Here is a 137,403-nt window from a genome sequence, read left to right on the forward strand (position 1 = left end):
TTGAAAGCTTCACTTAAACGATATTTGATACAATTATATTCTCCAAACCAACTGAGCTAACAAATATTTATAGTATAGATTGTCATCTTATTGTCAATCTCAATTTTCTTCCTACAACTGCATCTTGCACTCTCACCTGCAACTGCACTGCACTCACCTGATCACCTTCCTCCAAGAGAGTTATGTCGTTGGATAGTCATTTTATGAGGCCTCCATCCATTTCAAGCTTAATCGCTTATGATGGTGGTCTCCTGCATTCAATTATCTCTGTTGTTTACTGAAAAATACTGTATATTTTATTTTATGTTTCTGTGTATCTACATTGCTCAATGCAATCACCTATGTGAATCTATTTATGTACTGTTATCGATTTATTTCATTGCACTTGTTATTCTTTGTCTTTGTACTTTTTGAAGTTTGCATTCAAATTGCATCTGATTGAATGCAGAAATAAAAGCAAACAAACAAACAAACAAACAAATGATTGTGTAATCGGAGTTTTCATTCTCCATTGACATAATTCTAGTTTACTTTTGTAATGTAGATGTAAACGAAGAAAAAAAAACAACGAATGTGCTTTCATCGATTCCATCCTATAGGCTATAAATACAAGTGTATCAATCAACACATTTGCTACATATATTAATGGCATATTTTGCAAAAACACATAACATCTTGTATGTGTATAGTGCCTGGATGTGCCGTAAGGCCTGTACAAAAATGGCTGCATTCATTTGAAACAATGGCCCCGTTCCTAGCATTGCAGCCGTATATACAGTATGTCCCCAAAAAAATACAATCAGATTTTCGCATTGATAACACCCAATCTGATTAAATTATCTAAATGCTACTTCAGGGTCTTAAAATATAACATCTTAGCTCTATTTTGCAGAAAACCCATTCAATTTGGTTAAGCGGTCACAGAGAAATGTGGATTGTTGTAAAGCATGTCATGAATCTGATTTTTCCAAGTTTAGCACTTGGATGCTCTTGTGTGTGAACACAGTAGACAGAACTTGGACGGATTACACACAGCCAAACACTCATACTTTCGCATGCTTCTATTTTTTTTTTAATAAAGCGCTTGGTATTAGACATTTTCACATGCAGACTGAGGAACACAATAATGGCTATAACATACAGTCCAACACACGCAAACAACATTATCATGGGTACATTTGACTTGCAAGACGACAACATGGCTCTTTATCCTCTTCCTGCCTCACAACATGCATACATACATACATACATACATACACTCAAAGACAGACAGACCGACACATCAACATACAACGTACATTACACGCAGGTGCACATATCCACACACATCCGTTTGCTATATCCCACAACATATATTTAATGCTTGTTTTATATTGAAAGCCCAAATTTGTTCAGAATTTGAAATACAACTCTTATTTTATGGTTGTCATGGTAACGATGATTTCATAGATCATCCAAGCCTTGGTGGAAAGACATACATTTTGGTGAATAACCAAACGGACCAAAAATGTGGGATTGTTAAATGAATTGTTAAAGGGGCACAGTGTTCCCTCGTCCACTACTCGTGCGTAACCGCGTCAAAAGTGGCAAGATTTGGACAACACATAATTTTAAAAAAAAAAGAAGATAATTGGGGCATTTAATAAAATTTCAGAAAACGGTTTGAATATGTAAATACGTCAGATCTCATTCTACAAAGTGCAGTTGAAACTCTATTTCGGTATTTCATGCCCATAATAATAATAATAATAATAATTATTATTATTATTATTACTAATATTATTATTATATACTTCTCTCTATCATATATATATATATGCAATAAGTACATCTGATTATTACCATTTTACATAATAGGCCCTATTGTCAATTTTATACTAAATGTGATTATAATACTGTATCATGTATCATGCAGACAAACATTCGCGTGTGTCTCTCTTGCATAACTGGGTAAGTGAATTTTAGTAAAGTGGACAGTTCATAAATGACGAGTTTTCTCAATCATTATTATGATTTCATTCGTTTTCTTTCATTTTTTATTTCATCTTACAGCAGCTGCTAACGTTTTCAAACATGTTTGAAAATAAAGCTCTACCTTCTATGGCTAAATCGCGATTTGCATTCCAATTAAAAGTGATCAATATTATGTGAATTCGGCAGTGATGTGCAGTGATTATAATACACAAACATACGGTAATGCGGTTAAAGCCCTGACTATATCGGGGAACATTTCGTTTGCATTACACCAGGCTATCGTTGACGACCCAGTCAAACGCACTCAACGGGTAAGAATATTGTATACAGTAAACGAATTAAACAGCAGTATTATGAAATGCTCTAAATGAATACTGGTCGGTGATTGGTCACAATGCAATCACGTGACTAATGCAGCGAGGATCGAAATCAGGTTATATCATACATTCCAGACTTTGACTTGCTGTCAACTGGGCGTAACCATGAAATGATGTGTATTTATACACCATATTATAGTGGGAGAAATATTCGGGTGGAAAAAAAAATCCATAATATATTACAGAAAAGGGACTCTATAAATGAAAAATGTTTACTCTGCTTTATGAAACATTAACAATAAAACCGTCTTAAATAGATAATAAACAGACACAGCAAAACACGCGGATTATTTTGGCCTTGTAATGGAGTAACGGAATGCAATAAATTCTTAGCATTTAGAAATTGATAGGATTTGCCGAGATTCATAACGTGCTCGTGCTAGGCAGCGATATGTTTTACATAAGGTCCTAATCATTTTTTTTTTTTCACTTGAACTTCCCTTCCCGAAATTTTAGGCTAATTTCGACGTCCGCGATTTCGTCGAGATTTCTTCCTCTTGGGCGGAGGCACCCGCATCGTAACCGTCTCGGTCAGCTCCGCCGGCGGTGATTCGTCTTCCTCGCCTATTTTTGAGAGCAGAGACGGAAGAAAAATTACGTTAACATCTTTTCATGATAGTGATAACAATAAAAGAAATATTCTCAAACTGCAACTAATATCATTGATAATTAGGCCTACTAGCAAATTATTGTTATTATCATTATCATAATAATAATAATAACAAGAAGAAGAAATGCAATGAAAACAATTATATGATATAACAGTGCTAATGAAAGCAATGTTTATTCATTTGAGTGATTCGCATGGCTCTAACTTTACTCCAGCTGTAACCCCCCCCCCCACACACACACACACAAATAACACTCCCTTTAAATGGCGTGACTTCCAAATTAATGAATACGTTTTGAGTTAAACATTTTATGCGGGGTTATTTACATTAATTTACTAACTTCTGTGTGAAAATGAGAATGATCTGTTCAGTCATGGTCATAAATGAGTGAGCACACATTAAAGACAAGATTGTCACTTTGCAAAAGTCATAAGAGTATTTTTTTATTCATTTTTTTTGGGGGGGGATGTGCAACGGTCTGCATGTTCATGATGTATGTTTAAATGATGTTGTTTTATCATCTATCCTTTGACCCCTCTTCCTATGTTGACACTTTCATGTTTTGTTTTGTTTTTATGGCTAGGTGAACTAAATTTTAAGGGGAAGTGGCTTTATTCAACCCTCCTAGACCTGCAAAATTCATTCGATCTATTGAAAGAATTGACATCAGACATCGTGAACAGCATGTTACTGCAAATTTTGTATGAACATAAAGAGGGAGTCCTTGTGTTGTGGTTGAGTGAGCACACTGCAAAGATAGAGCAGGAGTTGGTTAAGTTGATATGGCATAAGCGGGACAAAGGATGGATGATAAAACTCCAACATCACTTAATTAAGCATTCATCAGAAACAGACCCTCAAAATTGACTTTTGTGATTTTTGACTAGTCACCATTGCAATGTAATTGTATTTGATGTGTGCTCATTCATACATGACTCGAAAGATTATTCTCATTTTCACACAAAAGTAATAGTCAAACGGTGTATTAAAGAATACCCTTGCCCAAATTTATGCGTTTAAAAGTTACGCTATGTTTAATGTAAAGGGAGATAATGGGTACTTTTTTATGTGTGTTGTTGAATATTTAAATGTACACTGCAAAAAGCCCGGTGTTAAGTATATAGTGAACACCGAGCTGGTGTTAAATTTTCGGTGCTCATTTATGGTGTTAAATTAACACCTCCGGGTGTCATTTCCAAATATAAAACTGTTTTTCGAAGAGTTTCTTTAATAGTAACTGCACTTCTTGTTGATTTTTAATTTAAACAAGACGATCAAGAATTTAACATTAAAATACTAGATTTTTGAAAAAATGTGAAAATAAATTTACACCACAGTAACACTAGCTGGCGTGGTCTCTTATTGAAGCTGTACGGGTGTTAAACCATTGATATTAACACCAACAAATATCAAATCAACACCATGTGGTGTCATTTTTGAATTAACACCAGTACAGTGTCAAAATATCACCAGGTACAGTGTCAAATTAACACCACGAAGTGTCAGGTGAACGCTTTTCAACTCCATCACAGTGCATTTTCTACACCTGTGGGTGTGGTCCTCTTAACACTTGATCGGTGTTAAATTTAACACCCATGGTATTAAATCTAACACCGATGTTTTTACAGTGTAACTATACTGAACAACTGATGAACAAATATGCAGGCTTCACACCTGTAGATTATAATAATATTCAAAAGAAGCAAGACGTGATTCATATAACGACTTTTTTTTTCCTGAAATAAGACTACGATTTAACCTATCATTCTTTCTTTTTCATATAAATCTGGGCAAAAAATAAATAAACAACAACTAGCAATCCCTTACGAAAGCATGCATGTCTGGCCTCCAACTGAGCTGTATTTTACAGAGGTAGGGATCCATTCAAATCAACCCCAACAAAGAAACTTTTAGCAAACTATTACTTCTTTTCTTTAAGTTCTTTTAATCAGCTTTTCCTTCTGGTTTAGTTAACTACTTAGTATTTTTCGTACAACACCATGATGTGGCTCGGGCCGGTCCATTTTTATTCGCAGGTGTGAGGTTTTAACAGCACTGTATCACATAAATTTGATGCGGTGTACATTAGAGAGTATTGATGAGCAAGTTGACCTATTATGGGAACCGCCCTTTACAGGACCTGCAGTCGTATACGATATAGAGTTGCTCTGCGAATAACGCAAGTATTAATGGTAAATAGGTTAACGAAAGAGGGCGTTTAGATTTGTATCTGTCTCGGCGACAGTAACTTTAGTGTGTGCGTGCGAGTGATATAAATAGTTTTGCAGCGAGCAATGAACGAGATTACACCCGTACGCTAAAAATATTTTTCTTCCGATGATATCATAAAGGGATGAATGACAGCACGCAGTTTGTGTATTTGGTTACTGTTTCTAGAACGCAAGTACCACTAACATTTCGCCTACACGTAATTATATCGCATTTCAATCTATCACGCGCAATGATGAGGTCGGCGAATTCAAACAACTTTTGGTTTTGAAGAGCGCTCGGTTGGCTCTATACTGCATGCCATGCCGAGGCAAATATGACGTTTTGGGCACCATAACTTCATATCGCTACCCATATCTAATTTGCAGTATCGGTTATGATGAAGAAAAAAAAACTTCTTAAGAAATAATAATAATATGCTGTGGATTAGAAGCTGAGTATAAGCAGTAAGACATGTTCCTGTGTAATAAGGATTTTATTTGATATTCATATAATATCACCAGACACATCAGATTTACATGGCACGTTTTCTTCTCTCTTTCCTCTTTAAGTACAGATTATTGTTATACTTTTCATTTTAATAATTCTTATTGTTATTATTCATAGCTTCTTCTTGCTATCTCTATACATGTATCATAAGCATAATCAGTTGTCAATAGTACAGGCATAAGTAGTGAGAGAAGACAAAACAGTTAAAGGGATGGTAAGGTTTCAGTTGAAATAGGGCTTCAGGTTTCCAATGTTTTTTTATGATGATTTTTTTTTCAGATAACAAGAAACCTCTTATGAAATATGAAATAACATAATTCTAAAAGGTGAATTCAATATTTATTTGATGAAAATTGGTTTGAAATGGCTGGAATATCCAAAACAAAACGATCTTTACAAAAGGTGGGTCCCACCTTTTATTAGGACCACTTTGTTCTACATGTACATTGTTTTTGAAATCTCAGCCATTTCAAAACTGATTTTCATCAAATAAACTTTGAATTTCTTTCAGAATTGCATGCTCTTTCATATTTCATAAAGTACTTTTTAAGTATCTCGCAAAAAGTGAAAAGCTGAATCCTTACCTCAGTTAATATTGTCGATATCTCTGTAATTTATATCAGCATGAATTTTGTACTTCACTGTAAAAACATCGGTGTTAGATTTAACACCACGGGTGTTAAATCTAACACCGATCAAACTTCAATAAAGGACCACACCCACAGGTGTTAAAAATGCACTGTGATGGTGTTGAAAAGTGTTCACCTGACACTTCGTGGTGTTAATTTGACACTGTACCTGGTGTTATTTTGACACTGTACTGGTGTTAATTCAAAAATGACACCACATGGTGTTGATTTGATATTTGCTGGTGTTAATATCAATGGTTTAACACCCATCCAGCTTCAATAAGGGACCACACCAGCTGGTGTTACTTTGGTGTAAATTTATTTTCACATTTTTTCAAAAATCTAGTATTTTAATGTTAAATTCTTGATCGTCTTGTTTAAATTAAAAATCAACAAGAAGTGCAGTTACTAAGAAACTCTTCAAAAAACAGTTTAAAATTTGGAAATGACACCCATAGGTGTTAATTTAACACCATAAATGAGCACCGAAAATTTAACAGCAGCTCGGTGTTCACTATTTTAACACCGGACTTTTTGCAGTGTTTAACTGAATGTATATGATATGCGTGCTGAAAAATAACAAATCCTTTCAGTATCTAGAGAGCCCTACTAAGATTGCCTTAAAGAGGAAATCCACCCCAAAATAAATAAATGTCAATAGAAAAAGAAAAATATTCCCTACGAAATTACGATACAAAAATGACAAAAATCGGATAAGAAATAATGAAAATGTGACATTTTGAAATTCCACATTTTTCGGAATACATTTCTTGACCAGTCCTTATGAATATTCAAATCAGCAAGTTGATGATGTCATGCTCTCACAGTTTCTCATTCATTTCACATACAGAAATGACAAAAATCTCATATTTCAACCTTATGAATATAAAACGTCTTAAAACCACCTAAAATAAAAAAGAACGGATGTTAACTCTGATGTAACACCTATATCTTGGATTGGGAACATGCTTTAACTTGTATTAGCTGAAAATAATAGTTTTTTCTCGAATTTCATATAATTATGATTTTAGATTGTGAGAATATGACATCATCAACTCACTAATTCCAATACTCGTAAGACTGGTCAAGAAATGTTTTCCGAAAAAAAAAATGTGAAATTTCAAAATGTCATAGCTTCCTTTATTTCTTATTCGATTTTTTTTGGGGGGGGGGTCACTTTTGCATTTTTCTCTTTCTTTTGAAGTTTATCTATTTTTGGGGCGGATTTCTTCTTTAAAGAGTGTAAAAGAATGAAAGGGATGCACCGTGACATCGCATCGAGAAATCGTTCATCATGATAATATCCACACGTAAATGACATTTTGCTCAAAAGTTGGTCCCATACGAAAGTATGTACACACGTCCTTGTTATTCATGCCAATGACATGATTGACCTTTTTTTTTGTGTCAAGGACATTTGGCAGTGTGTTCAAACTTAAAGGGGATCATAGCTAGTAACTGATCAGTGGGAATCAGTGGGAATGCTGGGGGATGATTGTTCCAATCCTTGTGAGAATCGTTTAAAGGGATAGTACAGTATTGGTGGAGATGAGAATTGGGCTTTTAACTTTTTGCGAGATACCAAGAAAACACTTATGATATAGTACAAAGCATACCATTTTAAGAGGAATTCAAAGTTTATTTGATGAAAATCGGGTTTGGTATAGCTGTAACATTAAAAAACAAAGTAAAACAAAGCGATCGTAATAAAGTGTGGGTCCCACACTTTATTAGAATCGCTCTTTTTTAGATATCTCAGCCATTTCAAAACCAATTTTCATCAAATAAACGTTGAATTCCTCATAGAATTACATGCTCTTTCATATTTCAGAAGAGGTTTCTCATTATCTCATAAAAAAATGTTAGAAACCTGAAATTAGGTCTCAACCAAAACTATACGATCCCTTTAAGAGTACATTAATATCTATTGTTGTGTGAAGATTGTTTGCTTCAGAATGGTCTCATATTGATTTCAAGTAATGTGCAGTAATGTTTCCAGGTTAGCATGCCTGTACAGTGACGGGGCATTAAACTGCACATTACTTGAATATATAAGACCGTTCTGAAGCAAATAATTTTCACACAACAATTTGTACTCTTAAATGAATCCCACAAGGATTGGAACTATCATCCCCAAGCATTCCCACTGATTCCCACTGATTCCCACTGATTCCCACCGATCAGTTACTAGCCATCCCCTTTCAAGGGTTTCCTGTATCAAGAAGGTTCAAGAGAATGGAGTCACAACTGTTGTATTTTCTTTGAAGCCAGGTTCGATGATGAAGCATGTGGCCAACTGGATCTGCCGCGCAGATGGGAAGACAATTGTATTGACTCATGTCTCATTGCATAATCATCATCAGCCACTTTCTAAGGAAGATATGAAGAGTTTGTTTGCAAAAACCGATAAGTCCATTTTTGAAGATTTTGAAGTACGGTCACTGTCATAAAGTACAAAATAATACATTTTAAATGATAATTGGTCACTACATATAAAGGTGCATTTTTGAAGTTATGGTCAAAGGAAACAAAATTTTTCTTATTATTCTCTTTATTCTTCTTGACCTTTAATCGCAAATATCTCCATTTGGCAAATATGGACTTATCGGTTTTTGCGAACAAACTCTATGTCTTTGTGATGGTAATTACTTTTCGCCATCCCTACTTATAAGTCATATATGGTAAAGACACGGGGATGAGCGAATAGAAATGGCGCAAAAAATGATTAAAGGAAAATGAAAATTACTCGACTGGCCATGCCCGGACACTAATCTGATATATCTATCAATAAAGAATTATACTTAAAGATTATTCCATGTCAGTTTTATTTGTCGGAATTAAGTGGAAAAGTGATAAAACCGGCTTTCCTGGAGGGTACAGTTTTAAACACTTTCACATGATACAGCTCTGATTTATACTTTTGCACATATTTCTGGAAGGGATTGACCTTTGTTCAATGTGCCTTATGATTAAGTGAGATTTTGTTTCATTTTTAAAAGATAAACAAGCAAAATATAGCCAACATTAATTTAACGTTCAAAATGAATCTTCAGATTGCTCAGCAAGACGGCGGCATCAAACCCCGTCACCAAAGGGACAGATGCACCGGTGGAATTATTTTGTACATCAATAGAAAAGTGACATCTGTTTGAATAATTACAGCCAGTTGGAACTCCATCTCTTAAAGGGATCATGTAGTTTTGGTTGAGACCTAATTTCAGGTTTCTAACATTTTTCGGTGAGATAATGAGAAACCTCTTATGAAATATGAAAGAGCATGTAATTCTATAAGGAATTCAACGTTTATTTGATCAAAATTGGTTTTGAAATGGCTGAGATATCCAAAAAAGAGCGATTCTAATAAAGTGTGGGACCAACACTTTATTACAATCGCTTTGTTTTACTTTGTTTTTTGATGTTTCAGTCATTCAAAACCTGATTTTCATCAAATAAACTTTGAATTCCTCTTAAAATGGTATGCTCTGTACTATTTAGTGTTTTCTTGGTATCTCACAAAAAGTTAAAAGCCCAGTTTTCATCTCCACCAATACTGTACTATCCCTTTTTAAACCTCCTTGCCTGTATCGATCCGCACTTAAAAGCACACAAAAGGTTAAAACACCAACAAGCAGGAATCACAGAAACTCCCTTACTTGATACTTTCGTCAGAGGGCGCTCCACGATCCGTTCAGGCGCCACCTCCAGCCGGCTTGGTAATGGGGCTACTCGCTGTGGCTGGGAAGGCCGAAGTTCTGACAGCGCCAGCTGTCCGTCGTCTGCAGAGGGAAAGAAGAAGCATGTAGATGTCAATTTTGATATCAGGTGGGTGTTTTTTTCTTCAAACTGTTATCATTTTCATCGTTACTGGGACGCTGCCAATGCCTTAATAATATGCCACGCTACAGATAATGATATAATGTCTCAGGAAACGGTTTGAGTGTGTAAAGTTGCAGGTGCGTTTTGAACTGGACGGTGAAATAGGGTCCACGTAATACTATCAGTAAAATGCAGAATGCATAATTTTTTGAGATCCTGCCTATCAAGCTTGGCGTTGAAAATCAATGTTATGTAAACAACAAACAAAAGTGGGACGAGGACAGAATCATTGCTAGCACGGTTTGGGATAAACGGTGAAGCAGTTTTCTACTCCTGTCAGGTCATGATTATGTACAATACATGTATATTATAGGCTGTATAAGATTGTTATTTTTCAATCTGGTTTTAAAGGAATCTTGCTGTTTATTTCCCTTCGGATACAAGTACGATAGATTTATTATATTCTTCAAGATCATTTTAAGATGAAACGTAAGCATGTGAAATGTCAATTCAAGCTTTCCTTCATAACGGGGATGGTCCTGAAAAGGAGCTGATGTAACACGGTATATGATACTCATTATACTCATGATATGATATGAGCATAGTTATCATATTCTTTATCCGGAGGAAGGTTGGGGTTAAACAGATTGATCACTCGATGGATCGAACGATCGATAAAATCCGTGATGAAAATCAATCAATCAATCAATCAATCAATCAATCAATCAATCAATCAATCAATCAATCAATCAATCAATCAATCAATCAATCACACTCATTCACATAGGAAGGCTTTTGGATAGCCGAATACTAGTAACAGAGCTTCTATCTTATGCATTCATTAAATGTACATGTATTTCATTTACTGTGTACCCATTTGTTCCTTCATTCATTCATTCATTCATTCATTCATTCATTCATTCATTCATGCATAGTCACTCATTCATCTTTTACAATCATCTGTATTCATTCTGAATAAACGCATGGAAAGAAAAGAAGTGAGAGAGAAAGTTGAGGGCAAATGAGTGAGCAAAAGGGAGAACGGGAGACAGACAGACAGACAGACAGACAGACAGGGAACGAGAGGGGAAGGGGGTGAGAATGATGAAATTAGTCCTTTGACAAAATTATCGAGAAGATCGAGTCGTACCATTTGCGTCGAACGTTGTTAGCAAGGTCAGGTAGAGTATCGCCCACTCCGCCACCGATATCTTGCCGTCATCATTTGTGTCAATGGTGTCGAATGTTTGACTTAGAGGCAAAGTGTCAGGTAGGCTGTGGAGGTAAAGAGTAAGTGGTTTTCTTTTTTCAATCGCAAATCATTTTTATTTAGGTGATCGGAGTATCCTCTCTGGTCACCTTCTGTTTCGCCTTCTGTATCTGTACGAATTCTTTCTTTATTTGATTTCGTTCCGCCAAGAAAAAACAAATTGCGTGTAGGTAAAAATTGAATCGAGGATACAATTTTACAAATACGTCATTTTAATGATTTGAACATATCAGAACATACAATCTGCCTGCGTTTTTGTTGCCTAATATGGCCTAACGCAGCCTAACACAATTACATTCACTTTGTCATTACACAAGTAAGGTATCTGTTGTTTTATTTGACAATCAGTGCTTGCTCGATTTCTTTTAAAGTCAATTACATCCCGGGCATTATTCTGTATTTATCTTGTTCAAATAGAAAATTGATAACGTGAGAACTGTAGTCAAGCTGATCACGAGGTATTGAATATTGATTATTCATTGGTATCAGTAATCATACAAATAAAATCATGATACTCATCATAGAATACTGAATATTCATGATCATCAGAAATGCAAATAAAATTATGTTAATGATGCTTATCATGAAATAATGAATATTCATGAACATCGGAGATAAAAAAAATCATGGTAATGATGCATATATGACAAAATTAATAAAAATATACATGAATATTAGAAATTATGCAAATAAAATCATAACAAAAATTTATCAATATTAATTTATGTTACTCCGTATATATACTTACGCAGACTTTGAAGGTCATCGCAATGAATAGAAAGAAAACAACAACAATGAAACACATGTTAAAAAGGTATGGGGTACTACAATGGTAATCATAAATTCTGAGTGCATTAACATGGCAATATCTATATACAGATGCACATATCACACAACCTTTAGACCATTCCCTACAACAACAACAAGAACAACAACAACATACGAACGAACGAAGGATTCGATTCGGATCACTTTTTTGTTTGTGTGTATGTTTGTTTATGTGTGTGTCATCTCTCATCTCGTCTGGCATAGAAGATAGGACTAAATAAGTTTCAGTCGTGTCTCGTGTGTGTGTGTTTGTAATAATGTGTATTCTATTAATAGGGCCTACATTGGTACGCATAATGATTATGACATATGCGCACGTGTTTGTGTTTGTGTGCGTGTGGGTGTGTGCAGCTTGTCAAAGTAAGCCGAGTTTCCTTATCATTACGTGTCTAGAGAAACAACGCCAACACATAGCGGATGTTGCACTTATCCGTACCGTGTCATAGATTAATGCGTTTAAATTGTGGCTACTATTTATGACACGTGACACCGATCGAGACCCTGGCGGCAACCCGATGACACTGGTACAACACCTGCGATTTTATGTTCTCCCCTGTCTTGAAGAGAAAATGACGGATGAAAGAAAGACGACATGTGTAATCATGATTCATCGTGCCGTGAACGTGATATTCTAACCACTCAAAGACGCTTACTTAAAACTACATCTTATGACTTGGTTTATTTCCATCACGACAACGCTGTTTGTTGTTCATGTGTAGGGCCTATAATATCAAACTTTGGATCTGCCACGCTTATATCTACGCTTTCTGGGACCTGGTTGGACAATGAAACAGAGGTCTCGACGCGCATGTGCACAACAATACGTTTGTTTTATTTTGTTTTGTTTTTGTTTTGCCTAATTGCAGCGTCATAGGATAAGCAGCGCAGACCTAAAGCTCGCTGCGATCTGCTGCGAAGTTTCGATCTTTTGGACATAATTATTTGCATACGAACAACTCAAGTAGGCCCTACTATTACCCTTGTGTTTTCGTACTGGTTAGGTATTTTGGGTGTAACGAACTTTCTGGGATGGGGGGGGGGGGGACAGACGATTCGCTTGAAATTGCCATAGATATGCTCCGCTCGCTTCTAATTGGCCTGAGTAATCTGGACAAAAAAATGTTTACAAAAAGTTTAATGCTCTTCATCTGTGGCTCGGTCTATCCATGATCTATCTTACATTCTTCACGGAGAATAGTGCTTGTGCACGTGTGGATCCTGTTTTCCCCTCCCTTTTCCTTCTCCCAACAACCTCTTTTCCTTTGCATACATTACAATTACATGTATCACACAGAATCCAGGGGACCCATTGCGTGATATACATTACAGGACAGATTGTGCAGTGACGGGAACTTCCAACACCCTTCCTGTGGCAGCAGCCAATCAGAGTTTAGAATTCCTCCTTGTTGCCATGGTGATCACATGAGGGCGAGTGATATTGACAGGTAGTTATAATGGAGCGTGCCTGTTCTGGTTTAATCAATCATTACTTTTTTTTTTTTACTGTGTTACTGTTTCTGTTGCTTTGTTTTCTCCGTAAAACACAGTGGCGGATCTACAGGGGGAGTTTAGGGGGTTTAAACCCCCCTCTTGGGCTGCCAAGTAAAAAAAAAAATAAGAACATACAAACAAACAACAACTAATTAGTCAATTATTTGAAGACCAAAATCAACAATAAAGGCACTTTTCTTGCGTAAAAGCTGTCAATTTTAAAACTGAATATGCAAAATTTTCGCCCCTAACGGGGAGAAAATTATAATACACTATACATTATCATATCTTTATACACTAATATTTACTTTATGAGTAAATTTAGTGTATAGATGGTATAGCCTCGCGTCCTCGAGTGTGCCCCGTGGAACATACCTTTAGTAAAGCCTACTTTTTTTCTTTTCTTCTATGCTTTCTTGTAATACAAGAATAATTTTTATTGCTCAAACAATGCGATTACGTTTTAGCTTTTAATGAATACATTTCAGACGAATGGCAAAGTGAGAGTGGCTCGCTCGCTCTGTCCATACTTATAATAGAATGAATAGTTTGCATAATTTATGATCATAGTCCTTCGCGGGGATTTTTTTAAACTGTGTTTAGTTCCCTAGGAATTTGATTTAAATGCCCTAGAAACGCGACTTTTATACTCTGTTTTTACAAAAAGTCCCTATGCGTGGGACATGGGAAGAGGTATATCCCCCTCCCACACCCTCCCCCGCTCTGTCGCTTCGCTCTCGCCGCGGATCTCACACCGTCTCATGAAATAATGTTGTACCCCCGTATAATCATAGTCATTTGCAAATGATTCTATTCATTTTTTAATTTCCTAGAAATTTGCTTTTAAATGCTCTATAAACGCGACTTTTGTACTCCCCCTCCCCCCGCTCGGTCGCTTCGCTCCCTCGCCGAGGATCTCAAACCATCACGTCAATGTGCCCATCCCCGTCGAAATTTTGCCCCCCCCCCAAACCAGACATGTTCCACCGCGCTTGGGGCGCGGGTGGGGCTGCACCAACCCCCCCCCCCCCCTCCCCCCCCCCCAAAAAAAAAAAAATATATATATATATTATATATATACATTGTATATTTTTTTTTGGCAAAAAGAGAGAGAGAGAGAAAATAGAGCATGCAAAGTAATTAATATGCTTAAAATTGCAAGCTGGCAATCCTAAAAATTGAAAATCTCCCACACCCTCCCCCCCCCCCCACTCGCTTTGCTCTCACTCACTTTGCAATACCCCAGCTCAACCCTTAAACCCCCTCCTTGGAAAAAAGCTAGATCCGCCCCTGAAACAGCCGTGTCCAGTGTTGACCCAAATGTCTTGGTGAATGTTCCAAAACGCTTGGAGTTACTCCAAATTGACATCTAGACCGGGGGCCCAGAAGATTTATTCAGCTGAAAAGGGTCACACTTTTTAATAGTCTCATCATATAAGGATGTGTCCAAGGGTCAATAAAATGAATTGCTGGCAAGTCACATCCTGTACCGTAAGCCTAGGGACCACAAAAAGGGACCCCGAAAAATGGATTTATTCAGCCGAAGGGGGTCACGGACAAAAGTTGGTGGATATTGTTCCTTTGGGTGTACTTATCATGAAAACAGCAATGCCAGCTATTTTATCCTGTACGGGGCCCCAGACAGTAGCCCCAAAGGGCCCCACAATTAATGGTGTTATTCAGCTGAAAAGGGTCACGGCTAATTTCTTTTGCAATGGAAGTAGTTCCCATCAGAGATATCCAAAACACCAATGCCAGCTATTTTATCCTGTATACTCTCTAAAAAAGAAAGAGTGAATTTTCACTCGATTTTCACTCCCCTTGGTAGTGACGTCAAGGATCACTAGAAGTGGAGTGAATTTCGAGTGAACAGAAATTTCACTCCAAAAGAGAGTGAAAAAAGACGGAAATGCTTTTGGTGGGATGTTCACTCCTTTCTCACTCTAAATTCACTCCTGACGTATTTCACTCTTTTGTCAGTCGTTTTTCACTCCTTTCTCACTCTCAATTCACTCCTATTTATTTCACTCTTCTTTAACTCCGGAGGTTTTTCACTCCTTTTTCAATCTTTTTTCAATCCTTTTTCAATCTTTTTTCAATCCCAAACGGAATTACACTCTACATGAGCACACATCTCTATCACAGCACTCAGTGCACTAGTTATTCAACCCTGGAAGAAAAAGTGACAATGGTGATGAATTTGGGAATAATCTAGGTGGTCTGGAGCCATTTCTGGAATAATGAATACCAATCAAACTAATACAAACAAAAACAGCAAGCAACGTTTATAATATAGATATTTGTTAATATTAATGCATGTATTTTGAAGCCAACGATCCACCACTGGTAGCCCAGTGCATTGCCAACTTTGTGTTCCAGTTTTGAAAGTCATTCCTACCCGAGCTGGATCAATACATGAAACTGAATAAATATAAGCTAGTAATCCAATTGGCTGTTGTTTCATTCTTTCTTAGTAATTTATTCTTTCTTTAAGTAGCATTGAGGGGGATATAAGAAGATAATGTACTAAATGCTACCCATGATATGTTTTTTTTTTATGAGCTGATTCTCTATATTAAATAAATGTGTGATGTCCACTGGATCACCTGAAATAAAAAAAAAGGAATATACCTCTTTAAATATCTAAAATTCAACTACAGAGCAGTACACCATTACAAACAGTCTTCATGTGCTGAGTATCTGGTTTTCCATGAATTATGTGGCCAATAATAATTATACATATTTTTATCATTTAAGAACAACTGTCACCATAATCATCACAAGGTCCTTGTAAATATGCTATTCTAGCTGTCATTCCCAAAGCTCTACAAATGAAGAGTCTGTTTGCAAAAACTGATAAGTCCATATGTGCCAAATGGAGATATTTGCGATTAAAGGTCAAGAAAAATACAGAGAATAATAAGAAAATGTTTGTTTCTTTTGATCATAACTTCAAAAATGTACCTTTATATGTAGTGACCAATATATAATTCAAAAGGTATTATTTTTTACTTTATGACAGAGACCGTACTTCAAAATCTTCAAAAATGGACATATCGGTTTTGCGAACAAACTCTGCAAATATTAGCATCACACATTTCCCCGAAAATATGCCAAATTCATAAAGTTTGTGCAAAAGTGAAAAATTTTACGAGTACCCTTCCTGAACATGTTTAATTTTCGACTACAAGTGAATATAATTATTGCATGTTCAATGATAAGCTACAAAAGACTTGCAAAGTATAGTCACCATTATCTATATCATAATACAAAAACAATTACACATGTACCAGGAATTGTGATTGCTTTGAAAAATTGACAAAAATACAGAAATTTTCAATACTGCATGGTTAATCAAGTTTGGATCCTCTGTCATGTAACACAGTGATGCTCTACAAGTACATTGCACAAATACCTAAACATACTCGATCAGAGAAGCATGGTCTTGACTTTAAGTAGGCTTTAGGTGGGGTATTTATGTAGATGATAGAGCCAGAGGGGGGCCTCCCTGAAACCCCCCAGACCTCGGCCATCAACTGTGCGATCATTACAAAATCCACACACAAACTGCCTGTGACATAATCTATAAAACGGTAATGTTGATTTTCAACAACAAAAAAAGTCACTTGGCTAAATTATGCTAATTTGAGCATGAAATCAGACCATTTGCCATAACTAAAGTTCCAAAAAGGCACATTTTTTGTTTTTTGTGTAAATATTCTTTCTAGCGTCCATAGCAAATGAAAGAGAAAAAAACTGTGCCATCAAAAAATTCTGAAGTATCTATTTTTTTCTATTTACTAATGTATTTCTTTCTTTCTTACTTTTTGTTTTTCATTGCCTTTTCAATGAAATTTGTCAGCGACACGTCCAGCATGAAAATATTTATGTTATTGATTACAATCAATAACCCCCAAAATAATCATGCCTTCATGAAATTTGGCATGGAATGTCAAAGGCTCGTAGGCCCCCCCCCCCCCCCCTCAACCGGGCCTACTATTTATGGAAAAAGAATTGCAATCAATACAGTTGACACATCATGTATCATATCATTGATCTTCTTCACCTAAATAAGGCATCATTGTACAATATTGAACACTTGTAATCCTTCCGAGTTTTGCCAGTTGTAGCAACAACTAATGCATGCAAACTGAATTTCTTATAGAGTGATTTCATGTGACGTCATGTTGGCCACCATAATGGTGGCTTCCATAGCAAAGGCGATCAATATTCATTCATGCATGCCTCTCTAACAAAGGTGTTCTTTTGCCTTAGGTTTCCCTGAAGTAAACATTGCTGCAGCTTTTGTATGCAGTCTTGATTTCTAGTCAGTTTAGGCAATTGACTTCATTAGGCTGCGTTCACATAGAAGTATACGGTATACGGTATACGGTATTCGCTATTCGCTATTCGGGCACCCAGTACACCATCACCCTCACCGTCAACTTGCCATCCCATGCAGTGAGGATTTCTTCCTCCTACATCCCAGCAAATCTTATTAACAATTTCTAAACTGCATCAGAATGTCAGTCTACATGCTTATTTTTGCTAAAGGGCAAATCCAGACCAAAATTGTCATTATTTCATAAACGTGAGACGGTATACGCTGCAGGAAAATCGAACAAGCTCGATTCCCACTTTGCTACACTATTCTATGCTATTCGGTACATTCAAATAGTGCCCTCTTATGTGAACCGGTGTTAGGAAATCCTATCATTCGATTCAAGCTATTCGCATGCCCTCCAAAACGAGCCCCGAATACCCAAATAGTGTACTTCTATGTGAACGCAGCCTTATGGTGGGCAATTGTGACATCACTGCTAACACTCTATAACAAAATATGATTGTCAGTTGCAGGTTATCTTAATAATTTGTTATGAGGTCAAGGGAAGAATTATCCATAAGTTTGACTTGGCACATTAGTGAACTAATCTATTTGGCTCCATCTACTCTAACGCCGTGGATTTATCAATGATGGGCTGCAGATGTTTCGTGGAAAAAGAAGTTGAACCAATTGAGCTTCTACCCACAAGTTTTTCAAAGTACAGTACATCAATTACATAAAGGTGAAAATGTACAAAATAACTCTGGGTCCCGTAACCCTAGGGATCAATGATTCCCATTAATTTTGTTTTATTTTTTTTTAAAGATTTTTCCCTCTACTCCAAAGAAGATGGATGCAATAAATTTGAGCACATGCATATTGTACTGCATCACTGTTAATCAAAGGGGTGACAAATGTATGTGGTAACTTAATCACAACATGGAGACATGATCTTCATCCCAAGAGCATGGATGACCATTGGAAGATTCTACTATTTAGCTGCTATTTGTAGCATTCCCCCCCCCCAAAAAAAAAAAAAAAAAAACCTAGAAATGTCGCTATGGCGACTGGTATGCCTCCGCCATAATGCATGATTTTCCTAATAGGTCTATAGTACATGTGGACAATGTGTGATTACATTTTCACAAAATTGGCAAAATATTAAAATGACATGTTTGTCACAAATGTATTGAATGTTTACCTTTCTTGACCTATGTTTAATTGGATGAATAGGAGAGCGTGTATTTGGGGATTTAAGAACTTTAACTTGATTTTGTCCCTTTCATAAGTTTATGCACTGAGTAATTTTCAAGGTGTGGAGAAAAAGTGCAATTTCAGTATTGAACAGTAAATTGTTATCATTTTCATCTGGCCTTTGATTTACATAAGAGAATCACTGTCAGGTAAAAACATACATGAATATGTACTACGTTTCAAGATAACTTGAGCCACTTCCGAGATATGGAGAAAGAAGTAAGTTCCGCACTTTCACTTGATCTTTGACCTTTTGACCTTTGACCTTCTTGGCAAAAAAAAAATCCCAGACAATCTCTATTGGGTTATACATGCATACATCAAGTTAAAAAAAAATAATACTGCTGGCATTGCATAAATATAAGGAAAATAATAAAATTTTGAAGTATTGCCCTTGACCTTTGACCCCTGACCTTTGACCCCATGAACCCTTAATTCCCTAGATAACCACTGCCAGTCAGTACATGCATATATACTATGTTCCATGAAGATACCTTGAATAATTTCCAAGATACAGAGAAAAAAGTGAAATTTTAACATTTTACTTGACCTTTTGACCTTTGACCTTTTGACCTCATGACCCCAAACTTTCACCACAGAATCTTAATTTGGTAATACATGTATACACTCAGTTTCAAAAAAATATCTTCAGGCATTGCATAGATATGGGGGAAATGGTGAAATTTTAAGCATTTGACCTTGACCTTTTGACCTTTGACCTTGAGCATGTGCACCCAAAAGTTGATAGGCACAACTTTACCCCCTAATACACATACATGCCAAGTTTCATTAGGATACCTCAAAAGGTTTTTGGTAGTTACCCTGTCCACAAAATTCATTACGGACGGACGGACGGACGGACGGAAGGACGGACGGACGGACGGACGGACAACCCGAAAACATAATGCCTCCGGCACCACTTCGTGGCGGAGGCATAAAAAAAATGAGGGAAAGAAAAAAAATACATACGAGTGTCTGTCAACAGTTTTCTCTCTTGAATATTAGACCATAAAAAGGTTTTATTAAAGCAAGTCAGAATTGCTGGAGAGAAGGGGGTGCTTAATCATGAGCGCAGCCAGATTCGTATCATGCGGAATGCCAAGCTGTGTGTGGCCAAACATTCTTTCATATGCTTGGAACACCTTACAGTTGAATGTATTGATTAACATGAGGCCATGAAGAGGAGATTTTTCTTGACTATTTGACTATATAAGTCAAAACTATTTTCAGTTACTAGTATATACAACAATCAACAATTTAAAGCATTAACAATCACACATTCTATGCAACAAACTCTTTTCATCGGCGAGCCCTGTTCTACTTTTTGTTGAAGTGCTGCAGTACATCCTGGTAACAGCTTCATGCTAAACTACCGCTGAGCCTGATGAGGCTGACTCTTCAACAAGAATGTAAGTTCCAACGTCAGAGGAGCATATACTGTATCTCAAAAGAGGAAAAAGCAAGGGTATTTAGACCTATACACCGATGGTAGCTGTCTCTTCTCATTGGGCTTCTAATCTAACGATGGAATGGTGCTCGGTCAGGGGCTTGGTGGGAGCTACAACTACTCTCTCTCTCTGCCTGAGGTGATGAGTGGTGTCATAGCTCCTCAAGGTCTTCAAACGATACTCAATGAATCCATGATCCTTGCCATACAGGTATACTCCTGAAATATAAGAATGCATTGTAAGTCAAAGCTTTTTCTTGAGTCTCAACAAATTTGACTTTGGCACAGAGTTGACTATAACTGATGAAGATCTGATAGCAGTAGAAATACATGTAGTGGCATTCTTATTGAAGAAAACGAGAATAGGTTTATTATAAATGAACGGCGCAACTGGCATGTTGGAACTTAAGTTACATTACGTTACGTTGAAGTTAACGTTTATCGAACCTAAGTCATGGAATCAGGCCAATCTGCACACAACGTTATTAGACATCTATGAGAAGGTACATCAAAGATTATAAAAAGTCCTCACATTGCCTGTATATTTGCACAATGAGTTGATTAAGAAATAGATGCAATTTCCCTGTAAAGGCCATTTTTTTTTTTTTTTTTTTTTTTTGGGGGGGGGGGGGGGGGGGGGTCATGCCCATAACCTGAAAAACTTTGGGTCCTTGCCCCCTAACTAAACAAGGATGATCAACTCCTCGTTTGGTTGCTTAATTCTGTCCACTAGCTCTTGAGATAAGTTGAAAATGTTGAAGTTTTTGCAAGCTAGATGAATAAGATACCATGTTACAAGGTATGTCACTTAAGCTTTCTGCTAAAGAGGGCTAAAAAAAGTTGTAGATCACATAAACTTACGAGTATAAACTTACATGTCCTTTTGCACCTTGTGTGGTGTCTCACAAAGTGGGGTACTGCATCGCAACAGCCTTGGCTACAACATCCTTTGCTCACTACTTGGTATCTGAATTTAAAAAGAAAGCAAGAAGAATGTTAATCATATTCTAGGACACAAATATATAACATCAAAAATTTGGCCCTCATTTTAATCTTTTAAGGGGCTGAACTATTTTTATGGGTTTTTTTTTGGCATTAATTTCTATTGCTATTCAGTACCACTGTTTCAAGTACATTTCGTCGGTTGAGAATGATAAGGGCGTTAAGTGTCCACAAAACCCATAGTGTTCGAGAAGACTTAAAGCCCTTCTCATTCTCAACAGACGATTTATTGCTACTTGAGCCAGATATCAGTTAATACATATGAAAATTTCATGCAGATAGGTTAAGTGTGAATGTGCACAGTTAGTAGAAAAATTTATACAAGATGTGATTATCCATTGAACTTCATGGCACATCAACTCCCACTTTTTTATTAATCATTGTGATGATTAAATCAAAAGTATTAGGACTATTATCAAATCAATATACATGTGGCTGATGGGGCTACCAAGAAAATAAGTCAGCGTGGAGTCTTGTACGTACACTCTGTTTACATGTCTCATACAAGTATACCAGTCTTATTTTTAAATCTATAACATCACTTCATTAACAATGTTATACTTACCGGTCCCTTCTACTTTCTTTCTTTTTTTCTTTTTTTTTCTTTTTTTTTTTTTTGGGGGGGGGGGGGCAAATTTTAGTCTGCTTTTCTCTATACTTGAGAAGACCAAAAAAAAAAAAAAAATGAACAGGCAAATTACATGGTTATATATTGGATGGAAATGTAGTACAAGACATGACATGGAAACTGGTATTCCAGACCAATTTTCAATAGTTATGATAATATAATATATGAATAATAATAATATTTTAAATAATTGAACTTACGCTGTACAGTTTTCTGCTTCCATTTTCAACAACAAATATGCTGCAATGATCTGGGTGTGCAGATGTCTCCTCGGAACAGTCAGAACTCCTTCCCTCAGCTTTGAAGTATCTCTTCCCCCTTGAAGTGATGTGTGTGTTGAATTCCTGGGCAAATAAGTAAAATTTAATGGTTTTATGAATAATACAAATGGCATGAGGATAGTAGGTTCCTCCAGTTTACATTATAAACTTGAAGAGCAAAATCATTTAACATACATATTTGACATTAGCAACAGCTCTACTTACACAACTCAAGACTGACCCTAACATGGTTTTCACTTCTGTCGATACAGCAAGTACACGATACACATTTTTCTTAAATACAAGTACTAACCTGTCAAGACAAGCTCATTTTCAGAGGGAAGGACAGCTCCAAAATTGCTCCATGAAGTATCTTGAAAATCATTTCTTCAAACAAAATAAAACCAACCAAGCATTCAGTCTCTTAATGTAGCCTCTTATGTAATTACTAAGACTCTAGAATGTAAAATAAATATAAATCAATTCCAAACTAGTCTCCCTTCATTAATTATAGTGGAAAACAACAGAATAGCTTACAGCAGGGTTAATGCAATGGAAGTCCATATCTCAGAGGCTCCTTCGCTGATGTTGGCCCGGTGTTTCCAGCATTCGTCAACCCTGAATTCAATGGCTAGTCGTTGACCACATCTGGTACTTTGCAATCTGGTGATCTGCACCCTCTTCGTGTGACAGAGACTGTACAGCTATCAATATCTGTCTTTGTTCTCCAAATGATGACCCCTACACCGAGTTCCTTTAAATCACCATCACTCCCAAAGAGCTGTCATGTCTACGTCTTTATCTGGAGGAAAGTATGAAAACACAAGGTTCAGAAATGGATTTAGAACTCATTTCCACAAGACAATAATTATGCAGTTGTTTTGTCCACACAAATACTAAGTGAGCACCAATACAAAAGCTAGTAGGCCTAATTACTTTTTTAGCTACATCAGCACATTTAATGTTAGAATTAAAGACCCAAAGATGATCTCTGCCAAATTTCAATACCGGTACCTAAGGTCACTTGTAACTTTCATAAAAAGACAACGTTGAAAATAGTACCAGTCATCGTCTGCTACAAGGGGGATCGATCTCCATGATGTGTGAGCACGCTGATCTTCAGCTAGAAGTGTGATGTCACAGTGGACCAAAACTTAACACGAACAGTACACGCATCATACTTCTTACCTAGTACAGTAGTAGATGATCACGACACATGACGTGGGAGCTAGTGTACGTGGTATTCTCCCAGCTGTTTGGATGCTCGAATGTTGCGGCAAATAAAAGTCCTTTTTACTACATACAGTGTATATAATGAACAATAATCATAAATCACCAAATTTCACCATTCTTTATTACCGTACTGATCGAGATCACCATCTCATCTGGCAACACAGACCAGTGTCAGTGATTCGGCTGTCAACTCAACAATAGCAATGTAGAGTACGTGCCTGGCGCTAGGCGCCTCTAATCTATTAGTATTGCTTTAGTTAGCACAGCTTAGTAACAGTTAAAGTTCGATCTCTACACTCGACCACAGTAATCTCTGTGTGATGATTAACTATACACAGCCCAGTCGCTGTACATTAAGACGTACCTACGTACAGCGACTGGGCTGTGTATAGTTATGTGATGATATTATGCTTACGAATGTCAATTCAATGGCTAACGACCAACGTTTCACTCATCACTCATTTTTTTTTTTTTTGAATAGTTCAAGCCCTAGATCCCAACGTGTACAATTTAACTAAAGTTTAAAGACTCAACGTATTATTAGATCCCAACACCTAGTGTGTACCAGTTGAGTTTCGGCCTCGGATTCTAGCTGTTCGTAAGGTGTTCTATGGTATGACCAGCTCCATATAGCTAACTGTGCCACGGGCGGCCAGGGGTTATTCGTATAGAACCCTAAAGGTAACTTACTTATGGTCGTTTACGGAGAGGTATAACTTTAGACTAGCCCGTAATGCTGAAAAAAAAAAACTCAACAAGTTATAATTAGATCGATCTATGGTTTGCTTACCTTCAAAAATGTGAATGATATCTCCGCCCCACTCAATTTGAAGACAGACATTTTCTCACGTCCATCACGACATCCAGGCTCAGATTCTCACGATTGCACTTACACGCACGTAAATCTGTGATCCTATGCATAATACACTCACAGCTAGCACACAGCACGCAATTGCACACAGTCCACGCACAGGCGACGCGTCGCTGTTCAGGTAAACCTGCCCCGCGCGCCCAAGCCAGGGGAAATTGCGGCTGGTGATTGGCTTAGAGTAAACACATGACAGGGGAATTCTCAATTTCTATTGGCCTAGCCAAATGCGTTTAATTATGTATTCACTCGGAATTCACTCGGCTTAATTTTCACTCGGAATTCACTCGGCGAATGGGTTTCACACAAATTTCACTTGTTACAAGAGTGAAATTCACTCGACAACGAGTGAAAGTCACTCTTAATTGAGTGAAATTTTATTCACTCCTTCCGAGGAGTGAATTATTCACTCGAAATTTTTTAGAGAGTACGGGGCCCCAGACAGTAGCCCCAAAGGGCCCCACCCCCCATAGGCCTACGTACAAACACACACAAACATTGGTTTTATTCAGTTGAAAAGAGTCACGGCTAATTTCTTTTGCAATTGAAGTAGTTCCCATCAGAGATATCCAAAACACCAATACCAGCTACTTTATCCTGAAGGGACCCCAGACAGTAGCCCCAAAGTGCCCCACCCCCCATAGGCCATAGTACGTACAAACACACACAAACATTGATTTCATTCGTGCAGCTGAGAAGAGTCACGGCTAATTTCATTTGCAATGGAAGGAGTACCCATCAGAGATATCAAAAACAGCAAAGTCAGCTATGTTATCCAGTACGGGGCCCCGGACAGTAGCCCCAAAGGAGCTCCCCCCCCCCCCCCCCCCACACACACACACACACACACATTAGTTTCATTCAGCTGAGAAGAGTCGCGGCTAATTTCTTTTGCAGTGGAAGTAGTACCCATCAGAGATATCCAAAATACCAAAGCCAGCTATTTTATCCTGCACGGGGCCCCAGTCAGTAGCCCCAAATTGCTCCCCCCCCCCCCCACACACACACATTGATTTTATTCAGCTGAAAAGGGTCATGGCTACTTTCTATTGCAATTGGAAGTAGTAGGCACACTCATCAGAGATATCCAAAACACTAAAGCCAGTTATTTTATCCTGTACGGGGTCCCAGACAGTAGCCCCGAAGTGAATAGCCCCGAAGGTATTCAAATTGGCTGGTACCCTACGTTCATTCAAATTCGCCTTCACTTGCCGAAAAGGGTATTTCAGTCATTAAATTTCGCGAAAGACAGTCAAATTCCAAACGTGTTCATTCAAATTCAAATCATGCTATTTCTTTGTTTCAGATCATTTTAACATGTCTTTCTATATGTGTTTTCGTTTCATCTATAAAGTACTGTTATAAAGCAGTAAAAGTATCATATTTCTTATCTAGTCAGTGGCGTATCTAGGGGGGGGCAAGGGGGGCACGTGCCCCGGGCGCCACTCCTTGGGGGCGCCAAAAACAAAAAACTAAAAAAAAAAAGAGAAAGAAGAGAGGGAAGAAAAGGAAGAAGAAGAAAAAAAAAAGAAGAAAAAAAAAACCCTCGCCCGGACCCGGGGGGGGGGGGGGGGGGGAGGTAGGGGCAGAAAACCAAATCAAACAAGATAAAAACAAAACATGATGATGATGCGGACAAAATGACAATGTATATTGTGTTCACACATGTCATTTTATATTTAGCAGGCAAAATGTTACACCGACTTTAGTCGTTCTGAAGCGATCGCCGATTGGATCAAAGCAGGGCGCCAACGGTTTCGAACATGGGGGGGGGGGGGGCGCGCAAAAATTCAAACAAGATAAGAACAAAACGTAATGATGACGCGCAAATATACAAATTTCGGTTCACTCGCTCGTACTAATTTAGAGTATTTTTTCAAGTCCTCAGTTTGTTCGTATAAATCGTATCTATAAGGCCGTCACTATATCTTGATTAGAATTGTAAGATTTAATAAACAAAAAATGACAAGAATTGCATGTTTTGTAAGCTGAAATACAAAAATTTTTCGGCTCGCTGGCTGCGCTCGCTCGCCAAAATAAAAAGAATAAGAACAAAACGTGATGATGACGCGGAAATATACAAATTTTGGCTCACTCACGCGTAGTGATTTAGAGTATTTTTTTCAAGTCCTCAGTTTGTTCGTATAAGTCGTTAGGTTATCTATTAGTTAATAGCTCGCTCGCCAAAGTTTGGCGCTCGCTCACCAAACTTTGTCACAAAAAAAGATAAGAACAAAACGTGATGATGACGCGGAAATATACAAATTTCGGCTCACTCGCGCGTACTAAGTTCTAGTATTTTAGTTTGTTGGTACAAATCGTTATCTATAAGGCCGTCACTATATCTTGAGTAGAATTGTACGATTTAGTAAGCATAAAAATGACAAAAATTCCATGTTTTGTAAGCTGACATACAAAAATTTTCGGCTCGCTCGCTGCGCTCGCTCGCCAAAATTTATCACAATTTATTACATTTAAATCACTTTCAAAAGACCCCCTTTAAGTGCTTGAAAAAGCATATATTTATTATGAAAAAGCATAAAGTCCCTACCGTTCCGGGATGGGGTTGGGGTTGAACACTTTTTCAGAAATTAGGGGCGTAGATTTCCTCGCTTGCCCCGGGCGCCGTTTTCCCTAGATACGCCACTGTATCTAGTATAACTGGATTTGGTTGTTCTGTAACCAGACTGGTAACGCTCCTTCTCTGTCATATACATGTCATTATTATAGGCCTATACATGTACCAGTAATGCAGATTAACTTCATTTTTTTTATAGTCATGACAGCACAATAGATACAGACGTATATCTCTAGAAGACATAGAAAGAATTATTGAAAAAAAAAAAACATTTGAGGATCATAACCTTGACTTCTTGGAACTGGCCGACCGCTCGTAATAAAGCGCTCGTAGCAGCCATATAATTAAATGTGGCTTCTTACTTCTTTGGATTCAAAAAGCACGTTAAAAAAAATGGTGTCAAAGTCTCTTAAACGAATACGAAAACATGAAATGCTATGATGCTTACAAAACAATAACTACGATGAAAGAAAATAAGGAAAGAGGCCAAGGACGAACATATCTGTTTAATTGACTGCAGAACATGTTAAATTAGATGGCCAGAAATCAATTTGACTGAACGAGCGCAGCATGTAATCACGTGACTATATCATTATGAATTTATGAATGAACGGATAGTGGAATGATACTTGTCTTATATAAATATGGATTTCAGTTGAAAAAGTGTTATTTTAGAATAAGGTTAGAGGTAATGTGAATGTTTCAAAATAAATTTGAATGAAGAGATTAATATGACATTGAACTACCACATCATCTAGGCGAAATTTTCGCTAAATTTAATTCAACATTAAAGAATTCGATTAAAAGAGGTGCGATGTTGGCCCGGATGCAGGGCCCTTGACAGGTATAGCCCCAAGGTATTCCCATCCCATATGAATTATGTGTTTTTAGGTGAAAAAAGTCATGTATGCCTATTTTCCTTGGCAGTGGAATTAACAGCTGAGATACGTAAAACACAAACCCATCCAGTTAAGGGGCCCCCAGCCAGAAGCTGGAAAGTGCTCCCGTATTATTTTATTCTAAGTGAAAAGAATCACTGTTATAATTTCTTTTGCAAAGGAAGTAGTACTCAACGAGGTATCAAAAACACCGAAACCAGTTATATAGCTGTATACGGGGCCCCACGGAGTGTTCCAAAGTGTCCCCACATGTAATTCCACTATCAAGATCTGCATCCCGATCTATTCAATCTGTCAGATCGGCAGAGAGCGGCAAAAGTGTACGGGGACCGGGAGCATCGTAGCAGCAGCGTTTGGGTGATGGGGTTGGATCTGGCAATTTTACAGATCGGGAGGAAATTTTTAACTGGTTCAAAATTTCTTCCTCATCTCCCCATCAAGATTGACCTATTTTGAATCGTAGCTCAAACGGGGAGAGAGCAGTGACAGTGTAAATACCGCGGGATGAGCGTAACAATTCTAGGTTTTTCTGACCGTAGTAACAGCGGCACAAGAACGGGAAATATAGTCTAAACTAGACACCGACGACATGGTCCCGCTGCTGCACCGCTTTCTTGACCAAAGCACGACCTTCCCGCTCTAACGACGCTCTAACTAAGTTCTCTACTCTCGTATAAAATCAAGGCCTGTTCCTACGACGCTTCATTCTTGCTTCGATAACGCTGTTGGCCGCTTTAGCTACGCTGTTCCTACGCTTTCCCGACTCAATTATGCATGTCTTCCGCTCTCGCCGCTCTAAAATCGAACGTAGCCGATACGCTGGGAAATGTTTGCCAGAACAGCAAAACTGATGATGATGAGGAGGACGCGTTGTCGTTGTCGCGAAAATGAAGACGAAGGAACGCATATTTAAGAAGAAGAAGAGATGCAAACAATAAAGAGAATAAAGCAAAACACTTTGGAGCTACTGTACGGGGCCCCGTGCAGGATAAAATATCTGACTGGTATTTTCAATATCCGATGGGTACTACTTCCATTGCAAAAGAAATTAGCCGTGACCCTTTTCGGCTGAATGAAACCAATATGTGTGTGTGTGTGTGTGTGTGTGTGTGTGTGTAGGTAGGGGGCACTTGGGGGCTACTGTCTGGGGCCCCGTACAGGATAATATAACTGGCTTTAGTGCTTTGGATATCTCTGATGAGTACTACATCCGATTGCAAAAGAAAGTAGCCGTGATCCTTTTCAGCTGAATAAAATCAATGTGTGTGTGTGGGGGGGGGGGGGGGAGGGGGAGGGGGTAAGGGGGCAATTTGGGGCTACAGTCTGGGGCTACTGTCTGGGGCCCCATGCAGGATAAAATAACTGGCTTTGGTATTTTGGATTTCTCTGATGGGTACTAATTCCATTGCAAAAGAAATTAGCCTTGACCCTTTTCAGCTGAATGAAACTATTGTGTGAGTATGTGTGCTGGGGGGGGGGGGGGGGCACTTTGGGGCTACTGTCTGGGGCCCCGTACAGGACAAATAACTGGCTTTGGTGTTTTGTATGTCTCTGATGGGTACTACTTCCATTGCAAATGAAATTAGCCGTTACTCTTATCAGCTAATAAAGTCAACGCGCGTGTGTGTGTGTGTGTGTTTGTACGTAGGGCTTATAGGGGGTGGGGCACTTTGGGGCTACGGTCTGGGGCCCCGTGCAGGATAAAATAGCTGGCTTTGGTGTTTTGGATATCTCTGATTGGTACTCCATCCGTTGCAAAAGAAATTAGCCGTGACTCTTTTCAACTGAATAAAATCAATGTCTGTGTGTGTTTGTACGTAGGGCCTATGGGGGTGGGGCCCTTTGGGGCTACTGTTTGGGGCCCCGTACAGGATAAAATAGCTGGCATTGGTGTTTTGGATATCTCTGATGGGAACTACTTCCATTGCAAAAGAAATTAGCCGTGACCCTTTTCAGCTGAATAACACCATATTTGTGGGGCCCTTTGGGGCTACTGTCTGGGGCCCCGTACAGGATAAAATAGCTGGCATTGCTGTTTTCATGATAAGTACACCCAAAGGAACAATATCCACCAACTTTTGTCCGTGACCCCCTTCGGCTGAATAAATCCATTTTTCGGGGTCCCTTTTTGTGGTCCCTAGGCTTACGGTACAGGATGTGACTTCCCAGCAATTCATTTTATTGACCCTTGGCCACATCCTTACATGATGAGACCATTAAAAAGTGTGACCCTTTTCAGCTGAATAAATGCTCTGGGCCCCCGGTCTAATCAGGTGTTTGGTATATAGCGTGTTCAGTGAGTTGACAAGTCACTTTAACGAAACTGCTGCACGCTATCAAAATCTTGCCTTTTGTCTTTCCTTTTTTTAAGTCATAGTACAGTGAGTCATCATCATCGCAGCCACAGTATACAATGCAATGGATGTAAGAGGCATGATCTTGAAAATGATTATCTTGTAGCACACAAGACGGTTCAGGCGTACATGCGCGGCTATTTATAGTAGTGTATAGCTACAAACTACCGTTAGCAAGGATAATGATGTGACTCAGTTTTGGGGTGAAATTGTAAGATTTCCGATGTTCTCCGTTTATATGATTAAGATCTGCGTATTGATTTTGTGTGAAAACCTGGAATCTATAATGAAGATTGTTTGTAGGCCAATGGGAGACCATATTGCGTTATCTTCGCACGTTCAGTTGCTATGTGCTACGATTATTGCTTCTTTATGAAAATACAATATAAACATTTCAAACTTAGTCATCATGGTGTAAAATTGCACTTTACTGAAGCGCAAGAAAAACAAAGCGCAGGAGGAAATACCGCAAAAATTTAGGACCTTTTACTGAAACTACCAAATACTAATTCTCATAACTAATTGCCATTATGGTTCCTTCCTTGAAAACGATGTGTCGTCTTTTGAATCTAAAAATCTATACCTCCCGTTATCGTCCTAGTGGTCGACAATCACTAAAACTAGAAAGCAATAGATTATTGCAAAGTATAATGATGCATAAGGTAAGAATATTTCAAATTCATATATGTAGGCCTATACGAAGTAAAATGCTTTGTTTATAAGTTTTCCCTATATACACTAATCATAACGTATATTGATGCATATATGATTAATGGATTCATGCGTTTATGCCGGCATATCATATCATTTCATCTCATTTATTAATTTTCATTTTTATATAAAACATGTCATACAAAAGAGCAATTTATACATATCATATTAAGATATATTGAAATATGACATTAACAATGTCACATTATTAAGCCAATCATAATTCATGTCCGTCCAAAACTTTTGTTTCATTGTATTGACAGTAGAATGCAGAAATAAAACTGCACTGAATTGAACTGAACAGCGTGTATAGATAATGAGATAATGAGATATCTGAAGTACGTGCATGATTTCCAGCCAGTTTACATTGATTTTGATACTTACACCACCCTGGTTCAATGGCCTGGAAGGCCGGTCCCTCGAGAAGGACTTTGATCCCGGCACCTCCCATGCCTGCCCCTGCTGCGAGGCGCAGCCGAGATTCCCGGGGACGAAGCAGGACAAAACGGAGACGACTAATACGGTTACGACGATAAGGTATGCCATGGCGATGGGGGGCAGGACTTCTCACTGTGTGTGCTGTTCCAATTAGGTATGTGAGATATCAAAAGTGTCAAATCGTTATGAAAATGAATAGTTGACCAGATCATCTATAACATAATTTCGATCGTAACATTATTGCATTGAAGACAAATCAAACTAACTATACAGGACTTTTTACGCCAATTTCTCGTTGATTTTTGTTACCACAAGTCGTCAAAGGAAATATTTAGGTATAACACACAGGTATACCACGATATAGACTAATTTTGATTTTAAGCAGTATTATATGCGAATGGACATATTTTTACGTGATGAGTATCTCATTAAAAAGAAATCTTATATAAAAACCCGCACATTATACAGGAAACGTCAACCTCGAAGTGCTTTTTGGCAGGCCTGCATCCTATAGATTTTCAGTAAAACTTTCCTTGAAAACGCTGCAACACCTGATTTTGAATTTGTGCACTTGTTTCTTTTAATCCAGTTTTCTACGTCATTACAAAAGAATATGTGGGATTCTGCATTATGTTCATTTCTTTTCCCGTAAGTGGGCGGGAGTCTGTACTTTCCATTCAACTACAAGACCTAAGATCATGAAGATTGAGACTATATGAGCCCAGAGCTTTATTACAAAGTGCAGGGTGTATCAGTTTGGTATAACGGACATCCATACAAGGAGTGATTGACGCTATGCTCGGACAGTTTCCCTCTTCCCTTGTATAACAGACAGTACCACGTTATAAGGTGTGATTGGCACTGGTGGGACAGTTTCCCGGGACCTTCCGCTGCTCCAATGAAACTTTCCACTCCCCCGTTCTTCCTGCAATCGTAGTATTACTTCCTCCGAATAGTACGCTGCACCATATATCATGCTCTTACGTCACTGAACAATGGTATTCTATTTTGTGAGCTAAATTGTCGTAGATCTATATAGCTCTATCGCATCTCGTACTGCTCACTTTACACAAAAAAACAACAACATGTATCAGCACGTAATTCACATTATTGCTAATGAAAGCTGACCTCTCGAATTTTTCTTTACATGGCAAAAGAAGTACGCCATGTATAGACGAAGAAGAAAAAAGAGGAAGAAGAAAAGGGGTTGCTTAAAGGGACTGTAGAGTACTGGTTAAGATGAGGATTCAGGTTTAATATAACATTTTTTAATTGGTGAGATGATGAGAAACTTCTTATGAAATATGAAAAAAAAAGTGATTTCAAGAAGGATTCAACGTTTGTTTGATTAAAATTGGCCTTAAAATGGCTGAGATATAAAAAAACCCGATCCTTATAAAACTGACAGGCCACGACTTTTATTAGAATCTCTTTGTTTTTCCTTGTTTTCACATATCTGGGTCATTTCAAAACCAACTTTCATCAAATAAACTTTTGAGTCCACTTAGAATTGTATGCTTTTTAACATTTCATAGAATGGATTCTAAATATCAGGTAAAACGTTAACAAGCTGAATCCTCACCTTATCTATTTGTATTACTGTACATTCCCTTTAAGAAAAGTTAGAGTGCGCGCGCAAACAGGAGGTGGAGAAAAATATAGATATATAATGATGATATACAAATATATGGAATATACACTCTTAAAACATCCGAGTCAGAACTGACCCGGAACTGGGTCCGTTGGGGTCACACACCGTTCCGGGTCAGAAATGACAAGGAATGGAGTCAGATATGACCCATTCAGAGTCATGAATTGGGTCAGGGTGACCCCATTCGGGGTCTTCATGACCAAATTCCAAGTCATTTTTGACCCGGAACGGTGTGTGACCCCAACGGACCCAGTTCTGGGTCAGTTCTGACTCGGATTTTTTTTAGAGTGTAAGAGGAGAGTGAAATGAACAGGAAGAACAGAAGTGGAACATATATACAAAGAAAAATTGTTAAAAGGAGAAGCAGTATCAGTACCACCAACAATACAGTGAAAGCTTAAAGGGATTGTATAGTTTTGGTTGAGACCTAATTTCAGGTTTCTAACATTTTTTGGTGAGATAATGAGAAACCTCTTATGAAATATGAAGGAGCATGTAATTCTATGAGGAATTCAACGTTTATTTGATCAAAATTGCTTTTGAAATGGCTGAGATATCCAAAACAGAGCGATTCTAATAAGTGTGGGACCCACACTCTATTACGATCGCTTTGTTTTACTTTGTTTTTGGATGTTTCAGTCATTCCAAACCCGATTTTTATCAAATAAACTTTGAATTCCTCTTAACATGGAATGCTCTGTACTATTTAATAAGTGTTTTCTTGTTATCTCGCAAAAAGTTAAAAGCCCAATTCTCATCTCCACCAATACCGTATCATCCCTTTAAAGCTCCACGCATATTGCACTCATCATCCCCTACTTTTCTTTTTGTTTCACAATAATAAAACCAGCACATTTAGGCCTACCTACAAAATAAAATCACATCATCAATCTTGAATTTCCAACGGACGTTAGCCATGTTATAAGGGCACACTCTTCGCTAGAATTACTCCATATATATTGTTGATTTTGATCTTATAACCTCAAGATCGGAAGAATGTTTCATATATACACCATCTACGTGGTATCGCCGAAACTAAAAAAAGAATAACAAAATAAAAACAAAAATACAGAAAATTCAACAAACAAAAAACCACAATAAGAATCCTAAATTCCCAAAGCCGAAAGACATACACATGTATATAAATGATAGGTTCCTGTATAGCATGGAATGGAGCACCTATCTTTACTGCATGGTCGAAAAAAAAATCCACCTCCACAAATAAATTCTATGATTTTTTGACTTATCGCACACATAGGATGACTTAACCAATTGGACACAATAGAATGCTTGGACCAAGGATAGAAAGAAAAGGTCGCTATAGAAAGAACGATTCTCGTGTCATGAAATTAACTTCTAATTCTTGATCGACACAGCACAAGCAGTGGTCAGTAAAGCAATAAATGTACTTTGTATATGTTCGACTCACCTTTATAGGAAATAGTTCCGACCTTTCAGTGCCTTTCAAACCGGTTTAACGTATACTGCAACACTGATATTATAAAGAAAATAATACACGGTCTTTCAAGATGTACTTACGGTGAGAACTTCTTAATCTGGTCCCTGCTGAAAGGCGGGAGGAAATAATCTCTGACGAATCAGATTCACCTCAGAAATTAAACAAAGGATGGGATTCATTTACCCCGGCCCAGGCAGAGGCACCCCTGCAAGTCTTTATCACACGCACATCGGTGCTCGCTAAGCCCTCACGCGCAAGGACCAACTGTGCAGAGGTAACAATATTTTTTGATACCTGGAGCTGGTGTTCTATTTTGAGGATTAAAATTAGCCTCTTTCAAGGCGTTAATGAAACGTAATTATTGATAACACATTTCAATCCATGGTCAATTACAACATTTGGGAAAATATCAACACAGTGACAAAAAGGAAACAAATTTAAGAAAATACTCCCCCCCTAAAAAAAAAAAAAAAAAAATCAATCAATAATGATACTCAGTTCCATAAATATAACTCTACAAGTAGCATTTTTTTTTTCAAACCTTTAATGTTTCAACAAAATAATACACGCCAGGACAAGTCAATTAATGTGGAATATGAGTTTTAATCTTTCGATCGCTGACATCAGCATAATAGCTATGTTCTGACAGTCTTGTTTTGATTATCTGACTATAGGAAAACATAAATCAATCGTTTCTGGTTTTGAGATATCCGATAACTCTCAGCTGGCTTGTTGGCCTACATCGCCGAATCTACGCCGGTATAAAAAGGAATGCTTGAAACAATGCCTGCTGAGAACGAACTTCAAATTGTACGTATATCACACGCACACACACAGATATATATATATATATATATATATATATATATATATATATATATACATATATATATATATATATATATATACATATATATATATATATATATAATGTATCACCTCCTGTATGATTTTGATTCCATAATCCATATTTAGTGTGTTGTAACTATGAGAATATTCTGTTTTCATGTCGACAACTTCTCTCGAGATAAATCACATGAATCATGATTAAGTGATCTTCGATCTCAGTAGAAAAATAGAGTTAGATCAAGCTATGAGTATAGATATGTAAATGTTTCATGAAAATTGGACATACTGACAGGAGTGTCATATCATTTGGAAATCACTTACTGTAAAACGAGAAATTTTCGCGTGCATTTTAATTTCGCGAATTTCGCGAGCGCCAAAATTCGCGAAATTAAAATGCACGCGAAAGCTTTTGTCTACACTACATGCATTGAATGCCAGTAGCAATTCGCGAAAATTTCATACCACGAAAAAGGCTGTCAGCTCCAATTCGCGAAAATTTCATGCCGCGAATATATCATGTTTTACAGTAGTTTCTCCGGACAGTGATATTATTCGCAACCATACAGTGCAAATCACACTAATTGTAAGGTAATTATGCTATATCTTCCTAATATTGTTCAACCCATGGTGTGTACACAAAAACAACGGTTAAATCATGTTTTGGGATGATGATTTCACCCCTAAAAATCATCAGAGCGAGATTATTACCATCGTGAGAACGTGTTTTTATATCCGATATGAAAACATTTTGAATATTGTGCATCGCCCTGCTGCATAAAAGCTGAGATCAAACATAAGTCAGAAAATCGAACTTAAGTCTCTGAATACTCGATTCTGATTGGCTGATACCCAGGTTACCAGGGCCCTGTTACATGAAAAAGCTGCAATCAAGCATAAGTCAGAAAATTAAACATAAATCTGCTATCAGCCAATCAGATTCGAGTATTCAGAGACTTAAGTTCAATTCTCTGAATTATGTTTGATCTCAACTTTTATAATCGAGTATTCAGATACTTAAGTTCAATTTTCTGAATTATGTTTGATCTCAACTTTTATGCAACATGGCCCTGGCCGTAAAGACTGGTATTAATCTTCACCTTATCAAATCTGCAGTATCCTTGCGACTGACGTCACTTTATAATTTGAGAAATCACGTGAGGATTTTGATCGCAAAATGGATCAAGCACCATCTTTAAAAATGTGAAAGTCCATCATCAGATTTCAATCAAAATAAAACCTTTCTAGTGATGCTTCACTAAGAGTTGTACCATAAAAAGGAACGTTCTTGAAGTTATGATTAAAATACATGTATCTTCTATTTTCTTATTTTCTAAAGCAGCTTTAATCGCAAATATCTCAACTTAACAAGAATGGATTTAAGTAATTAAGGTTAATAAGTTAGTAAAGTTAAGTAGGTAATCAAACATTCAACTTCATGTGAAACTGTAGCTTGTGTTAGGTTCGATTCCAGTAGGGAGGTGATTTCAGTGAAACCTCTATCATACCATTGTACGTGTTGATGTTACTTCGTGTGCAAAATCAATTATGGAGTGGTGAGCCAGTTTAGCGAATTAAGGAAGTGAGATTAGCATCTGCGGAAGGTACTCGAAAAATAATGACACTCCTTTGGTGTCTTCGTCACAGGATTCCAGGCCTGGACAATAATAACAACAACAATAACATAAGGAATAAAAGGACAAAGTAAAGCAAACCAAAACAAACAAATCAAACCAGGTGTCTAACAGATGATAATCAACTAGGGGAAACAATTCCAATACTAACGGAGAATTCTAATTGCACGCGATTATTTCTTTGCGGCAAGGAAGTATGCTGTTACGTTATTGGTGGTGATAATTGAGGTAGTCTCAACTTAGGTGCTGAAAAAGCATCGTAAGCATTTTAAATAATTTTGGTGTCCTTCTCTCTTTCTCTCTATCAAAGCTGTGACTGGACACCGGTGGAGATTCTGTCAAAGTTCTGACGTTTTATTCATCACGTTCACACATCTATACACGGAATGCACACAGGCGTACTACAGTATTTTATCAATATATGGCCAAAGGTATGTATACGTAATTGTATACATACAGTTGTATATGTATGTATATTTGTGTGTGCATGTATGAGTTTATGTTTGTCTGTGTGTATTTACATGCTATATACATATATATATATATATATATATATATATATATATGTATATATATATGTATATATATATATGTATATATATACATATGTATATATATATGTATATATATATATGTATATATATACATATATATATATATATATATATATATATATATACATATATATATATATATCATATACATATTATGCATGAATTTATGTATCTATATCTGAATGTTGGTACGATTGTACGAGCTGGTGTAGGCCTATACATGCATGTACTATATGAACGTATGGATGTATGTAATGTCATAAGACCTAGAGAGGGCATAAAATAGCACAAAAGATGTATATATAAGCTCTTTCTAAAAGACATTGGATAATTTGACCGAAGACATCTTAAAAAAAAAAATATGCTGGCGACTGAGATATTGAAATGGTCATTTAAGAAAGTAACGACGAACTTTTATTTTACACATAACAATAATGGCAAAATCGGCAAGACACCTCGATATCCTTGCAATTGCAACAAAGTAATTCTAAACCCTATGTCATAACAATATGATTATGGTATCGACAATAAAATATTCATTCATGCACACAATACCAAAAAGGCCACAAGACCACTCGAAACTTGCACCTGAGGCGTACACATAATGTACAGAAAATGAATGATCAGGCACCCGCGTTCCAAGGCAATTGACCGAGATTTTTGTGCACCAAAGATTACTGTTCCATTGGGGGAAAAAGTTCGTCTCTCCTAGTTCTTTTCAGTATAAAGGGCACTTGAAAATGTGTGCATAAGATAAAATTTACCAAACCCCCATTTTTAATATACATATACATATATAGGCCCGGTGTCCCAGGGCAACCAAGAATAGATGTTGGGCCACCTATAGAGAAATTTGTGTTGAGCCTTGTTAGATAATTATTATATATATATATCAATAATAATGTCACAATAGAGGAATGCATTAAATGCCAATTGATTTGATTTTGACTCAAAATCCGAATTTTCGGGGGCCTCCCCCATCGTCAGGGATGACAGTGCTGATGAATTTCCACAGTGATAGTAACACCTCACTGTTAATATCACTGTTGATATCACTGTGGAAATTCATTAGCCCTGTCATCCCTGACGAAGGGGGAGGCCCCCGAAAATTCGGATTTTGAATTAAATCAAGGTAATTGGCATTTGATGCATTCCTCTATTGTGACATTATTATTGCTATTTCTAGTACTGCCAATACGCGGAGCAACTACAATATATATATATATATATATATATATATATATATATATATATATCAACATTCTTGGGTACTATGGTGAACCTCTAAACCAAAATCATAATGCCCAAGGGGAGAGCAAGTAACTTCCACCTCTATAAGTCTAAAAATTATACATTTTTCACTCCAGTCTTGTCTTACAAATTGCTCTCTGTGAAAGTAGTTGTGTATGTCAAAATTTGTGCAAAATATGGTTTCTCCTCTGCAAGGGGGGGGGGGGTGCTGAAGTTTCTGTATGTATAATGAACAGGAAATATGACATTTAACCATATTAAGCTGCAATCACCAAATACACATACAGCATAATTATAATGTTTGAAAAAAAGGAAAAGAAAGCAAGCAAAACAATACAAAAAAGGAAAGCCCCAAGATAAACAAGTTTACATTTTTGCTATTACTAAAACATAGTATGACAAGCGCATTGGGCAGCCCTTAATATTATACAGATCCACATAACCTGAGATAAATAACTACTATACTTTGTACAGACACTCATTTTTTTTTTTTTTATATTGACTCAGCTGTACACATTCACACACATCGAAATAATGTTAAATAGAACAGGTAGAGCCTGTTCACCACTAGTACTCTTAGAAGTAAATTTTTCATTTCATACGCACATATTTCCTAATGTAATGTATACCTTTGGAATAAAGGTTGTTCTTCTACGCTGTTAAACATTACTCAAGAGATCCACCATCAGGGAGCTTGTGATTTTCGCGACGGGGACGTTCAGAGGAAAAAAAAATGTTCTGCTCATGCGCAGAAACGCGCATCAAGTTGATCTATTTTTAGCTCGCGTCGTCTAAGTTTTTCACTACGCGTTCTGGGCTATTTCTATACGTCCACTCAATTCACGACGTCGAGAGCTACTTCATGCACCGATCATATTTTGGGGGAGCCATTTAATTTTTTATACACTGCGTCTAAACTTTGGACATGTAAAGCTACCTTTCAGCACGACGCAGGGGGAGAAGAGAACGTCCAGCGCACTCGTCGTCTCAAACGTCCGCGCCGCAAATCTAAAGCTTCCTATTGTGGATTTAGTGAGGATGGAACTAGAGAGTGTCTCGTGCAGTATGGAAAGGCTGTGAGTGAAGAGTTTGGTCGCAAAACGAGTTAAGTGCCGTTTTGAAAAAAAAAATTAAAGTAAGTCCATCATCAGATAGAGCGACTTAAGACCTTTCCAGTGATACCTCACTTGTTACATAACAAGGCATATTCCTGAAGTTATGATTAAGATTATTTCATATTTTCTTACTATTTTCTGCTTTTTAGCAGCTTTAATCGCAAATATCTCAAATCAGCATGAATGGAGTTCACACTTTTTTTTATCAAACTCTTCATATGATAAAGAGTGCCAGTTTGTGTTCCTACTTGTAACAACCATTAAGTTTGCCTCAGCCTTGCTTTAAATGGTAACTTAGCAACAATTTACACAATCAAACTGGATCAAAGAGATGGTAACTTAGCATCAATTTATACAATCAAACTGGATAGAGATAACAGAATGATAGAAACATTGTAAATCAAACAGCTTAATAGGATTCACAAGGACAAGAAACAAAACAAATCATCAAACCCAATAGATTATGTCATTCATTCAAGTGTATGGCACAATCAATGTACCTGGTAGATACCATTTTGCTGACTACTGCTTGTCACCTGGGCAAACCACGAGGGGTTGGCATCATTCGCCTGCTTTTCTTGTGTGGGTGGTTAGGGGGACCACTTCACCAGGTTAGCACCTTCCTCTTTACGATGAATAAATGAAGTGGGTTTTATTACGTGCGTGATTAGTGGCTATCTCACACACGGGACCTTCATTATATAAATGTCCTATCCGAGGGTTTTTGCTTCTTTACTAGAGGGGGTGGAATGCTTACACAAAACGTTGCTCAGTGAGACTCGGGAATTGAACCCGGTCCCTTAGATCGGAAGGCAGATGCGGTGTGACTGAGCTATATCACCGCCCTAATATTTCATTAAACTGTACAGCTTTACCGAATTCTGTGAACAGTAGGCCTATGGTTGTATTGAAAAAAAAATATATATATATACATATAATGATGGCAGAACAGAGAAAATTAGAGAGAATATTTTTACATTGAATCACAACATCTCAGCTGCATTCATGTCAATTCTACAAAACTGAAATTAAATCAGTTCGGCGCGAAAGTTAAACACAAAATGACGCGGCTGCACAAATCAAAATAGACAAGTACTGGTTTCACACTCACCTCCACTGACAATTATAAATCGCCAATTACATTAATATCAGCCTAAATTCAGGCAGAATCTGAGTACATATTATTATATATATATATATATATATATATATATATATATATATATATATATTCATTTTATATTACAAGATAGAAAAAAAAAATCATCTTTCATTTTGACCTTCTTTTGTGCATCTTTGCTTGTTGCATTTTGAGAAAGCTTTCAACAACATCCTATTAGCAAGATATGTAACTTGTCAGAAAATTGACAATTGATATATATACAAAAAATACTTTTCCTGTTTCTCTATAAAATATGACAATCTTTTTTTGTAACTCTTTTTTTTTCTGATTTGTGTTGATTCAAATTACTATAACCAATTCAATTCATTTTTTTCCAGTACAAAATATGCAGCAACATTTAGAGGTACTAATTTAATGATGAAAAGCTGATAAATTCAGCAACATACAGCAACATTTGCTTAGGGTTTGATGGGAATATTTGCTGCTTATCATCAATCGTTTGAACCTACATGCACACATAACAATCCTCTTACAATCAACCTTCCTATTCAGCCACCAGAGTGATGTGCTACAGTGTGTTGGCCCATTGACTACAGTTTCTAGAGAATTCAAAACATTCTATGTAGTAGGTTTTAGGAAGTTTGGGCTTACTTTCACTAGTCTCTAGATAATCATAAAGGTGGAATCATTCACTCAGAGCATTATGAAAATGATGAATCGAATAAGTGAAATTTCTGATTATGCTCAATACATTTTGAAGTGTATGACACTGATAGATCGATGAGATTTTATGTCATCTCAGAATCTCCTCTATAATAGTTCATGTTTTATTGTTACTGTGATTCTGTCATTTCAAATGTAAGACACTATTCTCAGCATAATGTTGATTTACAAATGTTGCTCATCAGCATCTTTTGCAGAAAGAGAGAGAGATAGATAGATAGTGATATATATATATACATAATAAAATGTCAAATGTATTGACTTGACAAAGCCCTATGGGCGAAAATTCGTCAAATTTACGTCTCTAATGGAGTTTTTATAATGACCTACTTTCTTAGGACTCCGAACAGAAACTAATTGCTGTTATTCATATATATATATAGAGAGAGAGAGAGAGTGAGAGAGAGAGAGAGAGAGAGAGAGAGAGAGAGAAAGAGACTTGAGTGTCTCACCCTCATTATACATATGCAGCACTTTTCTACCTTGATACATACAGCACACCCCTTGGAGAAAAGTACATGTATCGGTTGTTAGTACTTCACAACTTTATCTGTGATCTGTAGTTATTCCCCTCTGCTAGCTTCATTTCCGAGATTTTGGACATTTACATCTCCGTTTTGCATCACACATCCTTTTCAAGGTTAATGATGACAGTTTATACACACAAAATATTCTAGGGCTTAAGATAAATATTAATTTCTTTTTTTCCTGGTTAGCTTCTAACCAACGGTTTCAGCCTACAGTACATGACACCCACTTTAATATGATTTACAATATACAATCTGTAATAACTTCAAAACTTATATCAAAAAAATCTCTGATATTAAAATAGACATTAAATGTCTCATAAATATACTCAACTATCTGAATGCAGATAAAAAAAATACAAGGCAAGTTTTACCACCCATGTGCCTAGGCACATAGAGTTCACCATTTTCTCATACTTGGCATTTATTATCTTTTTTTTTTCTTTGGTGGGGGGGGGGGGGAGGCACAGGACTGAAAGCAGAGGGAACAATGTGATATGCGGTCCAAGCCATATTTGTGACCTGCAAATCAAGATGCCATTTACAGTACTTGACAACCTATTATGTGGAAACCCATTGGTTTCCACCAAGGGGATACTTCAGAAATCTTTGGGGAACAGTTCAATCAGGGAGGAGGTATAACTCTGTACTGCTCACAAAATGATGTTGAGAAACAGATGTGACAATTTATTTTTTAGTCACATAACCACGAAAACACCAAATACCCCAAATCCAACACTTCAGCTGCACTCACTGGCATTCGTATGCCTTTGGTTCTTCTGAATGTGATTTGAGTTTCTCACTGCATTATCACTGGGCAAGGAATATGATTGAGTTGTGGGTGAGCCAACATCGATTGCTAATCAGGAGCTGTTGAAGATGGGACAGTAAAAGAGTTACTTGTCTGAGCATGTTGAAAATGCTGTCAGTTGTGGCCCTTGCTGACTTCATGTGACCACTGTATCAGAATCTCTGCTAACATAGCCACTTGAAGATGGCCTTAGCATCTTGTGGACTTTCCCTGGGCTTGCATGATAATTTTCATCTGCAATGGGTAGGGATCCGCATCTCGCCCTAAATCCTGCTGAGGTAGTTTCATCTTGCTGCAAGGTAGTGAGATCTATCTCAGAATGTTGACTACCTCCGGCTTCATAGGATGACCCTCGAAGAGAAGGGGGTGGAGGAATGTCCTTGCTGTCCACATAGACTGCCTGAAGATTCGGAGGCATTTTGGAGCTGGCCGCAGCGGGAGTCCGGGACAACTCAGCTGATGAGCGAGTGTAAGGGAGATCTCTGATGGTATGCTGTGGAGATGACTGCAACGAGTGCGGTTTGCGATGTAAGCTATCACCTGATTCCGCCTTGCCACCGACATGCATTGCAGCAATGTCATCGCAAGTAACATAATCCGCTATGGTTTCCGATGGAGGAGATGAGATGGGACCATGCTTTTCATTGACTATAAACTTGTTGCAAATCAAGGCTGTCATACCGTGGTCCTGGCCCAAGCTGGGTCTTGAAATTTTTTCGACCGCTGGTCCCTCCCACTGTCTACTAGGGGCCATCACATAGGGCCCTGGCTCATTGGCCATCCAGAAAGGATCTGCAGTAACTGTGTCGGATACTTGGTGAGAACCACGCGCAAGGGTAGTTTGCATTGACGGTAGACTACCCTCATCATCCGCATCAACAGAGCTGCTTGACATGTAGCTTTCCCCATCTGCACATTGGGCTAGGCTGCTGTAAATGTAGCCAGAGTCCCTACCCCCTTCTCTGCTGTCCCCGACTGGACTGCCATGATTACAATCCAGATCATGCTGACCACCAAACCCTGGAGGAGGTCCTTCAAGGGAGAGGAACTTCTGCTGGTCGTGGTCACTGCTTTCGTCGCTTGACCTCTGCGAGCAGCTGGACGAGTAACCTACGCAGACACCCTCATCAACAGACGACTCTTTGACCCTCACTTCAGCAACAAAGGGGTAATAGTCACAGCTTTCCACATCGGTAGCCATGTGCAGGTTGAATGGTCTTTCAGGGTGCTGCAAGGACAGCTTACAGTATGTCTGGTTGTCGAGGGAAATGTCAAGATCTTTTTGGTCAAGGAGTGGGTACATTTCCTTGTCTTCAGATACCATGCCCAAGATTTGTGCTGAACGCTTCTCCTTGATCTCCGGAGAACATACAAGCTGGTCAAAGACTTCAGGTTCGGGGCATGCGGGCGGCTTAACCTGGAATATCTGATCGACAAAGATGTACAACATTCATTTAGCAGAATATCTTTCTCACACTACAATTATCACCTTTGTGTTGCTCAGAATTTTCCTACTATATCGTACGCTGTAACTACACTACCTCACATAGAAGTTATCTTGATCTTACAACAACGATGACTAACAAAGCAGTCCCAAATTAACTGTCGCATTTGCTTTAGTTTACATAGGATTGGTCAACCAAAATAGTTGGGTTATAATCTTCTATTCAGAAATCTTGTCAAAAAACCTAAAACTACATTAAACAAAGGACAGATATTCCTTCCCATTTTTAACAATTGTTAACCCATCGTAAACTGTTTTCACATTCTATTTCTTGGAAAATATCATTCAAAATCAGACATTTATCACAGACTTAACACAATTAAAGAGAAATGAAATATCAGCCCTATTCTTGATAGCCAAATATAGTGGACAAATAAGGAATTTAAAACAGTAACACACATTTCCCAAGATGAATGAATACCTAATTACACCACAACATTCACAGGAAAAGATGTAAAAACATTAATTTTAGACATGTACATGTCTATGTAGACACCAACAGAAGGACATCTAGAAGACATTTAAACCTTTGTGTAAACCCTGACTTACCTTCATTGGGACAAAAAGGATAGAAGACATTTAAACATTTGGGTAAGCCCCTACTTACCTTGGGATACACGGGATCCGGAAAATGTTGTGAGTCCTTCTTGATTCGCTGGTATCCGCATGCCAGAAGGGCAAAAATCAATGCAAACGCCAGGAGAATCAACACGGGGATGGTGGTCACTAGCAATTTCTTGTGCCCTGTGTTAGTGAAGGATATGACTAAGGGGTAACATCACATTTTAGTCTGAAAATGGCACTGTTCAAACCACTAAATATCTTCTGGAACTGAGTTCTACACTTACAAACTGATTACGGTAAAACATGATAATATTCGCGGCATGAAAGTTTTGCGAATTGGAGCCGATGACCTTTCTTGCGGCATGAAATCTTCGCAAACTGCTTTTCAATATAGTGTAGACAAGAACTTTCACATGCATTTTAATTTCGCGAATCTTGGCACTCACGAAATTCCCAAAATTAAAATGCATGCGAACATTCCTCGTTTCACAGTATCATACAGATAAAACTTGTTCTAAAGAGGAAAGCAAACTGAACCATATTAAGAACGAAAAGTGAATTCAACATATTTGATGCAGTGTTGGCAATGCTGATCTTGAGAAAGCTCATGAAGACAGAGGAAGTGCGCTGAAAGACACTTTTTTCTTCATCATCATGTCATGGGGTTGACTTCCAACTAATTTCATTGCATTATGACTTTCTAGCCATGTACATGTAATGTCAATCAAACAACTGAACCATTTATAATAACGAACAGCACTTTCTAATATCATGAACACAGTGGCTTCCATGACACATATCACAAACCTATGCAATCTACTTGCGGTGTAGGAAGGATAGCTGGAATGCTTCAACCATGATGCAATCACTATATCCCCCCCCCCCCCCCCTTCGATAGATAAATAAATGTGGCCTTTCACTGGATGCGTGTACTTGGACTATCTTGACAGCTCTCAATTCCTATCTACATGCTAAGAAAAAAGGTCCAACTTTGCACCTTTACGAGTGCAACTTTGCACTTTTCAGGTCTGAAAGGTCTGTGTCTGGCATAAAGGCTCAAATTTGAACCTATTTTTTATTCCAGTGTACAATAATGATTATAAACTTTTACCTACATGTACTCAGCATAAAAGAAGTATTTCCTCATTTTTGTCTGTGTTACCAAATTACAATCCAACTGAAAATTCTTGCTTAAGAATGAAAATGAAATAATATATTAAGGATTTTGCCTCTGTTTTTCCCTATCCTCTCAATTTAAACATTTATTTATCTATTTCACTTTTAGCTCTCTTGCATAGGTGAAGTTATGACAGGAAAATGTAATTCCTAGAAAAAAGTTCTGTGACCTTTGCCCTTTGATTTCAAGACCTTGTACTCACAACGTTATTACTGCAAGTAATAGTGGACAAACAATATCTAGCAAGAGTCAAATCTGTTAACCTCATTTTCTGATCAAAATAATTATCTATTATAAAGGACACAGAAGTATTTCTGTAGACAGTGAGTCAAATTGTGATAATAATCTTGGGGAGAACAGATAGATGGACCAACAGACAACTCAACAACAATTTGCTGAGCGCCCTCTGGTGGTGAAGCATACTAATGACTGATATTGATACATGGGGAAAAGGTAAAATGTTATGCGCCTCTGGCTATTCAGAAAAAAAAAATATATAAAACCCCCACAAAACATTTGTACTTCTCATTTAAATCAAATGAACTTCATCACTTGATCAAGTATCTCAAATCTTCAGCTGCAATATCTAATGTTGTGTCTATATCTAAATTTATCTATATATTTATATCTAACTATATAATACATGTATAAAGACAAAGTGGTTATACCACACTTTCATATCTCATTCTGCATGTGTGCATACAATGTTAGTGCAATACAAATTTTGTAGATATGCACATAACTGAAGTGTCTGTTATACATTTTCAATCTCAGAGTAAAAAATTACATGAATCATACATTTTCCGCAAAAAATGCATATATACATTCAGTGCACTCCTGTTATAATGAACATGATTATAGCAAAATTCTTGTTACAATGAAGAAGAGAAATTCAGGTCCCCAAATTATCGTCTGTATCTCTGTACATACCTTATTGTTCGGATACAGCAAAATTTCTATATAACGAGTAATATATAAAGTAAGTTGCCCGGTACCGAGAATTTGTTACAACAAATGCCTGTACATTAATGCCATGTCTGAGATTCCTGATATACAACCTGAAGAGTGAAAGCATTGTGATGTGTCATAAAATTTACCATATCCAAGATCCCTCTTCACAGAAGCAATGGTGAATTCCTTTGTGCGCGATGAGCCAGCAGCGTTGAAAGGTGTCAGGTAGACTATATACTTCTCTCTCACAGAAAGACCTGAAAGTAAGTTGAGTTGAGTTGAGTTGAGTTTATCAACAACATACATGTGAATATGATAACATGATAACATGAAATTCCACAGTGTAAGATACAATAACATGAAATTTTTATGAGAATACAATGATTTTGTACAAGGTTCTTACAGCTTTGCAAGCATATATATTTTACATACTTTATATCTACCTTACATAAGAATACATGTGTTATAATAGATTTAGTTTTGTTGTGATACATTTATCACTGAAAAGGCAAAGAAAATGAAATGTAGACATATATGCATAGACAGAGGTTCTGAAAAAAATAATCGAAAAAATAATAATAGAAAAACAGAAGATACACTGTAATGTTGTTAAAGGGGGAACCCAAAGTTAGCACAAGTGCTAGTCGAGAATGGTTCTCCGCCTATAGCTACATGTATATTTAGGCTGCTTATTGCAAGGTCTACTCTTTTAAAGTAAGTATAAGAAATTAACCCTTTCAGGACGAGTCCCGAGAATACTCGGGCAGGTGTTTATGGGAAAATGTGTGTTGTAACAAAATCAGTCCATCCTCAATGGGTTAAGTGTATGTAGAATGTACGTCAGATTGGTGCAAAAACCTATCAAAGACTATTCCCGGCTTTGATGTTGTTTTTCTCTCTGAAGTGAAAACAGAACACAAAAGCTGGAATCCACAGAGGTTTAATTCAAACCTTGACAGTGCATGGATTGTGCAAAGCTCGACTATATAAATGTGTGTGACATATCACCTACACAAACATGCTCATATGCAAGGTGCACCGATTTCTCACGCATTCCTTTCTGAATTCATTCTCACAAAATTATATGATTCAATATATTATGAAAGACTTTATTTACAACCAAAAGAGAAGCAAACAACAAAAAAGAAGCAATGGATATTGTAATCCGGAAAAATATACTCAGAATTATATACAAGCTTTTAAATTTTTGTTTATTGTACTTACAATGTTAATCATCTTATGCATTTATTTTCTGTAAAAATTTTGATTCACATGTTTCTGTTGGAAATGGAAAACCATGAATAAATGAATGGATGAATTTCATGTAAATGAATGAACAAATATTTTTTGCTTCATTCCATGGGAACTTGGATAACTCTGATCTGTTCGTGGCTATAAATGCACTCTTTCATCTTCTGCATTACAGCATTTTTTTCAATCACAGTGTATGCACATCTACCATTAGGTTTGCCATTGAGATGTTCTACTCATTAAAGTCAGCTGGACTTTACCTGGCAACGTCATGCTAAATTTGTTGTGGACGAGGCTTGTTGCAAACTGCTCAGAAAGGTTCAGGAAGGCCGTGTGGTTGGACCTTGAGGAAACTATCTGCAGACGGAAGCCGCTCAGTCCTTGGTATGGCATATTTTTGTTCTCCGTGACCTAATCAATGAAGGATGAAGAATCAGGGTTATAGTTTCATTTTGCAAGGCAGATCATTGAATATTCTGGTCAAATATCAAACTAACCACTCTGCTATGACTAAGCTCCCCCCCCCCCTAAAAAAGAGGAAAAAGTACCACATTTGTTGTTTTTGTTCTGTTCTTGTCTCGAAACTGTAAAACCCTCAGTGTGCCTCCATAATCTAGTACTCGTACATACCTGAGGGAACTTATTTAATACAAGGCCGCAAGGCTTTTCTCTAGTTCTCTTTTTCATTTCCATGAATTGTTTGATTTTTGGCAAATATGTAAACTTGAACTTTGTTTGTCTGTATTATGTCAATTTTCGATTGATTATTGTTTTGTGTGTTTTGTAACCAATGATGGATTTTTTATTGGAATGAATAAACGAAACTGAAACTGAAACTGAAATTTGTTTTGATAATTCTTTTTCTTTCAATTGGTTTCCTCTTGTATTGACTAATGAAAACAAAATGCACTGAATTACTAACTAAAATGTGAAATAAATGTGGAATATTCATTAATAGAATTATTTCCCTTTTCCATATTCACTAATTAATAAAAAATCAATTTTGCATTATCATCATCACCTACAAATCTTGGCAAAGATGCCTGTATGAATACAGGATGAGCACAACAAATTTAGAGCTGATATGATTAAGCATTGCATTTAATACAAACATTTCAAATTAATTTCAGTAACCTAATCAAACTTAATCTTTGTCTTTGTTTTGTCTTCAACGATGCTTAACCCATTCCATGGTATTCTGAAATCCTTCCTGGGAAGAAATTTCTTCCTAAGTCAGTATTTTTTTATAAGTGGTACTCTGAAAATCTTCCTAAGTTTCTTTCTAAGTTTTTCCAAAATTTAGGAAGAAACTTACAAAGATATGCAAATGAGGATGAGATATGCAAATTTCTCACTTAGGAAGAGGTTGGTATTCCAGAGTGCACTTCAGAAAGAATTTTAGGAAGATATTTATGAACGCCCCACCCCTGTCCTAAGTATCATGTTAAGATATAGCAATAAGCTGCAAAATAACGTGACAGACGCTGTCATTCACTGAGCGCAATATGTACTTTGATGCACAAAATGGGCATCAGAAAGGGGACATGCCGCACACATCATGTGCGCACATGCCGCACACATATATTCTCATAATTTACGAAGTACGCAGGATAAGTTGCTTCTAAAGCAATCTCACTTAAAAATGAAAGTAACTTTAGGGGATTGTGCCTTCAGCTGTGCTGCTCCCAAACTTTGGAATAAATTACCTGAGAAACTGAGGAAGGCATCATCACTTGTTGTCGTCAAATCTTTATTGAAGACTTATCTTTTTTCAGAAGCCTTTGATTAATTTGTTATCTATTTTTCGTGTGTCTAATCAGTGACAGGAGCTCTGTTACATCAAAGCGCAGTAGAGTATATTTACATAGTAGCTGCGCTATACAAATTTGTCTAATAATAATAAATAATAATAATGTGTATTTAACCCTACATCATGGTAATACGCGATTGTCATGGGTTGGTTTCTTATGATACGGCATTTCGTACTGGCTTAAAGGAAGGATGTGGGTGATAAATAAGGATGGCCTAATTGTGACCGTGCACCTCAAAACGAACATAAAGTCGCACACACTAATTTTGCGCAAGGACTGAAAATAAGTGAAATGGGTCAACCTAGCCGAACTTGACTTTTTCATATTTTCTGAAAGAGCGGGTCTTCTTTTACATTATGCTAAAATTTGGTATCATAAAACTGGCAGGAAAGTGTGTTTTTTAGCAGTTTATCTCGAACATTTTTGGTAGAATAGTGTGATTAGGTGTGTCTTTAGAATCCCTTTTTCATTTCTGAAAAACCTTGTCCACACTCTTCACTTTCAACTCTAATAACTTTTCAAAGGACAGTGCTACTGCTTTGAAAGTTGGCATCAATTATGGACAGAATGTGTTAATGAGGCATGCTTAATTTCAGTCTAATCTGATAATCTCTTCATTGTTGTTACTCTGGTAGTTTACTTCCTGTTTTTTGTCCCATTCATCGCACAGCCAGCACGGTTTGGTAAAGATTTAGCGCTTGAATAGACACTGTACTTCAGAGCCTCTTTTCTCAGTTCACACTTTTCCTGAGTTTGTGCTTTCTTTCCAATATTTAGATAGGTTAGGAGAGTCCATTTGATTTGAGTTATACATCATTTTAAAGCTTAAAGTCTGCTCTTTCAGAATATGGTCTTAACTAATAATTCATGTCTGGCAACTTTTTGTTTGTTTTGAGGTGCAGGGTCACAATTTGCATTAAGAAGTTCCTCGGCAGAAATTTCAGAATACCAATTCTGTCTTTCCTAGGCACTTCTTAAGTTTCTGACTTAAGAAACACTTAGGAAGAAACTCAAACTTTAAATTTTCAGAATATCACCCCTGGTGGCCTGTGTTTTAAGTTCATGGGCATTTCAGAATTCAGTACGGAACGGGTTAATTTTGAAATGACCTAACCTAACAAATGAATAGAATCAGAACTGGGTCTTACATTCCACGTCACGTTGACATGTCTCAACTCCTTGCCCTTCACAATCTCGTCTGTATAGTTTTCGTGGGTCGTTACAACATTGGGCACTGCAAGATAACACATTCCAAAGAAATCGGCATGAATCACAAATAAAAACAAAAAATAAAAGGAACACGATAAAAAATAGTAGACAATATTATTACATGCAAGAGAGATTAGTTTTTTCTTTTAACTAAATTAAATCAGATGGTTAAAACCTTGGACAAATAATGACATTGAGTCCTTAGGAGCAAAATGTACTGGAAGTTCTCAAATTGAATGATGATAATTATGTTTCCTTTGAATGTCTGGGGGGCACAACTTGGGCTGAGACTTGAACCTCACCGGAATCTCAGGATTCAGAGTCCTTGGTGTTATCCATAAAGCCACCCCTGCTTCTTCCAAATTTACACATTATACTCACAACATTTTACCATCAATTGCACAAGACTTTATATATACCATTCTTATAAAATTGACAAGGTGGATATAATTCATTTAGCACTCATATTCTGCTCTTTCTTTGCTGAAAGCTTCAATTTAAAAAAGAGGAGCATATTTTACCCCTTTCTCTGCCAGGTACTTTGGACAGTGTGTACAAGGCTATGAGGTTTTCTGTGCCAATCCGCTCTCAAAGCACACAAGGGCTTTATAAATAGATGCCAGTATAAATGTATGTGGGTGCAGCAGCTTTGGGTAAGCAAAGTCGGGTACAGACTCTCAATTACAGTGCATTGTCCATAGATATAAAGCCATGTCAGCACTTAACCCACTTGTCGCCATCAGCGTAATATCAAATTGACCTAATTTATGCCAACATCTTGCCCAATGAACTGAAGGAGTTTACGTGCCAACTTGCTGCTCTCTGCTAGCTGCCAATGAGTGGTGTTAATCATGTAACGTCTTTCTATTTCTAATTCCATAATGCAAATAGAACTTATGCAATCACTTTGAATGTGTTAACAAATTGAACACAACAATTTTTAAGTACAAATCAACAGATTACAGTGATTAAAGATAGCTAATTTTGCTAGCCAGCCATCCCATAATGTATATGAAATAGGGTTGGCTGGGAGCTCTAGGCAATAGCACATTGATGGTACACCGAATTGTCATTTATTGTTTAATTTCATTTCATTATTTCTCAACATGAATATACACTATGTAATTGTATCAGGGCGAAAATATATCAGACTATTAATACCAAACATAACCTCACTCTAATGAGGATTACGATGTATGTATTCAAGTACAATCGTCATTGTTAACCCTAACTAGGCCGGGGGGGGGGGGGGGCCTCCGAGGCCCCCCCTCGACGTTTCGCGCGATGTATCGCAATCGCAAAAAGCTATCACCGCGACGTTTCATGACTTTTTTCTTTCGAGTCTCCCGCATCTTTTGACACCAAATTTGCGACGCCCGGGCTCGCGGTTCCGAAGTTACGCATAAATATGTACATGCATGTCAGACCAAAAATTGCTCAAAAACATGAATTCGTGTACAATTTCAATGCAAACTGTGCTTACAGGCAAATTTCATAAAAGCACGATTATTTTGGTATTTTATTGATTAAAATCAATGAATAACATATTTTCTTGTTCGGAAAGATGTCGCGGACAAATCGCACCAAAAAAACAATGAAAAACATAAAGTAAAAAAACAAAGAAATACATAAGAAATTTTAAAAAACAATAAAATACTTAAGAATTTTTTCTGATATCACAATTTTTTTTTATTACATTTGCTCAGGACACTAAAAAGGATATTTACACAAAAAATGTGCCTGTTTTGAGCTTTATTTTGTGATTTAGACCAAATAGTCTGATTTCATGCATCATTATGCATAAATTAGCATAATTTAGTATAAATGAAAATTTTTTGAAAATTTAACTTCATGGTATTATAGATTACATCATAGGCAATGTGTGTGCCAATTTTCGTCGCGATCGCGCGGTCGACGGCCGAGATCTGGAGGGGGGGCCTGGGAGGCCCCCCCCCCTCCGGCTCTATCAACTACCTAAATAGCCCGGCCTAGTTAGGGTTAAGACTCTAACAGAGTGTGATGGTAATTCGCTGAAGGCAAATAACAATACTTGCCCAAGCTACAGATGTACATCTCCATGCTTGAGATTTAGTACTCATCATACAGACTTACCAGTAGGGGGAGTTCTGACACAAATTCGTTTGGACCACGGTCCCTCTTCGTCTACAATGATGTGTGTAATTGTCTTCATCCTCACGCAGTACTCTGTGTTGCAGACACTTGCTAGAACTGATGTGGACTCCAAATCAGAGTCCAGTCGTACAGCTGTGTAGTTACGTTTCTGTGTGTGTGTGTGTGTGTGTGCAGGAAGAAAGTGTGTATGTGTGTAAAAGACACAAAGAGAGAGAGAGAGAGAACAAGAAATTATTTCAGTATAAAGCCTTTATATCCATTAATCTTCATTTGCAATATTGGTCACTTTACGTTTATTTGATATTCTCATGAAGGTAGGGATATGAACATCACGGCATGCAAGATAACCTGAAAAATGGTTTGGACTGCACCAAACTTTAGTGTTGCTGTTAACCCTTTAAAGTACTTGGGTGGGTGTCTATGGGAAATGCCTGATATGGCAAAATCAGTTTGTCCTCGACGGGTCAAGATCAAATCACTCACATCAAAGTCTTCTATCAATGGGAGCTTTCCACGCACCCTTGACGAGGTGTCAAGCAGTACTTGTACAGTGTACTTGTGAATATATATATGCAGATTTGAGCACATTCTGTTCATCAAATCTTTTAGTCGTCTGTCGAGTACCATTTTTCCTACCATCCCGAAAGTACAGAAATTGGCAAGGTTAACCACTATGAAGGGATTCAGACTGTTTGTCGCCTAACATGTACATACTGTATGAAACTTAACATTACGTGACATCAAACAGTTTTTGCTTGCTTGTATTATCTTGTCCTGTGCATCTCAACAAGCGGGTCATGGCCCACGTATTAGTTTGCAGCGAAGCTAGCTCTCACAGGTGGGCCATGATGTTGGCCAAAAATTAAATGAAAACAATTTGCATTTAATCTACACACCTGTAGCAATTTCCACATTAATATTCATATGCACTTAATTAATTGGGTCTTGGGGTAAAAAAGGGTTGAGAAATGTGGATCTTGACTTCTGTAAGCAACCTCTTAAATCACATGATACATTTCCCTTTAATCATAGATATCATAAACATGGGATTTCAAAATTTGAATTATCTCCATTCCATATTTGCCTCCCCTACTACTGCTATCTGGGATCTTCCCCTAAAGCTCATTCACTCTTGAAACAAATCATATTGCCAGTTAAATATAGAATAACCACCAAAAAAAAAAAAAAATCCCAAGATCTATGTGGTATAAAAGATTAAGCATGAATATTTTGTTCTGACTTAATTATTTTTCATCAGGAGATCCAGCTCTTACTTCAAATTTGTTTTCTTCTTCCAAGAGGTAGCTCCGCACACGATGTTTGAAGCTGGGGTGAGTCCAAACCACATTCAGCAAGGAGCTTGGTTGACATGTTAATGTGACGTCAACATCAAAGATGGGAGCAGCTGGCTTTGCTGTGCCATGGGAACAGGTAATGGGAAGAAGAATTTACTATTATGTAATGACGCCCTGGCAAAGACACACATCACTACCTCCGCCAAGGGAGGAAGTTATTGTCGCTGGGGCGACAAGACCTCGTACCGTATCTGAAATTTTCGTGAAAATGACTTTTGTGGATCAATGGTCAGATAATCACTTGTTAGTGATGTCCAGTCCAAATCCTAGCTGTCACACTTCAAAAATAAAGCCACCACAGCATGTCAAAGAAAGGACTCTCCCATTTGATGTAGTGCTTCGGCTGCCATTTTTTTTTCTCCTGAACAATTGACATAGTAGGTACAATGCTTTCATTACCGTTTGTTCATTTGTCCGTGTGTAAAATAACTCAAACAGTTGTGAACGGATCTAGATGAAACTTGCAGGGAAGGTTGAGAATGACACAAGGAAGAGATGATTAAATTTTGGTAGTAGTAATCCAGAATTTTTTATGGATTTTATAAAGGATTTTTGATATTTTGGCAGGTTATAGGGTCAATGAACTTGGGAGTTCTAGCTGCACATTTTTTAAGTTTTCATAAGCGCAGCTGAGGGTTGATGACGTAACAAAAGGCTTCTATATTGGGAATTTGGGCGATTTTTAGCATGCATACATATGGGAGGAAATCACTGATCTCTACGGAAGAGCAAGATTATTGGTGGAAATTAACCGCTTGGTGGAGCTAGATCTGCGTTCTCAGAATGCTTCTCTAGTTATTATAAATTTGCTGCCATCTGCGGTAGAGAGGTATTCGTCTTTACATGTGGAGCCACAGAGTAGCATCCTAAGTTGAGTTCTGCTGGAAATAAAAGTTACTATTTCTGAATCATGCATAACTGACTGAATTTGTTGAATCTTGAAATCAAGTTTAATATTGAACTATCAACTTAATGTCTTTATGTTGTCCTGGTACTGTTTGTGTCACATTCCAAGTATAGGAGGCTCCCATTATAACAAAGTCTTCAGAACCAACAGTTTTCTTTACTTATATTATTAACATTTATATTCTAACAGAACAAATAGGGTATAATATAGTTTAGATTATAATTTTAGAGCTGAAGTTGTTCTTGCCTTGGTTTTTTTTTTTTTTTTTGAAACCTGGAATTTTTGTCATAACTGTGTTCGTTATAACAAGAATGCACTGCATAATCCTGTCTCATTTTACTGTTCCTGTCCTGAATTTGTTCAAGGTTCAAGGAAAGCACATTTGCTCAAAAAGAAAGATATTTGCCAATTGATTTCACTGTGTCATCATCTCATCGCAGCTGGCAAAACTTGTTAATTTGTGCTCTGTTGAAAAATAACATATTACATGCATATTCTGAATATTCAATGTACTTTTGATAAAGTGTTATTCATGATGACACATGTTTTGTATTTGCTTGAGTAGTAAGGAAACAAACATTACACAACACTAAAACTTGGATGGACTTGCTGACTCGCTGGATGAGAGAACTTCAATAGTTTGTGATGTCACATGTGTAGAGCGATATAAAGAAAATATAAAGAGAATTCCACAAAATTTCCTTTTCTTTGAAAACTACAAATTCCCTCAACTTCTTACTGACGTATGGTAAGGATTATATTCCTCTGTCCTCGTGAAAGAGGCAAGTCAAGTGCTCTTTTATTAGGCAAGAAAAGTGAAAATAATACATTGAATTTTCTTCATATTTTGCTTATATCATTCTATGCATGTGACATCACAAACTGTAGTTAGTCTTCTCATCCAGTGATGGCTGCACTGAAATTAAAAAAAAAATCATAACTTTTGAAATGCTGTTCATTTTTCGTCAAACTTTCACTGCTGTGTCCTACTAGTATTACTGCATTCACTCAATCCACATGTATATGAAGGTGAACTCATCCTTTAAATCTATTAAAAGAACAATGGTATCAAGAAGAGTAGACAATTTTTCTGAGTTGCTTGTGTACCTAACCTGATCAATAGCATCATAAAAAATGGGAAAGATATAATTACACTCACTGTGTGATAAGGAATTGAAATATATCTGGTTGGACTCTGGAACATATTGAGTGCCAAGTGCATTTGCAAAGCGCAGAAGCATGTTTAACTCCCTAATGCCAGTGAAATGCTGAACACCACTTCCGGCACTGAAATTTGGACAAACGCGATATGACCAATGATCAGGCTCATATCTGGAAAAAGGAAAAAAACAAACAAACAAAGTGGTTATGAGAAATGCAGACTCCAGATTAATTATGGGAACATGCATTTAGCAATAATGTGAAAAATAAAAACAGTGTATGTCCTGCTTAAAGACTCAATATATATTCACATACGTAACCGCCCATCTCAAGACCCACAAAAAGTTACGAATTAGGATTCTCCGTACAGGACCAAATTATGCCATCTGGGTTGACCATCTCAAATTTTCAAAGTTTGTCTTAGCTTGGGGAGAAATCTGTTTTTTTTTCTACCTACTGTCAAAATTTAGTGGCTTTAAACAAAACAGATATTGATATATTAGCAGGTGGTTGTTTTCTTTTTCTTTTCAACTTTAACTATGTATAGAATAGAAAAGTGAATATTCATTTTCACCTACAATTTTTGGGCCTTGAGTTGGGCAGTCACATTATGTCGCGGCAACGTATAGTGTTAGACCACTCACGGGTAAATCCTGCCCATAATGAAGAAATTCATTTCATAACAAGGGTGTTGTTGAACAAAATTTTGAGTTTGAAAAATTTAAGCTGCATAGTTCTACATGGAACCAGAGTACCTGACATCTAATGTTAAAAAAAAAAAATGAGTTACAAATTTGAAAATGAAATTAAATGCTTAGTGCATCAGAAAAATAAAACCAGTGAATTACTGCATATATCACACTCAATGTACTTGATATCTGGGTTGATGTTTGTTATTACATAAGGTTCGCTGATAATGAACTGTAACTAAAATTTCACACAGCAGTGCTAAAATAAAGCATTCAGTAAATGGACCATTAGTATGGTGATATTAGTTCATAGATCTCTTCATTATGACAACATAGTTCTCAAAACTTTTGTATACCAGAGGATTTTTTGATGCATTTGGACATCATCACAAAATAAGTCAAAAAATATCTGAAATTTACTGCCACAATATTATACAGTTATTTTTGAAGGTTAAGATGGAGCAGAACATTGCCTCCAGAAAATAACTACAAACCGTAGGCAAGCAACATGATAATGATTCCATTAACTGCACCAACAACCTGTGAATGTGTGGTTCTACTTGCCATGAAGAAAGGATTGGGGGCAGAAAATTGCAACGCTGCCAATTATTATGCTTACCCCTCAGCATACTCGCACAAAATATTCGTTGGCAGGTTGGTGTCTGGTATAGGATCCCATTTGCAGATAATATTCTCAAAGTCATTGCTGCTGCATTCCAGAGATATTTCCTGAGGTTTTGCTGTAAGATGCATGGTGAAATGCAACCATTGCAACATCATTTTCTTTCCATACATATACTGCAATGCTCTTACATTTTCTTTCATAAATGTGAGCAATTTCCATAATCATCTCAACAGGCAGTGGAGTTCATAATGATGTAATAATACATGATTCATGTAAATCTTTATTCGAGCAAAATATGGCAAAACTGTATTTAAAAAGTTTTCATTGCATACTATCTTTCTGAAAACTAGTTTACAAATGCCCAAAAATGGAAAACCATATTAAGAATGAAAAAACTATGCATGTTAGAAACATACTCATATTCAGGTTAAGGAAAATATAATATGTTTTGTATGATGTCAGCATTCACATTTGTAATATGAAAGGAACTACCTATTGTATCCATCAGGTACAAATTTGATTTACAAATATCATCATAAATGCTTTTAAAAAGACAATGGGGTTATCATTTACAGTCCTGTATTCCACAAATTGAATATCGAATTAATGTATATTCAAAGTTCTCCATTCCCTAGTATATAATATCCTTTCAGACAGACAACACTGAAAGAAAAAATGGGAGGAAGAAAGAAGCATACAAAAAAACAAACAAACAAACAAACAAACAAACATGCTCTTGGTAATATAAAGGAAACTCTGTATGATTGCTAGCTCTGGGCTCATCTAAAGGATGTGACGATTGACCATATTCTAGATCATTTCTTTACAGGGCCTACTGCTCTCCTTATATACTGTGTTCCATTCACAAGTAATAACTGCTCATATCAAAATTATGATTCTCTTCGACTTGAATGATTCATTAGGGAGCTTTAGATTTGCAGTGCGGACGTTTGAGACAAAGCTGGACATTCTCCTCTTCCCTGCGTCATGTTGAAAAGTAGCTTTAGATTAAGCCGAGACGCAACCGATAAAAAATAAAATAGCGCCCCCATATGATAGGTGCATCAAGTAGCTCTCTACGTTGTGAATTGAGCGGACATAAAATTAGCACAGAACCCGCAGTGAAACCTCAGACGACGCGATCTATAAACAGATGGACTTTGATACGCAATTCTGCGCATGCTCAGAATATGCTTTTTCCCTCTGAACATCCCCGGCGCGAAAATCTAAAGCTCCCTATTGGTTGGAAACAAATCTAAACAGTCACACTCACAGCCAATCATCACATTGTATGAAGCAACTTGTGCACCGCCTCCTGGCATGCATGAGTAGTTTCCTCCCTCCTCTAAAGATATGTTTGTTATGGACAAGAGTGTATCCGTCTCCCCTGGCATCAAGATGCCATTGTGGTACCAAGCCACAGCAGTTTCGTTTGCGGCGGCACTAGATTGACCGACGTTGGGACACGCCAGCTGTACTCTACCACCTCTCTCGCAGGCAATCTCTGCAAAATTACCACGAAAAACAAACAGACAACCTGTTAAATGCACTTGTAAGCTGTTATTTTTTGTCCAGTAGCTGAAGTACCTTATTCAAAAGATTAAAGGGGTGGTATAGTATTGGGAGAGGTGAGGATTTCGCTTTTAACTTTTTGCGACATGCTCAGAAACTATTTTATGAAATGTTAAAGAGCATACAATTCTAAAAGGAGTTCAAAGTTTCTTTGGTGAAGATCGGTTTCGACATGGCTGAGATATGACGCATATCCAAAAACAAAGTACAACAAAGTGATCCTAATAAAAGGTAGCTCCCACCTTTTATTACAATCCCTTTGTTTGGATACCTCAGCCATTTCAGAACCAATTTTCATCAAATAATCTTTGAATTCCTCCTAGAATTGTAGGCTGTTTTATAATTCATAAGAGGTTTCTCATTATATCAAAAAAAAAATCATCATCAAAAAATGTTGGAAACATGAAGCCCCATCTCAACCAAAACTGTAGCATTCCTTAAACACTGTCAAGATGGCCTTTGCAGGTTTCGATTGATTTTATACAGGATGATCTTACTTTGGCTGGGATGAGGTTAAACTATGGTTCTAACATCATGTCAGGTTGAATAAAATATGTTAGTAGTTTCTCATCCTCACATGTAACAGATTTGTTGTGTTCAGCATTTTAGTCTAAATATTTACTATTTTCTATCACAAAGAATCAATGATAGGAGCCATTCATTGGCAAGACTCACATCTACAAAAGCATTTTTTTTAAAGTAGGACATATCACATACCCTTCGTCTAGAGAATGTAAACATACCTCAAACTACAAAACAATGTATAAAGTAAGCCTGCATACCTTCAAAGCCTGATAAATTCACCAAACACACACACACACACACACTCTCTCTCTCTCTCTCCAGATATATATACAAGAGAGAAAGAGAGAGAGAGAGAAAGAGATAGGTATAGCTATAGATACATGAATAGATAGATAGATAGACAGTAAATAGACAGATATATATATATATATATAGATAGATAGACAGATATATAGATAGATAGATGTCTGGTGAGTGTATCAGCCTTTAAAGGTACGTACGTGAGTTAATCTGTTCCGTACGGGAACCTACTGACCTGTGTATTAAATCTAATGGTATATGAGAATTCAGTATGCAGTTGGTTAAGAGATAAACAGAATCAAATACTCACCATCAGGTGAACGAAGGGAACATGCTCTCTCAGACCAGGACCCATTCTTGGGACTTACGAATCTCACTCGAACACAATAAGTCTCATTCATCGGCATGTTTGGGTACCACATCATACACTGCGTTGGTGACATGTTCTTGTGAGTCTAGATTGAAAAAACAAACAAACAGAAAAGCATAATGTACTCCTCTAAGTTCTCTGTTTGAAGCTAACTCTTGTCAAGTACCTTTCAAAGGTGATTCTAAATGGAGGAAACATGAAGTTTTTATTGCACCGTCAATATATCTGGCATGTGTTAAACACTCAATTCAATAAAATAAAATCTAAATCAATCCATTTCAATTCAATGTTATGCAATTCTCTGGTTCATTTTCTCAGTTGAAAAAAAGGTGTCTACAAATACTAGAATATAGGCACAAGTGTCAAATATTTATAGAAATATAAGAATAGAGTGTACATTAATATGATCACAACACTGAGAGACAAACAGTCAGATGATGAAAGATTATCCTTATATTCATCATGAGTTGCTAAACATTACAATTCAGAACCCTGTAAGCCCGTTGCATAAAAGTTACAATTATGGTAACTTTGCCATTCAATGGTAATTACCATGGCAACAATACTCAACAGCCAATCAAAATCAAGAATTCCATGGAAGTTACCATTGGATGGCAAAGTTACCATAATTGTAACTTTTATGCAACGGGCCCCAGGTGTCAACACTGAAGAGTGTGATATAAACTAGGCCCTATTACACTGTCGACAAAAATTAGTGTTCCACTGAAGTGCAGACAAAGCAAAGTGCAGACAATATGTGATGTTTCGCCTTCCTTCCAGTGGAAGAATGGTCCTGTGTTTTCAGTGCGTGAAAGACAGCTCGGAATCTCTCTGATCTTCCAGCCCCAAGCATGTGGTTGAAACAGAGGCCCCTTCCTGTTGAGGCTATATACTAGGTTCCTTCCCTAATTCCCCAATGGATTCTTTGACGTATGTTTGAATGTTGGTATGACATTCGGGCCAAACGTGGGTATCCAGATTGGTCATTCACCAAAGCTGAATGCCTTTAACAAGACTCAGACAAAATTGAGCAAGAAACGGTCAAACCAACAACCAGCCCGAGCAGGAAGATCACCATCACCATCCCTTACATATCTGACCTCTCCTAGAAGATCAGGAGAAAATTGGCTAAACATGGTGTCTCCGCAGCATTCAGACCTCACAATTCATTAAGACAGAGACTCATCCATTTCAAAAACAAAACAACAAAGGAGAAAAAGACAAATATAGTAAATAGTTTCAGATACCAAGAAGAAAAGTGCAAGGAATTCTACATTGGAGAAACCCTGATGGCTCATATGAGTCAACACAATAAACTCAACAGTCACTGATGGCTCATATGAGTCAATACAATAAACTCAACAGTCACTGATGGCTCATATGAGTCAATGCAATAAACTCAACAGTCACTGATGGCTCATATGAGTCAACACAATAAACTCAACAGTCACTGATGGCTCATATGAGTCAACACAATAAACTCAACAGTCGCTGATGGCTCATATGAGTCAACACAATAAACTCAACAGTCGCTGATGGCTCATATGAGTCAATGCAATAAACTCAGCAATCCCTAAAGGCTGATATGAGTCAACACAATAAACTCAACAGTCACTGATGGCTCATATGAGTCAACACAACAAACTCAACAGTCACTGATGGCTCATATGAGTCAACGCAATAAACTCAACAATCTCTGATGGCTCATATGAGTCAACGCAATGAACTCAACAATCCCTGATGGCTGATATGAGTCAACGCAATAAACTCAACAATCTCTGATGGCTCATATGAGTCAACGCAATAAACTGAACAATCTCTGATGGCTCGTATGAGTCAACGCAATAAACTCAACAATCCCTGATGCTGATATGAGTCAATGCAATACACTCAACAATCCCGATGGCTCATGTGAGTCAACACAATAAACTCAACAATTCCTGCTGGCTTATATGAGTCAACACAATAAGCTCAACCATCCCTGACGGCTCATATGAGTCAATGCAATAAACTCAACAATCTCTGATGGCTATGAGTCAACGCAATAAACTCAATAATCCCTGATGGATCATATGAGCCAACACAGAAGACCCACAGCATCCCAGAATCAGCTGTTTACTCACTCTTAAAAAAGACCAACCATCGATTTGATAACAACAAAGACATGGTGGTGCTGGTCAGAGAGGCACGTTGGTTCGAACGAGGCGTAAAGGAATCTATTTGGGAACGTGTGGAGGAACCCAGTCTCAACAGGAAGGGGGGCTTCTGATTCATCCAATCACATGCCTAATGGGACCAGGGGACCATTTCATGAAACTTTTTGTCAGTGATTTACACTGACAACTGTTAAAAGCTACTGAAATCCTTGCGTCTGATTGGCTGATAGCAAATTCGTCGTTGAAAACCTCCGACGAACTCGTTGATGAAACGCCTCCCAGGTGATCTGAGAGATTCTGAGCCATCTTTTACGCACTGAAAGCGCAACAGTGTGTAATATTCCTGCCCAACTTCACATATACATTTGTATATAAAGGACCATTCTTCCATACTGGAAGGATGCCAGAAGAAACATCGCACAACATAAGTTTCAAGTCCAGTTTCTGATTTTTATGCAAATTTGGAGGATACAGCAACCATATTAGGTGCTGGTTAGTACAGCAATTGATAAGTAGGCCTACAGCAACCACATTGATATACAAGTACCAAATTCCAGGGTATGGCAGATCCTGGTGTGAGCTCCACTTCAAAATGACCGAAATGCTTGTTGCTGAAGTTTTCTGTGATGTCTGTTGGGTTCTGCCAAGTCACGTTCAGGAGTGATTTCCCATGGCAGTTTGCTGTCGCCTTGATCTCCACATTTCTGGGTGGATGAGGCGTGGCTAACATGAATGATAATGGAGTAAAACCAACTGAATTTCACATACATCACTATTGCCAATAAAAAGTGCACCCAGCCCCAAAGACCAGGAGACCTGTGAACAGGTGGTTTCTGTGTGGGGTACATTAATCAAAAGCTGGTATAAACTGCTGGGGATTAGAGGCAATGGTTGATCATATCTGTGTTTGTGTGTTTGTATATGACTTTGGCTGCATAACTAAATTTCTGTCTTGCATCTCTACACAAAACCTTTAAAAAACAACAACAAATGAACAAAAGTGCATTTGGGATTTACACATCCCTTTAAAGGACAAGTTTACCTTAACCTGTTGAAGACTAGTTGCAAGTATACACAGGCGAGTGTCTATGAAAAAAATGTGCATTGTAGCAATATCAACCCGTCCTCAAAGGGTTGATATTCATGAGGATTGAGTGAATGCAGCAATAAGTGAAAGTTTGAGGAAAATCGGAGAATCCAATCAAAAGTTATGAATTTCCCAAATTTCTGCCCAGTCACTGCTGGATGGGAAGGCTGCAGCACTTTATGATGTTTCATATTTAAAACAAGAATACCACAAAAATTCTTTTTTTGGGGGAAAAAAATGTGACCCGCTACAACAAAAGGATTCGAAAGTCAGGGGAGGACAATTTTCTGAAAAAGCATGACATTATTCGCTTACTCTTATATTCTAATTTCATTATGTAGCAAAACTCATAAAAGTACTGGGTTGCGGAGATATCGAAGATTTTATTAGCGCATGTCAAGTGGTTGATGAAATCTGAGTTTCGAGAAAAACACCTTAAAAGTTATCCTTGCGATGCTATCATGATAAAGGGGAGGCGAGACAGTTTTCACCATTTAACAATAGAAGGTATGCTCTTAGCGACCTCCACGATGTTCATTCAAGCTTAGCGCCAGGCACAACAAATCGGTAATCAGGATGCGACCTACTGACCGATAAGATCACTCTATCGTTGCTAGGGGCAGAGCCTAGCTGCGGCGCTAAATCCAAATCTTCGGACACATTTCTGTAACGTTGAAAGTCAGAAAATCATGGTCCAGAAAAATGCTGATTTCTTTCCTTTCCTTTGATCATTTAGCTTTGAAATTTCGGCAGATGATAGACAAAACATTAGACTACAAAACTAAGCAAAGTAACGGAAATCCGATTGTTATGACCAATTCTGATGATGTGACTTCAAACTTCGTTTTCTCGGCTCAGCCGTCAGCGACTTTAGGATCCTTTTGTTGTAGTGGGTCACAAATACACATTCATTCCCATAACTTGTTACTGATATATGTTGAGAGTCATATTATTTCCCCTGCCTTCTGAAAGAGGCAAGTGAAGTGCTCTTTTATTATGTAAGAAAAGTGAAAATAGGTTGCGAATTTTCTTTATATTTTCTTTATATCATTGTGTGTTACATACTAGTAATCAATCCTTCATCTCCTTCAGACCCAATAACCAAGCAACGCAAAATGGGTGCACCCAAATTCAATCACAATACAAACAGTACAAAGCACACAAGACATTTAATATGAACCTTGTCCTTTAGCTCACCCCTAACAGAAAATGTCGATGAGAAAGATTTGAGAGATTTCGGTGTTTTCTGCCGCATGAGGGCACTGCTTGCTCAAGAATGAGAGTGTAAACCCTAACTTTAAAACCTTTTCCTTGTTTTGGGTACCATTTTCTGCAATTCTTGCAAATTTGGAGAAAATAACGTGGATTTAGAAAGAATTATGGGGATTTAAGTTTGTCATTGCAGATTTTGTTGCCAATCACGGTCTTAATCCTGTAACGCTATCACTTTGGTACTGGACGGCAGATTGTCATATTCTTCAAAGTCCTGTACAAGAAAAACAAGCACATGAACATATTATGGTTTTATTTACATATTTGGGCTTCGGATGGGTCAAGGTTACGGTATGGAAAGTTCCCTGTACAAGAAAATGACATGGACTTCACTTTAAGTGAGGAATGTCCTTAATATCACATTCCCTAGCTGAATAGATAGCTGCTGACTTACTATGGTCTTTAATCCTAAACTCGCCATCTTCCGGGGTATGGACCAACACTCCCAGAGCATTCTTCAGGACAAGCCGCACGTGGAACCGGGGCAGGTCATGAAACTCTTGCAGTCCCCTGCTCGCATTGAAATGAAGGCACTTGGTCCAAGTGGTGTTGTTTGTGATGTCACGTCTGTTAATATAATACAGAGAAGTATTTCATCACATTTTTTTTTATTCAAATAATGACAGCTCCTAAGCTTTTCCCAAGATTTTTTTTTTTCTGGTATATCTAATGACTGTACCAAACAGCCAAAAGCAATTCGTCTGTCATCAAGTGCCATCAATTTTATATCACACAAAGATGCATTATTGAAATTCTGTAATCCAAGTCAAATTTTGATCTCTTTAACTTTTGCAATAGTGACTAAATTGTTATCAATTCTCATGCTGAAATAAACACAGAAGGAAGCCCTGATTTCATTTGAATCAAAAGCAAAAAAACAAACAAACAAACAAGAGCAATAAGATCACAACTTTCACATCAAAGATGTGAAGGATTGTGATAAAGAAGTGCCCGTTTTGTATCTTCATACTATGCAACACTAGACACTGCAGTTGGCCACTGCAGACAGGCACTAGTGGCCATTTCAATTTTGCATGCACTCATGGACAGGAAGTGTTGAATAAAAAATAAATGTAGTGTCTGTTATTTAAACAGTCCTTACATTTTCATTTAAACAATTTAACAGACGAAAATAAAAGTAAGCATTTCTGTTGCACTATTGTTTATCTAGTTTTTTTTTTTTTCTGGCTGTACTGAAAAAGTGAGACAATCAAATAGCCACCACAGAATGCAAATTTGTGGCATCTGGTCACATTCAGCAGGTGGTCCCCATGTTCAGGGTCTTTACACAGTACGATATTTCTCTCAAGGGGGATAGGTGACTACATATAGAAATGTCGGAAATGTCAAAGTTGGAAGGCGTAATGAAACATTGGTAATGAAAACAGTCAAACATGCTTTCAAATTATCTCTGTTTTAACAAAACAAGTTTGAACGACATGTTTGAAAATCTCAACTTTTTTTTTACATGTAATGCTATTATGAGGGACAAATGGGACACGTTGTCCCAATTGTCCCTCACGTGGCATATACATAAATATGTACGACTGCTCAGTAACCATGCAGGCATTTGTCAAAAACAAGTTATATTAGTTGCATATCAATAAGGCTCACCACCAGCTTCAATTGTGCCCTTGAAATCATGAATACAAAGACAACAGGTTAATTAACCTGATTTCAAAAAAATATCATATTTTGGGGAAAATTTTCAATAGCATTTTATACATACTTAGAATTTGCCGAACTGCATGGCTTTCTTAGTGTGATGTATGGTTGTTGGGGGCTTATTGTAGATATAAGCCAATCGCTGATTGGTTGAATAGTTTTTACAGCAGGTGGTTGTTACAGAGAAGTGACCACTAAGACAGGTTTGACTGTATGTTACATCAAATGTGTCTTTATGCTATATACCCAGAAAGACTTAATAGAAACATTTCACTGGTACATGCTCCATATTCAGAGAGAGAAATAGAGAGGGGGAGGGAGAGAAGGAGAAGGAACAGCCCTATAAATGTTTTCTACTCTAATGCTAAATCTCTAACTCTACACAAATTTCATGCCATTTCCGTCTCCACAAGACATAATGTATCATGTCATGCTTAATAGACAAAGAAATGACGGTTGACGTGACTGTTTGTTTCTTCAGCAAAGACTAAAGAAAAAATTCTTGGTTCTTGAAACTTTGCAGCCGTCCCTAAAACTGGTGAACCACATCCATCCCCTCCCTCATACTTCCTGAGTTTTGCTTACTCTGTTGTGAATTCACACTCCACGTCAGTCTGGAGGTGGGTTTCTGGCAGTCGGCTCCATTCACACGTGACCAATGCAAAGTCATTACTGCGACACTGAAAGATCTCGGGCCCTCGAGGCAGTACTGCATTGTCAAATATGTTGAAAGAGAACAATCATCACGGTACTCAAATCTTAAGAGATGAGCAGCTGTGACGTAGATTCAGTGGGTCTCCCTTTGAAATTCCAGGCCACGGCTTGTGGCTATATAGGACCCGTCTGTTTGCCCTTAAATTCATACGTCAGCTTTTATCTATCAAAGTTAGAATATTCCGTCATTGTCAATTATTTATAAAGGCAAAAAGAACTGATACTGCATGACAAATTTAGCTACTAACATTCAGCAAAATAAAAAAGGACTGCCTTTTTTTTACTTAAGTTGCGGTATTTCTGTTTGTTTTTTTTTACATCGAAGTGTGATTGCTGTACACCTTTCATCAAGTATCTAATACCCTCCATGCCCAATTCCATATCTTGATATATATAAAAAAGTAAATCTGTAGTGTTGTTACTTCAATGAGTTACATATTTGTTGTCATTTTCTCCCTACTAAATTGATATGAATATTCTCTCTCACAAACACTTGATTTTCATTGTGCCTATTGATCTGTTTCATGCAACAATCCTAATATCTCACAACCAACTGTGACCGTGCATCACAGAACAAACAAAAAGTCGCACCTTTTGATTTTATGTAAGGACTCAAGAAAGGTGAAATGGGTCAACAGAGTCAATTTTGAGTTTTCCATATTTTCTGAAAGAGCTATAATTCTTCTCCTACATTTTTCTTGAATTTGGGTTCATAAATTGAATGGGAAAGTGGGTTTTTAACATTTTTTCTAAACCATTTTTTTTTGTAGAGTAGTGTGATCAGGTTTTTCTTAGAAGCCCATTTTCATGTCTTGAAAATCCTTTGCACACTCTTTACTTTCAACTCTAATAACTCTTGAAAGGATAATGCTTCTGCTTTGAGATTTAGCATATCATGGACAGAATGTGTTTATAGAGCATGCTCAATTTCAACTTAATTTGATAATCCCTTCATTGTTGTTGCTTCAGTGGTTTACATCATGTTTTTTTTTGTTCCATTCATGGCACAGGTAGCACGGCTTAGTAAAGATTGAGCGCTTGACTTGAGCCCTGTGCTTCAGAGCCTCTTTTCTCAGTTCAAACTTTTACAGAGTGAGTGCTTTCTTTTCAATATCTATATATGTTAAAAGAATCCATTTGAATTGCATTATACATCATTTTAAAGCTTAGAGTCTGCTATTTCAGAATCTGCCCAACTAAAAATCCTTGTCTGGTGACTTTTTTGTTGGTTTTGTGGTGCAGGGTCACAATTAGTGATTCATCCATTGAGAAATGTTTGTTTCCTTGCCGGTTTGATTGCTGATGAGTGTTTTTTCCTGTTGCACTTAAAGCTCTTCGAGTCTGACTTTACGCCAGGTGTATTTTTTTTTTCTGTTGAACTTTTGACCAGGTCTGTCATGACTACAAATTGGACCAGCAATGATGCTGAGTAGACAGCATATTAAAATATAAGAAAAGCGCAGGTTCTGAAAACCTCTGGAACAAGCAAGACAGAGTTTTGTACGACAACATCAGCAGTTCAGAGATTACATGTTGGAATTTGAGGTCCATGATTATGTTACTTTCATTGAAGATGCAGACACAGAAAATTGCAAATTCACATGTTAAGGAATTCATCCCCAAACATAGTCCAACCAGTGTATTCACGTAATGCAGAAATAGGAGAACACATTAGCAAACATAGAGGAAAAGTGGAACCATTCATTCAACAATAATGCAATAACAAAAACTTTTGACATGCAACATATCAATGGATATAAGGCTGAAAATGATTTATGTCACAGCACAATATGAAGAATATGTAGAGAGAATTCCACAAAATATAAATTCTTTTAATGAATTTGAACATTCCCTTTAAGTATCTCTGACATTACTTCAAGGGACATATCACTCCCCCTGCTTTCAGAGGAGGTATGTCAAGTAGGCCTAATAATACAAATGATGCACAGGATAGAGCACGAAATAATCTTGTGCATCATTTGTTTTATAAAATGGGTCGAAAACTAACAGCATTTTTCACGTACCTTTGTGGATCAAGATGTCCGAAGATGTTCGTCCCAAACATTTACGCACGTCGCACTCGGAAATCCCGCACATATAAGTACTGTACGTATAAGAGTACACGTACGCCACACATGTTATGCACACAAGAAAGGCCGACCGGCAGCCCGAACTAGAAGTTGTTTACAGGATTGACAGTGCGTACAGTAGCACGCGACGCACTTGTAACAACTGATTTGAGTGCGCACTGCTAGTGCAAACATTGTGACGTCGGCTGTGGATATCAGTGAGAAATTAATACAAGCACACGTGACTCATTTCAGCGCTTCCAATTGGTTACATTCTTGAACCCATTTTATAAACTCTTTTATTATGCTAGGAAAACTACTCCAGCTGTGAAATTCTCCTCATACTATGTTTGCTGAAATGCTCGTTTTATACTCTGACATCACATAAACTATTTGTGGTCTTGGTATCCAGTACTGGCAGTGCCTACATTTGAAAACTTTTTAGCGTTTGAGTGGATTGTCCAATATTTGTCCAATAAGTTTCAAATTGTAACTATAGGCCTATGCTCTGTCAAAAGTCTAAAGTCTCAGGAAAGGGTACATTGTAGCTATGAGTCTGGTAATTAAAGAATGCAAACAGAACAGAAAGAAAATCAATATTTGGGAACTACAAAAGAGTATTTCATTTGGATCACATGTTGAATTTCTTTCCTTCAAATCTTTAATGACAAAACTTCGAGGAATTCCTCTGCATCAAAGTGGATTCAGATATTTTGTTCTGCTTTAATTTGATTTTTGTGTATGTGTGTGTGTGTGTATGTGTGTGTGTGTGTGTGTTTGTTAACTCTTTATGTGCCACGTTCGCACGTCCGACTCAGTCGACGGCGTGCCAACTTCGCATATTCTGCTCAACAAACAAAGCCGCCAAGACCGATCGATAAGCCGCTAATTACTGCTAATCCCGCGGCACAATGAAAGCGTTTCTTGTGCTTTTGTTCCTCTCGTATACGACTTGTATTCTATGTGGTGGTCGACTATCAATCGATGTTCCCAACTAGACTTGCTCGTACATTCTAAGTTTCTGTCACAGTTTTGTGTGCAAAAGTCATGTCTTTACAGTAATGTAGCAACTGGTCATTAAAACGAAAAATTGAAAATAGATTCGTCATACAATTTATAATGTAACAAAGTTTGGCATTCCTCCTTGACTTTGCCTACTATTATGCCCATCTTAACAGAAATTTGTAGAAGTTATACAAATCGGAAAAGCAAAATTCTTTCTCAATTCTGACTACCTTCGTGTCTCAGAATAACGTGGCACACGGGGGGTTTCCACCATGGCACATAAAGAGTTAAAGATAATAAAAAGTTTTGGTACCTCAAAAGCTTCCCTGAATTTCCTTGTCTTGGTTTGTGTTTCAGGTTAAAGTACATTGTCTGTGAGAATTACTCGCCCCAAAGTGCTCTCATGTCTTAGTAATCATGCAATAATGGTTTCGTACCAGAGCCGTCGTGGTACCGCGTTGATAACTATTGTACGAAACCACTGACTGCGACCAGCGGCGTGCAGCCCATTGTACGCATAGCGTAATGGGGCTTCGCATTGTAGCATTCAGGATCATGACAGAATTAGTATCGCGAGTAAATGTCAACTTAAAATCCAAAGATTTCTTCGATTTGAAGACTTACCAATTAAGTTGAAGTATTGAAAATAGGCTTCGAACAACGTTTGGTTCTGCCAATAGTCCCTTTCTATTCGAATTGATGACTGAATGTGACTCGGTCGAGAGGACCTTGGGAGAGCTACATACACTGAATACTATGGCCAGCGCATGCGCACACAAACATCTTATCCGTTCATGGATTTGAAATTTGTGCGCATGTGATGTGTTCGCATGCACTGGCTGTAGTATTCAGTGTATGTAGCTCTCCCAAGGTCCTGTCGACCGAGTCACATTCAGTCATCAATTCGAACAAAAAGGGACTATAGGCAGAACCAAACGTTGCCCGAAGCCTGTTTTCAATACTTCAACTTAATTGGTAAGTCTTCATATTGAAGAATTTTTGGGATTTTAAGTTGACATTTACCCTGCGATACTAAATCTGTCATGATCCTGAATGCTACAATGCGAAGCCAGATTACGCTATGCGTATGGGACTGCTGGTCGCTATGCGTATAGGGCTGCTGGTCACAGTTAATTGCATGATTACTAAGACATGAGAGCACTTTGGGGCGAGTAAGTCTCACAGTGTTAGTTATATGAAAGGTACTTTAACCTGAAACACAAACTAAGAGAAGGAAATTCAAGGAAACTTTTGAGGTACCAAAACTTTTTATTATCTTTAAATGAGTGCTCAAAAATCTACTTTTCCATGATCAAGGGCATGTACTGAGAATGGGCTGAGAGCTGCTCAAGCTACTGTATAAGTGGTTTCTTTCGCGGTGGTTTAATTTTCGCACTTTTCGCGCTTGGAGGTTGAACCGCGAATTTAACCACACGCGAAAATGTTTTGAACTCGTCGCTTGTACAACGCTGTCATTACCGAACGCGAATTTAACCACACGCGAAAAAGTCGGCACCGATGGAAACCGCGAAAGTTTCTGTACGCGAAAGAAACCACTTATACAGTATATGATGGCTGAACCAGGTTCAAATTAGATCAATAAATTCGGGCATCAGCTTTTTCCATTGATCACATTTATTTGAGAATGAGAGCATGTTCTGATGGCATATGGTTATCACCAGGAGGCCGTGATGGAGAAACCAAACAAAAGACATTATCCTCGTTCCAGGAGCAAGGTTGGATAGACATATCATGTTGAAAGGAGTTGACTGATGAAAAAAAAAAAATCTTCTTTAACATCTGCTGCAGTCGCAAAATAAAAAAAGAAAAATTAATCTTCTACATTGATGACAGAGTATGAACTGTGTATTCCAAAATTGATTTATTGTGCAGCTGTTTTCATCCATTCATTACCAAGCCTTGTCTGGGTGCACAGAACATTTTGGCAGCTCCATTCCCATCCCCATCACTGCCCCCCTCCCCTTCCCCCTAAAAATGCTTTCAACTCATGATATTGGCAAAATAAATCCTAACATCAAAAGAAAAAAATACTATCCCTACACATCATTCCTGCATACATCTAAATTTTCATTCTAAGGAAAAGAGTAGGGTCGAACCCCCCCATATGAGCATGGATATATGCCATAAAAGTACAACCCCCAAAATGAAAAATGCTGTGAATTGTGTGTTATCCTAAGGATCTTGCTCAATGAGCAATAAAATATTAGATTAATAAATGTGAGAAAGTATGTTAACTAACCTAGTATCTACAGGGCTGCCAACCTTGAGTGAGAGTTTGGCGTGAGACACTACGAGGGAGCGGAGCGACCTCGCTGGCTAGCACCTGGCAGCCTGCTGTGCGGCCGTACGTACGTACGTACGTACTACGTACACAGTCAGTGTATGTAAAGCGATGTAAAGCACACGTCATAGCCATACAATATGTACTGTAATTTGCCAAAAGTACACGCTACGCTCACGTGGTATAGGTAGAAGCCAATCGTAATCCAATAGCTCGTCTTTGCGCGCGAACCGAAAACGATTATTATTGGTTAAGCTTTACACCCGCGCTGGAAAATCTCGACATTTTGGGCTTGGGCATATCGATATTCGGAATATCAGAGAATTTAGAGATATATTTATTTTTGTAGTCATGTACAGTCCATTTAGGGGGTTTAGCGTGAGGTTTCGTTTATCAGAGTGAGACAGTCAAAATTGGTTGAATTGCGTGAGTCTCACGCTCAATGCGTGAGAGTTGGCAGCCCTGGAATGAGATATCTCACCTATATGGAAATCTGTATGGTGACTGGCTTCAGTCTATACAGTAGTAATGTGTGAAATTATACTTGTCTTTAAAATTTGAAGGAAAAAAAAATACAGCAATGTTTAGAATTTTGTGTATAGGGAACTGCCTTGTATGAAAAGAAAACAAAAACTTGAGTTTGTCATTCCATGCTGAGAATTACTATGTTAAATTACAAGTTATGCAATATAGAATCATAACAACTGTTAAATACAAGAGTGAAATTAAGTGGACAAAACATGGAGAATTTCAGTCAAGTTTAACGAGCAATAAGAAAATACTGGACTCTGAATTTTCAAACAAGCTTCTGAAGACTAACTGCTCTCTGATTTGCAAGTTTCAAAAACAAAGAGATATTTTAGTCTTTATCTCTGAAATCTTAGGTTAGGTTGCATACAAATTTCACTCTATTTCCACTCTGAAATGCAGAAAAAAAAAGGAAGAAATGGTTGTTATCACCCTTACTCATGTATTCTAGAGTTGGAGTGGGAATTTCCAAATTATCAAGAAAATCTCATAGCTCTAAAATTAATTCAAAGTTATCGAGAATCAACGATATGGAGTTCACATAATTATCATAACATATAATGCTTTATAGCTGCCTGTCTTTATTTTTGTTTTCTCTTGTTTTTTTTTGCTTACATCCGATCGATACAGAATAAGACTGAAGTGTCACGTTCGTTCCCGTCATGCAAGAATAGCTTCCGCCGTCTGCCAAGGTGGCATTCTGCAGGAACAAGATGGCAGACCGACGATCATGAAGCAGACTACCATCACTGGACACTGGTTTACCGTTGTGGTACCAGTTCACGTTGGCTTCTACAATATTGGCAGTCGTACAGTCCAGGGTCGCATCGTCTCCTATCTCAACAGCAACCTCTGTACATTGCAAAACAACAAACAAATATAGACATGAAGAGTTTTATCGCAAAACGAGTGAAATCCATTCTTGTATTCTTGTTAAGTTGAGATATTTGTCATTAGAGACTGTACAGTACTGGTTGAGTTGGGGATTCATATTTTGAACATTCCTAAGTGAGATAATGAGAAACCTTTTATGAAATATGAAAGAGCATGCAATTTTATGAAGAATTCAACATCTATGTGATGAAAATTGGTTTTCAAATGACTGAGATATCAAAAAAAGTGATAATAATGAAAGGCGACAGGCCACACCTTTTATTAGGATCTCTTTGTTTCACATTGTTTTAGGATATCTCAGCCATTTCAAAACCACTTTTCATCAAAAAAAACTTTTGATACCACTTTAGAATTGCATGCTCTTTGACATCTTATAGAGCGGTTTCTGAATATCTCGCAAAACGTTAAAAGCTAAATCCTCACCTCAACCAGAACTGTACACACCCTTTAAAGCTGCTAAAAAAAACCAAAGAAAATAATAAGAACATACAGGATATTTCTAATCATAACTACTAGAATATTCCTTGCTATGTTATGAGTGAGGTATTACTGGACAGGTTTGATTTTGCTGTATGTGATGATGGACTTACTTTGAAATGATTAAAAATGGCGCTTAGACCATTTTGAAATAAAAATCTTCAAATCCAAATGAAAAAACAATGAGACTGACTGCTGTTGCTACAAATGATAGATTGATTTTGCTACAATTGATAGATTGATTTATTCCACAAAGCCTTCCATTTTCTATCATTTATCAAAAATGTCTATATGTACTATATAATTGATAAGTAGACTTAATTATTCTGTTAAGTCTTCATTTATCATTTATCAAAATATCATGGATTGAGTTATTCTGCAAATCCTTCCATATTCCATCATTTTAGCAATCAAAAACGTGTTTTTTTGTTACAATTCATGGATTGCTCTATTCTGCAAAGCCTTCAGTTTTTGATCACTTATCAAAAATGCTTTTGCTACTATTTCCACTGATTTGTTCATGAATAATCTAGAATTAATTTTCTGACAGAAAGTCCAATAAAATATGACACTGCTTCATTCATTGACGTCATTCACAGATAAAATTATACAGTCTATAGCCTATGCTTTTCTTTAATATAAGTATTTTTGTCATGTTCTACAAAGGACAACCTATTTTGCAACCTCTCAACCATCAATAAGCTGTCAAAACCAACTTAAAGGTCAGTTTTTACTTTTTGTGACATATATAGCAAAAGTTAATTCATGCAATTGATGGGTGCAAACTATTGAAATGCAGAGGAGTAAAACAACTTGCTAACCCATTAGGAAGAGTTCTGAGTATAAACTCGGGCAGGTGTCTATGGGAAATGCATGTTTTAGCAAAATCAAACTGTCCTCAACAGGTTAATTTTGTGAATCTTGCCGTGGCTCTCATGAAATTTGCAAAATTCATGAAGTTAAAATGCACGCATATATTCTTCATTTAAAGAGTAAACTTTAACATTTGGCATCAACTACATGTATCAAATAGAGGACCCACAGAGCCGATAACATCTCCCTTCCAATGACATATATCACGTTTTGTTTTGTTCCGTTCTTTTTTTCTTTCCAGCCAAAATTCTTGTATGAATATTGTAGTGTATCAATAATTTGTCAGGAGCAAATTCACGATGGCAATAGTGAGTGAACCGTAACGTATTCATTACTTGTGAACGAGATATTGCCATCACATTGCAGAGGGCCGCAAAGCAATCTACTCACTCATGCTAATCACACAGGGACTTTAAAGGCTGAAAAAAAAAATGAGTGTATGCCCGACAGGAGTGTGGTAATATCACCATTAATCGAGAGCATGCAGGTCGTGAACTCCATATTCCATGATGTGACAAGTTCACATGTATCTGGCGCATTGAAGTTCACACTGAGGAATTGCTCTGACACACAACTTTTCTTCCCCCCCAAAAACAGTTCCATAATCATGCATAACGTTGATGTTCAGTAACAACAACAACAACAACAACAAGAACACCAAAAGCAGTCAACATTTTATTATTACTATGACTAATGATCAATGTCAAAAACAATGATTTCCATCCCTTTATTTGTGCATACATGTATAATACAAACACATCTATACCATTGTGTTCACTTTAAAGGACCTCCTATACTGTACAACACACAGCATAAAAGATGCAGAACTCATGAATGCAAATTGTACTGGCTTAACACGTCTTACTATGTATGAAATAACGAAAAAAATGATACAATTTGATATGAATTTTGTAAAAGAATTTGTAAAGAGTGTTGTAGGTACAGGAGGGACATGGGGATGGGGTAGCTGTTTAGAATGAAGACGATTTTTTCGGAAGTGAATTTTATGGCTACCAAAGGTTTGATACCAACTGAGAAAAAGAAATTCCCAAAGTACCATTAATACTACGTTGACAGCTGTTACAGGTGGGTTCATTAACACCAAAGGAAAGTGCAGATGTGACACCAGAGAGTATTGTAGCATTTCACTTCACACAAGCAGCTCAGAAAGAAGAACTATGCAATTACTTCATCCACCAGGGAGCACAAAATGTTCATCCATGCAGGTTACCCCGTTCAATCTCTCTGGCACTCAGCCAAGAAGTCAGTTTGGGATTGTTCTGATGATGTTTTGGCATTCAACACCTGAAGTAGCAAATTCACACTAGCCCTAGTTTTTCCACATTTCTGTATTTTGAGATTAAGGAAGTAATAGATATACTGGTATATCTCTCTCACGCAATCATCAATCTCTCTCACACAATCATCAATCACCAACAGAAACCTATCAGGTTCTCACTTGTCCACTGGTATGAATGAATCCCACCTTGAATAGGGTAGAAACTTTTTGGCTTCACATATGGCAGAAAGGACAATTAAAGGGGATATTCCCCTCCTACACGCACAAGTAAACATGCACTATGTCAACATGGAAAATTGCACCTGTGGAATGCGCTGTGTACAATAACACATTGAGCAACCCTTTTTTAAGTCCATGAATAGTATAGTGATTATCCGGCTTCCCGCAAATTGTCAAACTCACCAACCACTGCTGACCATTATTATGTACAAGTGAATGTACATGTGTATGTGTGTGTGTGGGTGTAAGCATATATAAGCTACTATTATATCTATAGCTCCATGGTGTCGGTGAATGCAAGGGAGAAGATGAGTCTGGCTTGGAAGTATAGGCCTATGTGTGTTTCCTTGTCTGGTCCTAGGCACCCTTCTCTGCCAGTCAAACTGGCAGCACATGACATTAATTACTCCAATCTTAATTTCTCCAAGAACTTAATATAGGGATAGGATTACGGTAAGGGTTGTGATAGCTAGGGTTCAAGGCTTATAGTTTAATATGAGGATTAGGATTAGGGTAAGGGTAAGGTTTGTGGGTATAGAACTTAATATGTTTGGATTAACATGCAGATATTTCATGGGAGCAATTGTCACAGTTGACCAAATGTCACGGAACCAATCCCTCTAGATACCTGTGGATTTGAAATCTCTAAAAGCTAGAAAAGGGGTTGTTGGACATTTCTTTGGAATTCCGCTTTTTTCTCCTTTTATCACGTAACAAAGAGGGAGCTCCGTTATAGGCAGGCTCTTCGCATTATGCATATATCATTATATAATATCTGTATACTAGTACGACGTACATTACTGTACATGCGGTATATTTTGCAATGATTTTTGCAGCAAATTTTGCCAACCAGTTGTACCTGCGAGAGTAACGACTTGAGAAAATATATTGCCTTCCACAGCTAGGCAATATGTGATGCATATAAATCATCTTTCAGAAGACAAAATCACTAATAACTTATCTCCTGAGAGAGATTAGTTCATATTATTTCTCATTCATCACTCCAGTGAATTTCATATCAGAAATATTGGGCACCGGGGTGGGTGTGGGGAGTATGGAAAGCCAGTCGCGTGAGAAAGCAATACTTAGGTCCACTGAGAGTTACTAATAAGCGAAGGGAGGGATCAAAAGGGGGATCATGTTGGCATCATTATGCCCTTACCCCTGCAGCGAGTATCAAAGAAGATACTTGTGAAATGCTGATAATATCACAGTGATTTTAAGTACTGAGCTTGGTACATCAAACTGTCATATGGATTAATTTGCTGTGACATGTCCACTTGTTTTTCTGTCTGTTTTGTGGTATTCTGGGTGTTGGGCTCCAGTGGCGGATCCAGGCGAGGCCACACCGTGAGCATGCACCCATTTATTTTCTTGTTAAAACAAAAGAAAGAAAAAGAAAAAATGGGGAGGGGGTGCATGCATCCCCCTTTAATTTAGTACAGGCACCCCCTTTCATTTTGTAAAGGCAACCACCTCTCCCCACCCCCCCCCCTTACAAATTCCTGGATCCACCTTTGGGCTCAGTTCAGTAACTGTGTCGCGCACCTCAGCAACAAGAATTAGATACCTGCTGCGCAGTCAATTAGTGATGGCGTTATGTGGAAGCTGATGGATTTTTGTGATCCATCACGGTTCCTTGACCTCTCAGTTTACCATCATATTACTCATCAGAGGTTTAACTGGAAGGAATTAAATTTACCTGCTACAACTGGGGTCGGGGAGATGTTTCCCTAAATCAATTACTTTATAGGTCTGTTATACTGCCGAGGGGAATATAATGGACAGTGAAGTTAATTTCCAATTATGCTAAAACGACAGGGAACTGAGTAACTACTGTATATGACTGGCTAATTTGATATAAAACAAATATGGGAAAGAATTGCTTCCAGGCAAACAACAAACAGACTGTCTGTTTAAACATAAATAATAAACAAATAAAAAAAAGAAAATCAGATGACATGTGTAACTCGTCATGATCCAAATATAATTGTCCAGTAGCTGAGTTTGTCTTTCTAGCTAGAGTAAATTATTAGATGAATCATTATCACTGTAGTTCTATCATTATTATCATTGATATCCTCACAACAATATACACCTACCACTATACACTAATGCTACTACTACTATACAACTACTACTACTACTACTACTACTACTACTGCACATGTACTACTACTACTAGTCTACTACTACTACTATTGTTACTGTATTGTTATTTTTGTTACTGTACAATGTTTAGTGATGTATGTGCTTTTATCGGGTACAGACCAGCTGAGCCAAGAACAGTCATGGGCTGAAGCAGGTTCAGTGCTAAAATAAAATAAACTGAACTGAACTACTACTAGGCTGACTACTACTACTACTACTACTACTACTATATACTACTACTACTACTACTACTACTGCTACTACTACTACTACTACTACTACTACTACTACTAAGTACTACTACTACTACTACACAATGCAAAACCTCCATTTCATATACAATTTCATATACACATTCACAGTTATCATAACTTCATGAAACTATTTAAAACTTTCTGTGAAAAGGACTTTGGACAGTTTGTACAATGCTACAGTATGGGGTTTCTGCGTCGGTTGGCACTCAAATAATGCAAACTGTTAAAACAAACTCAGCATGCTAGGCGTAAGATATGTCTTAATTTTTTGTTTTTTTGTGTTTTTAAGAAAAAATTGCTAAGAAAGCTGGAGGACATTTTGATATTCCACAGCTCAATACAAATTCTTCGTTATGCTTGGTTTCAAAGTAAACACATCATTTCTATAAAAAGAAACAAAACAAATATGATAAACTCCCATCTTTGAAATGAAATAGTGGTCCTTTGAGCAATCAAGAAGACTCCAAAGCTTGCAAAATTTTTCAGCAGACTCCGAAGTTGGAAAATCATGATTGTTTTACTGTTTACACGGTAACACTGTATTGTTCAATCCCTCCTAACCATGTAAGAATTAACCCCCGCATCGACATTGTTGACTGAGCACAACATGTTTTATAGTTCTTGCCTGGTTCTTCTAGTTCCTGGAATACATAATTGACTCTTGCACAAAGGGTGCAATCAGCCAGGTGAAAAGTAAAGAAGAACATTTTGAATGCTTAAGGGATGGTACGTACAGTATTGGTGGAGCTGAGGATTTGGCTTTTAACTTTTTGCGAGATACCAAGAAACCACTCATGAAATGGCACAGAGCATGCCATTCTAAGAGGAATTCAAAGATTATTCGATGAAAATTGGTTTTGGAATGGCTGAGACATCAAAAACAAGAGACCCGCGGGTCTAGCGCTCACCTGAGTATCGCAAGTTCACCTTTCATGCAGTCACTAAGAAATTGATCTAAATTATTCACAGCTCCACCAAAATTTGACCAGGCATTCTCAAGTAGAAGATGAAAATGTACAATAAGGTCCCAAATTTCTTAAGATTCCTTAATTTGGGGGGGGGGGGGGGATTGGGGCCCCCTGGGGCCCTCTGGGTGGGGCATGGTGCCCATTTTGATAAATTGAGATCCTGACCCCCTAGGGATGCTACCTGCCAAGTTTGACGAAAATCCATCATGAGGTTTTCAGGAAGAAGATGAAAATGTACAATTCAGGCCCCCATTTGGACCTTCCCAACCACCCCCCATCCCTGCCACCAAGAGGGGCACCCCTGGATCTCCTATGAACAAACTCGAAACTACAGTCATTAATGTACTCACTCATAGTATTATATTAGCTCTATAACTTCTGATTCTAGAGAAGATTTTTAAAGATTCCTTAATTTGGGGGGGGGGGGGGGTTGGGGCCCCCTGGGGGCCCCCTGGGTGGGGCATGGTACCCATTTTAACAAATTGAGTTCCTAACCCCCTAGGGATGCTACCTGCCAAGTTTGGTGAAAATGGGTCATGGGGCTCTCAAGAAGAAGATGAAAATGTACAATTTAGGCCCCATTAGAACCCCTCCCCACCCCCCCTCCCCTGGGTCCCAAGGGGGGCACCCCTGATTCTGCCATGAACAAACTTGAAACTACAGTCATCAATGTACTAACTCATAGTATTAACTTAATAGCTCTATCACTTCTGGTCCTAGAGAAGAAGATTTTTACAGATTCATTAATTTGGGGGGGGGGGGGGGTTGGGCCCCTCTGGGTGCCCCCTGGGTGGGGCATGGTGCCCATTTTAACAAATTGAGTTCCTAACCCCCTAGGGATGCTACCTGCCAGGTTTGATGAAAATCGGTCTTGGGGTTTTCAAGAAGAAGATGAAAATGTAAAAAGTTTACGCACAATGCACGACGGACGACGCACGACGCACAACGGACGCCGGACGAAGGGCGATCGCAATAGCTCACTTGAGCCTTTGGCTCAGGTGAGCTAAAAAGAGTAAAACAAAGCAATCATAATAAAATGTGGGTCCCACATTTTGTAGTATTGCTCTGTTTTGGGTATCTCAGCCATTTCATAACCAATTTTCATCAAATAAACATTGAATTCCTCTTGGAATTACATGCTTTTTCATGTTTCATAAGAGGTTTCTCATTATCTCATCCCAAAATGTTAAAAACCTGAAGTTAGGTCTCAACCAAAACTATACAAGCCCTTTCAAAAGGAGACCTTTGAGCTAGGCTATACAATGTTGTTTATCAGGGTTTTTTTTTTTCCTTTTCAAAAATACTTGCCAATAGCATCATAGCCTGGCTATGGTTTCTGTGAAGAGAACCAACAATGATTAATGGCATCTGTAACACTGTCTGCAGATTAATGCACAACTTTTATCTATACTGTAAAAGTGGATATTTTCGCGTGACTAATTTTTTGCGCTTGGCCGGGTCGGAAGAGTTAACATATTTTTAATTCCACGGAATCAAGACATCACGCACAGGCACATATGGCAAGCAAAAATATTCGCATACTTTTATTTACGCGCTAGTTTCTGGTTGCGCGAAATGCGCGAAAATTTGAACACCGCGAAAAATTTCCATTTTTACAATAGTCCATTTTAATGATATACCAGACACCTATGTTCAGTGTTTATCAAAGCAACTATTCATATCACAACATTTGTGTCAAGACGGAAATATCAAAGATATGAGCAAGCAATCAACAGATCTTTTTCATTAAAAAAATGAATTTAAATGTAATGCGTATTATACTGACAATGACAACAGCAAAATCCAAAGCTTTACTAGAGCCTTGCCATGTATATGAATTAATGGCTTTTAAGATACAGTAACTCTTGCACAATTAGCTAAATGCTGGCATGTAAGCACATTGGGTTTTGGATGGTAAAGTAGGCCTATTGGTTGAGGTGAGGATTCAGCTTTTATCAGTTTGCGAGATACTCAGAAACCACTTTATGAAATGTTAATGGGCACCCGATTCCAGAGGAATTCAAAGTTTATTTGATGAAAATCGGTTTTGAAATGGCTGAGATATCCAAAAACAAAGAAAACCAAAGGTATCCTATAAAAAGGTGGGTCCAACCTTTTATTAGGACTGCATTGTTTATCATATCTCAGCCATTTCAAGACCAATTTTCATCAAATAAACTTTGAATTCCACTTAAAATGATATGTGCTCTTTCATAATTATTTCATAAGAGGTTTCTCATTACCTCAAAAAATCATCATAAAACAAGTTGGAAATCTGTACCCCCATCTCAACCAAATCTGTACCATCCTTTTCATACATTGTCTGAGGGCTGTCTTCAATGTAATTCTGGTATGATTATTGAATACTATTGTGATTTATTTGTGTCACAGGGTGTGTTGTGTAGGGCTTTATATACATGACAAAAGTACAATCATTGCTATTAAATGGACTGTTTACCATTGGGAACAGCGATTTTCAATAGAAAAACGTGAGATATGATACCACATTTGATTATAATTGTGTAGGTCAGGTTTATCACAAAACATACCATGTAAAAATTTTCCAATAAAGCCTGGAATATAAGGGGATATCACTATTTTCTCACTAAACCATAAGTGTAGAAGGTTTAGTCTGGGAACACTTTTTATCATTAAAACTATTGTTCACATTTTGCATAGCCTATAACAATACTTAGCATTAATAATGATTCAAATTTTTACATTGCTGTTTCTATCCCTAACTCACATTCTAGTTCTACACCCTATTGTATTTTAAAGCACAAAAGCTGGGTTTTTGTTTCATCTGCAGAAGGTAAATTATGCCTTTAATAAAGTCTATGGGCTAGTAACTGTCAGGTAATCTGTGTTGGTAAGGTTAACTTAAAGACTCACTAAAATATCCTTTTCTTAAAATCCACTTCTTTCATACTAATAGGCCTGCTGTGTCTTGCTTTCTAACAACGTAAAAAAGAAAAGAAGGACTTGCTGATATCCCTCTATGCTACTCTTGTTTATTTTTTTTAAATCGCATTCAGAAGATGTGAAAACAGCTCTTACAGACATACTGTACTTGAAGACTGTTGGCAAAAACCGATAACAAAGTCCATTTTTGAAGATTTTGAAGTACTGTCTCTGTCATAAAGTACAAAATAATACCTTTTAAATGATATATTGGTCACTACAAATAAAGGTACATTTTTAAAGTTATGGTCAAAAGAAGCAAAAAATTTCTTATCATTCTCTTTATTTTTCTTGACCTTTAATCGCAAATATCTCCATTTGGCAAATGTGGACTTATCGGTTTTTGCAAACAAACGCTTCACTTTTAAAATTTCTACACACACTGTGAATACATATGCCCCAACTTTTCATCCTTCACTGATGTTGTTCTCCATGCAGGACGTCTCTATGCTCATTTCAAAGATCTACTCAAAAAGTGGTTGGGATTGGGCAGAGGGTGTTCATTGTACAATAAGTAACCCAAAGAGGCAAAGCAGGGGCGGAGTTGGGGGGGGGGGGGGGGGGTGGGGGAGATGGGCACAGAGAGCTAAACTCATGGCATTGTGTTTCAGGGGTCCCAAATGGGTAAGCTGAATGTGCCTTGGAACAATTTGCTTTGCCCAACTGTTCTAACATGCAGCTGGGGGAGGAGGAGGAGGAAATAAAATTTTATGGAGAAATCAAGGAGATAACAAATGAAACTGCATAATAAAAAAAAAGAGTGCATAAATCCATTTGATTCTTTCAGGAATAAAGTTTTATTGGGGGGAAGAGACAACTGACTCCAAAAGGCGGTGTATAGGATCTGACATATGCTTCCACCCTTACAAAAAATAACCATGAAATTTAAGGTATTACCATGGTAAAACCTCAATTACCATAGTAAAACCATGGTATCGATGGTATTACTACGAGTACCACAGAAAAACCATGGTGATGCATGGTGATACCACAGAAAATCCATGGTAAAACCTCAATTACCATAGTAAAACCATGGTATCGATGGTATTACTACGAGTACCACAGAAAAACCATGGTGATGCATGGTGATACCACAGAAAAACCATGGTAAAACCTCAATTGCCATAGTAAAACCATGGTATCGATGGTATTACTATGAGTACCACAGAAAAACCATGGTGATGCATGGTGATACCACAGAAAAACCATGGTAAACTATCATTACCATGACACAACCATGGTACTGATACGTATACCATAGAATAACCGTGAAGTCTATGGTATTTCCATGGTCTTACCATAGGCGCCACAAAATAACCATAGTAATAGTATGTTATAATTTTTATACCATAGCACTACCATGATATTACTACCAGTACCATGGAAAAACCATGCCATCTACTGTATTTGCCTGGTATAACTATACAGGTACAATAAACTAACTATGGTGATGCCGGGTTATGGCCATCATACCATGGCGTCACCACGGTATTACCACTTGTACCATAAAATAACCATGGTATATAGGGCATTTCCTCAGTATCGCTGCACTAATTAACCATGGATATACCATGTAATAACCATCTACCATGTAATAACCATCATACCATAGCACGGTTATGGCACTACTAGGCCTACTTGTACCATAGAATAACCATGGAGATACCATATAATAACCATCATACCATGTACTACAACCACTGGGTCTTTAATTGTACCGCAGCATATATAACCATAGTCTTTATGTTATCTTCTGTATTTCTAAAGGTACACAAAAATACCCATGGTGATACCGTGGTTCAACAACAAAATATCAATTATGATATTCTTATAGCTGAAAGGGATTGTACAGTAGGTACTGGTTGAGATGAGGATTCAGATTTATAACTTTTTTTTTCATTCAGACGATAAACCTCTTATGAAATATGAAAGAGCATGTACAGCTGTAATTTCAAGAAGGATTCAACGTTTTGAAGAAAATTCGTCTTGAAATGGCTGAGATTACCAATCCCTTCCCCCCAGGTTTTGAAATGCAGGTCTTGAAATGGCTGAGATTACCAATCCCTTCCCCCCCCCCCAAAAAAAAAAAAAAATCAAAATGAAATTGACAGGCCCCATCTTTCACTATAGGAGCTCTTTGTTTTAATTTGTTTTTAGATATCTCAGTCATTTCTCAGCCTGTTTTCATTAAATAAACGTTTGAGTCCTCTTCTGCTCTTTACCATTTCAAAGAGTGGTTTCTAAATATCTCGCAAAACGTTACAAGCTGAATCCTCATCTCGTCCAGTATTGTATACTCCCTTTAAATGTCAATTAAAGACAAAAAAGGTACATTCTCTACTGGTATCACAAGGAAAAAATGGTCCCATTATAGCTATCCGTTTGACCCAACTTGTTCAAATAGTTGCAAACTGGAAGTAGGCCGATACTCGTTCACATTACCATGGTGTGAATTACCATACAGTTAAAGATGAAAATTAATACCAACTCACACCATTCCAGCTGACACTAAATTGAATGAGCTGGCACACTCTGAAAAACACCAATCAATTCCAGCTGAATATATGGCCTGGCTCTAAATCATTGATTATGAAGTTTTATTTGTACCAACTGGAAAACATGCCGCTCAACTGGCAGATTCACTAGTTGACTCCACTTAAACAAGTTGACTCCAAACTAACATTTCATTCCAACTGACAGACTGAAACAAATGAAATAAACTGCGCAATTGTCTACCAATTAGAATTTATTGACATAACCTACAGATTCACCACTGGATTCCAATTGCAAGAAACGGAATAAAGTGTCATACTGAAATATCAACTACCCGATTCCTGTATAGATACAGCTGGACATAAACGGGCCCTTAATAATTGTATTGAAATTGACTATAAGACACAACTGGCAGGTTTACCAGTTGATTCCACTTGAAAGCGATGGAATGGACTGGTACACTGAGAAAACATAGCTGACTCCAGTTTGAACAAATGGATCAAACTGTGATGAGTGAGTTAATAATAACACACGTAATAGTAGTAGCATAGTAGTACTGGTGATAATAATAATGATGATGATGATAATAATAATAATAATAATAATAATAATAATAATAATAATAATAATAATAATAAGGTCTTATCCAGGAGAGCCTCTCCACTGTTGCCACTGCTCTATACCACAGGGCCCTGCCATACCACTAACAGTTGAACTGTTCTAATGAAAATGACAGATTAAAAAAATTAGATGTATTGTGTGAACTGGAATATTAAAGCCTATTGGTTGATTCCAGTAGGAAGAGATAGACCAAAGTATGCCCTTTGACAAAGTGGGATCAACTGGACACAACAAGCAGATTTTTCAGTAGATGATCCACTTGAAAGAAATTGTGTGAAATGGCATACAACAACCAGTTGATTCCAGTAGAAACAATGAGTGCACATTCGAGTTCAACACCCACAAATCATACAGCCAACAAATCAAACAACCCATAAATTTGACGCCTAGCGAACAAGGCCCATATGACTGCGACACTAGGTAAATAAGGCCCACGACACTTTTACAATAACGTAAGCCCCATGATGCAATGTCGAGCTTGTGGGCCTTATGACTTGTGGGATGACCCCGAAAAATTGGACCAATTTGGTGCAGGTTGACTCGACTGGACACAACTGGCAGATTTACCAGTAAAAACTGGCATACTAAAACATCAACTCCATGATTCCAGCAGATTCAGCTTTTTTGAACCAGGCTCTTGTATACCTGTTGCAAATGACTTGACACCACTGATAGATTTATTCAACCTGAAAGCAATGCAGATTTAACCTACATGCACTTTGATAAAGTTTAGGCCGTAACAGTTAGTAGAACCACAAGCCGGGATAAATGGACCAAACTGGCATGACTGGGGAAGTTCATACCAGTTCATCAAATCTGGCAGTTTTACCAGTTGATTCCACTTTTTAAACGATTATAAACGTACCAATACATTACAGTCAAAACTATTGGACCATTATGAGTATACTTGCAACAAATGGGAAAAATCAAAATATATATCAACTGATTCTAAAGGTAAACCCCTTAAACTCTAAGGGACGTGGCAGGAGAGGGAAGGGCGGAATCCACCCTCAAAGTTTCGAGTCTGCGATGGAAGAGACCCTGTCATTGAGACATTTTGACTTTTTTTCAAGTTCAACTTCAAATTCATTGTTGTTTTTTCCACAGCAAAATAATATATTTGGTGAACATAAATCTCGCTTTCTTCAATGAAAGTATAATGCATGTAATTTGTACAGAGAAAGCAATAATTGAAAACCTAAAGTAGGGGTACAATGCAATGGTTGCTGAGGTAACAAAAGTGAAATAAATGAAATATGCATTGTATGAAAAAAGGAGGGACCCACTAAAAAGACAAAGCTTGTGAAGTGCGGTCCCTTCTCCGATTGAAAAAAAAAATCGATGCAAAGATTGATTGAAAACAGCAACAAAGAAACTCTTGAAAAATCTGACTATTCTTTAGCGGAGCGGATCTAGGAATTCCGTAAATGGGGGGGGGGGGGGGGGGGGGGGGGAGGGATCTGTCATGGTGCCACTTCCGGAATTAAAGGGGGCACACACGCCCATTTTCATTTTGTTTTCTTGTTATTTATTTATTTTTATCTTATCAAAAATTAAAGAAGGGGCCCCCTGGAGCTATCACTGCTGTAACATTAAAGGACAAGTTCACCTTCATAAACATAAGGATTGAGAAAATGCAACAATATTAGTAGAACACATCAGTGAAAGTTTGAGGAAAATTGGACAATCGATGCAAAAGTTATGAATTTTTTTACATTTTTGTGTTGGAACCGCTGGATGAGGAGACTACTACAGCTTGTGAGTCATATGCGTACAACAGTATAAAGAAAATATAAAAGAAAATTCAACATATTTTCACTTTTTTCGCATAATAAAAGAGCAATTGACTTGCCTCTTTCTAAAGGCAGGGGGAATAATATTACCCATAACTTTTATCGGTAACGAGTCAGGGGAATTTGTACTTTTTTCAAAAGATGGAATTTTGTGAAATTCTCTTTATATTTTCCTTATATTGTTGTACGCATGTGACATCTAAGTTATTCATACACTGCAGTAGTTTTCTCATTCAGCGGGTACTACACAAAAACTTCAAAAATTCATAACTTTTGAACGGATTGTCTGATTTTCTTCAAACTTTCAATGATGTGTTCTACTAATATTGCTACATTCTCTCAATCCTTATGTTTATGAAGGTGAACTTGTCCTTTAATCACTGCGATTGATTGATCTTATGCTAATTATGGTATAAAAGTGGTCAATGAGAATCTCCAATAAGAAAACAAAGGAAAAAATTAAAAAACAAAGAAATACATTTGAAACTCCAAAAACAATTATATACATTAAAAAATGGCTTTTGGAAGTCCTTTAATGTGTGATGCATACAGTCTTTAAACATGTAAAAACAGACTTACAAATAATTAAGAAATAGACTCTTAATGCTTTTAATTGGGGTAAAATAAGATGTTGGGCCTAATTTGCACAAATAATTAATTGATGAATTAAAATTAGAAATTGACAATCAAAAAAAATTCTTAAGACATGTAAGACATAATTTTGTAGATTACAATGTGGTTGTAACACGTGCCAAATTTCGCTATAACGATCGTAATACTAATGGTCAAGATCTTGTGGGGGGGGGGGGGGGGGGTGAGGCAAAATTCCCTCCCAAAATGCAAATTTTAGCATTTTTAGCCAAATAAGCCCGGCCCGTTAAAAATAAGCAAACTAATTAATTCTTTATATATAACAGTTCATTTGTTTTGGAACTAATTCACATTGTGTGTTATCTCATACAAATTCCAAGTACGACCCAAAATATTATACCAGTACGTTCATGTAATAAATGTACAGCCTGTATTTAGTATATGTGTGAATGTGTGTATGTGTGTATGTGTGTGCTTGTGTGTGTGTGGGTGTGGGTGAGTGCAAACACCCGGTTAGTACTAATACATGTATATCCACGAACACAACTGACTTCTTCCCATGCAGTTTAAACCTCATCTACCCAACTGGAAAATGTAACACAAGTTGATTCAAGTTGCACGATCCTTGTTTTGACTTGGTTTCTGTATCGCTCATGAATATTCATGAGAGAGCATCTAACATGCAAAAGGAGTGAAAATTGATAAAAGACATAAAAACCCAAAGTATATAGTCTGGGTTTAAACTTTGAAGTATGTTGGGAAATTTCTCTTTTGTTACCAACTATTTTAACTTGTGTTATAACAATGCATATTCATATTTTGATAGGACTAATATTATGTATGACATGTAGTTAGTAACCATGCCTTAAACCTTTTCAGATATCAGCCCATATATAAAGAACTGATACACTAGCAATGTATCTAGGAATAGGAAGTATACTCTAGATATACAGATAGGTAGACCTGTGTAGAGTAGGATGTAGGTCTTGTACAATAGTGTAGAAACAGGTGTATGCGATTCGAGGCCATATTAAGTAGGTAACATACTAGTACTGCATGTTGGAAATACACAATCATTAATGTTATTTTTCTTTTCAAATTGTAATATCATGGTAATTTTACCATGGTAATACCATGGTAATACCATGGTAAAACCATGGTCAAATCACCACAATACATGGTAAATTCACCTCAGAAATACCATGGTATTGTACCATGGTACCGGTACCATGGTATTTGGTAAGCACAGTAATACCATGGTAATATACCATGGTACATGGTAAGAGCAGTAATACCATGGTATTTTGCCATGGTAATACCATGGTAATGTACCATGGTTTTACTAGGGCAAAATTACCAGGTTTCCATGGTTCATTACCATACCATGGTATTACCATGGTAAAGCCATGGTACTTTTTTGTAAGGGCAAGCAGCTGCTTGAATGCACCTGCAGGACTGAATTGGTTCATGAGTCTGTAAACTGTGATCGACAGCGTCCGGCTCACATCTTGCAGCTGCAACGTATGGGTGAATAAGTCTGGCACCAGGCCTGTGCAGATGCAAACCATCTTTTGACTCACTTCTTACTGATGTTCTGTGTCAAAGAGCATTTTTGTCGCAATCAGAGCAATTTTCTTTCTTTAGTTTATTCAATTGGGAGGACAGTAAGTAGAATAATTTATTATCAAAATCTCGGATGTGAGATGGCAAAACAACGTACGTCGAAAATTCATGAAAAATGACCTAGTCACATATTTCAGCTTATTTTAGTATAATTTAACTCTTGACGAAATCTTGAAATCAGAACCCTTTCTGTATACCCCAAACACGCAAGGCAACCGCCTTCACAATGAATTACATATTATTATGAGAAACATTGAAAAAAACACCACCACACAAATCTCAAGGGTGAGTGTATATATACAATTGTATGTGTGTGTGTGTGTGTGGGGGGGGGGGGGTGATGTTGGAAGGGAGGGCGGAGGTTCTTTAACGGCATTGTTCTTTCATAGCATTTTGTAGGCCTATATGGTTTTGTGACTGGTAAATTTAAAATTTAAAGTGTTTGAAGCATTTTATTACTGGTTATTGTACTTTGTATGTTGTAAATTCCATTTCTACATCTTTGCGCCATTGGTGTACATGAAAAATTAAAGTCACTAGGTTTCAGTCACATTTACTATATTCACTTTATTAACTACATTCCACTATACTGTAATTGGAATTGTATATTTTTGTAAAGGCCTAATCTTTCCATTTTTTGAGCGCATAGGGACATTGTCACGATGTGTTATGCGCTATAAGCACTGTCAACTATCATTATTATTATCATTATTATAATCATTATTATCATAATCATTATCATGATTATTGTTATTATTACTATTATTATTATCGTTATTATAATCATTATTATCATTATTATTATTATCATTATCATTATTATTATTATTTCAGTCACATTGTTTCTCGAGTTTACAAGACAAACACTTTTCAACATCTTTTTTCATCATTACAATCATGACCATCAACATCATCATCACCAGTTATTCACCATCATCACCACCATCACCATCATCATCAGCAGCAGCAGCATAATCATCATCATCACCCTCTCACAGGATAGTTTCACTGCAGCATCATGTGGAGCCTTTTATATTAGCCCACTGAGGATGGGCTGATTTTGCTACAACATGCATTTTCCATAGATCGACACCTGCCCGAGTGAACTTGGGACTCGCCTTCAATGGGTTAAGGATGCTTACCAGAAGTGATGATGGCGTCCCCAGACACAGACACCAAGACCACGAGTAGCAGAACGCAGAGGGGGTGTTTCCGGAGCATGCTGACTGAGCACGGCCTTCAAGAGGTGATGACGATGTTGTAAAACCCCTGAGAGGGACTCTCCATCAACCCATTAATATCTGTAGATGTTGAGCTTGTCTCTGTTTTCAAGTAAACACGGTAATAAGTGAAACTTAGCTGGAAATGGCCGACAATAAATGAGCCGAGGGTCATCTTTCAAAACAACTTGGACCTAATTTGCTCAACATCAAGATGATTATTGGTAGTGGTGGGGGGGGGGGGGGGGGGGGGGGGGGAGGTATAATGATGGGGTGGATCAAGAAAGAGAGTGAAAGGGAAAGGAGGGTTGAGGATGACTTGGGAGAGGGGCGCAACCAATCGTCTGATGAGAACGAGAAGGGCGTTAAGTGGTTTTGAACATTATGGACTTAGTGGCAACTTAATGCCCTTATAGTTCTCAACCGCCGCAACATTCTCGAACACAAACGAAATTAAGTTATTTAGCTAATATCATTCACAATAAATACTGGTACTCATAAAACAAATTATATGCTTAATGTCTGATGAGAGTACTATAGCTGTACAATCTGCACTTTGAAGTGACAATTACAAGGAAATGAGAATTTCAAGCTGTGGGTGGATTGATGCCTAAATACATGCACTTCAAAAGAGCAGACAAGCAAATGTGGATTGTTCTTTTTCTTCTTCTCTGACAAGCTAACTGCAAGATCAAGCGTGTCCCATTGCCTAGGAGATGATAAAGATTATTTCCTGTTGTGATATTATTCAACGCACTCTCTGTGCTGTGTAGGTACCACAACAATTACCTTCTAAGGATGGGCTGATTTTGCTACAACATGCATTTTCCATACACACTTGCCCGAGTATACTCTGGACTCATCCGTAATGGGTTAAAAACAAACAAACATGGAAGCAGTTAACATGAACCAAGGGACTTTTATCACAACCTTTGCAGAAAAGATCAGGTCATTTCCTGATCAGTCTAAGAACAGGTCACCACAGATCAATCTAGAAAAGCATCTGGAGGGCGCAGACCTCCCCCAAGCAGCTTAATTTCTACCCTTACACACTGCAAAAAGTCCAGTGTTAAATAGTGAACACCGAGCTGGTGTTAAATTTTCGGAGCTCATTTATGGTGTTAAATTAACACCTCCGGGTGTCATTTCCAAATATAAAACTGTTTTTGAAGAGTTTCTTAGTAACTGCACTTCTTGTTGATATTTAATTTAAACGAGACAATCAAAAATTTTACATTAAAATACTAGATCTTTGAAAAAATGTGAAAATAAATTTACACCACAGTAACACCAGCTGGTGTGGTCCTTTATTGAAGCTGGACGGGTGTTAAACCATTGATATTAACACCAACAAATATCAAATCAACACCATGTGGTGTCATTTTTTAATTAACACCAGTACAGTGTCAAAATACCACCAGGTACAGTGTCAAATTAACACCACGAAGTGTCAGGTGAACATTTTTCAACACCATCACAGTGCATTTTCTACACCTGTGGGTGTGGTCCTCTATTGAAGTTTGATCGGTGTTAGATTTAACACCCGTGGTGTTAAATCTATCACCGATGTTTTTACATTGCATGCATGCTGAAAATTACCCAATTATTTCTCAATGATAGTCACAAAAAAAAGTAAGCGTTTTAATTGACCTCATCAATTTCCTACTGCACAGCTCTGAGCAGAGCATATGTGCTTTAGTACCGGGTACACATATATGCAATCCACAAATATGTGCAGCTTGAACTCGTAGGTTCATTGACTCCACATCACTTGTTTATGCCAAAACTTTAAAAAAAAAAATTTTAAGAATCAAGATCACTTCCAACTTCTCCTGTAAGTTTCATCCAAATCCGTCCTTGACTTTTTGAGTTATTTTGCCATCCAACAAACTAACACCGACAAAAAAAAAAAGTAATTATCTCCTCTTTCCTTGAAGGAGGTAATTATCGTGTGCAGAATCAGATCGGTCAGTCAGAAGTGTCCTTCCATCACTGTGCCATTCCCATGACAACACACCGTACTGCTTACATACCAGGTATGCTCCAGGACTGTCCATTTAATAAGGTGAACAGACAAGACATATTGACCACATGAAAGCCCCCCCCCCCCCCCCCACCCTTTCCTGGAAAAACTCGGGGGGGGGGGGGGGTTGCAGTTTGGGAATGAGATTTAGATCAGGTTCCATAATTTCGCAAATTTGCCGTGTGAATTCCCGGCAAGCAAAAAAAAAAAAAAAAAAATCATGACTTCACAGACTGCGATTCAGACTGCGATTCAGACTGTGGTCCAAATCTTACCCTAATATATATCTTGAATTCATTGCTCTTGTCATTTGAGCTGACTTTGCCCTTTTTTTTTTCTTTGCTTGCTCACTGCCATTACCTCTCTCATAGTACATGTATATATCTAACACCCCCCCCCCCCCTCTTTTATCTCCATCTCAGCCTGTAAATATCATTCTCTTTTTAGTGGTAATAATACCCAGGGCATTGATACTTTGATATTATACAGGGCATGCTATCCATGCAGTTTAGTCAATATTGTAAGCTAATGGCAGTGGTATCCAACAATGATTTAAGCGGTATAGTGATGTATATCAATTATGCAGAAATTGCTGACATTTTCTATTAACTTACGAGGTTATATAAAAGCATGTGATTACAAACATTGATGTTGAATAGAGTACTTTGACTTTGAGTCACAGTGCACTATTTCCCTGCATGGCAAAAAGTGCATGGTTTGAACTTTGGTACACCTGCCCTACGGCCTTTGGCAGATTTTTTAAAAGAATTTGAAAAGCATCATACCCATTCCTGTTAAGCCTGCACTTCTGTCACTGAAAAAAAAAAAGGAAATTTAAGAACATGAGAATAAATGCCTTCAGCACAAAAGAGGCTATCATTAATGTGGAACTTATCCAAAACATGTCTGTGGATTTAGTATGTGTATGCTGAAATGTCAGAGAAACGTGTGTCAGTGAGCGTGGCTTATATAGTACAATGTATGTTCAGAAATGTGACTTTCCACAAAACAAGCATACCAATAGGATGTGCTGTGTGGAGCTGCGAACTGTTTGGTTGGGGCACCGTTTATTGTTTTGTTTTTGTAATATTATGTCTACAGAAGCCATGTCTAACACTAGTTGATTTATGCACTGACATACATTGTAGCAATATGCACTTGTATCATTGAATACATGTAAGTCATCAAATCATCTTTTGTACTTACTTTCAGCTAAAATTAGTTGCAGTGTTTTAAAACCGAATACCCGTAGGTCTAATTACGAGAATTCATTGCATGAGACCCCGGAATTGGATTCGCTGAACTGGAAACCTCATTACAGAGATGGCAATTCATAAAGAGTGCTGACTGTTAATTTCCTTAAAGCCTGGCACCTTTTCAGGAAACAGTTACGTAAGAATTCCAGTTCCTCTTGCTCTGGAAGCCCTATGATTACATGGACCTTGAGAAATGTTTTCCATCATTGCATCATGTTTGTACCTCATAAAGGAAGTCCGATTTTCTTTGTTTCATCCAAACCCCAGTGCTCTAGTAGCGCATTACTTAACAGCATTCCGTAGAAACTTAGAAAACAAATTGATTGGCCTTCAGACATAAGGAGATGGACATTAAGATACTCCAACTGTCTTCCTTTGAGGTCACTTTTCCACTTTTGCAAAAGCTCCCATTCAAATTTAAACTTCTCATGCTCTAGTTGGTGTCCAATTCTCCCACTTACAACATATCTTCCTCCCGCTGAGCTTAAGATTTGTCATGTAAGTTCAAAACTAACGGAGATAGCGTCAGGGAGGTGAGACGAAACCATCTCCCTGACAGCATCGGCATTTATAATCCTACATCTTGCAGGAGCCTCCACGGTCACATCCCTTTTGCAAACTTTATATAAATGTTTCATTTTTGAAGAATAATATCGCGAAAGATTGTGTGTGAAATCTAAATAATACATCTCAGAGTATTTTTGTTTTGTTTTGTTTTGTTTTGTTTGGTCTTGTTTGTGACTTGTGCAGGACGATTCCTGAGTATACTTGGGCAAGTGTCTACGGGAAATGTGTGTTGCAGCAAAATCAGCCCGTCCTCAATGGGTTAAGAAATAGAAAACTAACCCTGTGTCGTTTCAGACTACACTCTCTTTTTGTACAGAGAATGGTAAACATTTTTCGGGGTCTAAATAGATTCACTGAAAAGCAATAGGCCTAACATCTATTCCCTCTTCACTATGATGATGTTTCCAGTTTTATCATTCTGAGGAAAAGTCTTATTAATAACTGCCTCTACAATGTACCAGCTAATCAAATGAATCTAATTTTCATTGTTGCAAAAGATCCTTGACCCTGGCTTCAAGAGATTAGGGACTGCTTGAATATTGGCATGCCATCATAGAGTCTCCAGTTTGCTTTAAGGGGGTCCAGGGAAGGAGGATCTCCCATTTAAAGGGATGGTACAGTTTTGGTTTAGATGGCCTGCAGGTTTCCAACAGTTTTGGTGAGTGTGTTTATGAGATGAAATATGAAAGAACATGTGTAATTCGTAGAGGAATTCACAGTTTATTTGATGAAAACTGGTCATGAAATGGCTGAGATATCCAAAAAGTGATCCTAATAAAATGTGACAGGCCATAACTTTTGATAGGTTAACTCTTTGTGTTACATTGTTTTTGGATATTTCAGCCATTTCAAAACTGATTTTTATCAAATATCAAATAAATTTTCAATTCCCCTTAGAATTGTACAATCTTTAACATTTTATAAAGTAGGGTTTTTTTTTCTAGATATCTCATAAAACATTAAAAGCACAATTACTCCTCGCCTCAACCGATACTATACCATTCCTTTAAAAGATGCTTGCGACCGGAGTCTCAAGGCATGACGAATAAAGTGACAAAAAACTGATTTGACTCATGAGATGACAGTATGCAGAATGCCAAATAGAATTCCAGTAGTGACATGAAGGGGGAGATTAATTGATTTCGATTAGATCCTGCTCCATGACCATCATTTAGAATTGCAGTGACCATTACCGTAATCTCAGGGATACTGTATGTCCCGCACATCCTAGCTGACTCTTCCTGGTAATCAGTTAAAATTAAAGGGAATCCAAACCTAAAGAGCAATGTGGGCTGAGTGAAAGCAGCAACCATTAGTAGAACATATCAGTGAAAGTTTGAGGAAATTCAAATCGGGCAATCGATGCAGAAGTTACAAATTGTTAAAGTTTGGGTGTTGGAACCACTGGATGAGTAGACTACTGGAGATTATGATGTATGTGTGGACAACAATAATAAAAAAGAAAATATACAGGGAATTCCTCAAAAATTCCCTTTTCTAGCATGATGAAAGAACACTTGACTAACCACTTTTAGAAAGCAGTGTCAGTATCAATTCAAGTTGATGGAATGTGTAATTTTCATCTTTGGGTTTGGGTTACCTTTAATTGATGTTGATTAGATCCTGCTCTGTGACTTTCATTTAGAATTGCAGTGACGCATTACATTTTGGAGGGATATTTTTTTTTCCCGTGGGGCTTTGATTTCAAAGATAAACCCAAAAATGTGTCAGTGATGATACAGTAGTGTACAACAGGAAAGCAAAGGAAATGATTCCACCTACAGTTTCTAGGCAAGTAGGTACAATAGTGACCGACAACCGTTTCTGGTTGTTTGATGTCAGAGAAAAGGAGATAAGATTGTCCTACGTGAGGTCAGCTGATGAAAGTTCCTGCCAGTGGAAAGCTACCAGGAGTGTGTGGGTAGTTAATTAAAGGAGACCTCCTGATGATTTTGAGACTTTAAAGGGTGTGTGCAGTTCTGGTCGAGGTGAGGATTTAGCTTTTAACGTTTTGCGAGATATTCAGAAACCACTCTATGAGATGTCAAAGAGCATGCAGTTCTAAGGGGTATCAAAAGTTTAGTCGATGAAAATCGGTTTTGAAATGGCGGAGATATCCAAAAACAAGGTGAAACAAAGAGATCCTAATAAAGTTGCGGCATGTCGCCTTTTATTATTAGCACTTTTTATGATATTTCAGCCATTTGAAAACCAATTTTCATCAAATAAACATTGAATCCTTCTTAAAATTACATGCTCTTTCATATTTCATAAGAGGCTTTTCATTATCTCACTTAGGAATGTTCAAAACATGAATCCCTACCTCAACCAGCACTGTACAGTCCCTTTAACATTTGAACAACTATAAATCAGTTAAACTGAGTACGGGTTTCAGACTTTATAGTGATTGGAGTGAGGAATAAGAATGTTTTCAAAATTTATAACATATGGCAATGAACAAGGATGATGACATGGCAGCCTCACCATAAGGATGCATGAGTTGGGGCAAAAGGAAGTTGAACAAAAGAAGAAGGCATGCATAGATTTCACACAGGTGAACTTGTTAAAGGGATGTATATAATAGTTTTGGTTGAGACCTAATTTCAGGTTTCTAACATTTTTTGGTGAGATAATGAGAAACCTCCTATGAAATATGAAAGAGCAAGTAATTCTATGAGGAATTCAACGTTTATTTGATGAAAATTGGTTTTGAAATGGCTGAGATATCCAAAAAGAGCGATTCTAATAAAGTGTGGGACCCACACTTTATTACGATCGTTTTGTTTTACTTTGTTTTTGCATGTTGCAGTCATTCCAAACCCGATTTTCATTAAATAAACTTTGAATTCCTGTTAGAATGGTATGCTCTGTACTATATCATAGTGTTTTCTTGGTATCTCGCAAAAAGTTAAAAGCCCAATTCTCATCTTCACCAATACTGTACCTTCCCTTTAAGCAAGGGGTATTGTAACGGAATTACACCACTACATTTCTGAATTATGTGAGGCTCCTATGTCATCAACACTGTTCAACGTAATCTGTTTAAGATTTTTCAGAGTATAGGTTTCTCTACTCAAAGACCACAATAAATTCCACAAATCTATATATGGAGCTGTCAATTTATGTACTACATGATGTGAAATTCTGAAAATTATCTGGAATGGTCCTTTAATCCCTTCGCTTCATTTTCATCCATACTCTCCACAAAGAAGACCAGCTTACCAGGGACAGATCCAGGAATTCTGGAAAGGGGGGGGGGGGGCACATAATAGGAAAAAATAAAGGGGGCATTCTTTCATTTTTTCTTTTTCTTTTATTCATTTCAACAAAAAAATAAATAAAAGGGGGTGCCCCCCCCCCCCCCATATGCCACTGTTAACACACATTTGTGAAATTAACAGCTTTTGAAAATCAATGATTCAATTTTTGCAATATGATGTGAAAATTGTCAATTTTTGTGTGTGGACACACACACAAACACATGCCCTCTCATTGCATTGCAAAAATCAGTCGAGTGTGCAGTGTGTTTGAACAGCACAGGAAGAAACCATCAAGTTTGGAATCCCATAATGCAACTCATGTCCACAAAGCTGGGCGTCGCCCTGGGTCACACCCCAGTGATTGCTATTGTGATACCCCAAGAAAATAGACCCCCCCCCCCCCCATTTTTTTAGAAGTTTTGGACAATTGCACTGATTTAAAAGAAAGAACATACCCTCACAAACTTGATCCATCCACCCCTAAAGCCCGGAGTGGAGTTAACCAAACTGCTTGAAATTCAGAGAAAAATGACATCACTCAGATGGATGTGGTTTTGAGCACACTTTCATCCCAGCATCCATCTTGACTGGACGTATGTTATCTTTCTCTGCATACAGGTAAGAAACCTTGCTTTGTACCCCTTTTCAATTATTCAAAATCATTCCTTCCTATTGGTAAATCTGGTGAGTCTATGATATTTAGTGTTTTGTAGTTGAATTGAATGGTTATTCCTTCAGAAAAGAGGAATTCAGAACACCAGTGGTGTTCTCAGTGAAGTTATTAAGTATATGTATTTGTACAAACCTATTGTCACTTACAGCTAGATATGACTGGTATGCTAGTGTTGGTAAATAATAGAAATGGTGTTATTGTTATATTTGTGTAGTGATTTAGTAGTTTTCATGATGTAAGAGTTGAAATTACAACTTAAGCTGATTTAATTCCGGATTAAGTGCTGCTTGTGCGAGTGTGAACAAGCCATAGGCTGTACTGTCCTGTGGAAGAGAAAGAGTAGAACGGTCAGTGTAAACACTCTCCTAGGCGGTGCACCGTGTAAGAGTCCGTTGACCTTTAGGCTATCTTGGGAATGACTGTGAAGTGACTGACATACATTGTATATGTCATTCTGACTGAAAGCCAAAATGCCTTAACGAGTGTGCTAATTGTAAATACATGGATATTTGGCGTGATGCTTATGGAATAGTAGTGTAGCATTGTGCAGAATGGAAACAGTGACGGATGATGATAATAGTGTACATTTGTAGATACAGGTAGAATAGAGATAGAGACGGAGGGTCGGTGTGAACACAGTTTGGATGACTCACGCCAACCTCCGCACCTTATCGGCCAGAGCTCTGACCACCAGCTCTCTGGACGGAGTGTTTATAGTTGTGGTCAGTGTCTCTCTCACTTTCCCAGCTCCTCAGTTCCTCACTTTGGCCAGTTCCTCACTTTGGCCAGTTCCTCACTTGGTATAAAGAAATTAAAAAGGATTTTACAGAAGCGTTTTGTTTTATATGAGAGGAATAAAATACAGAAGCGAGCAGGAAAGAGAGAGAAAACCTGGCTTTTAGAGAAATAGAGGAAAACTAAAGAAGTTAGATTTGTTTTGCAGTGTATAAAGACTACCGGTTTCCCTTCTTGCTTTTAAACAATTCTTGCCAAAGAAGTGAATGCATTCCAGGTTTAGGTTTATTTAATCAGTTGTGTTTCGGTTTATGGATACAAACAGAGATTAATCAAATGATATGTAGTTGCGTTTATTTGATTAAATCAATTGTATTTTAAATGACTGGTTAATGTTAAGCTATAAGGTTGCTTTTGTTAAAGGAGAATTTTACAGTTAATTATGCTTACTACAAAGGAATATTAAGATTGATTGTTACGAGTAAGTGTCATAATTAACCTTTGATTTTAGAGACTCTTTGAGGTATAAATCAAGCGTCATAATATTGAGCAAGGTAAATTATCAATTACACTGAAGAAGAATTAGATATTCATATCAGCAATTTGTATGTGTCATTCACGTTGTGTTGATGAAAAGAAGTATTGATAATTATTTTGATTGCGATTTATATGATCATTATTGAAACTCGGTGTGATTTATACCAGAATAAAGAGAAACACTTTCATCCCAGCATCCATCTTGACTGGACGTATGTTATCTTTCTCTGCATACAGATCAAGAGTGATATTGGAGTGTAAATTCAACCCAGTTACCCGAGACCCGGGTAACATTTTCTGGCGACCCTGCCAGGACGGCAAATCAACGGGTTAGAAGGATGAAGACTTGCTGTCCTTGGACACTGAACCTGGTATGAGCAGTTAACCTCGTGATGCGACGACGAATTGGCTAACAGCTATACGTACTGAGACTCCACGGCGAAGGCTTGGGTGAAAGCGAAGGACAACTCGTCTTCAAGGCCAGATAGGGGCAGGATATCAGCAAAGTAGCTGCCGGGAGAGCCTGACCTTGTAGATCCGAGTATTCGACACTTTCAACATGGAAGCCTTCGAGGAAGCTCAGTTCGAAATAGAAGAGCAGCTGTTTGGTCTTCGCATCGAGGAGCTACGACAGGTATGTCCTCTCTTGGGCATACCCACACCGGATGAGGATCGGTCAAGACAAGCTCTAGTACGGATGGTGCAGTCTTCCCTACGCAAATTAAGCTCGGAGGAGGAGGGAGACAAGAAAAATTTGGAGACCTTGAAATCGCGGATTGACGCGATTAAGCAAGGCTCCAGTGATGACAAGGATGAGATGCAGGTTCTAATAGAGGCTCACAAGGTCAGGATGAGCCAGCTGGAGAGTGACTTCCAGGAGAGGTTGCGTCGTTTGGAAGCCCGGGCTGATGAGAACACGCATCGGAAAGATGAATCGCATTCCTTGCCTCCTTCCACCCCACCACCTGCTGCCACCATCCCCGACCACGCAATGCCGACTACGACTCCCTCGACTGTCCCTCCACTTTTCCGGAAGGAACTGCGGATCAGTGGGCAGATCGGGGAACCCAACCAGAAAGACCGTTTAACCTACACCAGCCTCAACCACCAGATCGAGGCTGCCCTCTCAAAGGGCTACAGTGAGAGGGAAGTGATCGAGGCAGTAGTGAGGGCCATCACCCCAGGACTACGCTTAAGGTCCTACCTTGAGAATCACACCCGCCTAACCTTGGTCACTCTGAGGACGGTTTTGAAGGCCCATTTTCAGGAGAAGGACGCCACGGAAGTCTACCAAGAGCTGTCGAATATCAGCCAGCTGAGGAACGAAACAGCGCAAGCATTCGTCATGAGGGCACTTGACCTGAAACAAAGGGTTCTCCTCGCATCTGAGGACTCCACCGCTGGGTTGAGGTATGACCCCCACCTCGTCCAGAGCATGTTTGTACATGCAGTGGTCACGGGGTTGACGAACGATAACATCCGACAGGACATTAAGCAGTCCCTCACCCCAGGGGTGTCTGATGAAGAACTTTTGGAGAAACTGACCACGGCTGCAGCACTAGAAGCAAAGCGTCTCCAGAAGGTTGGGGTAAAACCTCAAAGAATCAACACAATCACGACTGAGGAGCCCCCATCCAAAACTCCCAAGGAACGGAAGCCAGACCTGCGCGAAGAGATGGCTGCCCAGATTGCAGAATTGAGAGCGAGTATTGAAGCTCTTCAGGGGAAAATGTCGACATCTCAGCGCTCCCCACAACAACCACAACAACCACAAGGATCCGGACGTCGACCACCTCAGCGACCAAGGGGCTGTCCATCATGCCGCCAAGAAGGGACAGGGGATGATTGTCAGCACTGTTATAAGTGTGGAAGCAGTGAACACTTCGCTCGGGGATGCAGAAAACGACAGGGAAACGACCAGGGGGCACCCAGCGGGGACAGGGTGTAACCCAACCAAGACCAGAATCCCCAACCACGACCAGACCCGGACAACCAAACGTAAACCAGATTTTCCCACAAAGCCCTGGCCATGTCCCCACATCAAAACAAAGGGGACGTGTTGTGAACCTTGTTGGTGATAGGTGCCTAGTTAAATGCTCCTTGAATGGGATTCCGTCTACAGCTCTCTGGGACACAGGAGCCCAGGTCTCGGTGATGCCAGAGAGAATTTATCGAGAGGTGCTTCCACAAGTCAAACTGAGGGAAGTCCAGGAAATACTAGATACTGACCTCCAGCTCAAGGCGGCTAACGGCACTTCCTTACCATACAAAGGCTGGATAGAAGTCTGGTTTAGCCTCGACCCTGACACCAACACATCATCAACCATACTCGTACCTTTTCTAGTGACACCCGAGGAGCTGCCTGAGACCATCATTGGGTACAATGTGATCAGTGAGCTGGTCAAAGCAACACCAATTGGAAGCCTTCCTGGCATCACACGACAGCTTGGAAGCTCAATGCAAGTGTCACCTAGAGCAGCTGACCAAGTAATCTCCCTACTGAGGACAGGACCACCAGAAGAGTTGTGCACCGTAAGAACTGGTCGTTCCCCAATCCTCTTGCGCCCGGAGTCCTGGACGAAGGTGACAGTAATGGTGAGACTTGGGAACATGAGGGAAGAAACACTACTGTTCGAGCCAGGAATCAACAGCAACCTGCCCGAAGATGTAGAAGTTCCCTCCTGTGTTGTACAAGTCTCCCAAGGTCAGTCCCCTCGTCTAGACCTTCCTGTGTACAACTACTCCAAGAATACGATTGTAGTCCCTCGGTATACGCAATTGGGAAGACTACAATCAATGCATTCGATACTCCCTGACTATCCACGTGACCCACAACCCACCAACTACCAACCCCAAACCGATGGTTACATCGCCTCAGTGTCAGGTACCGATGAGAAAATGGAAGGACCCTCCTTCAAGCTTGACCACTTGGCAGCAGAGGAGAAGAAGGCTGTGGAAGGACTCCTTCACCAGGAAATAGAGAGTTTCTCATCGGGTGACCAGGACATGGGATGTATTCCCGACCTCAAGATGACCATCAGACTCACCGACAACGTCCCGGTACAGAAGACCTACCAGTCTATTCCCCGACCACTCTACCAAGAGGTGAAACTCTACCTACAGGACCTCCTTGACCGCGGCTGGATCAGGAAATCTGAATCACCCTACGCCTCCCCAGTAGTGTGTGTGCGAAAAAAAGATGGAAGCCTCCGTCTTTGTATCGACTACCGCGGACTTAACAAGAAAACAATACCTGACCGACAACCAATACCGAGAATGCAGGACCTGATTGACGGACTGGGAGGAAACCGGTGGTTCACTACCCTAGACCAGGGTAAGGCGTACCACCAAGGTTTCATCGCCGAGGAATGCCGACAGATGACTGCATTTATCACTCCATGGGGTCTCCACGAGTGGAATAGAATTCCATTCGGATTGAAGAATGCACCAGCTGCATACCAAAGGTGCATGGAGACAATCCTCGAGGGCCTCAACCACAACATCTGTGAGGTGTACCTGGACGACATTGTTATCTACAGCCAGACCTTCAATGACCACCTCAGGCATGTCCAGACAGTTTTGCAGCGTCTTCGGGAAAATGGAGTGAAGCTGAAGCCAGCAAAGTGCAGCTTCTTCCAGCAGGAAGTGAAGTTCCTGGGTAAAGTGATCTCTGGGGAAGGGTACAAGGCGGACCCAAGTGAAACAGAGGCCCTCACTTCACTTAAGAGCCACACCCCGAAGATGGTAGGAGACCTGCGCAAGATACTTGGCCTGACTGGTTACTATCGCAGATACCTCAAGGACTACGCAAAGCGTGCCAAACCACTCTACGACCTCTTAAAGGCACCAGTGACGACAAGGGACGCAAAACCACGGACATACAGACCTACCAAACGGACAAAAAAGACAAAGCACCACGGACAAGCCCCCTCCAACACCCCAATCACCTGGACACCCTCTCATCAGGAAATCGTGAACTCCTTCATCGATGACCTTGTGCAGCCCCCTGTGATGATGTACCCGAACTTCAGTGCACCGTACGTCCTACACACTGATGCTTCACAGGAGGGACTGGGAGCGGTACTGTACCAGGAGAGTGATGGGAAGCTCAGGGTGATCGCCTACGGATCGCGAACCCTGACACCTGCGGAGAAAAATTACCATCTCCACTCAGGGAAACTTGAGTTCCTGGCGCTCAAGTGGGCGATTACTGAGCAATTCCGAAACTACCTCCTCTATGCTGAGTCTTTCACCGTGTATACGGATAATAATCCGTTGACCTACATCCTCAGCACGGCAAAGCTCAATGCCACAGGGCATCGATGGGTTGGTGAGCTCGCTGACTTTAACTTCTCAATCAAGTACAGACCAGGAAGGAAGAACGGCGATGCTGATGCTCTATCTAGAATGCCCCTGACCCCCACCCAACGACAGGAATCGTGTACGCAAGAGATCACGACAATGACTACCAAGGCCGCACTGAGAGGTTCCCTTCACCAGACCCAGGATGAAATGGCGTTGGTCCAGGCACTATTCATACAGCCCGCTGACACCCAAACAGACATGTCTCCAGAATCCATTACCTCCTTCTCCATGACTGACATCAAAACAGCCCAGCAGGAAGACCCAGTCATCTCACGAGTGCTCCTATACAAGCGAAAGGGAAGGTGGCCACGTGCAGATGAACGAACAGACGAATCTCCAGAAACCAGAGCAATGATGCACGAATGGAGGAGACTAGAGGTTGGACATGATGGAATTCTCAGGCGGAGAACGAAAACAAAAACACAACTTGTTCTCCCCTTGAAGTGGCGGAATTTGGCGTGTACCGAGCTGCACGATAAGATGGGCCATCTGGGGACTGACAGAACAGTTGACCTCGCCCGGCAACGGTTCTACTGGCCCCGCATGGAGCGCTTCATCGAGACATACATCACCAGGCAATGTAAATGCATCATGCAGAAGAAACCTGCTCAGAACACCAAAGTTCCGTTAGTCCCCATCACCACCTCTGAACCATTTGAACTCGTATGCATCGACTTCCTCCACCTAGAACGCAGTCGAGGAGGTGAAGAGTATGTGCTGGTCGTGATGGACCACTTCACGCGGTTTGCGCAGGCCTACCCGACTACGAACAAGTCTGGCAAGACCGCTGCGGACCGAATCTTCAATGACTTCATATTGAAGTTCGGGTTCCCGAAACGGCTTCATCACGACCAGGGAAGGGAGTTTGAGAACCAACTCTTCACCCGACTACAACAACTTTCTGGGATCACAGCCTCCAGGACATCCCCGTATCATCCCCAAGGCAACGGACAAGTGGAAAGGTTCAATCGGACCCTGCTAGCCATGCTACGAACCCTGGCTGAGGAGCAGAAGCACGATTGGAAACGCCACATCAATAAAGTCGTCCATGCCTACAACAACACACGACATGATGCTACCAACTACTCACCCCACTACCTACTCTTCGGCTACTCACCAAGGCTCCCTATCGACCTAGCATTCGGTCTGACAACATCAGAACAGGCAAAGTGTCAGAATCTTCCAGAGTATGTTCAAAAGTGGAAAACCAGACTGGAAGAGGCTTATGACCTTGCACGTAAGAATGCACAGAAGGCTTCAGAGAGAGGAAAAAAGTACCACGACAAGAGACCAGCGAGTACGGTGCTGATGCCGGGCGATCGGGTTCTCGTTAAAGACTGCTCCCCGAAAGCAGGACCTGGAAAGTTACGGTCATACTTTGAGGACAGAGTATACACGGTTGTGTCCAAGAAGGGTGACCTCCCCGTCTACGACATTCAGCCAGACGATGGTAAGGGTAGGACTCGTACCCTTCATCGCAGTCTCTTGTTCCCCTGCGACACGCTACTCGCTGACCGACAAACTCCCTCTGTAAGACCGGCTGTAGAGAGAAGTAGGAGAGGAGCACCGGAGAGGAGCAGACGACAAAAACGACACCTTCCTGACCGACACCGAAATGAGACCCCAGATCCCTCCGATGCCTGCATGGAGGAGAGCTCTGACGATGATCTCCATCATGAATGGTACAGCCGTGGGTATGGAGAGCAGGAAGGCCGTCAAGAGACCCTCACTGAAACCCGTCACCAGGTACAACAGGTACAACCCGAGCCAGAACCAGTACCCCCACCAGACGCCCAGCCCCAACCAGACTGAGAGGCCACCGCAGCACCGGACGCTGAGGGTCACCACCACCCAGACCGGGAAATCACCACGGTACCAGCCCCTGAGGGTCACCACCAGCCAGACCGGGAAGTCAACGCAGATACTGAGGGTCATCATAACGAGGACACCCCGATCGATGGAGATGGGCAGCAGACGATGGTGCCGCCAGAACATGCTGCTCTCAACCGGGAGTCAGAAATGACGACGAACCCTGAGGGACCCCCTGCGGCACCCCAGACAACGCCACCTGACGACGCATCCTTCAGCCCAGGCCGCCCTCGCAGAAACAGGCAACCCCCAAATACCCTAACATACCACAATCTCGGAAATCCTGCCCCCCATTGCATGCCATTGTATATTAATGACATAAACCCTGCCATGCCCGAGGTATCAAGGCCACCAAATAATAATATGTATCCTCCCAACCTACCTATGAACCCGACCTATAACTACCCCTGGTATAACCCTTTTGTACCATACGGAATGCCGTTTGCATTCCCCACAATGTATGACCACGGACAACAGGTGGGAAATCAACAGTGAACCATGCAGTTGACCAATACGCCGAACATTATGTGCGCCCCATAGTGGAGGGGTACGCTGAGTAAGACGATGATTCGTCGAATGAAGGTAGTTGTGATTAAGGTAACCAGTGGTTTAAACCTCTGTGAAAAGCAGTTTTCTCTCAGAAATTGTACCCCTGAATCACGTGGCAAAGATAAATTGTAAAAGAAATGAACAGAAAAGAAACACTGCGCAGTGTAAAAGTGGGAGAACTTTATTTTGTTTCGCTAGTTATGAAGTTCTACAGATCAAGAGTCATTTCTTTTCGCCATATCATTTTGTATTCGAATATAGAGTAAAACTATACTATTTCGCATGTGGATCTGTAAGGATCAGAAGAATACACTCTCAGGAACGCGCGCCTGGGAAGCTGTATTACTTTTTAGTGTGCTATACAATGTAGCATATGTAAGGGGTTTAACCCTGCGAAAGTGAAATGCAAAGTGCGATGTGGAGGAGCGCCATGTGTCAGGATATGTTATTATGATGTTACATTTGAAGTTATTTGTTTACTGTGTTGTATGAATAGACGGTTAAGAGATGAGATAATGTCAGTTGACAATGATATGGTATGGATTTTATTGACTTTAATCTGAACATACATTTTTGTAATCCATGCATTGATAGCATCAACCCTAGTTATTGTGTAAATGTCGAGGACGACATTTCTTTCAGGAGGGAAAGATGTGATACCCCAAGAAAATAGACCCCCCCCCCCATTTTTTTAGAAGTTTTGGACAATTGCACTGATTTAAAAGAAAGAACATACCCTCACAAACTTGATCCATCCACCCCTAAAGCCCGGAGTGGAGTTAACCAAACTGCTTGAAATTCAGAGAAAAATGACATCACTCAGATGGATGTGGTTTTGAGCACACTTTCATCCCAGCATCCATCTTGACTGGACGTATGTTATCTTTCTCTGCATACAGGTAAGAAACCTTGCTTTGTACCCCTTTTCAATTATTCAAAATCATTCCTTCCTATTGGTAAATCTGGTGAGTCTATGATATTTAGTGTTTTGTAGTTGAATTGAATGGTTATTCCTTCAGAAAAGAGGAATTCAGAACACCAGTGGTGTTCTCAGTGAAGTTATTAAGTATATGTATTTGTACAAACCTATTGTCACTTACAGCTAGATATGACTGGTATGCTAGTGTTGGTAAATAATAGAAATGGTGTTATTGTTATATTTGTGTAGTGATTTAGTAGTTTTCATGATGTAAGAGTTGAAATTACAACTTAAGCTGATTTAATTCCGGATTAAGTGCTGCTTGTGCGAGTGTGAACAAGCCATAGGCTGTACTGTCCTGTGGAAGAGAAAGAGTAGAACGGTCAGTGTAAACACTCTCCTAGGCGGTGCGCCGTGTAAGAGTCCGTTGACCTTTAGGCTATCTTGGGAATGACTGTGAAGTGACTGACATACATTGTATATGTCATTCTGACTGAAAGCCAAAATGCCTTAACGAGTGTGCTAATTGTAAATACATGGATATTTGGCGTGATGCTTATGGAATAGTAGTGTAGCATTGTGCAGAATGGAAACAGTGACGGATGATGATAATAGTGTACATTTGTAGATACAGGTAGAATAGAGATAGAGACGGAGGGTCGGTGTGAACACAGTTTGGATGACTCACGCCAACCTCCGCACCTTATCGGCCAGAGCTCTGACCACCAGCTCTCTGGACGGAGTGTTTATAGTTGTGGTCAGTGTCTCTCTCACTTTCCCAGCTCCTCAGTTCCTCACTTTGGCCAGTTCCTCACTTTGGCCAGTTCCTCACTTGGTATAAAGAAATTAAAAAGGATTTTACAGAAGCGTTTTGTTTTATATGAGAGGAATAAAATACAGAAGCGAGCAGGAAAGAGAGAGAAAACCTGGCTTTTAGAGAAATAGAGGAAAACTAAAGAAGTTAGATTTGTTTTGCAGTGTATAAAGACTACCGGTTTCCCTTCTTGCTTTTAAACAATTCTTGCCAAAGAAGTGAATGCATTCCAGGTTTAGGTTTATTTAATCAGTTGTGTTTCGGTTTATGGATACAAACAGAGATTAATCAAATGATATGTAGTTGCGTTTATTTGATTAAATCAATTGTATTTTAAATGACTGGTTAATGTTAAGCTATAAGGTTGCTTTTGTTAAAGGAGAATTTTACAGTTAATTATGCTTACTACAAAGGAATATTAAGATTGATTGTTACGAGTAAGTGTCATAATTAACCTTTGATTTTAGAGACTCTTTGAGGTATAAATCAAGCGTCATAATATTGAGCAAGGTAAATTATCAATTACACTGAAGAAGAATTAGATATTCATATCAGCAATTTGTATGTGTCATTCACGTTGTGTTGATGAAAAGAAGTATTGATAATTATTTTGATTGCGATTTATATGATCATTATTGAAACTCGGTGTGATTTATACCAGAATAAAGAGAAACACTTTCATCCCAGCATCCATCTTGACTGGACGTATGTTATCTTTCTCTGCATACAGATCAAGAGTGATATTGGAGTGTAAATTCAACCCAGTTACCCGAGACCCGGGTAACACTATTGGCATTCAATTATGAATGCAACGTCTAGAGATTCAAATACCTCGGTACATCATTTGCAGCCCAGTGATTTCATTCTTCTTCATCTTCTTCTTCTTCTTCTTCTTCTTTTTTTGGCATTGTGAACACAGGTACAGGTTCAGTATTGAACATTTTATCTACAAGCTAGCTTTTCCTATCCATTCAACATTTGCTATTCTGATGCCAGTCTGAATCAACCAGAGTTAATTTTTACTGTAATCAAGCGTGATGTGCAAAGTAGATAAATAATTTGCTTTTCGCATCATGATGCCAAACCCAATAACTCCTGTGTGTGAATGCAGCTACAGTGAAGATTTATCCTGTAGGTGTTTCACTAATGACACTCGGACTCACACATAAATCAAGGAGACTCTACATTAAGATTTTGAGCTGGTTATTTGAGGGACCACATATTAAAGGTCTTGTTTACCTTTGGGAGCAGTGATTTAAAAAATTTTCAAGATATCACATTTGATGCATATGTGTAGGCCTGTTGTATCACAAACATCCTACCATATAAAATGTCTGCAATAAAGCTTAAAGGTAGGGAATCCCATTTGCACGCCTTAAATGAAGAGCTGTATAAATACAGTGGTATGTTGAAGAGAGTATCATTTTAGAAACTCCCATAAAGTATTGAAAGTGGAAGGTAACATTTAGTACATTTTTTTGACCGTTAGATTTTGAATGGAATTGTTTTCGGGGCTCACCGTAAATTCCAGTACATTACTAGGCTACCTTTGCAGACCCATGTACTGCATGTGTGTCCATCGTCATGTATATTTTGTGAAGAAAGTTCATCAACACTTACAAACATTTCTATATACATTCTTGCCACACAACAAGAGCTGATGTAATAACATATATGTTATTACATCAGCTCTTGTACTTTTAGATTTGTGTTTATAGATCACAAATACAGAAGAATGCAACAAAAAGGCTTAAGTGTGGCTGACACACAGAACTACTGAGTAGTTGAGCTTTGTGCATTATTCAAATTTTAGATAACTGTTGACTTCCAAATTTCTAAGCAGTGGCCTAAGCAAGTCCCCTGAGGTTCACATTTAATGTTTTGTTGCATTTTGGGAGGTCTGTAAAAGGTATCCCCTACCTTTAAAATATAAGGAGATATCAGTATTTTTCTCAATAAACCATAACTGTTGAGGGTTTAGTCTGGAAACATTTTTATCATACCCATTGTTCACATTTTGTGCATTTAACAATACTTAACATCGATTATACTGATTCAAACTTTTACAGTGGTTGTTTCTATTCCTAACTCTCATTTTAGAACTATTCTAAAGCACTAATGCTGGGTTTTTGTTTTATCTGCAAATGTTAAATTATGCCTTTAACCTCTACACCAAAATGTGTGTGTATATATAGAGAATAATTTAATGATTATTCCCTGCTGCAATTGCAGGAGTACCCTCAAACATATATACTTGGATTTAGAGATTGCAAAAGATCGACAAATGCAGAAAGATTAGTGAAAATGTTCTGAAAAAGTCGAAACATTTATCAAATAAATCATTTTTAATCCAGAAAGCATTGAGAGCAATAAGGAAAATGTGATGGGATGATTATACTTAAAGTGAAATGAGGACTAGTGTAAGTTTCTACAGTTAACACAGTGATATAACAGTGTTGTAGGGTAATTATCTAAAGAGGGTGAGGGTTACCATTTCTCAAACCTCTTCACTATTTCCATATGTATTAAAATAAACAAACAAACAAACAAACAAACAAACTTTCATTTGGAAGTACAGCATGCCTGCCATATATACCAATGGTAAGTGTGAAATGCTTCATTTAATTCTGCCTCATAATCTGTTCAAAGAAAAAAAAAAACCTTCGAACTTCATCACTTAACTAACACCTTCAACAAGTAATCTGAAAGTTTCAATATCTAGCTCTTATATACAACAAAAACTACAATAAAATATGTGTTTTTTGTTCAAAATTTCTTCCTTATTTTGTGCAGGTTGCAGGAATCCCACCAAGTCCTTGTATTGTAATGTATATGTACTTCTCCATTGATTATACAATATAGAAACACAGATAAATTCAGAGTGGCAACTTTCACAGATGATCATTACCTGCAAGAAAATGTCCCAGGTTTTGCAATACGGGATGACACCTGTTTTCCGGAGGAAAAAATTGCCTCTGCCAAGGATCATAAGGGGGGTTAATCAACACCCTCTTCAACTTTGGACTCTTCAGCATGCGGGGGAGATTACAATGACATGGTAGTCTTGCTTGTCAGCCCCACAGAGTGCTTGTCTTAGAACACCTCTTGACTGTACCTGTCTCTCTAATAAACTTCCCTAAAACTCTAATTTCCTCAATCCTCATATCAGTTGGCAAACTTCATAAACTTGCCCCCCTTGACTATAAGCAATATCATGTTTTGAATTGCGAGTGATCAATCATGGTATTGAGGATAGCTCTCTAAGGACCACTTTTGGCTATCACAGAGAGCACTTAGGACAGATCAACCATACAGTTACCTCTTCTAAAATAATGCCTGCCATCAATTTGACGCAGCTAAGCACCTGCTGAGCAAAGCTGTAAATCAATCAATCTCCTATTAAGAAGCATACCCTGCCAGGCAGATTTCCCCTTTTCATGTTTACCAAAGATAAACCATTAAGAGTTAAAAGGGATGGGCATAGTTTTGGTCTAGATTGGGGCTTTAGGTTTTCAACTTTTTGTAAGGTGATGATAAACCACCAATGATGAAATATGAAAGAACATGTACAATTCTAAGAGGAAATCAGAATGTACTTGATAAAAATTGGTTTTGAAATGGCTGAGATATCCAAAAACAAATTAGTCCTCATAAAAGTTGGGCCCCAACCACTTTGTTTTTGGATATCTCAGCCATTTCAAAACCAATTTTCATCAAGTCAACTTTGATTTCCTTTGAGCATTGAATGTTCTTTCAAATTTCATATATTGAAAGCAGTTTCTCATTATCTCACAAAATGAACAATCTGAAACCCAATCTCAGCTAAAACCATATCATCCCTTTAACAGCCCTGTGAAGGCACTCCCAAGACTGTGTGTTGTCTCTGTTATGGATTCATATTTGTCACGAAATGCAAACAATGTACAAGTAGGTTGACGAGTGGGAGATAAGCTAATATTTGAACTACAGGTATCCGTAACATATAACATAACAATACACTTTAAAGGGAACGTATAGTTTTGGTTGAGACCTAATATCAGGTTTCTAACATTTTTTTGGTGAGATAATGAGGAACCTCTTATGAAATATGAAAGAGCATGTAATGCTATGAGGAATTCAACACTTATTTGATGAAAATTGGTTTTGAAATGGCTGAGATATCCAAAAAAGAGCGATTCTAATAAAGTGTGGGACCCACACTTTGTAACGATCGCTTTATTTTACTTTGTTTTTGGATGTTTCAGTCATTCCAAACCCGATTTTCATCAAATAAACTTTGAATTCCACTTCAAATGGTGTGCTCTGTACTATATCATAAGTGTTTTCTTGGTATCTCGCAAAAAGTTAAAAGCCCAATTCTCATCTCCACCAATACTGTGCCATTCCTTTAATTTCGAGTGATATTTGGAGCAAAGCTTATCCCCTCGAGGATACAAAAAACGCAGACATGAAAAAGGCTTGCCGGTTCCTGTGAATGACATAAGATTTGTATTGGGACTGAAATTTTGAGATCTACTGAAAGTTGCAATACACCCTCCCCCCAAAAAAACAAAAACAAAAAAACAAAAACAAAAACAAAAACAAAAACAAAAGCAAAACAAAAACAAAAACAAAAACAAAACAAATAAAGACACCAAAAGATAATTAAATCATTCAAATTAGTATGAATGCAAAGTGATGAGTCACAAGTTGTGATAGATTAGAGCTTTTGACAAGTGTTTCCCCGAAAGGGACATGTCAGCCACTATCTCCAGGAACTAGACAAATTGCTGTCATAAAGACCTCCTACTCAAGCAGCTTCAAATTGCCTTGTTGTTGACTGAGCTCTCTTTTTAACCTTCATGTGCTACTATGACCGAATTACCCTGAACTAAGCTACACGAATTATGAAGCTGAATTATTACAGATTAATCAAGATCCACTATCCAAGATTAAAACATGCCCTCCAACCAGAAAAAAAAGAAAATTTTGATTTCATTTTTTTTTCTTATTTACTCTTGACCCCTGGTGAATTATGTCCCTTTCATTTTTTTTTCTTTACTTCATTGAATAATTGGCACCAGAATCACAACAAGAATAGTCTTTCAACAACAGGACCTATTAACTCATTATGAAAATCATCCTTACACCATATTTTCACAAGTCTCAAACTTTGCAACAAGTCTAAACATTATTGCACCATGAAAACAGAGCAGGAGTCAGTCAAAACTAGAAATGGCTACTGGTATGCCTCCGCCATAATGCATGGTTCTCTTAATAGGTCTATAGTACAATGTCTTGACAATGTGTGATAACAGTTTGACATGATTGGCAAAATATCAAAATGACAGGTTTGTCACAAATGTGTTGAATGTTCACTTTCCTTGAGCTAGGTTTAATTTGATGAATGGCTATACTGTCTAAGAGTGCAGGTATTTGGGGATTTGAGGATCTTTAACTGACTTTTGACCCTTTTATAAGTTTAAGGAAGAACTAAAATTTAGCACTTCACTTGACCTTTTGGCAAGAAACTTCCAAGAGAATCTTAAAGGACAAGTTCACCTTCATAAACATAAGGATTGAGATAATGTAGCAATATTAGTAGAACACATCATTGAAAGTTTGAGGAAAATTGGACAATCCGTTCAAAAGTTATGAATTTTTGAAGTTTTTGTTCAGTAACCGCTGGATGAGAAGACTACTGCAGTGTGTGAATAACTTAGATGTCACATGCGTACAACAATATAAGGAAAATATAAAGAGAATTTCACAAAATTTCATCTTTTGCAAAAAGTACACATTCCCTCGACTCGTTACCGACAAATGTTATGGGTAATATTATTCCCCCTGCCTTTAGAAAGAGTCAAGTCAAGTGCTCTTTTATTATGCGAAAAAAGTGAAAATATGTTGAATTTTCTTTACATTTTCTTTATACTGTTGTACGCATATGACTCACAAGCTGTAGTAGTCTCCTCATCCAGCGGTTCCAACACAAAAATTTTAAAAATTCATAACTTTTGCATCGATTGTCCAATTTTCCTCAAACTTTCACTGATGTGTTCTACTAATATTGTTGCATTCTCTCAATCCTTATGTTTATGAAGGTGAACTTGTCCTTTAATTGGGTAATACATGCATACACTAAAGTTTCAAGAAAATACCTTCAGGCATTCCATAAATGTGGAGGAAAGAGTGAGATTTTGAGCATTTGACCTTGACCTTTTGACCTTTGACCTTGAGTATGTGCACCCAAAAGTTGATAGAGTACAACTTCGCCCACTAATACAAACACATGCCAAGTTTCATTAGGATACCTCACACCGTTTCTTAGTTACGCTGTCCACAAAAAATTGATTACGGACAGAAGGACGGACGGAAGGACGGACAGCCGGACGGACAGACAACCCGAAAACATAATGCCTCCGGCAACACTTCATGGCGGAGGCATAAAAAATACAACATGAAAAACAAAATAAAATGAAAAAAGAAACGCATATTCATCAGTCACCTCTTTGACATTGCTTGTGTAAATATGATGCAGTATGCCATACAGGGTTTAGAGCATGAGAAAATAATGGTCTGTTTTACACACAATGCTTCATTGATATGACTGTCAGACTCTGGCAGAATTTGTGAAATTTCTACAAATGAAGAGTTTGTTTGCAAAAACCGATAAGTCCATATTTGTCAAATGGAGATATTTGCGATTAAAGGTCAAGAAAAATAAAGAGAATAATTAGAAAATTTTTGCTTCTTTTGACCATAACTTCAAAAATATACCTTTTTTGTAGTGACCAATATATCATTTGAAAGGTATTATTTTGGACTTTATGACAGAGACCGTACTTCAAAATCTTCAAAAATGGACTGATCGGTTTTTGCAAACAAACTCTTCAAATATTAGTCAGCACATAAGGAAATGGAGTACATGTAGGATTAAATCACGCATTATGACATACTTAATGTGCAATTCCAAAAAATATTCAATTTGGCTTCAGTAGTGTAAGATTACATGGACAAAATAGTAGGGCCTACATAGTTTTATCAAGATTGGACCTTACACACAGAAAATTGTAATTTTGTATGTTTCAAAGAAAGCTTGATGTTAGGAGCGAGGACAAACAAAGTGGAGGAGGTGGTGACATCATTTCTAAGAGTTTATGTAAATTATCACTAAATTCTGCGAACATCTTTCACATGATCCACCAACAGGAATAAACATTGCTGGCACTTCCTGGTCAAAATATTGCAATGAAAGGAAGCCAGTGCTGATGACTTTTAATTAGGTGTAAAAGGGGATTTTTGTTGCTAAATCATCAACCTAAATCATCAACACAAACATAACATTCTTGCAAAGACTCGTGGTGGAAGCTTTGGCTGATGACTTCATCACTCAGTTCTTCTAATTTCCTTCTATTTTTTCTGTGATCAATACCATAATTCTCTGAAAAATATGACATGTTAATATTCCATATCTTCCGCCATTCATGCCTGATTTTTTTTTTTATTTCTTTCAATATGTTCGTCTGATGTTACTCAGTGGAGGTTGCTTATTGATTGAAACTTGATTAAGGTTGGTAACACTGCACTCAAAGTCCCAGATATTATTTTCCATGGGACATCTCGTTATGTCAATACCAGAACATATGTAACCCGACTCAGGCATCAAGAAATGTAGCATAAACACTTGGGACAGATCCAGGAATTCCGTAAGGTGGGGGGGGGGGGGGGGGGGGGGGGCACCTTTACAAAATTAAAGGGGGCACTTTCACAAAATTAAAGGGGAAAGCGCCTTTACAAAACTAAAGGGGGGCACGTGTGACCCCCTTTAGTTTTGTAAAGGGGCTTGTAAAGACGCATTTTTTTCTTTTCATTTCTTTTGTTTTAACAAAAAGATAAAGAGGGACTGCACACCAAGTCTTGATCTTTTCATTTGATATTACACAGTTGATGGTGTGCTATAACTAATGTAACCCGACTCAATCAAAATATTTCAAAAAACAGAGTATACAGATGTCTACAGCAGTTGTTTTAAAAAGATGTTGCTTTTTCCGGCTCTATAATATCCGGCAGGGAAATGACTGACAGGAATCTCAAATAGGAATCTTGACATTCATTCATGGTGATTTCACCAGCGATTCATCATCCTCGACTTTCCCTCATTCCTTGAAATCAAAGCATGCTGCTAAGAATCACTGCTGGTGACCAATTAGCACTCTCCAACTCAAAACAACCCCCATCTTACCTACTCCCCCCCCCCCCCCCCACCCACCCCCACCCCCGAAAAAAAAGTAATGATTTACCTACTTCTTCACATCTGCATTCTTGTGGAATTTCCCATTGTATATTTTAAGAGTTTGTTTGCAAAAACCGACAAGTCCATTTTGAAGATTTTGAAGTATGGTCTCTATCATAAGGTACAAAATAATACCTTTTAGATGATATATTGGTCACTACATATAAAGGTATATTTTTGAAGTTATGATCAGTCAAAAGAAACAAAATTTGTCTCATTATTCTCTTTATTTTTCTTGACCTTTAATCGCAAATATCTCCATTTGGCAAATATGGACTTATCGGTTTTGCAAACAAACTCTTCATTTCTTTGTTTGATATTATAGTAATGGAACATGCATCTCTTTAAAAACAACTGCAGCTGTGGACCTGCAGTTCACCTGTGTTGATGTAGAGGTTTGAGCAACCACAGAGAAAAAATAGGATGTATGGAAAAGCTAAAATCACAAAAAGTCACTTGTACAGAGCAGGGAGGTGATTTTTGTTTCACCTCTGACCTGTGCAGAGGAAGTGCACAAAAAGCTGAAAATTGGCTGAAAATCAAAACCAAATATAGCTGGTAACTACTCCCCTTGTTTCAATAATGATACCAGGATCACTGAGAAAATCAACAAAAAATAATTAATAATTAATCCATGTGCAGTTCATCTATATAAAATACGAAAAAATATGTGTACAGTAACATAACATCTGATCAAATGATTATTATGAAGAAAGAGAGAGAGAGAAAGAGATACATAGAGACAGACAGACGGGACAGATAAACATTCATATAAAACACTTGGATGTTACGCCTCCAGCACTCTTTGTGCATGAAGGTATATTGGAATATAGGTAAGCACACAATGAGCTTCCCAATGTTTCATGCGCCCTACTTGACATTTTCTTTAGTGGTTGCAGCTGCAGGAAATAATACTGCAAAAACAATCCACACTGCATTTTATCATTTGTTTTATCTCTCAATAAACTCTCCTGATCTGCTGTAGTTGTAATATTCACCATAGCTAACTTAAAGGGGTCGTACAGTTTTCGTTGAGACCTAAATTCAGGTTTCTAACATTTTTTGGCGAGATAATGAGAAACCTCTTATGAAATATGAAAGAGCATGTAATTCTATGAAAAATTCAATGTTTATTTGATGAAAATTGGTTTTGAAAATGGCTGAGATATCCAAGAAAGAGCGATTCCAATAAAGTGTGGGACCCACACCTTATAACGATTGCTTTGCTTTTCTTTGTTTTTGGATGTTTCAGTCATTCCAAACCCGATTTTCATCAAATAAACTTTCAATTCCTCTTAAAATGGTATGCTCTGTAGTATATCATAAGTGTTTTCTTGGTATCTTGCAAAAAGTTAAAAGCCCAATTCTCATCTCCACCAATACTGTATCATCCCTTTAAGATGTATTACATGTACAGCCCTGGTGATTTGATTTCATGTTTGCTTTTATTACACGGTCATTTTGAAACTCATTGTATGGATCAATGTTTCTTCCTTTTGCCTTCATGTTATAACATAGGGATATATCTTTGTCATGGTTCCATGTAATCTCCTTCTTTCTAATGTTATCTTAATCAGTATTGCCAAAACAATGTCAATAGATAGTAGTTACAGGGGCAACACAAGGGAATAACAATCCTGTCCTGTACCCAGGCTTAATGGCTTGATTAGTTATCAGAACAAAACTTACTTGTTAATCTCTGCCAATGTCACAAGGACAAATTTGAATAGAAATGGCATAGGGCCTACCTTGTGAGGGCACTGATAAGCATCCTTCCAAACCTTTTAAGACACTACTTACCATTTGCAGATAAAACAAAAACCCAGCTTTGAATTAGTGCTTCAAAAGTAGTTCTAAACTGTGGTTAGGGATAGAAACACTAAGTGTAAAAATGCTAATAAGTATAATCAATGTTAAGTATATTGTTAAATATACAAAACGTGAACAACAGTGATAATAAAAGTGTTTCTTGAATAAACTGTCTACAACTATAATTCATTGAGAAAAACAGTGATGTATCATTATATTCTAGGCTTTATTTCAAGTTTTTTAATGGTGTATTTATTTCTTAGGCTATTTCTTGTAATACAGCTGACCTGCGCATGATGCATCAAATGTGATAACTCGAAAATGTTTTAGATCACTACTCCAAATGGTAAACAGTGCCTTTAATCCGGTACACATTAACCTTCAATTATTCCACGATTCATTCCTCCACAACCTGTACATTGATGTTATAAACTTCAGCATTCCATTTGATATGTGCTATACAGGAGTGAAAAAGGAGTGGTGGGGCAAGTAAACTTCTTTATGAACTTCAAGCTCAGTGCAACATTCAAATTCCTTAATAATCCCTTCAGTCTCAAGGGCCACATGATTACAATTATACTCACAATAAGATGATTCAATGATGGTCCAAAAAGGGTTAAAAGGATGGTACATATTGGTTGAGGTGAGGATTCAGCTTTTAACTCTTAGCGAGATGCTTAAAAACCACTTTATTAAACGTTCAAGAGCACACAATTCTTAGAGGAATTCAAAGTTTATTGAGGAAAATCGATTTGAAATGGCCAAGATATCCAAAAACAAAGTAAAACCAAGTGATCCTAATAAAAAGTGGGTCCCACCATTTATAAGGATCACTTTGTTTTGGATATCTCGGCCATTTCAAAACCAAGTTTTATCAAATGAACTTTGAATTCCTCTAAGAATTATATAATATTTCATACTTCATAAGAGGTTTCTCATTATCTCATAAAGTCATCAACGAAAAAATGGTGGAAACCTGAAGCCCCATCTCAACCAAAACTGTACCATCCCTTTAATACATACCAGTTTAGAAATATGTTGGTTTTGTACTTCCTCACACTCCATATTGTGAAATGACACTGAGACTGGAGGAAGGTCAGTTTTGGTTTAGATGGGGCTTGGGGTTTCCAACATTTTTTAATTATTATTTTTGGAGGTAATGAAAAACCTCTTATGAAATATGAAAGAGCATTAAAATGCCGAGAGAAATGCAACATTTATTTGATGAAAATTGGCTTTGAACTGGCTGAGATATCCAAAACAAAGCGATCCTAATAAAAGATGAGATCCACCTTTTATTAGGATCGCTTTGTTTTACTCTGTTTCTAGATATGTCTCAGCCATTTCAAAACCGATCTTCATCAAATAAACTTTGAATTCCTCTTAGAATTGTATGCTCTCTAACATTATAAAAAGTGATTTCTAAGTATCTCACAAAAAAGTTTAAAAAACTGAGTCAACACTATATCATCCCTTTAAACTATGGTAACAGCATTGTAACCACGTTTACTCCCTAATGTATGCATGGATTTACACAATGCAGCAATATTTGTAATCAGTGAAGTTTGGGGAAACAGGACAATCCGCTCAAAAGTTTTGCATTTTGCAATTTTGGGGTTTTAGATAAATCTGTTGCTACCGTTGGCTGAAAAGACTACAAACTTGTGATGTCAAAGTAGGGCATTAGTATTGAGATTATACACAGAGAATTCCACATATCTTTATTTTTCTATAGAATAATGAAAGAGCACATTACTAAACCTCTATGTCAGAAAGTAGGAGGAATGATAATACCCTTAGAAGGGACAATGCCATTGAACGAGTCAAGGAAATATGTACTTTCATTTAAATACAGCTTTGTAGAAATCTCTTGATATCTTTTTTTTAATCACTTAGACTACTGTGATATCACAAACTGATATAGCCTTCCCAATATCCAGCACTGACAAGACACACATTTATTCAAAACTTTGGAAACATTTAGCTAGATTTTTTTTTCTCTCTTGATAGTAAATTTTGAGTTTCTGTCAAAGTTGTGACTTAAAGTTCAATAAGTTATACCTGTTTTAATAGAGACAGGTCTGTTCTGCAGTGAATGGCTATGTGGCACAACATAATTAAAAATTTATTGTGCAGTCTGTTTAGGTTATGTTTTGAATGCTGGCCATTTGCAACTGAAAAATGTCACACCTTTGTCACAAAATATACATCACAGGAAAGCTTGTAATGTTCACCACAATTTTACTGACTGTATTTCTGGCATGTTAATACTTCTATAAGAAAAAAACAAAGTTACATGACTTGGAAAAGCAAGGGATGTTTTCCCAAAGCACTCATGCATTGCAGTCTCAGAATATTTGGCACATGGGGGTTTACGAGGTGTTATACAAGGATTGTCAATATGGGGAGGTGGGTGTACTGTATATTAGATCTATAGATGGAAAAGTATTGTAGCTTGAAGGCAGAGGATTAAAGGGGAGGTCCACCATAAAATCAGTTTGTGAGAATTAGAATACGAGGAATAAGAAAGAAAAGTTGTGCAAATTCTGACTGAAACCAAGAAAGGTAAGAAAGGAGATAAGTTCTGATCAAACATAAGCACAGATTGGAAGCACTATAAATTATATTATGTAGCATGTAATCTCGCATTCCATTTGCCCTGTGCAATTATCAAACCCCCGAATACTTTGTACACTCACTTATAAATTTCAATTTGAACAGTTTATACTCCACTACACCCAATTGATTTTGTGATTTTGCTGATTTTTCAACTAATCGTTTAAAGCAGTACCTGTTGTTAGTATCATTATGATACAGCGTGACTAGTTTCAATTTCATGTTTACCCTCTTGTGCAATATGATTCCATTTCAAAATGTGTACTGATACACCTAAGTACAAATGAAGAGTTTGTTCGCAAAAACCAATAAGTCCATTTTTTAAGATTTTGAAGTACAGTCTCTGTCATAAAGTACAAATAATACCTTTTAAATGATATATTGATCACTGCATATAAAGGTACATTTTTGAAGTTATGGTCAAAAGAAGCAAACATTTTCTTATTATTCTCTTTATTTTTCTTGACCCTTAATCGCAAATATCTCCATTTGGCAAATATGGACTTATCGGTTTTTGTGAGCAAACGCTTCAAATGATTATCTAATTAGGTATATAATTATAATAGTATAGTGTCTTTTATATTTCAAAATGATTGAGTTTTATGTAAACCCAACCTGATATGATTGTATGTACGTGCATTTGTAGTGTGTGTATGCCTACAATGTATGTATCTGCACATGTGCATTTATTTTGATTGCTTGAAGTATCTGTTTACAGGAAACCTGCGGTGCAAAGTATCTTCTTACAGGAAACCTGCTAAGTTTATCAATCATTCAAAGCATACATTTAGTTTATTAAAAAAAAATACATCCACAACTCCTTTGAAATCTTTTTTCCCCTTTCAGATTACATTATAATATATCTAGATTTTAAAAAAGTAAGACAGAAAATTTTAACCAAGCCTTATGACAAATGATTATCTCTCTGTACAACCAAAGAAGGCAGTACACATGCTGGATATACCACACCAGAGTCTAATTTACTTCCAAAAATACAAGCATATAATAATAATGATAATAATACATTCTGCTTATATAGCGCATGTTACACTGAAGTAATATGTTATTATCTTTCTTTCTCTGTATTACCTGTGGTTATATCTACTCGATGAGTTTCATTTTTTTTTCTTTAAGAGAGAAATATACCCTGCATATTTCTCTTGTAAAATGATTTCCAGTTACCATATAACTTGTAAAATATCAAAGTCAAAATTGAGTTATGTCTGTAAAGTAACAATGTCCAACAAAACTCTGGCCAGTCATTAGACATGAATGACACACTAAATCTGTGATTATATATGTGGTGGGAGTAATATTCAATATGATATCTATTGCAATGGCTAAAAAATTTTTTTTTTTTTAAGTGAAACTAATTATGCTTATATGTCAAAAGCTGATAATATGCAATCTAAGATTTTGCTTATGCAATCTAAGCTTTTGCTATACCATGTATCTAATGTCATTTGAATAGAATATACCACTGTAGGCCTACATGGTGGTTGTCTACTTCAAATTTTGTCTCACATAACATTATTGATAGAATAGTCTCAACATACCAGTCATTCTTAAGTTTGCTCCTTACTTTTAATGCTCTTTCTCCAAAATCCAAGTATAACAAACATTTCTAGAATTTGACAAAAGACAATAACCATTTTTATCTGATAAATCACTCATAGTGTCTGGTGTTAAATAAGGGCAGTCGACCTTTCATTACACCCACACACATACTTTTTTTTTTTAATTGCACAGAGGTTTTTAAAGGGAAACCATATCAGAAAGGGAAGTAAGTGAGGAGCAACACTGCATTTTAGGTGCTAATTTCAAAACCTGGCCTTTGTTTGATTACAGCTCTTGGCGGATCCAGAGGGAGCGCACCGGACACGCGCCCCCTCTCTATTTTTTGTTAAACAAGAGAAATAAAAAGGAAAAATGGGGGTTATGTGCGCCCCCTTTTAATTTTGTAAAGGCTCCTCCCCTTTACAGAATTCCTGGATCCACTCCTAGATTACACTAGCTAGAAAAAGATTTAGAAGACATACTGATGAAAAAAAAGTGAATCTGCATCATTGCACTTCTGCTTGCATTAAACAATGCTCCTCATTAAAAACCAAGGGACTTGTTTTGCTATATCAACCTGGTTTATAACAGCCTTTTTTTGCTTCCTTTTGTGTTTTTCATCTTCATTGTTTTTTTCTTTAATTGAAATGTACCAATTTATATCCTGGTCATTATTTCCTGCAGAGTAAAATAAGACATGGCTATGATTCATTGCCGGAATGAATTAGACAGAACTGTATGCACATACTAACCTAGCTTGTACACATTTTCCTCCATGTGCATTCAATTACAAAAGGATCAAATTGAGAGAAAAAAAAATGAAAACACACACACACACACACACACACACATTGTTGAAGTACTGAGCAACAGAATAAAACAAGCAAAGTTATACAGAAAGACCTGTGTAGGCTTCAGCCAGGTTTCTACCAAACAAAAAGAATACTAGTAAACTGCAAGTGCAATGCATGTCATTTTTTAATGAACAAATGAAGGAAATAAAGTTTGAACAAATTCAATGCAGGGCATGGGATCGATGCACTATGCAGCTTGTAACAACATAAGCCCATCACCAACAGGCATATGAAAAATAGAAAGGAATAGAAAAGAGGAAGGCGGACGTTTATTGATTATGCGCTATATGTTGACGACTTGATAAAAGCGAAGCGTTTTATGGTTTAAACTGAATACCGGTAGTTTCTTTCCCCTGCCAATCGCAACAGGCACTGTTCGTTAGACGGCACCACTGTTCGTTAGACTCCACCGGGCCAGCGGCGGGCACCGTGCTACACCCCATCGTAGCTACGGGGTACGTTCCGACACCACACCAGCGCAAAACTTTTTCCACCTTCTATTTTCCGTGTGAGTGTGCTTCATAAACACTGGTAAACATCGATGTTCAGAACAACTCGATTACACAAATATACCAAAGAGTCAATATGCAATACTTACCATTACATCATTACCACTGAATACCAGATCGCGAAGAGGAGAGTCAGCTACCAACTTTCAGGGACAACTGACCGGCATTCAGCAGCACAGCAGCAACGTTTTATGACAGGCTGTTTTCCCGAGCACCTTCGACGACGAACTGCTACTACAGTTTGCGTAGTATGCGGAAGTTGATTGCGCTAATTCACGTACCTCTCACTGGCGCACGGACTACTGTGACGTCACAGCATAAGTTTTGGAGTGGCGGATTGGGTTTGCTCGCTTCGCTGAAGGGGGGTCTGGGTATTTCCCGATTGACGTCATTATTTTTACGAACAAGAGCCGAGCATGCATCGATATCGCCGTGGCAACTGTTGTTGTTGTGTTTCTTTCGCGTTCTTGGGCTCTTGAACAGAGACGCCAATTAACTTTTTCGAGGGAGAGTTTACAATCGTTTCCCAGTAAAAGCCTCTAATTGGAAAGATTATAAAAAGGAGATACAAAACTTAGTACTGCAAGCGACGATGATTGTGCTGATGCTGATGATAATGTTTCAGGAACTAAAACAGTAACAAAATCATTGTCGTTGTTTTGATCATTATGATAATTACAAGAACAATGTTATGATGGTATAATGATGAGAAGGAGAAAAGCAGAAAATAAGAAAGAATAAAAAGAAACAGATATGCTTTTTGAGGAATACATTAATTTTGATGTCACTCCAAAGGTTACAGATCTGTGACGTCTCCAAACAGGAATTGGACGTTGAGGAAATAAAAAGACCTATAGCTGAAGCAACCCTACAAAGGATTGGTGAGGAGGAAGTAGGAGCAAAAGAGGAATAGATATTTGATGACAAGAATGAGAACACCGATGAAAGTTTTTTGTTTTTATTTCCCGTCATAAAAAGCATACAAATGAAATGACTTTACAAATATACAGAGTTTACAGAATACAATTATATATATTACAAACATATACAAATAAAACAACATTAAAATAATACCTCGTTTTGATTTATGTAAATATAGTATAAGGGAATATCATGATAAAGAGAAATTCATTGCAAGAAATAATCATAAGTTGCAAGTGTTTCAGAAAAAATGGTGTCTCTTTAGACACCTTTTCTCTTGATGTATATTGTATTGAATTCGGAAAAAAGTATGATGTTATTTGAAATATGTTGTAATATGTGTATAGATGAAAGAGAATAATAAATATCCCAGTGAGGGGAAAAAATTAATATCATTGAAAGGTATGAGTTTACAGACAGAGAACCTAAACAATAATACCAAAGACGTGGTAATAAATGAGATAGAGTAAAGAGGCGGGAAAAACCAATATTCAGCGACACTAACGCAGTCACTGGTCTTCCATGGGGACCAGAAGAAAAAAGAAAGAAAGAAAAGATAGAGATAATGACAAGAAGAGTTGGGAAGCGAGGGGAAAAACACATGGAAGCAAAAACGGAAAGGAAAATGGGCGAAATGCACAGAAAGGAGAGGATGGACGAATGAAAAAAAGGAGAAGAAAGGGATGGGGAAGACTGAGAAGATGAAGAAGGTGAAACGGATGAGAAGAAGGAGGAGAAGGAGGAGGAGAAGGAACATTCGTGAAACCAAAGAAGGATTATGATAATATCTATAATTATGAATTGGGGAGTTAATTTTTAACCCACTCGTATTTATGTTAGATGATCTTGTGATTTTGCTCTTTAGTTAATCATTCATTTTATTTTTTTTTTTTTGGGGGGGGGGGGTTTGTTTTTGTCTGTTTGTTTTTGTTGGTTGGTTGGTTGGTTTTTTGTTTTGTTTTGTTTGTTTGTTTGTTTTTTGATCTGTGCACGGACATGCTGAAGACCAGCCATAGCGGAAGCTTGTGCCGTGCTGAAATAAAACAAATTATGAGATGACAGGGAGAGGAGGTCGTGGAGGGGGAGGAGGAGGAGGAGGAGGAGGAGGAGGAAGAAAAAGAAGAAGAAGAGGAGGAGAGGAAGGAACATTGAAACGGAAGAGGAGTAAAGATAGGTAGGAGAATAAGACGTGTGAGAAGGATGAGAGTAAGATATGAAGCTGGAAGAGGGAACCAATAAAACATAGCAGAGAAATATTGTCATGGCATGCAGGAGACTTTATCGCAGTGAAAAATATTCATTTCCTATAATCATGTAGACGTGAAACGAAAGGTGAAACGAAAAGTGACACAAACTTTACAAAAGCTAAGGTTATACATTGTACGACTAACTCCGTGTTATCCACAGTTATCGTCCGCTGGGGTTTGCGGTGTACTGCATCCTTGTTGGTAAGAAGAGACTTTACCGCAAAAATTTCACCTTCCTGACAGCCGCCATTCCCAACTTCACCCGCATGTTGCTGTATTGGACGTTGCTTCGAATACATTATAAATTATTATGGTACATTAGGGAGTTGGTTGCACCTCCCTTGGTACATTGAGTATGACACACTCTGCAAGAATTGTTAATTCGATGGGAAAAACAACAACATATTCACATCTAATGAACAGGTGAAGGTTCGTTTTGGGAGTAATTATTTCCTTTTTGCTTACATTTTTTACGGCACAGAAAAGAAAAACAAGGTCAAACATACAAGCGGATATTACACTTTCTTTCGTCGTCCTTGAATGCTTTAAATCGATGACTAAATGCGTGCGTTTTCCAGCCTGTTTGTAAAACAGAAGAGAACTAGAAATGTCGCTATGGCGACTGGTATGCCTCCGCCATAATGCATGATTTTCCTTATAGGTCTAGATAGTACATGTGGACAGTGTGTGATTACATTTTCACAAAACTGGCAAAATATTGAAATGACAAGTTTGTCACAAATGTGTTGAATGTTCACCTCCCTTGACCTTGGTTTAATTGGATGAAAAGGAGAGCATGTATTTGGGGATTTAAGGACTTTAACTTGACTTTGACCCATTCATACATTTATGCATTGAGTAATTTTCATGGTACCGGTATGGAGAGAGAGTGCAATTTCTGTACTGAATAGTAAATTGTTACCATGTTCATCTGGCCTTTGACCCTAAAATTCATAAGATACTAGTAATCACTTTCAGGTAGAATATGCATAAATATGCAGTAAATTTCACGATAAATTGAGCCACTTCTGAGATATGGAGGAAAAGTTAGTTCAGCACTTTCACTTGATCTTTGAGGCAAAAAAAAAAAAAACTCTCCAGAGAATTTCAATTAGGTTACACATGCATACACCAAGTGTAAAAAAAAATAATAATAATCCTGCTGGCATTGCATGAACATGAGGGAAATAGTAAAATGTTGAAGTGTTGCACTTGACCTTTGACCCCTGACCTTTGACCCCATGAACCCTACATTCTCTAGATAATCACTGCCAGTCAGTACATGTATATACTATGTTCCATGAAGATACCTTGAACAATTTTCCAATTTACAGAGAAAAAAAAGAAGTTTTAATACGTTTACTCGACCTTTTGACCTTTGACCTTTGACCTCATGACCCAAACTTTCACCAGAGAATCTAAATTGGGTAATACATGTATACACTAAGTTTCAAGAAAATATCTTCTGGCATTGCATAGATATGGTGGAAATAGTGAAATTTTATGTATTTGACCTTGACCTTTTGACCTTTGACCTTGAGCACGTGCACCCAAAAGTTGATAGGCACAACTTCACCCCCTAATACAAATACATGCCAAGTTTCATTAGGATACCTCAACAGGTTTTGATAGTTACCTTGTCCACAAAATTCATTACGGACGGACGGAAAGACGGACGGACGGACGGAAGGACGGACGGACGGACGGACAACCCGAAAACATAATGCCTCCGGCACCACTTCGTGGCGGAGGCATAAAAACAAAACGTTTCCTGTTGTGAATGGTTGGTTAGTGTGGTGTAGGGCCTATCATTTTAAGGGACAAGTCACTCTGAATCTCTTACATCTTTAAATTATATCCCACGGTGATTCTGATTATAAATACAAGAAAAACCAAAGATAAGTCCATGAAATATAAACGAAATTCACTGCGTTTGTTGTTATGTAGCAAAGTAGTATGCATTACTTTTTTTCAAGATGACCAACAACGAAGGTTTAATGAAATAATGAGAAATGTAAGACAAACATTTCAAGGAAAATGTGGTGTTCCGTTTTCTTTATCAACTTACCCTCTTTCTTTGATAACCACGATGACAAATTGAGAAAATCGTATAGATAAATGATTCAAAAGAAAATAAATGAATATAATCAAAGGTTTAAAACGCGAATAATGCTTGAATATCAACACATTTATCAATGGTGAATGCTAGTAGAATTTTTCTGTCGCACAGCAACTCATCGCGAGGAGGTACTAGGTAGACACATCTGCCAAAGTGTTGTTCTGAGTAAGTAATGTGTATAGGAAATGGATTGACAGTGCTATATGATATCCGTTTTTAGAGGGTGTTCTTATAATGTGCTAATTGATTGATTGGAAGTGGGTAATTGATATTAACTGTATTATCAATCTAATGGAAAAATAAAGATTTAATGCAGTTGTCTAACTCTACCACGTCACGAAAAACTTGAGTTCCTTACTCTTCTTGTTTCAGTCACTATATTATATGCGATATTCTTCAATCGTTTCTAATTGACTATGAATGAGGGAAAAACTGTGAATCTAAGGAATAATTGATAAGAATGCCTGGCTTTGTTAATAGGGAAAGATAGGTTTATGACATCTGAAAGGAAGCTATCCATTTGTGGGATAACGATGAAGAACGAATGAAATCAAATGTGGAAAACGGATTAATGATAGCGAAGAAAATACAGAAACTGGGACATTTTCACACCACCACTTCTCTCTCCATGTCCATAATGTTGTGATGACAAGTGCTTCGGGAAGACGCAGATGTGGTGGTGTGTTTTGCCGAGCTATTTTCAGCGAACAGATGAAAAGAGCATGCATGCACGCAGTAAGCCGTGGTTGGAGCAGGAGTGGGTAATTGTCTCTGACAGAGGTACATCTGCCAGCCTAATGACTGACTACGACACAAAAGGGGGGAGAAGGGCGACAATCGTGCCAACTTAGAGATGAAAAACACGTCGTTTTCTCATCATAGACGCGAGGAGTTAACACAGACTGAGAGAAAGAAAGAAGGAAGCAAAGCAGAAAACCGCGGGTAATCTATCAGAAATTCGCGGCACGGGAACCGCAGATCGATCGGATGCGGACTTCAACAAGGGGGGACGACCGCTGGGAGAGCATGCAGCTAGGCTTCACGGGGAGAGGGAGAGACACGAAGAGACGACAGAATAGAAATTACACGCTATAGATTTTCTTTTTTATTGTTGCACCTTTACAAGCACAAAAGAGATGAGATTTGGGTGCCTGGAGGGGAGGGGGATGGGAGGGGTGCAAATAGTTGGAAGAGAGAGGAAGAGCTATGGTAGGAAGAGATAATATGTATGGTAGAAGGGCAATTCAATGATCGAACTAGCAATGATAGTAATAATAGTATAATGGGTAAAAGTGTGGGCATTAAAACAGTACTAGAGATATGGAGTGCTAGATTTGGCACCCGGGATTGGCTATAAAGTAGTTGTAACTCTAGTAGTTGTAAACAAAAGTTTACAAACTACAATTTGTATTTACAAATGTGATAGTAAAGGTAGTAATGATTGTAGAAGTTTCAGTAGGCAGATGTGTTCTAATAATGATTCTGTGCTTCTATAGTATCTCTACGTAGGAATGACCGAAGGCGTAGTTCTCGAAACTCCAAAATGCACTGCTTGTTGTTTGTTTGTTTGTTTTGTTTGTTTGTTTGTTTTATTTGTTTGTTTGTTTGGTTGATTGGTTGGTTGGTTGGTTGGTCGGTCGGTCGGTCGGTCGGTCGGTCGGTTGGTCGTTTGGTTGGTTGGTTGGTTGGTTGGTCGGTCGGTCGGTCGGTCGGTCGGTCGGTCGTTTCGATGGTTGGTTGGATGGTCGGTTGGTTTGTCGGTTGGTTGTTTCAGAACAATTAAGGCATGAAGGGGACTTTGACAAAACTCGCTTGGGTGCTTAGTTTTATAGTAGAAGAAGGTGAGGCGCAATCTCAATGGTATCGAGAAGCTGCAAACACTCCCTGATGGATCCCCATACTTTCAGGTCTTTAAAAAGTTACTTGAAGTTTTACTCTTTGTCCCCCCCCCCCCCCCTTTAAAAAAAAAGCGCCACGGAGAGGACGAATTGCAAGAATGGACCTACTAGCCTTTATTCAAGGCTCACAGGTGCGTTTGAACTTTGATAATACGCCTAACGAAATAGCGAAAAGATTTTTGGAAAGTGGCCTTCTCGCCTTGCGGTCCTAAACTATGCATGCAAGGGGCTCAAACAACACGAGTTCCCAACGGCGTAGCCAGGATTTCATCTTAGGGGGGGCGGTTAGTCTGCGAGGGAGCGAAGCGACCGAGCCCGAGCGAGCGGAGCGAGCGAGGGGGGGAGGGTGTGGGAGGGGGGTGTCCCCCCTCCCACGGTAAGAACTTTTTGCATTTGGATGTTGTAAATGGTGCAATTTGATGCATGTTTTTGCGCGTTTTATCGACGTGAAACAGTCCCACTTGTTTATGGTAGCAGTTTATTTTGATGTAGATTATTATTGAACAATTTGCCTATAAAATGGTATAATTTAGATACATTTCTTGTATTGATTCTTTTCACTGAATATCATGAACGCGACTGAACCCGAGCGAGCGGAGCGAGCGAGGGGGTAGGGGAGGGTGTGGGAGGGGGGTGTCCCCCCTCCCACAGTAAGAACTTTTTGCATTTTGATGTTGTAAATGGTGCAATTTGATGCATGTTTTTGCGCGTTTTATCGACGTGAAACAGTCCCACTTGTTTATGGTAGCAGTTTATTTTGATGTAGATTATTATTGAACAATTGCCTATAAAATGGAATGATTTAGATACACTTCTTGTATTAATTCTTTTCACTAAATATCATGAACGAGACTGAACCCGAGCGAGCGGAGCGAGCGAGGGGGTAGGGGAGGGTGTGGGAGGGGGGGGTGTCCCCCTCCCACAGTAAGAACTTTTTGCATTTTGATGTTGCAAATGGTGCAATTTGATGCATGTTTTTGGCGCGTTTTATCGACGTGAAATATTCCCACTTGTTTAAGGTAGCAGTTTATTTTAGTGTAGATTATTATTGAACAATTTGCCTATAAAATGGTATAATTTAGATACACTTCTTGTATTGATTCTTTTCACTGAATATCATGAACGTGACTGAACCCGAGCGAGCGGAGCGAGCGAGGGGGGAGGGGAGGGTGTGGGAGGGGGTGTCCCCCCTCCCACAGTAAGAACTTTTTGCATTTTGATGTTGCAAATGGTGCAATTTGATGCATGTTTTTGCGCGTTTTATCGACGTGAAACAGTCCCACTTGTTTAAGGTAGCAGTATATTTTAGTGTAGATTATTATTGAACAATTTGCCTATAAAATGGTATAATTTAGATACATTTCTTGTATTGATTTTTTTCACTGAATATCATGAACGCGACTGAACCCGAGCGAGCGGAGCGAGCGAGGGGGTAGGGGAGGGTGTGGGAGGGGGGTGTCCCCCCTCCCACAGTAAGAACTTTTTGCATTTTGATGTTGTAAATGGTGCAATTTGATGCATGTTTTTGCGCGTTTTATCGACGTGAAACAGTCCCACTTGTTTATGGTAGCAGTTTATTTTGATGTAGATTATTATTGAACAATTGCCTATAAAATGGTATAATTTAGATACACTTCTTGTATTGATTCTTTTCACTGAATATCATGAACGTGACTGAACCCGAGCGAGCGGAGCGAGCGAGGGGGGAGGGGAGGGTGTGGGAGGGGGTGTCCCCCCTCCCACAGTAAGAACTTTTTGCATTTTGATGTTGCAAATGGTGCAATTTGATGCATGTTTTTGCGCGTTTTATCGACGTGAAACAGTCCCACTTGTTTAAGGTAGCAGTATATTTTAGTGTAGATTATTATTGAACAATTTGCCTATAAAATGGTATAATTCAAATACACTTCTTGTATTAATTCTTTTCACTGAATATTATGAACGCCACTGAACCCGAGCGAGCGGAGCGAGCGAGGGGGAGGGGAGGGTGTGGGAGGGGAGGGTGTGGGAGGGGAGTGTCCCCCCTCCCACGGTAAGAACTTTTTGCATTTTGATTTTGCAAATGGTGCAATTTGATGCATGTTTTTGCGTGTTTCATCGACGTGAAACAGTCCCACTTGTTTAAGGTAGCAGTATATTTTAGTGTAGATTATTATTGAACAATTTGCCTATAAAATGGTATAATTTAGATACACTTGTTGTATTAATTCTCTTCACTGAATATCATGAACGCGACTGAACCCGAGCGAGAGGATCGAGCGAGGGGGTAGGGGAGGGTGTGGGAGGGGGGTGTCCCCCCTCCCACGGCGAGAACTTTTTGCATTTTGATGTTGCAAATGGTGCAATTTGATGCATGTTTTTGCGTGTTTTAACGAGTTGAAACAGTCCCACTTGTTTAAGGTTGCAGTATATTTTAGTGTAGATTATTATTGAACAATTTGCCCATAAAATGGTATAATTTAGATACACTAGTCTTCTTGTATTAATTCTTACACTGAATATCATGAACGCTGTCTGTTCAGCAATCAAACAGAAAAAGCATGCACACGAGGGTGTAGATAGGGGCATATCCCCTCCCACACGAAGGTGATTTTGCGTTTTCAGACCTGAAATTCAGCGATCTGGTGCAAATTTTTGGTGCAATACTTTTTCATCGAAGAATTAAAATCACGGAATTTAGCTCTTATTCCGAATGTGCACCATCTGTGCGTATGTATAAAGTCTAGTGAGGTATAGAGCTTAGGGGAAGGGGGATTCCCCTTCCCGCTCGCGGAGCTTTTGCGTTTTTAGAATTGAAATAAAGCGATCTGGGTATAGCCACAGTTTACTTCTTTGCATGGCCGGGGGGGGGGGGGGGGGGGGGCGAGCAGGGAGAAGGCGTGGGCGAGTGTTATCTCCACCCTTCCCTTCCGATGGAGCTTTTATCTTTTTAAGGTTGAAATTGAGATATCTCGTATACGCATATTTGATGGAATCAACATTTGAGAAATCACCAAAAAAAAAAAAAAAAAAACTGATTTTTTTTTTCCTGGGGGGGGGGGGGGGGCTGAGGAGGAAAGGGTCGATTAAAAGGGGAAATTCCCCTTAAGATACATGAGGGAACCTTCAGTTTTCGGAATATAAGTGATAAGTCTTGTGCACTCAGAATTATTCAGAATTTTTTGTAAATCTAAAAAGTGTACTTGGCTAGGGAAAGAGGCACAGAGGGGGAGGGTTTGGGAGGGGGATACCCCCTCCCAAGCACGAGAGATTTTGCATATTTTGAATTGAAATTCAACGATCTGGTGCACACTTTGAGTGAAATATTAAAAAAAAATATCTTATTTGATGAAAGGTTGCAAATGAGACCCGCTTCATGTGCATGCATACAGTATACACGCATTTTTTTTTTTTCCGCCTCCCAAATCCCCGGTCCAAATCTTAGGGGGGGCGACCGCCCCCATCGCCCCCCCCTGGCTACGCCAGTGCGAGTTCCTATAGCCTCTTCGCTTCGTGTTAGCAAGGACTCGCCCCAATACCTCCTTGGTTTACAGGAACATGACTCGGGGAAAGAAAAAATCTGGATTCGGGGCCTTTAAAGGGAACCCAAATCCAAAGAGCAATGTGGATTGAGTAAAAGTAGCAACATTAGTAGAACACATCAGTAAAAGGTTGAGGAAAATCGGACAATTGATGCAAAAAGTTCTGACTTTTTAACATTTTTAAAGTTTTGGTGTTGGAACCGCTGGATGGGGAGACTACTAGAGGTTATGACGTATGTGTGGATAACAATATAAAGAATTAAAATATAGAGAAAATTACACAAAAACTTATTTTTCTAGCATGATGAAAGAGCACTTACCGCTTTCAGAAAGCAGGGGGAATAATTGCTACCCTTAACATTTTGCCCCGAATTCACGAACGTGGTACAATAATGAAACCATGGTTTAAACAAAGAGATTTTTCTCCTCCCACTGCGGAAAATCTCTTTGGGTTTAAACCATGGACAAAAACTATGGAGCGCCAAGTGTCGCACAGAATATTTCGTTACGAAATTGGTCATTTCGTCGACAAAGTGACCATTTCGTTAACGAAATGTTCATTTAGTTACAAAATGTTGTCATTACGTTACAAAATAATCATTTCATCGACGAAATGACTGATTTCGTAACGAAATATTGCATCCGACACTTGGCGCTCCATGGTTTTTGTCCATCGTTTAAACCATGGTTTCACATGTACCACCTTCATGAATTCGGGCCATTATGTCTGTATCAAGTTGATGAAATGTGTAATTTTCATGTAAAAAAAAAAAGAACCTTTGTGGAATTGCCTTCATATTGTCTTTATATTGTTGTCCACACATACGTCATAATTTCTAGTAGTCTCCTCAGCCAGCAGTTCCAACACCATGACATTAAAAATTCATAGCTTTTGCATTGATTGTCCGATTTTCCTCAAACTTTCACTGATATGCTCTACTAATGTTGCTGCTTTCACTCAATCCACATTTCTCTTTGGGTTTGGGTTTCCTTTAAAGAGCAGTCCATTACTTTCGCAGTATACCTGTGACGGAGCTGATGTCATTATTATTATTTTCTTTATTGTTCTGCAGCTGTTCCAATGAATTTTTTAACTTCATAGAGTGGGAGACATGCCGTATGGATAACAGGTTGTTCAGGGCAATCTTCTGGTTGGCATCCCTATACTTCGTGTAGTATAAATGTGTGGGAGGATTAGGAGGAATAGGAAGGAGGAGGAGGTGGAGGAGGAGGAGGAGGAGGAGGAGGGGAGATGAAGGATGGGAAGGGAGGAGAAAACTAAGGGAAGGACGAGGAGGAGGACGAGGAGAAGGAGAGATAAAGGTGGAGGTAGACGAAGAGGAGAATGAGCAGGAGGAAAAGGAGATCGAGTAATGGGAGAAAATGAAGGGAAGGAGTAGAAGGATGAGGAGGAAGATGAAAGATGGGAAGGGGAGGAGAACGAGAAGGAGGGAGAGGGAGAAGGAAAAGGGAGGGAAAACGGAGGATAGAAGGAGTGGAAAAGGAGGATGAGATGGATCGAGAAGAAGGATGAAAATAGGAAAGGGAGAAAAGGGAAAGGGGATGGAGGAAGAGGAAGAGGAGAAGAGACTTAGGAGGACGAGGATGATGATAGAGGAAGCTAGAGAAGTGAGGTGGTAGGAGGAGAAGAGGAAGAAGGAGAGGGAAAGGGGTGCAGAGTGTTGCCATTTTTTATTTTCATCGCGCCACCTTGCCATGCTCAGAAAACGAGTCTTGCCTGCAATAATCTACAGTTAAAAAGAAAA

The 137,403-nt window shown here is 38.2% G+C and overlaps 2 protein-coding genes and 1 long non-coding RNA gene across 3 annotated transcripts; all 3 read right to left on the reverse strand.

Moving 5' to 3' along the window:
- Positions 1-20,470: 20,470 nt before the first annotated feature.
- On the reverse strand, positions 20,471-22,660 carry LOC139721701 (uncharacterized). Its single transcript, XR_011710239.1, has 3 exons — positions 22,570-22,660; positions 21,615-21,706; positions 20,471-20,958 (listed from the first exon to the last, which is right to left on the reverse strand). It is a non-coding gene; the product is annotated as an uncharacterized lncRNA (long non-coding RNA).
- A 26,401-nt stretch (positions 22,661-49,061) lies between these two features.
- On the reverse strand, positions 49,062-54,143 carry LOC139721686 (uncharacterized). The gene is made up of 3 exons (XM_071633016.1): positions 53,984-54,143; positions 51,811-51,896; positions 49,062-49,262 (listed from the first exon to the last, which is right to left on the reverse strand). Exons 1-3 carry the CDS (start codon positions 54,060-54,062, stop codon positions 49,062-49,064), a joined length of 366 nt encoding a protein of 121 aa, XP_071489117.1. The 5' UTR covers positions 54,063-54,143.
- Positions 54,144-58,731: 4,588 nt separating this feature from the next.
- Positions 58,732-92,745, reverse strand: LOC139721687 (uncharacterized). Its single transcript, XM_071633017.1, has 8 exons — positions 92,667-92,745; positions 74,922-75,158; positions 68,274-68,397; positions 66,418-66,590; positions 64,212-64,387; positions 61,449-61,593; positions 60,015-60,245; positions 58,732-58,856 (listed from the first exon to the last, which is right to left on the reverse strand). Exons 1-8 carry the CDS (start codon positions 92,743-92,745, stop codon positions 58,732-58,734), a joined length of 1,290 nt encoding a protein of 429 aa, XP_071489118.1.
- Positions 92,746-137,403: the final 44,658 nt, after the last annotated feature.

Source organism: Diadema antillarum, unplaced genomic scaffold (assembly GCF_040938485.1).
Source record: "Diadema antillarum isolate AM-2024a unplaced genomic scaffold, OU_Dant_1.0 scf00000147, whole genome shotgun sequence".
In the NCBI taxonomy this organism is placed as follows: Eukaryota; Metazoa; Echinodermata; class Echinoidea; order Diadematoida; family Diadematidae; genus Diadema; species Diadema antillarum.

Bases quoted from the DNA above. Each gene is read 5' to 3' on its own strand.
- LOC139721686 (XM_071633016.1), bottom strand. From the start codon at position 54,062: ATGAAGACAATTACACACATCATTGTAGACGAAGAGGGACCGTGGTCC. The intron at 51,897-53,983 runs GTAAGTCTGTAT...GTTATCTTGCAG, and splicing joins TGTCAGAACTCCCCCTACTG to TGCCCAATGTTGTAACGACC. The intron at 49,263-51,810 runs GTAAGACCCAGT...TTCATTGATTAG, and splicing joins ATGTCAACGTGACGTGGAAT to GTCACGGAGAACAAAAATAT.
- LOC139721687 (XM_071633017.1), bottom strand. From the start codon at position 92,745: ATGCTCCGGAAACACCCCCTCTGCGTTCTGCTACTCGTGGTCTTGGTG. The intron at 66,591-68,273 runs GTAAGCAAAACT...TTATATTAACAG, and splicing joins GAGTGTGAATTCACAACAGA to ACGTGACATCACAAACAACA. The intron at 60,246-61,448 runs GTGAGTATTTGA...GTAATTTTGCAG, and splicing joins TTCCCTTCGTTCACCTGATG to AGATTGCCTGCGAGAGAGGT.